At 42.4% G+C, this 127500-nt stretch overlaps 2 protein-coding genes across 4 annotated transcripts; one reads left to right on the forward strand and one right to left on the reverse strand.

Moving 5' to 3' along the window:
* Positions 1–37937: 37937 nt before the first annotated feature.
* Positions 37938–114791, reverse strand: Ids (iduronate 2-sulfatase). Of its 3 annotated transcripts, XM_071675893.1 has the most exons (10): positions 114302–114791; positions 100705–100891; positions 78504–78638; positions 74461–74621; positions 65311–65488; positions 59124–59266; positions 52917–53100; positions 52312–52474; positions 47827–47945; positions 37938–40852 (listed from the first exon to the last, which is right to left on the reverse strand). In XM_071675893.1, exons 3-10 carry the CDS (start codon positions 78538–78540, stop codon positions 39948–39950), a joined length of 1890 nt encoding a protein of 629 aa, XP_071531994.1. In that variant the 5' UTR covers positions 78541–78638; positions 100705–100891; positions 114302–114791; the 3' UTR covers positions 37938–39947. The 3 variants fall into 3 exon arrangements, with proteins under 3 accessions (XP_071531994.1, XP_071531991.1, XP_071531993.1); XM_071675890.1 differs by lacking the exons at positions 100705–100891; positions 114302–114791 and adding an exon at positions 79184–79322; XM_071675892.1 differs by lacking the exons at positions 100705–100891; positions 114302–114791 and adding an exon at positions 79088–79227.
* Positions 79224–91904, forward strand: LOC139756443 (uncharacterized). Its single transcript, XM_071675894.1, has 2 exons — positions 79224–80588; positions 84828–91904. Exons 1-2 carry the CDS (start codon positions 79371–79373, stop codon positions 84909–84911), a joined length of 1302 nt encoding a protein of 433 aa, XP_071531995.1. The 5' UTR covers positions 79224–79370; the 3' UTR covers positions 84912–91904.
* Positions 114792–127500: the final 12709 nt, after the last annotated feature.

The following is a 127500-nucleotide window of genomic DNA, read 5'->3' on the forward strand; positions in this document are numbered from 1 at the left end:
TTCATTCACCAGTAGTTAATCACCTTGGTACATCATGGGATTTGTACATTTTCTGTCTTTTTCTCATTTCATCTGAGCCTCCGCAGGCAAGTAAATGGCCCGCTCACGACCGTCTCATTTCCATGGAGTAGTTCCTTGAGGAGAGTGTCCTCCTGATGATCCAGCCTCACTCAAGCTTCTCCTCCACTTGTGGTGTGACCTCGAAAAGGCGAAGTGTTAAGAACAGAGGGCTGGGCCTCGGGGGGGATGATCCTCAATTGGCCTCCTCCTCTGTTTCTTCTTTTGCAAAAGTAAACAATGTATATAATTCATTGAAAAAAATATATATAGATACACCAAACGAGGTAAGTTTGATGATGAAACATCAGTTTCTTAGAGATGACATCCATTTTTCTTGAAATTGTTTTCTGTCGTCTTGGTCCTTGTGTGTGTGTGTGTGTGTGTGTGTGTGTGTGTGTGTGTGTGTGTGTGTGTGCAGGATAATGTTGCCTCATGATTGCAATGTTCAGCTTGACAGATTAACTGTGTGAGTGTAAGATATTCTTGCTTGCTGTAGCTGCGTAATGTCAGCCATCCCTGGTATGTTGTCTTCTTTGCACGTCGACTACCGGGCCTTCCCTGTTACCGGACTCTCCTGCTTTTCTGTACAGTTTACGTTCTTATACTCAGTGTATACGTCAGCATTGTGTGATATACTGATGAATTATACTGTTCATCTTGATGACCAGGAAGGTAGCATTTCACGCACACGTATCATACTGAAGGTTGGGTCATGAAGCCTTCGTGGCATTGTGTTCATGTCCCACACTGTGATGAACAAGTGTTATCGTTGTGTTCTTAACTGTAATGAACAACTGTTATCTTTGTGTTCTTGACGGTGATGAACAACTGTTATCTTTGTATTCATAACTGAGATGAACAACTGTTATCATTGTTTCTTAAACTATGATGAACACCTCTTACCATTGTAATTTGGAGTGTGATGAACACATGTAAATATTGTATTTTGAACTGTGATGAACACCTGTTATCGTTGTGTTCTTAACTGTGATGAACAACTGTTAATGTTGTGTTCTTGACCGTGATGAACAACTGTTATCATAGTTTCTGAAACTGTGATGAACACGTTACCATTGTATTTTGAACTGTGATGAACACATGTTACCATTACATTTTGAACTGTGATGAACATCTGTTATTATTTCCATTCCATGTGTGATCTTACCTGACTCTGGCTCTCACTTGTGCCACGAAAAGGTGACTCTATCATTAGAATATAGACCACGACGGTACGACCCTTGAACACGATGATGCGACCCTTGAACACGACTGTACTACCCTTGAACACGACGGTGCGACCCTTGAACACGACGGTACGACTCTCGAACACGACGATACGACTATTGAACACGATGGTGCGACCCTTGAACACGACGGTACAGCCCTTGAACACGACGTTACGACCCTTGAACACGACGGTGCGACCCTTGAACACAACGATGCGACCCTTGAACATGACGGTGCGACCCTTGAACACAACGATGCGACCCTTGAACACGACGGTACGACCCTTGAACATGACGGTGCGACCCTTGAACACAACGATGCGACCCTTGAACACGACTATGCGACCCTTGAACACGACGGTACGACCCTTAAACTTGATGATGCGACCCTTGAGTACGACTGTACGACACTTAACATGACGTACGACCATGCAGTATGGTGTTAATAACCTCTGACTTAATCCTTAAGGGTTAGGTCAAAGGTTAAATCATCTTACCTGAGGGTCATGCCTTAAGGTCAGGTTTAAGCCTCCACAGAGGTCGTGACCTGCTAGCTAAGGAGCCTTTCACTCACCCTTCTGGTCGTGGGGCAGTGTCCCTGGTTGATGACTACTGGTCGTGGGGCAGTGTCCCTGGTTGATGACTACTGGTCGTGGGGTAGTGCCCCTGGTTGATGACTACTGGTCGTGGGGTAGTGCCCCTGGTTGATGACCACTGGTCGTGGGGCAGTGTCCCTGGTTGATGACTACTGGTCGTGGGGTAGTGCCCCTGGTTGATGACTACTGGTCGTGGGGTAGTGCCCCTGGTTGATGACCACTGGTCGTGGGGCAGTGTCCCTGGTTGATGACTACTGGTCGTGGGGTAGTGTCCCTGGTTGATGACTACTGGTCGTGGGGCAGTGTCCCTGGTTGATGACTACTGGTCGTGGGGTAGTGTCCCTGGTTGATGACTACTGGTCGTGGGTCACGACCCTGGTTGATGACAACTGGTCGTGGTTGATGACTACTGGTCGTGGTTGATGACTACTGGTCGTGGTTGATGACTGCTGGTCGTGGTTGATGACTACTGGTCGTGGTTGATGACTGCTGGTCGTGGTTGATGACTGCTGGTCGTGGTTGATGACTACTGGTCGTGGTTGATGACTGCTGGTCGTGGTTGATGACTGCTGGTCGTGGTTGATGACTACTGGTCGTGGTTGATGACTACTGGTCGTGGTTGATGATTGCTGGTCGTGGTTGATGACTACTGGTCGTGGTTGATGACTGCTGGTCGTGGTTGATGACTGCTGGTCGTGGTTGATGACTACTGGTCGTGGTTGATGACTTCTGGTCGTGGTTGATGACTACTGGTCGTGGTTGATGACTGCTGGTCGTGGTTGATGACTGCTGGTCGTGGTTGATGACTACTGGTCAGGGTTGATGACTACTGGTCATGGTTGATGACTGCTGGTCGTGGTTGATGACTACTGGTCGTGGTTGATGACTGCTGGTCGTGGTTGACTGCTGGTCGTGGTTGATGACTGCTGGTCGTGGTTGATGACTGCTGGTCGTGGTTGATGACTACTGGTCGTGGTTGATGACTGCTGGTCGTGGTTGATGACTACTGGTCGTGGTTGATGACTGCTGGTCGTGGTTGATGACTGCTGGTCGTGGTTGATGACTGTTGGTCGTGGTTGATGACTGCTGGTCGTGGTTGATGACTACTGGTCGTGGTTGATGACTACTGGTCGTGGTTGATGACTGCTGGTCGTGGTTGATGACTGCTGGTCGTGGTTGATGACTACTGGTCGTGGTTGATGACTGCTGGTCGTGGTTGATGATTACTGGTCGTGGTTGATGACTGCTGGTCGTGGTTGATGACTACTGGTCGTGGTTGATGACTGCTGGTCGTGGTTGATGACTGCTGGTCGTGGTTGATGACTACTGGTCGTGGTTGATGACTGCTGGTCGTGGTTGATGACTGCTGGTCGTGGTTGATGACTACTGGTCGTGGTTGATGACTACCGGTCGTGGTTGATGACTGCTGGTCGTGGTTGATGACTACTGGTCGTGGTTGATGACTGCTGGTCGTGGTTGATGACTACTGGTCGTGGTTGATGACTGCTGGTCGTGGTTGATGACTGCTGGTCGTGGTTGATGACTACTGGTCGTGGTTGATGACTGCTGGTCGTGGTTGATGACTACTGGTCGTGGTTGATGACTGCTGGTCGTGGTTGATGACTACTGGTCGTGGTTGATGACTGCTGGTCGTGGTTGATGACTGCTGGTCGTGGTTGATGACTACTGGTCGTGGTTGATGACTGCTGGTCGTGGTTGATGACTGCTGGTCGTGGTTGATGACTACTGGTCGTGGTTGATGACTACTGGTCGCGGTTGATGATTGCTGGTCGTGGTTGATGACTACTGGTCGTGGTTGATGACTGCTGGTCGTGGTTGATGATTGCTGGTCGTGGCTGATGACTGCTGGTCGTGGTTGATGACTGCTGGTCGTGGTTGATGACTACTGGTCGTGGTTGATGACTGCTGGTCGTGGTTGATGACTACTGGTCGTGGTTGATGACTACTGGTCGTGGTTGATGACTGCTGGTCGTGGTTGATGACTGCTGGTCGTGGTTGATGACTGCTGGTCGTGGTGATGACTGCTGGTCGTGGTTGATGACTGCTGGTCGTGGTTGATGACTGCTAGTCGTGGTTGATGATTGCTGGTCGTGGTTGATGACTGCTGGTCGTGGTTGATGACTACTGGTCGTGGTTGATGACTGCTGGTCGTGGTGATGACTGCTGGTCGTGGTTGATGACTGCTGGTCGTGGTTGATGACTGCTAGTCGTGGTTGATGATTGCTGGTCGTGGTTGATGACTGCTGGTCGTGGTTGATGACTACTGGTCGTGGTTGATGACTGCTGGTCGTGGTGATGACTGCTGGTCGTGGTTGATGACTGCTGGTCGTGGTTGATGACTGCTAGTCGTGGTTGATGATTGCTGGTCGTGGTTAATGACTGCTGGTCGTGGTTGATGACTGCTGGTCGTGGTGATGACTGCTGGTCGTGGTTGATGACTGCTGGTCGTGGTTGATGACTGCTGGTCGTGGTTGATGACTGCTGGTCGTGGTTGATGGATTTCAGAGTTCAGTAAGGCTTCATCCGTCGCCCAGAGCAGTGTTTACTGAACGTTTTCGTCAAAGCTTCCAGACGTCAACTCTTGTGTGACGACCAGGAGACTACATGGCAACGCTGCCGCGAGGACCAGGAGACTACATGGCAACGCTGCCGCGAGGACCAGGAGACTACATGGCACGTGCCGCGAGGACCAGGAGACTACATGGCACGTGCCGCGAGGACCAGGAGACTACATGGCACGTGCCGCGAGGACCAGGAGACTACATGGCAACGCTGCCGCGAGGACCAGGAGACTACATGGCAACACTGGCGCGAGGACCAGGAGACTACATGGCAACGCTGCCGCGAGGACCAGGAGACTACATGGCACGTGCCGCGAGGACCAGGAGACTACATGGCACGTGCCGCGAGGACCAGGAGACTACATGGCAACGCTGCCGCGAGGACCAGGAGACTACATGGCAACGCTGCCGCGAGGACCAGGAGACTACATGGCAACGCTGCCGCGAGGACCAGGAGACTACATGGCAACGCTGCCGCGAGGACCAGGAGACTACATGGCAACGCTGCCGCGAGGACCAGGAGACTACATGGCAACGCTGGCGCGAGGACTAGGAGACTACATGGCAACGCTGGCGCGAGGACTAGGAGACTACATGGCAACACTGGCGCGAGTACTAGGAGACTACATGGCAACGCTGGCGCGAGGACTAGGCGACTACATGGCAACGCTGGCGCGAGGACTAGGAGACTACATGGCAACACTGGCGCGAGGACTAGGCGACTACATGGCAACGCTGGCGCGAGGACTAGGAGACTACATGGCAACACTGGCGGGAGGACCAGGAGACTACATGGCAACGCTGGCGCGAGGACTAGGAGACTACATGGCAACGCTGGCGCGAGGACTAGGGGACTACATGGCACGTGCCGCGAGGACCAGGAGACTACATGGCAACGCTGGCGCGAGGACCAGGAGACTACATGGCAACGCTGGCGCGAGGACCAGGAGACTACATGGCAACACTGGCGCGATTACTAGGAGACTACATGGCAACACTGGCGCGAGGACTAGGAGACTACATGGCATCACTGGCGGGAGAACTAGGAGACTACATGGCAACACTGGTGCGAGGACTAGGAGACTACATGGCACCACTGGCGGGAGAACTAGGAGACTACATGGCAACACTGGCGGGAGAACTAGGAGACTACATGGCAACACTGGCGGGAGAACTAGGAGACTACATGGCAACACTGGCGGGAGAACTAGGAGACTACATGGCAACACTGGCGGGAGAACTAGGAGACTACATGGCAACACTGGCGGGAGAACTAGGAGACTACATGGCAACACTGGCGGGATAACTAGGAGACTACATGGCAACACTGGCGGGAGAACTAGGAGACTACATGACAACACTGGCGGGAGAACTAGGAGACTACATGGCACGTGCCGCGAGGACTAGGAGACTACATGGCAACACTGGCGGGAGAACTAGGAGACTACATGGCAACACTGGGGCGAGACCAGCTTGGGTTATCTCGTGTTGAACAAGTGAAGGTGAGGTGAACACTTCAGGTCTGGTGACGTGCGTTGTTCTCGCACGTCAGAGTCATATTGCCAGAGAGACGACCAGGTCGTAGCGCCCACCGCAGGAAGGTATAGAGAGTTGCCAGGAAGGTCTCCTGTGAGGTACGTGTCGTCTGATGTTAGTGTGGGATGGCTCGAAAGCCAGCAGCCCGCGCGTGGGTGAAGCGGAATGAAAAGAAAGCCACCTGGGCCAAAGGAATGAACCATGTCAGCCACTGAGAGTGAGACTTGAAGTGGGCCGAAGACACAAGTAATCGTACACTAGCAAAGTTGAGTCGTGCGTCGTGCGAGGCGAATGTTTCTGAGGTACATTGTGTCACAAGATCGTGAACTCACAGGCAGAACTCATTCTTTACCAACTGTTCAACAAATGTTCAAATTGCATGACATGAACTGGCATGTTCCTACCCATGAGTCCAGAGTACTGACCTGCTCGGCTTACGCTCCTTGGAACTTTCATCCTCAAAGACAAGAGAGTTTCTGTTTCGTCTCGTGAAGTCTTAAAATCTTTGGAACATCAGAGCAAAATGTTCGAGCAGGGACCATCACTGTATGATGCAAGAACGAACCGAAGTCTGAAGCCTTGAGTATGAGCACCTGAGTTTCAGTTTTCACTCACAGATGGGAGACCTTTTCGTCCATCAAGTCGTGGGACCATCCTCGGTTAACCCTAAGCCTAGTGCATGGGTGTGTGCGTCCAGGGTAATGCCTCTGGGAGAAGCCAGTATTGAGGTGGTCTGCTGCCTGGCACGTACATATACCAAGACGAAGCGCCTCGTAGATGGATTGTGGTCGTGGCAGACAGATCTGTGGTGTCAGGTGGTTAGTGACCTGCACGCCAACATGAAGCCACACAGGGAAGGTCTTCCATTACAACCAGCTAGACAGATCACCTGCAGTAAGTCAAGACTTGGACGCCCCTCGTCCACCTGTTGTGGCTCTCAGTCCTGATGATGTAATAACTGTAAGAGAAACACAGGTCTGGTGACAGTGTAGGGACGATGCCTCGGGGGTCTGATGCTCACAACAAAATAGTAAACAATTTCTGGTGCCTGATGATACGACCCTTAGGTACGATGCTTTGACCTTTGACGTGACCTAAATCATCCTTCATTGTCGGGATAAAGTGAGAATGGAAAGGTTAAACCCTGGCTTTATACACTGTAGAGTTGATGGGTTTGTTGTAGTCCAGCTCATTATTTTGCAATGTCTAGCAAGTGTCTATCGCTTCTGGCCTTAAGTTCCTCTGTAGTCTTGGCATGAGCTACATTTGCTGGAGATTATTCCACTCAAGAACTGGCTGGGGGAGAAATACCTGACATATTTCACGTAAGATTATGTCAGATTGCACAGGAAGCAAGACGGATTAACTCACATGATGTGACGGACAAATATCTTTGACCAATAAGCTTCCGTGTCCTGCAGAAGATTCTTCACAGTAAACACAACACAGCAATATCTTCCTCCTTAATGCTTTGTCTGTTGACTGTTCTCTTGAGACACCGTTCACTCCCGGGCCAGGCTACGTGTCTGTGTCATGTCCTGGATGTATCCTACATCGTGGCAGAAGGACATACGTTATCTCTCTCTGCTCACCAACCAAACAAGCGGATATAAACAAGAGATGATGTAGGAGCGCTTCATGAGCGCGTGTGGGTACCTGACCGACCATGAGTGGGTGACACAACTTGAACGTCACAGTTTAAGCTTCACCTTGAAGCTTTGTTGATGCTTCCATGAGCTTCACAGACACCACATCTCTGGCTCTGTGTCCTGCATCATCATCACACTTCTACCACGTATATTCCGCTTTAGCCACAGACCAAACTAAGCTTACTCATTTGCCTTCTGCTCTATAGAATTCTATGTCTTCCTTGAATGATATCTTACCACAGAATTCTATTCCCTCACTGATACCTTAATATAGCATTCTATACCATTAATGATACTTTACTATAGCTTCACTTGATTAGCTATGTTAGAGTCAACTGTCAGCTGACTGACGAACACGTCAGACATTAATGATCCTGACAGTGTTACCTGCTTGGGGCATTTCATCCTTAAATTCCGTTCCTTAAGTAACAGAGAATTTTCCTCCTCAAACTTGCTCATTATTGAGGAAGTGGAAAAAGAAGTAAAATGAGACTGAAGAATATTACAGAGAATGTACTGAGGGTTTCTGGTATTACTTCAAGTGAAAATGGCGACAGATGAATGTATATAATGTGACGTGTTTCATGATATTCTAAGACAACGTCATATTTATGTTTCTCCTTTTTTTTCCAGAGCTCAGGATGTGAACACAGCCAGGCTGTGTTTCGTGGCAGTCTGTGGCGGGAGGATGGCTGGTGGAGGACGTGGTGATCCAGCCTCCTGTGGTCACGCTGGCAGAGGCACGTGACATGTGAGGCACGTGACACTATCGCACGTGACACGTGAGGCACGTGACACGTGAGGCACGTGACACGTGCAACGCCACAAGAACTCACAGGACGACAGCTGAAGGTCCACCACGTCACAGGATTATCCCTGTCTCTGTAGGGTAAGGGATTAACACGAGGATATCCTGGGAGATAAAAGTGCATGAGTCATTACCGAGAAGAGAGAGAGAGAGAGAGAGAGAGAGAGAGAGAGAGAGAGAGAGAGAGAGAGAGAGAGAGAGAGAGAGAGAGAGAGAGAGAGCAATCACATTACCAGGGGCGCCAGAGTGGGTGGGTGCTTGGTTGCTCCTGTGGAAGCTCCACCGTAAGTGTGTGTGGTTGATGCTCCCTCCCTGCTCCTCGTCTCTCCTTCTTCCTCCCTCTACTTGTCTGTACGTCAACATCTTCCTTGGTCTTCCTGCATCACCTCACACATGATACTCCCTCCCTGCTCCTCATCTCTCCTTCTCTTCCCTCTACTTGTCTTTACGTCAACATCTTCCTTGGTCTTCCTGCATCACCTCACACATGATACTCCCTCCCTGCTCCTCATCTCTCCTTCTCTTCCCTCTACTTGTCTTTATGTCAACATCTTCCTCGGTCTTCCTGCATCACCTCACACATGATACTCCCTCCCTGCTCCTCATCTCTCCTTCTCTTCCCTCTACTTGTCTTTACGTCAACATCTTCCTTGGTCTTCTTGCATCACCTCACTCACAACATTTCTCCGCGATCATCTGGTGTGTTGCCGCCCGCCCCGAGGTGTACCACGCTCTCGGTACAGAGTGCCATCACAACCCTGCCTCTCACAACACATGTGCCAACCTCTCCCTCTCATCATTTGCTCCGTTGTTATATTATATTTTCCAGTCTTTCCAAGCTGCACCAGTTCCTACTCTCTCTCTCTCTCTCTCTCTCTCTCTCTCTCTCTCTCTCTCTCTCTCTCGGTAGCTTTTTTTTCCCCCACTTACCCGCTCGTCCTGTCCTTCTCTTCAGCCGTACCCTCATTCCTCTCTTATTTCCTCTCCTGTTATTCCCTGTAGTATTCGTCCTTCCATCTCACTTCTCCGTCTTCCATCTCGTGGCTTTCCTCGGCTCATATTATTATGTTGTTTCCTTCACTGGTCTTATGTTGTGTCCTTCACTGGTCTTATGTTGTGTCCTTCAGTGGTCTTATGTTGTGTCCTTCACTGGTCTTATGTTGTGTCCTTCACTGGCCTTATGTTGTGTCCTTCACTGGCCTTATGTTGTGTCCTTCACTGGTCTTATGTTGTGTCCTTCACTGGTCTTATGTTGTGTCCTTCAGTGGTCTTATGTTGTGTCCTTCACTGGTCTTATGTCATGTCCTTCACTGGTCTTATGTTGTGTCCTTCACTGGTCTTATGTTATGTCCTTCACTGGTCTTATGTTGTGTCCTTCAGTGGTCTTATGTCATGTCCTTCACTGGTCTTATGTTGTGTCCTTCACTGGTCTTATGTTATGTCCTTCACTGGTCTTATGTTGTGTCCTTCACTGGTCTTATGTTGTGTCCTTCAGTGGTCTTATGTTGTGTCCTTCAGTGGTCTTATGTCATGTCCTTCACTGGTCTTATGTTATGTCCTTCACTGGTCTTATGTTGTGTCCTTCACTGGTCTTATGTTGTGTCCTTCAGTGGTCTTATGTCGTGTCCTTCACTGGTCTTATGTCATGTCCTTCACTGGTCGTCACACGGAACCATCTGACTGTGGCTGACTGGTGTCTGAGAACCATTATGTAGCAGAGAGGGAGCTGATGGTGGCAGTGCTGTTGAGGTTAGTGGCGGTGGTAATGGTGGTGGTAGTGTTGGTAGTAGTGGTAGTGGCGGTAGTAGTGGTAGTAGTAGTGGTAATGGTGGTGGTGGTGGTTTCTGTGATGAAGTTCGTTATAAAGTCTTCCTTCACTCCGTCACTGTCGTTGGCTGTGTGTGCAGCAGGGACCCGTGCAGCGTGTGTGTGCAGCAGGGACCCGTGCAGCGTGTGTGTGCAGCAGGGACCCGTGCAGCGTGTGTGCAGCAGGGACCCGTGCAGCGTGTGTGTGCAGCAGGGACCCGTGCAGCGTGTGTGTGCAGCAGGGACCCGTGCAGCGTGTGTGTGCAGCAGGGACCCGTGCAGCGTGTGTGTGCAGCAGGGACCCGTGCACCGTGTGTGTGTGCAGCAGGGACCCGTGCAGCGTGTGTGTGTGCAGCAGGGACCCGTGCAGCGTGTGTGTGCAGCAGGGACCCGTGCAGTGTGTGTGTGCAGCAGGGACCCGTGCACCGTGTGTGTGCAGCAGGGACCCGTGCAGCGTATACGAGGGTGGTGATGGCAGCACACACTCCTCGAAGCTGTCATGCTGATTGGATTAGTTTTGCCGTGTTTACTGTTCCCTGTCTCTCGGCCGTGAGGGATGTCACGCTTATCTTTCTCAGTTGAGCGGGAGTGAGTGTGAGCACCATCACCAGTTGTAGTGGATGTGATGGATCGTGTTAAGCTTCCATCTCTTGATACGGTCCATCTGTGGCACCGACTCCATCTATATAGTGGTGCTGTCTCCCTCTACATACCCTCCATGTGAGACTCGGACCCTCGAGATGGTTGTGGCTCCTTCTCTTTACTTTGCCTTTAAGGCTGAGAGGATGAGGTCAAAGGTCATACCATCTTAACCAAGGATCGTACCGTCTTGGTCAAGGATCGTGCCATCTTGCTAAAGGGTCGTACCGTCGTGCTCTAGGGTCGTACCGTCGTGCTCAAAGGTCGTACCATCGTGCTCTAGGATCGTACCGTCGTGTTCAAGAATCGTACCGTCGTGTTCAAGGGTCGTACCGTCGTGTTCAAGGATCGTACCGTCGTACTCAAGGATCGTACCGTCGTGCTCAAAGGTCGTACCGTCGTTCTGAAGGGTCGTACCGTCGTGCTCGAGGATCGTGTCGTGCTTAAAGATCGTACCATCATGATCAAGGATCGTACCGTCGTGCTTAACGAACGTACCGTCTTGCTCAAGGGTCGTACCGACGTGCTCAAGAGGCTAAACTTTATATGTTTCTCTTTTCCCCGGGATGTGCTGGGATATGTTTGGGACGAAGACTTTGGCCAGCATCTCCGGCATACACGATCCCAGAGGACGTCACAGGGAATTAATTCATGCAAATTGTATTATGCAAATATATCAGATTAGATATGCAGATTATGGAGGTGTAGGTGGGAAGGGCTAATGATTGTGTGCACACACTAGGTGTTGATAGTGGCACTGTCATGTACAGGGGGTCGCTGGCATGGGTGGTGGGCTTTCGTCCACTACTCTGGGGCATCACTGTATGGCACTGCTTCACTGTGGCACTGCCGTGAGTCAGTATTGCTTGGCACTGTGAATAGTGTCTGATATTGCAGTACAAAGATATTGTGGCAATGTTGCCTAGCTCTCTTATGTAGCAATGCTGCCTGGCTCTCTTATGTGGGTATGTTGCCTGGCTCTCTTATGTGGCATGTTGCCCAACTACTTATATTCATTTTAGCATTGAGTTATGTATATATATCCATCGATGTCAAAGACTCCACTCATAGACAAAAGGCCCGCAAGAAGACCATAAATTTAATGAAAGAGAGAAAGAAAGATACAGAAGAAGAGGAAATACATGATAGTAGTTATGGAAACAGATATCTTGCAGTAGAAAAAGCGTTATGTTGTAGTGGTTTGGAAGATCACGAGAAGGTCAAGATTTCAAAAGTTTTGTGGTGTAGGGAAAGAAATCGACACCACGATGGCCCATCCATGTGTTGCTAATGGCACACATATAACACATAGCCTTGATGGTATTATGTGGTCCAGATCATGATTGGGGCACAAAAGCAACCAGCTGCGAGGCGCAACTACCAAACTGATAACTACACGACTGGGAGAAAACAAACATGGTAGCGTAAGACAAGTTGGTAATGTTTTGGGGTCAGATGGAGACAGTTGATAAATCTGCTTTCGACAGTCAAGAAATGCTAAGATATGGAAATAAACCAGGTCGGGGAACAGTTCTTTACACAAGGACGAATCTTCTTACTCTGAAGTTGGATCAACTGTTTAGAAAAGATGAATCTTCAGCAGCTGAACAGGACTTCCAGTTTCGTAGATTTAGCTGTCTGTGAAATGTCGGGCTTATCAGGTAGATAAGATGTTTAAAACAGGATCAACAATGTCTTGTGTTGTGGTGGAAAGCTTGTGGTTTGTTTAGATAGGGAAATTGAGATGAAATTGGGTATGTTACCTAATTTAATTTCTACAGGGAAATCCTGCCCAAATCTGAAGTTATATTGTAAAGAGATGAGATGTAAAGCGAGTTGGGAAAAATGAAGATTTGAAGAAGTAGAGAAATGGAGCGTTGAGTTGTCAGCTTGTGAGAGCATTTGGCTATTTGTCACACAGAGGACATCACTGACAGTAAGAAGGATTGCATGTTACAGAACAGACTCATGATCTATTAACATATTGTGGAGATAGATCAGCTAGTGAGAATGCTTAATATGAGTGAACAGAGTGAGGAAGGAGAGCCAAAAGAGAGAAACTTGGAGATCCAACTCTGAAGGCTATACCACCAAAAGCTTTTGAAGTAGTAGCAGCTATGTCAAATAATTCCTCATCTCTTATTAAGGTAATGCCAACGATGAGAACATGACTGAAATTCAATAGACTTCAGAAAATAAGAAAGATTGGAACAGTCACCATATGCATGGGCTGTACCAATGCGAGTTGCCAAGGAGAAACCCTGATACTGAGAGTAAAGTGAAACAGATGACGATAAAACTTCCAGAATTATTCGCTTGTTCATCCAGCAAGGACTTTATCTTAATTGATCATTGAGATATCTCATTTCTACAGTATATATATTTTTTTTATCTATTTATTTTGCTTTGTCGCTGTCTCCCGCGTTAGCGAGGTAGCGCAAGGAAACAGACGAACATGGACATGCACATGTATATACATACACATCCACACACGCACATATACATACCTATACATCTAAACGTATACATATATATACACAAACAGACACATACATATATACACATGTACATAATTCATACTGTTTGCCCTCATTCATTGCCGTCGCCACCCCACCACAAATGAAATGAAAGCTCCCTCCCCCCGCATGTGCGCGATGTAGCGCTAGGAAAAGACAACAAAGGCCACATTCGTTCACACTCAGTCTCTAGCTGTCATGTATAATGCACAGAAACCACAGCTCCCTTTCCACATCCAGGCCCTACAAAACTTTCCATGGTTCACCCCAGACGCTTCACATGCCCTGGTTCAATCCTTTGACATGTTGACCCCAGTATACCACGTCGTTCCACTTCACTCTGTTCCTTGCACGCCTTTCACCCTCCTGCATGTTCAGGCCCCGATCACTCGGAATCTTTTTCACTCTATCTTTCCACCTCCAATTTGGTCTCCCACTTCTCCTCATTCCCTCCACCTCTGACACATATATCCACTTTGTCAATCTTTCCTCACTCATTCTCTCCATGTGACCAAACAATTTCAAAACACCCTATTCTGTTCTCTCAACCACACTCTTTTTATTACCACACATCTCTCTTACCCTTTCATTACTTACTCGATCAAACTACCTCAGACCACATATTGTCCTCAAACATCTCATTTGCAGCACATCCACCCTCCTGCGCACAACTCTATCCATAGCCCACGCCTCGCAACCACATAACATTGTTGGAACCACTATTCCTTCAAACATACCAAATTTTGCTTTCCAAGATAACGTTCTCGACTTCCAAACTTTTTCAATGGTCCCAGAACTTTCGCACCCTCCCCCACTCTATGATTGACTTCTGCTTCGATGGTTCCATCCGCTGCCAAATCCACTCCCAGATATCTAATACACTTCACTTCCTCCAGTTTTTCCCCATTCAAACTTACCTCCCAATTGACTTGTCCCTCAACCCTACTGTACCTAATAACCTTGCTCTTATTCATATTTATTCTTACCTTTCTTCTTTCACACACTTTACCAAACTCAGTCACCAGCTTCTGCAGTTTCTCACTTGAATCAGCCACCAGCGCTGTATCATCAGCAAACGACAACTGACTCACTTCCCAAGCTCTCTCATCCACAACAGATTGCATACTTGCCCCTCTTTCCAAAACTCTTGCATTCACCTCCCTAACAACCCCATCCATAAACAAATTCAACAACAATGGAGACATCACACACCCCAGCCGCAAACCAACATTCATTGAGAACCAATCACTTTCCTCTCTTCCTACTCGTGCACATGCCTTACATCCTCGATAAAAACTTTTCACTGCTTCTAACAACTTGCCTCCCTTACCATATATTATCAATACCTTCCACAGAGCATCTCTATCAACTCTATCATATGCCTTCTCCAGATCCATAAATGCTACATACAAAGTAGTTGCCCAGCTACGAAGTGGATGGAGATAGATGGGTGATTATTGATGCATATGCACCTGGGCATGAGAAGAAAGATCATGAGAGGCAAGTGTTTTGGGAGCAGCTGAGAGAGTGTGTTAGTAGTTTTGATGCACGAGACCGGGTTATAGTGATGGGTGATTTGAATGCAAAGGTGAGTAATGTGGCAGTTGAGGGAATAATTGGTGTACATGGGGTGTTCAGTGTTATAAATGGAAATGGTGAAGAGCTTTAAGATTTATGTGCTGAAAAAGGACTGGTGATTGGGAATACGTGGTTTAAAAAGAGAGATATACATAAGGATACGTATGTAAGTAGGAGAGATGGCCAGAGAGCGTTATTGGATTATGTGGTAATTGATAGGCGCGCAAAAGAGAGACTTTTGGATGTTAATGTGCTGAGAGGTGCAACTGGAGGGATGTCTGATCATTATTTTGTGGAGGCGAAGGTGAAGATTTGTAGAGGTTTTCAGAAAAGAAGAGAGAATGTTGGGGTGAAGAAAGTGGTGAGAGCAAGTGAGCTTGGGAAGGAGACTTATGTGAGGAAGTACCAGGATAGACTGAGTACAGAATGGAAAAAGGTGAGAGCAAAGGACGTAAGGGGAGTGGGAGAGGAATGGGATGTATTTAGGGAAGCAGTGATGGCTTGCGCAAAAGATGCTTGTGGCATAAGAAGCGTGGGAGGTGGGCAGATTAGAAAGGGTAGTGAATGATGGAATGAAGAAGTAAGGTTATTAGTGAAAGAGAAGAGAGAGGCATTTGGACGATTTTTGCAGGGAAATAATGCAAATGACTGGTAGATGCATAAAAGAAAGAGGCAGGAGGTCAAGAGAGGAGTGCAAGAGGTGAAAAAGAGGGCAAATGAGAGTTGGGGTGAGAGAGTATCATTGAATATATATATATATATATATATATATATATATATATATATATATATATATATATTATACTTTGTCGCTGTCTCCCGCGTTAGCGAGGTAGTGCAAGGAGACAGTTGAAGGAATGGCCCAACCCACCCACATACACATGCATATACATACACGTCCACACACACACATATACATACCTATACATTTCAACGTATCTATTTTATATATTCTATTTATTTTGCTTTGTCGCTGTCTCCCGCGTTAGCGAGGTAGCGCAAGGAAACAGACGAAAGAATGGCCCAACCCACCCACATTCACATGTATATACATACACGTCCACACACGCAAATATACATACCTATACATCTCAACGTATACATATATATACACACACAGACATATACATATATACACATGTACATAATTCATACTGTCTGCCTTTATTCATTCCCATCGCCACCTCGCCACACATGGAATAACAACCCCCTCCCCCCTCATGTGTGCGAGGTAGCGCTAGGAAAAGACAACAAAGACCCCATTCGTTCACACTCAGTCTCTAGCCGTCATATATAATGCACCGAAACCACAGCTCCCTTTCCACATCCAGGCCCCACGAAACTTTCCATGGTTTACCCTGGACGCCTCACATGCCCTGGTTCATTCCATTGACCATATCGTTCCAATTCACTCTATTCCTTGCACACCTTTCACCCTCCTGCATGTTCAGGCTCCGATTGTGCAAAATCTTTTTCATTCCATCCTTCCACCTGCAATTTGGTTTCCCACTTCTCCTCATTCTTTCCCCCTCTGACACATATATCCTCTTTGTCAACCTTTCCTCACTCATTCTCTCTATGTGACCAAAATATTTCAATACACCCTCTTCTGCTCTCAACCACACTCTTTTTATTACCACACATCTCTCTTACCCTTTCATTACTTAATCGATCAAACCACCCCTTACCACATATTATTCTCAAACATATCATTTCCAACATATCCACCCTCCTCCACACAACTCTATCTATAGCCCACGCCTGACAACCATATAACATTATTGGAACCAGTATTCCTTCAAACATACCCATCTTTGCTTTTAGAGCTTATGTTCTTGCCTTCCACACATTCTTCAACGCTCCCAGAACCTTCGCCCCCTCTCCCACCCTGTGACTCACTTCCTCTTCCATGGTTCCATCTGCTCCCAAATCCACTCCTAGATATCTAAAACACTTCACTTCCTCCAATTTTTCTCCATTCAAACTTACCTCCCAACATCCATACACATTCGCCATTTCCTGTGTTAGCGAGGTAGTGTTAAGAACAGAGAACTGAGCCTTAGAGGGAATATCCTCACTTGGACCCTTTCTCTGTTCCTTCTCTTGGAAAATTAAAAACGAGAGGGGAGGATTTCTAGCCCCCAGCTTCCTCCTCTTTTTGTCACCTTTTACGACATACAGGGTAGTATTCTTTCTCCCCTAACCCCATGGATATATATATATATATATATATATATTCATACTCCCACAACTCCTGAAGCAGTTGTGGGAATATGTGATAGAGTGTAAGAAAATAAACTCTATAGATTGATATGGGTAAAACTGAAAGCGGATGGAGAGAGATGGGTGATTATTGGAGCCTATGCACCTGGTCATGAGAAGAAGATCATGAGAGGCAAGTGTTTTAGCAGCTGAGCGAATGTGTTAGCAGCTTTGTTGCACGAGACTGGGTTATAGTGATGGGTGATTTGAATGCAAAGGTGAGTAATGTTGCAGTTGAGGGTATAATTGGTGTATATTGGGTGTTCAGTGTTGTAAATGGAAATGGTGAAGAGCTTGTAGATTTGTGTGCTGAAAAAGGACTGGTGATTGAGAATACCTGGTTTAAAAAGAGAGATATACATAAGTATGTGTATGTTTTTTTTTTTTTTTTTTTGCTTTGTCGCTGTCTCCCGCGTTTGCGAGGTAGCGCAAGGAAACAGACGAAAGAAATGGCCCAACTCACCCCCATACACATGCCTTGATTCAATCCACTGACAGCACGTCAACCCCGGTATACCACATCGATCCAATTCACTCTATTCTTTGCCCTCCTTTCACCCTCCTGCATGTTCAGGCCCCGATCACACAAAATCTTTTTCACTCCATCTTTCCACCTCCAGTTTGGTCTCCCTCTTCTCCTCGTTCCCTCCACCTCCGACACATATATCCTCTTGGTCAATCTTTCCTCACTCATTCTCTCCATGTGACCAAACCATTTCAAAACACCCTCTTCTGCTCTCTCAACCACGCTCTTTTTATTTCCACACATCTCTCTTACCCTTACGTTACTTACTCGATCAAACCACCTCACACCACACATTGTCCTCAAACATCTCATTTCCAGCACATCCATCCTCCTGCGCACAACTCTATCCATAGTCCACGCCTCGCAACCATACAACATTGTTGGAACCACTATTCCTTCAAACATACCCATTTTTGCTTTCCGAGATAATGTTCTCGACTTCCACACATTCTTCAAGGCTCCCAGAATTTTCGCCCTCTCCCCCACCCTATGATCCACTTCCGCTTCCATGGTTCCATCCGCTGCCAGATCCACTCCCAGATATCTAAAACACTATACTTCCTCCAGTTTTTCTCCATTCAAACTCACCTCCCAATTGAATTGACCCTCAACCCTACTGTACCTAATAACCTTGCTCTTATTCACATTTACTCTTAACTTTCTTCTTTCACACACTTTACCAAACTCAGTCACCAGCTTCTGCAGTTTCTCACATGAATCAGCCACCAGCGCTGTATCATCAGCGAACAACAACTGACTCACTTCCCAAGCTCTCTCATCCCCAACAGACTTCATACTTGCCCCTCTTTCCAAAACTCTTGCATTCACCTCCCTAACAACCCCATCCATAAACAAATTAAACAACCATGGAGACATCACACACCCCTGCCGCAAACCTACATTCACTGAGAACCAATCACTTTCCTCTCTTCCTACACGTACACATGCCTTACATCCTCGATAAAAGCTTTTCACTGCTTCTAACAACTTGCCTCCCACACCATATATTCTTAATACCTTCCACAGAGCATCTCTATCAACTCTATCATATGCCTTCTCCAGATCCATAAATGCTACATACAAATCCATTTGCTTTTCTAAGTATTTCTCACATACATTCTTCAAAGCAAACACCTGATCCACACATCCTCTACCACTTCTGAAACCACACTGCTCTTCCCCAATCTGATGCTCTGTACATGCCTTCACCCTCTCAATCAATACCCTCCCATATAATTTGCCAGGAATACTCAACAAACTTATACCTCTGTAATTTGAGCACTCACTCTTATCCCCTTTGCCTTTGTACAATGGCACTATGCACGCATTCCGCCAATCCTCAGGCACCTCACCATGTGTCATACACACATTAAATAACCTTACCAACCAGTCAACAATACAGTCACCCCCTTTTTTAATAAATTCCACTGCAATACCATCCAAACCTGCTGCCTTGCCGGCTTTCATCTTCCGCAAAGCTTTTACTACCTCTTCTCTGTTTACCAACTCATTTTCCCTAACCCTCGCACTTTGCACACCACCTCGACCAAAACACCCTATATCTGTATGTAAGTAGGAAAAATGGCCAGAGAGCGTTATTGGATTGTGTTCATTAATAGGCACGTGAAAGAGAGACTTTTGGATGTTAATGTGCAGAGAGGGGCAACTGGAGGGATGTCTGATCATTATCTTGTGGAGGCGAAGGTGAAGATTTGTAGAGGTTTTCAGAAAAGAAGAGAGAAAGTTGGGGCGAAGAGAGTGGTGAGAGTAAGTGAGCTTGGAAAGGAGACTTGCATGAGGAAGTACCAGGAGATATTGAGTGCAGAATGGAAGAAGGTAAGAGCAAATGACGTAAGGGGAGTGAGGGAGGAATGGGATGTATTTAGGGAAGCAGTGATGGCTTGCGCAAAAGATGCTTGTGGCACGAGAAAGGTGGGAGGTGGGCAGATTAGAGAGTAGTGAGTGGTGGAATGAAGAAGTAAGATTGTCAGTGAAAGAGAAGAGAGGCATTTGGATGATTTTTGCAGAGTAGTGTGAATGACTGGGAGATGTGTAAAAGAAAGAGAAGGAGGTCAAGAGAAAGGTGCAAGAGGTGAAAAAGGGCAAATGAGAGTTGGGATGAGGGAGTATCATTAAATTTTAGGGAGAAAAAAAAGATATTTTGGAAGGAGGTAAGTAAAGTGCATATGACAAGAGAACAAATGGGAACATCGGTGAAGGTTCGTTGAATGTCTGTGATGATAGAGTGGCAGATATAAGGTGTTTTGATGCAAGGTGGTGTGCGAAGTGAGAGGGTCTGGGAGAATGGTTTGGTGAACAGAGAAGAGGTAGTGAAAGCATTGCGGAAGATGAAAGCTGGCAAGGCAGTACATTTGGATGGTACTGCAATGGAGTTTATTAAAAAAAGGGGTTGACTGTGTTGTTGAGTGGTTGGTAAGGATATTCAGTGTATATATGGTTCATGGTGAAGTGCCTGAGCACTTGCGGAATGCATGCATAGTGCCATTGTACAGAGGCAAATGGGATAAAGGTGAGTGCTCAAATTACAGAAGTATACGTAAGTTTGTTGAGTATTCCTGGGAAAGTATATGGGAGAGTATTGATTGAGAGGGTAAAGGCATGTACAGAGCATCAGATTGGGGATGAGAAGTGTGGTTTCAGAAGTGGTATAGGATGTGTGGATCAAGAGATTGCCTGGAAGAATGTATGTGAGAAATACTTTGTAAAACAGATGGATTTGTATGTAGCATTTATGGATCTGGAGAAGGCATATGATAGAGTTGACAGAGATGCATTGTGGAAGGTATTAATAGTATATGGCATGGGAGGTAAGTTGCTAGAAGCAGTGAAAACTTTTTATCAAGGATGTAAGGCAGGGGTGCATGATGTCTCCATGGTTGTTTAATTTGTTTATAGATGGGGTTTTTAGGGAGGTGAATGCAAGAGTTTTGGAGAGAGGGACAAGTATGCATTCTGTTGTGGATGAGAGGGCTTGGGAAGTGAGTCAGTCATTTGGTGATGATACAGTGCTGGTGGCTGATTCAGGAGAGAAACTGCAGAAGTTGGTGACTGAGTTTGGTAAAGTGTGTGAAAGAAGGAAGTTGAGAGTAAATGTGAATAAGAGCATGGTTATTAGGTTCAGTATGGTTGAGGGACAAGTTAACTGGAAGGTAAGTTTGAATGGAGAAAAACTGGAGGATGATAAGTGTTTTAGATATCTGGAAGTGGATTTAGCCGCAGATGGAACCATGGAAATGGAAGTGAATCACCGGGTGGGGGAGGGGGCGAAGGTTCTGCAAGCGTTGAAGAATGTGTGGAAGGCGACAACATTATCTCGGAGAGCAAAAAATGGGTATGTTTGAAGGAGTAGTGGTTCCAACAATGTTATATGGTTGGGAGACATGGGCTATAGATAGGGTTGTGCGGAGGAGGGTGGATGTGTTGGAAATGAGATGTTTGAGGACAATGTGTGGTGTGAGGTGGTTTGATTTAGTAAGTAATGAAAGGATAAGAGAGATGTGTGGTATTAAAAAGAGTGTGGTTGAGAGAGCAGAAGAGGGTGTATTGAAATGGTTGGTCACATGGAGAGAATGAGTGAGGAAAGATTGACAAAGAGGATATATTTGCCAGAGGTGGAGTCAACGAGGAGAAGTGGGAGACCAAAATGGAGGTTGAAAGATGGAGTGAAAAAGATTTTGAGTGATCGGGGCCTGAACATACAGGAGGGTGAAAGATGTGCAAGGAATAGAGTGAATTGGAATGATGTGGCATACTGGGGTCGACGTGCTGTCAGTGGATTGAACCAGGGCATGTGAAGCATCTGGGATAAACCATGGAAAGTTTTGTGGGATCTGGATGTGGAAAGGGAGCTGTGGCTTCAGTGCATTACGCATGCCAGCAAGAGACTGAGTGTGAATGAATGTGGCCTTTGTTGTCTTTTCCTAGCGCTATCCCTGGGGATACAGGAGAAGAATACTTCCCGTGTATTCCCTTTGGGTCATAAAAAGTAGCTGCAAGGTGAGTGAGTGGGGGCTGGAAAGCCTCCCCTCCAGTTCTTAATTTTCCAAAAGAAGGAACAGAGAAAGGGGCCAAGTGAGGATATATTCTGTATAAGGCTCAGTCCTTTGTTCTTAACACTCCATCACTAACATGGAAATGGTGAATATTTATCAAAATAACAAATATATATCATTAACATTATTATTATCATTATACTTAACCGCCATCTTCCATGTTAGCGAGGAAGCGCAAGGAAACAGACAAGGAATGACCCAATCCACCCACGCACACATGTATACACATAATGCCCACACACACATATACATACATATACATTTCAACATATACATACACATACATACACAGATGTATACATATATACATATGTACGTATCCATACTTGCTGCCTTCATCCATTCCCGTCGCCACCCTACGACATGAAATAGCACCCCCCCCTCCTCCAGCGAGGCAGCGCCAGGAAGACAAAAAAAAGCCACATTCTAGCTGTCATGTGTAATGTAGCGAAACCACAGCTCCCTTTCCACATCCAGGCCCCACAGACCTTCCCATGGTTTACCCCAGATTTTTCACATGCCCTGGTTTAATCCATTGACAGCACGTCGACCCTGGTATACATCATTCCAATTCACTCTGTTCCTGGCATGCCTTTCACCTTCCTGTATGTTCGGGCCCCAATCACTCAAAATCTTTTTCACTCTATCCTTCCACCTCTAGTTTGGTCTCCCCCTTCTCCTCCTTCCCTCCACCTCAGACACATATATCCTCTTTGTCAATCTTTCCTCACTCATTCTCTCCATGTGTCCAAACAATTTCAACACACCTTCTTCTGCTCTCTCAACCACACTCTTTCATTACGTTTTCGATCAAACCACCTCACATCACATTTCATTTTCATCACATCCACCCTCCTCTGCACAACCCTATCCATAGCCCATGCTTCGCAACCATGTAACATTATTGGAACCACTATTTCTTCAAACATACCCACTTTTGCTCTCTGAGATAATGCTCTCAACTTCCACACATTCTTCACTGCTCTCAGAACCTTTGCTCCCTCCCACACCCTGTGACTTACTTCTGCTTCCATGGTTTCATCTGCTGCTAAATCCACTCCCAGATATCTAAAACACTTCACTTACTCCAGTTTTCTCCATTCACACTTACCTCCCAATTAACTTGTCCCTCAACCCTACTGAACCTAATAACCTTGCTCTTATTCACATTTACTCTCAGCTTTCTTCTTTCACACACTTTACCAAACTCAGTCACCAACTTGTGCAGTTTCTCACCCGAATCAGCCACCAGTGCTGTATCATCAGTGAACAACAACTGACTCACTTCCCAAGCCCTCTCATCGACAACAGACTGCATACTTGCCCCTCTCTCCAAAAGTCTTGCATTCACCTCCCTAATCACCCCATCCATAAACAAATTAAACAACCATGGAGACATCACACACCCCTGCCACAAACCGACATTCACTAGGAACCAGTCACTTTGCTCTCTTCCTACTCATACACATGCCTTACATCCTTGGTAAAAACTTTTCACTGCATGTAGCAAATTATCTCCCATGCCATTTGCTCTTAAAACCTTCCACAAACCATCTCTATCAACCCTATCATATGCCTTCTCCGGATCTATAAATGCTACATACAAATCCATTTGTTTTTCTAAGTATTTCTCACATACATTCTTCAATGCAAACACCTGATCCACACATCCTCTACCACTTCTGAAACTACACTGCTCTCCCCCAATCTGATGCCCCTTACATGCCTTCACCAATCTAATTTCTCAGGAATACTCAACAAACTTATGCCTCTGTAATTTGGACACTCATCTTTATCCCCTTTGCCTTTGTACAATGGCACTATGCTTGCATTCTGCCAATCCTCAGGCACTTAGCCATGATCCATACAAACCTTGAATATCCTTACCAACCAATTGATAACACAGTCATCCCCTTTTTTTTTTTTTTATAAATTCCACTGCAGTACCATCCAAACCCGCCATCTTGCCGGCTTTCATCTTCCGCAAAGCTTTCACTACTACTTCTCTGTTTCCCAAACCATTCTCTCACTTCACACACCATCCTGACCAAAACACCCAATATAGATCTGCCACTCTATCATCAAACATATTCAACAAACCTTCAGAATATTCACTCCATCTCCTTTTCACTTCATCACTTGTTATGACCTCCCCATTTGCCCCCTTCACCAATATTCCCATTTGTTCTCTTGTCTTATGAACTTTATTCAACTCCTTTCAAAACACCTTTTTATTCTTCCTATAATTTAATGATACTCTCCCACCAAAACTCTCATTAGCCCTCTTTTTCACCTCTTGGACCTTTCTCTTAACTTCCTGCTGCTTTCTTTTGTACATACATTTTTTTTCAAACATATTTGCCATTTTCCGCATTAGTGAGGTAGTGTTAAGGACAGAGAATTGAGCCTTGGAGAGAATATCCTCACTTGGCCCCCTTCTCTGTTTCTTCTGGAAAATTTAAAAAAACAGGAGGGGAGGATTTCCAGCCCCCTGCTCCCTCCCCTTTTAGTCACCTTCTTCTACATGCAGGGAATACGTGGGAAGTATTCTTTCTCCCCTATCCTCAGGGATAACATATATATATGTATATTTATATTTATTTATATATTATACTTTGTCGCTGTCTCCCGCGTTTGCAAGGTAGCGCAAGGAAACAGACGAAAGAAATGGCCCAACCCCCCCCATACACATGTATATACATACGTCCACACACGCAAATATACATACCTACACAGCTTTCCATGGTTTACCCCAGACGCTTCACATGCCCTGCTTCAATCCACTGACAGCACGTCAACCCCGGTATACCACATCGCTCCAATTCACTCTATTCCTTGCCCTCCTTTCACCCTCCTGCATGTTCAGGCGCCGATCACACAAAATCTTTTTCACTCCATCTTTCCACCTCCAAGTTGGTCTCCCTCTTCTCCTTGTTCCCTCCACCTCCGACACATATATCCTCTTGGTCAATCTTTCCTCACTCATCCTCTCCATGTGCCCAAACCACTTCAAAACACCCTCTTCTGCTCTCTCAACCACGCTCTTTTTATTTCCACACATCTCTCTTACCCTTACGTTACTCACTCGATCAAACCACCTCACACCACACATTGTCCTCAGACATCTCATTTCCAGCACATCCATCCTCCTGCGCACAACTCTATCCATAGCCCACGCCTCGCAACCATACAACATTGTTGGAACCACTATTCCTTCAAACATACCCATTTTTGCTTTCCGAGATAATGTTCTCGACTTCCACACATTCTTCAAGGCCCCCAGAATTTTCGCCCCCTCCCCCACCCTATGATCCACTTCCGCTTCCATGGTTCCATCCGCTGCCAGATCCACTCCCATATATCTAAAACACTTCACTTCCTCCAGTTTTTCTCCATTCAAACTCACCTCCCAATTGACTTGACCCTCAACCCTACTGTACCTAATAACCTTGCTCTTATTCACATTTACTCTTAACTTTCTTCTTCCACACACTTTACCAAACTCAGTCACCAGCTTCTGCAGTTTCTCACATGAATCAGCCACCAGCGCTGTATCATCAGCGAACAACAACTGACTCACTTCCCAAGCTCTCTCATCCCCAACAGACTTCATACTTGCCCCTCTTTCCAAAACTCTTGCATTTACCTCCCTAACAACCCCATCCATAAACAGATTAAACAACCATGGAGACATCACACACCCCTGCCACAAACCTACATTCACTGAGAACCAATCACTATATTTATAATTACTATATTTTTTCTTTTTTTATTTACTTTGTCACTGTCTCCCGCTTTAGCAAGGTAGCACAAGGAAACAGACGAAAGAATGGCCCAACCCACGCTCATACACATGTATATATATAAAAACCTACACACGCACATATGTCATGCATAATGCACCGAAACCACAGCTCCCTTTCCACATCCAGGCCCCACAAAACTTTCCATGGTTTACCCCAGACGCCTCACATGCCCTGGTTCAATCCATTGACAGTATGTCGACCCCAGTGTACCGCATCGCTCCAATTCTTTCTATTCCTTGCACACCTTTCACCCTCCTGTATGTTCAGGCCCCGATTGCTCAAAATCTCTTTTCACTCCATCCTTCCACCTCCAATTTGGTCTCCCACTTCTCCTCATTCCCTCCACCTCTGACACATATATCCTCTTTGTCAATCTTTCCTTGCTCATTCTCTCCATGTGACCAAACCATTTCAATACACCCTCCTCTGCTCTCTCAACCACACTCTTTTTATAACCACACATCTCTCTTACCCTTTCATTACTTACTTGATCAATCCACCTCACATCATATATTGTCCTCAAACATCTCATTTTCCAACACATCTACCCTCCTCCACACAACCCTATCTATAGCCCACGCCTCGCAACCATATAATATTGTTGGAACCACCATTCCTTCAAACATACCCATTTTTGCTCTTCAAGATAACGTTGTTGCCTTTCACTTATTTTTTAACACTCCCAGAACCTTCGCCCCTTCCCCAACCTGTGACTCACTTCCACTTCCATGGTTCCATCCACTGTAAATCCACTCCCAGATATCTAAAACACTTCACTTCCTCCAGTTTTTCTCCATTCAAATTTATGTCTCAATTGACTTGTCCCTCAACCTTACTGATCCTTGCTCTTATTCACCTTTACTCTCAGCTTTCTTCTTTCACACACTTTACCAAACTCAGTCACCAGCCTCTGCAGTTTCTCACACGAATCAGCCACCAGTGCTGTATCATCAGCAAACAACAACTGACCCACTTCTAAAGCCCTCTCATCGACAACAGACTGTATACTTGCCCCTCTCTTAAAAACTCTTGCATTCACCTCCCAAACAACCCCATCCATAAACAGATTAAACAACCATGGAAACATCACACACCCCTGCCGCAAACCGACATTCACTGGGAACCAATCACTTTCGTCTCTTCCTACTCGTACACATGCCTTACATCCTCGATAAAAAGTTTTCACAGCTGCTAGCAACTAACCTCCCACATTATATACTCTTAATACCTTCCACAGAGCATCTCTATCAACTCTATCATATGCCTTCTCCAGATCCATAAATGCTACATACAAATCCATTTGTTTTTCTGAGTATTTCTCACATACATTCTTTAAAGCAAACACCTGATCCACACATCTCTACCGCTTCTGAAACCACACTGCTCTTCCCCAATCTGATGCCCTGTACATGCCTTGACGCTCTCAATCAACATCCTCCCATATAATTTCCCAGGAATACTCAACAAACTTATACCTCTGTAATTTGAACACTCACCTTTATCCCCTTTGCCTTTGTTCAATGGCACTGTACATGCATATATATATATATATATATATATATATATATATATATATATATATATATATATATATATATATATTTTTTTTTTTTTTTTTTTTTATACTTTGTCGCTGTCTCCCGCGTTTGCGAGGTACCGCAAGGAAACAGACGAAAGAAATGGCCCAACCCCCCCCCATACACATGTATATACATACGTCCACACACGCAAATATACATACCTACACAGCTTTCCATGGTTTACCCCAGACGCTTCACATGCCTTGATTCAATCCACTGACAGCACGTCAACCCCGGTATACCACATCGCTCCAATTCACTCTATTCCTTGCCCTCCTTTCACCCTCCTGCATGTTCAGGCCCCGATCACACAAAATCTTTTTCACTCCATCTTTCCACCTCCAATTTGGTCTCCCTCTTCTCGTTCCCTCCACCTCCGACACATATATCCTCTTGGTCAATCTTTCCTCACTCATTCTCTCCATGTGCCCAAACCACTTCAAAACACCCTCTTCTGCTCTCTCAACCATGCTCTTTTTATTTCCACACATCTCTCTTACCCTTACGTTACTCACTCGATCAAACCACCTCACACCACACATTGTCCTCAAACATCTCATTTCCAGCACATCCATCCTCCTGCGCACAACTCTATCCATAGCCCACGCCTCGCAACCATACAACATTGTTGGAACCACTATTCCTTCAAACATACCCATTTTTGCTTTCCGAGATAATGTTCTCGACTTCCACACATTCTTCAAGGCCCCCAGAATTTTCGCCCCCTCCCCCACCCTATGATCCACTTCCGCTTCCATGGTTCCATCCGCTGCCAGATCCACTCCCAGATATCTAAAACACTTCACTTCCTCCAGTTTTTCTCCATTCAAACTCACCTCCCAATTGACTTGACCCTCAACCCTACTGTACCTAATATTATTACCTTGCTCTTATTCACATTTACTCTTAACTTTCTTCTTCCACACACTTTACCAAACTCAGTCACCAGCTTCTGCAGTTTCTCACATGAATCAGCCACCAGTGCTGTATCATCAGCGAACAACAACTGACTCACTTCCCAAGCTCTCTCATCCCCAACAGACTTCATACTTGCCCCTCTTTCCAAAACTCTTGCATTTACCTCCCTCACAACCCCATCCATAAACAAATTCAACAACCATGGAGACATCACACACCCCTGCCGCAAACCTACATTCACTGAGAACCAATCACTTTCCTCTCTTCCTACACGTACACATGCCTCTCATCCTCGATAAAAACTTTTCACTGCTTCTAACAACTTTCCTCCCACACCATATATTCTTAATACCTTCCACAGAGCATCTCTATCAACTCTATCATATGCCTTCTCCAGATCCATAAATGCTACATACAAATCCATTTGCTTTTCTAAGTATTTCTCACATACATTCTTCAAAGCAAACACCTGATCCACACATCCTCTACCACTTCTGAAACCACACTGCTCTTCCCCAATCTGATGCTCTGTACATGCCTTCACCCTCTCAATCAATACCCTCCCATATAATTTACCAGGAATACTCAACAAACTTATACCTCTGTAATTTGAGCACTCATTCTTATCCCCTTTGCCTTTGTACAATGGCACTATGCACGCATTCTGCCAATCCTCAGGCACCTCACCATGAGTCATACATACATTAAATAACCTTACCAACAAGTCAACAATACAGTCACCCCCTTTTTTAATAAATTCCACTGCAATACCATCCAAACCTGCTGCCTTGCCGGCTTTCATCTTCCGCAAAGCTTTCACTACCTCTTCTCTGTTTACCAAATCATTTTCCCTAACCCTCTCACTTTGCACACCACCTCGACCAAAACACCCTATATCTGCCACTCTATCATCAAACACATTCAACAAACCTTCAAAATACTCACTCCATCTCCTTCTCACATCACCACTACTTGTTATCACCTCCCCATTTGCGCCCTTCACTGAAGTTCCCATTTGCTCCCTTGTCTTACGCACTTTATTTACCTCCTTCCAGAACATCTTTTTATTCTCCCTAAAATTTAATGATACTCTCTCACCCCAACTCTCATTTGCCCTTTTTTTCACCTCTTGCACCTTTCTCTTGACCTCCTGTCTCTTTCTTTTATACATCTCCCACTCAATTGCATTTTTTCCCTGCAAAAATCGTCCAAATGCCTCTCTCTTCTCTTTCACTAATACTCTTACTTCTTCATCCCACCACTCACTACCCTTTCTAATCAACCCACCTCCCACTCTTCTCATGCCACAAGCATCTTTTGCGCAAACCATCACTGATTCCCTAAATACATCGCATTCCTCCCCCACTCCCCTTGCTTCCATTGTTCTCACCTTTTTCCATTCTGTACTCAGTCTCTCCTGGTACTTCCTCACACAGGTCTCCTTCTCAAGCTCACTTACTCTCGCCACCCTCTTCACCCCAACATTCACTCTTCTTTTCTGAAAACCCATAACTTAGCCTCCACAAGATAATGATCAGACATCCCTCCAGTTGCACCTCTCAGCACATTAACATCCAAAAGTCTCTCTTTCGCACGCCTGTCAATTAACACGTAATCCAATAACGCTCTCTGGCCATCTCTCCTACTTACATAAGTATACTTATGTATATCTCGCTTTTTAAACCAGGTATTCCCAATCATCAATCCTTTTTCAGCACATAAATCTACAAGCTCTTCACCATTTCCATTTACAACACAACACCCCATGTATACCAATTATTCCCTCGACTGCCACATTACTCACCTTTGCATTCAAATCACCCATCACTATAACCTGGTCTCGTGCATCAAAACCACTAACACACTCATTCAGCTGCTCCCAAAACACTTGCCTCTCTTGATCTTTCTTCTCATGCCCAGGTGCATATGCACCAATAATCACCCACCTCTCTCCATCAACTTTCAGTTTTACCCATATTAATCGAGAATTTACTTTCTTACACTCTATCACATACTCCCACAACTCCTGTTTCAGGAGTATTGCTACTCCTTCCCTTGCTCTTGTCCTCTCACTAACCCCTGACTTTACTCCCCAGACATTCCCAAACCACTCTTCCCCTTTACCCTTGAGCTTCGTTTCACTCAGAGCCAAAACATCCAGGTTCCTTTCCTCAAACATACTACCTATCTCTCCTTTTTTCACATCTTGGTTACATCTACACACATTTAGGCACCCCACTCTGAGCCTTCGAGGAGGATGAGCACTCCCCGCGTGACTCCTTCTTCTGTTTCCCATTTTAGAAAGTTAATACAATATATATATATATATATAAAAAAATATATATATATATATATATATATATATATATATATATAATATGAATGTTGGGGTGAAGAGGGTGGTGAGAGTAAGTGAGCTTGGGAAGGAGACCTGTGTGAGGAAGTACCAGGAGAGACTGAGTACAGAATGGAAAAAGGTGAGAACAATGGAAGTAAGGGGAGTGGGGGAGGAATGGGATGTATTTAGGGAATCAGTGATGGATTGCGCAAAAGATGCTTGTGGCATGAGAAGAGTGGGAGGTGGGTTGATTAGAAAGGGTAGTGAGTGGTGGGATGAAGAAGTAAGAGTATTAGTGAAAGAGAAGAGAGAGGCATTTGGACGATTTTTGCAGGGAAAAAATGCAATTGAGTGGGAGATGTATAAAAGAAAGAGACAGGAGGTCAAGAGAAAGGTGCAAGAGGTGAAAAAAAGGGCAAATGAGAGTTGGGGTGAGAGAGTATCATTAAATTTTAGGGAGAATAAAAAGATGTTCTGGAAGGAGGTAAATAAAGTGCGTAAGACAAGGGAGCAAATGGGAACTTCAGTGAAGGGCGCAAATGGGGAGGTGATAACAAGTAGTGGTGATGTGAGAAGGAGATGGAGTGAGTATTTTGAAGGTTTGTTGAATGTGTTTGATGATAGAGTGGCAGATATAGGGTGTTTTGGTCGAGGTGGTGTGCAAAGTGAGAGGGTTAGGGAAAATGATTTGGTAAACAGAGAAGAGGTAGTGAAAGCTTTGCGGAAGATGAAAGCCGGCAAGGCAGCAGGTTTGGATGGTATTGCAGTGGAATTTATTAAAAAAGGGGGTGACTGTATTGTTGACTGGTTGGTAAGGTTATTTAATGTATGTATGACTCATGGTGAGGTGCCTGAGGATTGGCGGAATGCGTGCATAGTGCCATTGTACAAAGGCAAAGGGGATAAGAGTGAGTGCTCAAATTACAGAGGTATAAGTTTGTTGAGTATTCCTGGTAAATTATATGGGAGGGTATTGATTGAGAGGGTGAAGGCATGTACAGAGCATCAGATTGGGGAAGAGCAGTGTGGTTTCAGAAGTGGTAGAGGATGTGTGGATCAGGTGTTTGCTTTGAAGAATGTATGTGAGAAATACTTAGAAAAGCAAATGGATTTGTATGTAGCATTTATGGATCTGGAGAAGGCATATGATAGAGTTGATAGAGATGCTCTGTGGAAGGTATTAAGAATATATGGTGTGGGAGGAAAGTTGTTAGAAGCAGTGAAAAGTTTTTATCGAGGATGTAAGGCATGTGTACGTGTAGGAAGAGAGGAAAGTGATTGGTTCTCAGTGAATGTAGGTTTGCGGCAGGGGTGTGTGATGTCTCCATGGTTGTTTAATTTGTTTATGGATGGGGTTGTTAGGGAGGTAAATGCAAGAGTTTTGGAAAGAGGGGCAAGTATGAAGTCTGTTGGGGATGAGAGAGCTTGGGAAGTGAGTCAGTTGTTGTTCGCTGATGATACAGCGCTGGTGGCTGATTCATGTGAGAAACTGCAGAAGCTGGTGACTGAGTTTGGTAAAGTGTGTGGAAGAAGAAAGTTAAGAGTAAATGTGAATAAGAGCAAGGTTATTAGGTACAGTAGGGTTGAGGGTCAAGTCAATTGGGAGGTGAGTTTGAATGGAGAAAAACTGGAGGAAGTGAAGTGTTTTAGATATCTGGGAGTGGATCTGGCAGCGGATGGAACCATGGAAGCGGAAGTGGATCATAGGGTGGGGGAGGGGGCGAAAATTCTGGGAGCCTTGAAGAATGTGTGGAAGTCGAGAACATTATCTCGGAAAGCAAAAATGGGTATGTTTGAAGGAATAGTGGTTCCAACAATGTTGTATGGTTGCGAAGCGTGGGCTATGGATAGAGTTGTGCGCAGGAGGATGGATGTGCTGGAAACGAGATGTTTGAGGACAATGTGTGGTGTGAGGTGGTTTGATCGAGTGAGTAACGTAAGGGTAAGAGAGATGTGTGGAAATAAAAAGAGCGTGGTTGAGAGAGCAGAAGAGGGTGTTTTGAAGTGGTTTGGGCACATGGAGAGAATGAGTGAGGAAAGATTGACCAAGAGAATATATGTGTCGGAGGTGGAGGGAACGAGGAGAAGAGGGAGACCAAATTGGAGGTGGAAAGATGGAGTGAAAAAGATTTTGTGTGATCGGGGCCTGAACATGCAGGAGGGTGAAAGGAGGGCAAGGAATAGAGTGAATTGGAGCGATGTGGTATACTGGGGTTGACGTGCTGTCAGTGGATTGAATCGGGGCATGTGAAGCGTCTGGGGTAAACCATGGAAAGCTGTGTAGGTATGTATATTTGCGTGTGTGGACGTATGTATATACATGTGTATGGGGGTGGGTTGGGCTTTTTCTTTCGTCTGTTTCCTTGCGCTACCTCGCAAACGCGGGAGACAGCGACAGAGCCAAAAAAAAAAAAATATATATATAAATATATAAATATATATAAATATATTCAAAAAAAAAAAAAAAAAAAAAAAAAATATATATATATATATATATATATATATATATATATATATATTATCCCTGGGGATAGGGGAGAAAGAATACTTCCCACGTATTCCCTGCGTGTCGTAGAAGGCGACTAAAAGGGAAGGGAGCGGGGGGCTGGAAATCCTCCCCTCTCATTTTTTTATTTTAATTTTCCAAAAGAAGGAACAGAGAAGGGGGCCAGGTGAGCGTATTCCCTCAAAGGCCCAGACCTCTGTTCTTAACGCTACCTCGCTATCGCGGGAAATGGCGAATAGTATGAAAAAAAAAAAAAAAAAAAAAAAAAATATATATATATATATATATATATATATATATATATATATATATATATATATTTTTTTTTTTTTTTGCTTTGTTGCTGTCTCCCGCGTTTGCGAGGTAGCGCAAGGAAACAGACGAAAGAAATATATATATATATATATTTTTTTTTTTTTTTGCTTTGTCGCTGTCTCCCGCGTTTGCGAGGTAGCGCAAGGAAACAGACGAAAGAAATGGCCCAACCCACCCCCATACACATGCCTTGATTCAATCCACTGACAGTACGTCAACCCCAGTATACCACATCGCTCCAATTCACTCTATTCTTTGCCTTCCTTTCACCCTCCTGCATGTTCAGGCCCCGATCACACAAAATCTTTTTCACTCCATCTTTCCACCTCCAATTTGGTCTCCCTCTTCTCCTCGTTCCATCCACCTCCGACACATATATCCTCTTGGTCAATCTTTCCTCACTCATTCTCTCCATGTGACCAAACCATTTCAAAACACCCTCTTCTGCTCTCTCAACCACGCTCTTTTTATTTCCACACATCTCTCTTACCCTTTCATTACTTACTCGATCAAACTACCTCACACCACATAATGTCCTCAAACATCTCATTTCCAGAACATCCACCCATCTTCGCACAACTCTATCTATAGCCCAAGCCTTGCAACCATATAACATTGTTGGAACCACTATTCCTTCATACATACCCATTTTTGCTTTCCGAGATAACGTTCTTGGCTTCCACACATTTTTCAACACTCCCAGAACTTTCGCCCCTCCCCCACACTATGATTTACTTCCGCTTCCATGGTTCCATCCACTGCCAAATCCACTCCCAGATATCTAAAACACTTCACTTCCTCCAGTTTTTCTCCATTCACACTTACCTCCCACTGGACTTGTCCCTCAACCCTACTGTACCTAATATCTTTATTCTTATTCACATTTACTCTCAGCTTTCTTCTTTCACACACACTTTACCAAACTCAGTCACCAGCTTCTGCAGTTTCTTACCCGAATCAGCCACCAGTGCAGTATCATCAGCAAACAACAACTGACTCAATTTCCAAGCTCTCTCATCCACAACAGACTGCATACTTGCCCCTCTTTCCAAAACTCTTGCATTCACCTCTCTAACAACCCCAGCCATAAACAAATTAAACAACCATAGAGACATCATGCAACCCTGCCGCAAACCAACATTCACTGAGAACCAATCACTTTCCTCTCTTCCTACTCGTACACATGCCTTACATCCTCGATAAAAACTTTTCACTGCTTCTAACAACTTATCTCCTACACCATATATTCTTAATACCTTCCACAGAGCATCTCTATCTACTCTATCATATGCCTTCTCCAGATCCATAAATGCTACATACAAATCCATTTGCTTTTCTAAGTATTTCTCATGTACATTTTTTCAAAGCAAACACCTGACCCACACATCCTCTACCACTTCTGAAACCACAATGCTTCTCCCCAGTCTGATGCTCTGTACATGCCTTCACCCTCTCAATCAATACCCTCCCATATAATTTCTCAGGAATACTCAACAAACTTATTTGCATGCATAGTGCCATTGAACAAAGGCAAAGTGGATAAAGATGAGTGTTCAAATTACAGAGGTATAAGTTTGTTGAGTATTCCAGGGAAATTATATTGGAGGGTATTGATTAGATATGATAAAAGTTTGGCAAAAAAAGTTTTGAGACTGGTTAGCAACATCAGGTTAGGTCACATGATCTGTCATAGAGGTTTGGGTGAAAGCATGTAACATGATGCTCTTAATGGCTGTGAGCATTATGGTTATTTTCTCTCAATGCAATAAGAGTGGATTCTACAATGTTTTGTTAGATACTAAAATTTGTTTTATATTATACTGAAGCATTATTTCAATCTATAGTGTAGCCTTCACCATGAGCATGATTGAATATAGCAATGCTTTCTCGCCACATGTAACTGATCTCGCCACATGTAACGTGTTTGGCAACCATACAATTTAAAGTATGACCAATTTGGCCAATGTAAGCCTTATCATACTGTCAAAACTGACTGTAATTTAAAGAGTGTAGTTGCTGAATACAAAAAATCAGTCAGATATGGTCAAGGAAGCTCTGCAATTTCTAATCTTGTTTGTAATGAAGGCCTCACTATGGATTGGAATAATGCCTGTGTTTATATAAACCAAACTGTAGTTTTAAAATAAAAATTGTAGAATCCACAGTTATTAACAGCAGACAAAACACTAAACTCTCATCGGTCAGTGGATCCTGGACACCATAACACTCGCAGCCAGTAAGAGGATTATGTCAGGTGCTTGCCCTGCCCAAAACCATGTGAAAGGTCACATGATCTAACCTCATGTTTCCAACAATTTTCTATCTTTTTCTTGCCAAACATTTCTAATACCTAATCATATATTACTTTCCTGAAGAAAATCCTAGAGTAAGGGCAGAAATATAGAGCTATTGCAGTCATAAGTTGCCAAGAGATATGATGCACTTACCAATTTAAAGGAAACAGCCTAAGTATGCTCACCACAGTTATTCTTTTTATGTTAGATGAGATGCCACGGGCAACTGAGGTCCTAATTAAGGCCATCCCATTAATGATATATACATATATACCCTAGCCTAAGCTAGGTACCCATTTTATTGATCAACCCCTTAGGGCGTATGAACAGCTGGGTTGAATGTGGCCTGACTGCCGCAACCAGGATTCAAACCTATGCACTCGTCCCACAGCAGCCTGTGAATTTGTCATGATCAGGAACTCTAAACTGTTACACTACATTCCGTTACCAAAGTTTTACATTCTACTTACAGCTTATGATATAACAGTTTATCAGGCATTCAATGGATATGTAAATCATACATAACATGTTGGAGGGAGTAATATATATATGCTTATAGCATACATTACTGAAAAAGGCATTGAAAAATGTGTGCAATTTCTGGAGATTTACAGAATAAATGTCTCCTTCGTTCCTATATCACCGTTTGGGATTGGCCATATACCAGTAGCAAGCTGACTTTTGTTTATTTTAGCATTTTTTCCACAATTGTCCAGATATTTATGTTCAAGGTATTATTTTTTTTTTTTCATTATACTTTGTCGCTGTCTCCCGCGTTTGCGAGGTAACGCAAGGAAACAGACGAAAGAAATGGCCCAACCCCCCCGCCATACACATGTATATACATACGTCCACACACGCAAATATACATACCTACACAGCTTTCCATGGTTTACCCCAGACGCTTCACATGCCCTGCTTCAATCCACTGACAGCACGTCAACCCCGGTATACCACATCGCTCCAATTCACTCTATTCCTTGCCCTCCTTTCACCCTCCTGCATGTTTAGGCCCCGATCACACAAAATCTTTTTCACTCCATCTTTCCACCTCCAATTTGGTCTCCCTCTTCTCCTTGTTCCCTCCACCTCCGACACATATATCCTCTTGGTCAATCTTTCCTCACTCATCCTCTCCATGTGCCCAAACCACTTCAAAACACCCTCTTCTGCTCTCTCAACCACGCTCTTTTTATTTCCACACATCTCTCTTACCCTTACGTTACTCACTCGATCAAACCACCTCACACCACACATTGTCCTCAAACATCTCATTTCCAGCACATCCGTCCTCCTGCGCACAACTCTATCCATAGCCCACGCCTCGCAACCATACAACATTGTTGGAACCACTATTCCTTCAAACATACCCATTTTTGCTTTCCGAGATAATGTTCTCGACTTCCACACATTCTTCAAGGCCCCCAGGATTTTCGCCCCCTCCCCCACCCTATGATCCACTTCCGCTTCCATGGTTCCATCCGCTGCCAGATCCACTCCCAGATATCTAAATCACTTCACTTCCTCCAGTTTTTCTCCATTCAAACTCACCTCCCAATTGACTTGACCCTCAACCCTACTGTACCTAATAACCTTGCTCTTATTCACATTTACTCTTAACTTTCTTCTTCCACACACTTTTCCAAACTCAGTCACCAGCTTCTGCAGTTTCTCACATGAATCAGCCACCAGCGCTGTATCATCAGCGAACAACAACTGACTCACTTCCCAAGCTCTCTCATCCCCAACAGACTTCATACTTGCCCCTCTTTCCAAAACTCTTGCATTTACCTCCCTAACAACCCCATCCATAAACAAATTAAACAACCATGGAGACATCACACACCCCTGCCGCAAACCTACATTCACTGAGAACCACATGTAATGCCACCATAAACCTTTAGACATGTTAGTGTATGTGCCAGTAGACAGAACTTATATAACCATGAAATACTCCAAAATCCAGCTGTCACCACCACCTGTGGTGACCTTGTGAATGTTTCCACAGCATATAAGCCATACCATATTTTGTTTGTCCATTTTTTCATAGATCCACAGTTGTAATGGTGTATCTTGCATTTCTCAAAGGCTGTTTTGAAAAAATTTGGAATTCCATTTATTGTTTCCCCTAATCATACTAGGGGAGAGGCTAGGAGTGCCTGTGGTTAAATGGAATGGGTTGAAATACTTTCTCCAGTTCTAACAAATTTCATCTTTTGCTCCTAGCATCATTCCAGACTTAACCAGCTATAGTAATTAAACTTAAATGTAACCAAAGAATTCTTACTCTAAAAGAGGAAGTATAAACATCAAACACACAGTGTTGGCTATTGAACAACTCATTTAATATGTCCTTAACTCTATGAGTATGCCAAACATGGTAACTTAACACATTTGATGTTTTCAGGTGGGTTTGGCACAACATGCATGCCCTAAACAGGGTCACTGACACAAAATATGTACTAGTTATAAAAAGCTAAGGTAAGAAATTCATTGTGGAAAGGGAGCTGTGGTTTCGGTGCATTATACATGACAGCTAGAGACAGTGTGAACGAATGTGGCCTTTGTCTTTTCCTAGCACTACCTCGTGCACATGCGGGGGGGAGGGAGTTGTCATTTCATGTGTGGTGGGGCAGAGACAGGAATGAATAAGGGCAGACAGTATGAATTATGTACATGTGTATATATGTATATGTCTGTGTGTGTATATATATGTATACGTTGAGATATATAGGTATGTATATGTGCTGTGTGTGGACGTGTATGTATATTCCACGTGTATGTGGGTGGGCTGGGCCATTCTTTCATCTGTTTCCTTGTGCTACCTTGCTAACACGGGAGACAGCGACAAAGTATAATAAATAAAAAAGATATGAAGAAAATCATTTAGCATTTTTGTAAAAGAAAGCTAAATGCTATTTGAATTCTTAATAAATTACAGGATTTACTCAATCCACAAATGATTGAATACTGCTCACCACAGTTTATATAAATAGCAAGCAGCAACAATGCACCTGCAGTTCTAAAACCAGTACAAAAGTACAAAAATTACTTAGTTTTGTCAAGAAAATATAGTTAGTATTTCAAGACTAGACATCTAAGTACTATATCTTCAAGTGGACTTAAGTTTCATTGGGTTTCATTCTGAGAATGTGCTGAGGTTGGGTGGTAGAATCACTTGGCAGTAATAAGGCAAGAACTGAAGGTTACCACAGTTTTGTAATATGATGCCAAAATTTTGTCCTTCCTTATGAATTTGTAAGTAGATGTGATTGGCTAAGTTATAAGGTAGTGGTAAAAGAGTGTTAGTTATACTAAGGTAGATATACCTTGGGTGAACTTTAGCAATGATTCCACCATTCATAGACACAACAGAATAATAATCATAAATACAGTACAACAAAGTATGCATTACTATAATTTCCATCTTTCCCCTCTTATCATTGCTAAGCACCACCCATTTGTGTCTGCACTTTGGTTTGGTTAACTAAAAGCTGAATTTCTTCTCAAGATCTTCTTGTAGTTCATATTTGGTCTTGAAATCAGGAGCCATATGATGAATACTGAGGTCTATCATATATATATATATATATATATATATATATATATATATATATATATATGGGATTAAGAATACTTCCCACGTATTCCCTGCGTGTCGTAGAGGCGACTAAAAGGGGAGGGAGCGGGGGGCTGGAAATCCTCCCCTCTCGTTTTTTTTTTTAAATTTTCCAAAAGAAGGAACAGAGGGGGCCAGTTGAGGATATTCCAAAAAAGGCCCAGTCCTCTGTTCTTAGCGCTACCTCGCTAACGCGGGAAATGGCGAATAGTTTAAAAGAAGAAGAAAGAATATATATATATATATATATATATATATATATATATACAGTTCACATATACATTATTCTCAGTAACTTGTACAAAATGGATGTGTGCAATTCTTGTTTATCCAAAAATATCTTTTTAAAAACTACTATAACACTTACAATGCAAATAATATGAAAATACCTGTTCAACACTTCAATATTTAAGTTACAAAAATTTCAAATATTATTTCAAACATATCCACACAAATGAAGGATCATTACAGGCACCAAACAATTTAAAATTTTATAACCAGATCTAGATAGTTGTCTATATGATCATTTTTAACAACAGGTATTGAGATATCTGCAGAGCAGGGAAAATATACTACCCGAAAGGGGAAATCATCATCATTCATACAATACCATTATAAAAACAATGCCTAAGTTCCAACAGTTGCATATGAAGGAAAGTGTATTGTAGTTCATATTGCATGTATCTACTTATTACACTATATAAATATTTTGTACTAAACAGAGAAAGCATATCTCCAGCCTTTCATGAATTCCTTCTGCAGTCGCTTCTTCTTAAACCTGTATGCTCTTTTCCTACAAATATTATGATTCTCTTCAGGATCCACTCCATGATCATACAACTCCTCAGCAATGAATTGACTCCAGTCTGGCTTAAAAGTAACATTGTTGAACTTTAACCAGACAGTATAGCGATAACTATTAGTCCTCATTGAGTAACCCATAATAGTTGTATTGCGCATTGGAGGCTGGTCACTATCTGGCTGAATGGTTGGTTCAGGTCCTGGTCGAGGGTACTGACTAAATGCTGCCTTTTTCACTTGCATGCCACTTTGGAACTGGGAGATGAATTTGTACTTCCTAAGCACTTTCTGTTGATTGTAGTGTCTTCTCACTTCTATATCCTTGGATACATGAGGGACTGTGTCATTCCATATCATATTTAATACTGCAGATAAACTGGTTCCTTCTGTGCAAACCAACACATCTCTAGAATCTTCTGGACAGGTTGACAGTGCAGGTAATCCTGCCAAGTCAACCAAAGTTGGAAATAAATCCACCAGTTCAATAAGGCCATCATAACTTCTGAAAGTGATATTACTTTGGACACTTTTCAAAATCTCTCTCTTCAGTTTTGTTTCTGATATGACCTCATTGTGAGTTTCTAATGTGAATTTGCTGCTCTCTTCTGAATTAGTGTTTTGTATTTCACTTTCTGCAGAGGATATCTGCATTTTCTTAAAGGAATAAGAAGTGGCATTGTCTAATTCCCTTAACAAGCTATTGCTTTGATGAGGATTATCAGTCTGAGAAATCCTTCGCCTTATTATAAATGGCACTCTTGTTGCAACCTCAAAATTGCTAAACTTTGACCACTCTTGATGTTCACCAAGAGACCATCCTGCTCAAAAAAAAAAATCCATGCTTTAGAATGAGGCAAGTTACAAACTCGATATGTGGTAATCAATAAATAATAAAGTAATATTTCACATCATTTCTTAAAGTAATCAAGGTTATCACCAAACAAATTCTTTCTTTTTCAAATATATAGTCTATCATTAGTAAATATGTGGAATGCTGGGTTATGATAAATCTTATTTTCATTTACTGGTACAAAAAATATTAACTAGATACAAATCTGATAGGCTGACTTAGCCAAAATTAGCACTTTGTTGTCACAGAAAGAATGCATACCAAAGTTCTATATATAAAGATGACATAATAAATGATACACAATTCATAATCAGTTCCGATGGATAACACTGCTGAATGCTGTTCATATCATACTTTATATGGAACGGGTATATATATGGGTAGAATCAAGAACAGATGACTGAGCCTCAGAAGAAAAAAATTCTCCACTGGCCTGCATCCTCCCCTCCCATTTTTTTACTTTTCCAAAATAAAGAACAGAGAAGGGGCCAAGTGAGGCTATGCCCTCTAAGGTTCAGACCTCTGATCTTAATGCTACCTTGCTAATGAAGGAAATGGCAAATTTGTATGCTTAATCGCCGTCTCCTGTGTCAGCGAGGTAGCGCAAGGAAAACAGACGAGGAATGGCCCAACCCACCAACATACACATGTATATTCATAAACACCTATACACTCTCATATACATATATGTACAGTTCAGCATATACATACATATACATACACAGACATATACATATATACACATGTACATATTCATATTTGCTACCTTCATCCATTCTCGTCGTCACTCCACCACACATGAAATAGCATCCCCCCCTACAGCGAGGTAGCACCAGAAAAAGAGAAAAAAGGTCACATTCATTCACACTCAGTCTCTAGCTGTCATGTGTAATGCACCGAAACCACAGCTCCCTTTCCACATCCAGGCCCCACAGACCTTTCCATGGCTTACCCCAGACATTTCACATGTCTTGGTTCAATCCACTGACAGCACATAGACCCCAGTATACCACATATATATATATATATATATATATATATATATATATATATATATATATATATATATATATATATATATATATATATTATCCCTGGGGATAGGGGAGAAAGAATACTTCCCACGTATTCCCTGCGTGTCGTAGAAGGCGACTAAAAGGGAAGGGAGCGGGGGGCTGGAAATCCTCCCCTCTCGTTTTTTTTTTTAAATTTTTCCAAAAGAAGGAACAGAGAAGAGGGCCAGGTGAGGATATTCCCTCAAAGGCCCAGTCCTCTGTTCTTAACGCTACCTCGCTATCGCGGGAAATGGCGAATAGTTAAAAAAAAAAAAAAAAAAAAATATATATATATATATATATATTTTTCTTTTCTTTTTTTTTTTTGCCGCTGTCTCCCGCTTTATCGAGGTAGCGCAAGGAAACAGACGAAAGAAATGGCCCAACCCAACCCCATACACATGTATATACATACGTCCACACACGCAAATATACATACCTACACAGCTTTCCATGGTTTACCCCAGACGCTTCACATGCCCTGATTCAATCCACTGACAGCACGTCAACCCCGGTATACCACATCGCTCCAATTCACTCTATTCCTTGCCCTCCTTTCACCCTCCTGCATGTTCAGGCCCCGATCACACAAAATCTTTTTCACTCCATCTTTCCACCTCCAATTTGGTCTCCCTCTTCTCCTCGTTCCCTCCACCTCCGACACATATATCCTCTTGGTCAATCTTTCCTCACTCATTCTCTCCATGTGCCCAAACCATTTCAAAACACCCTCTTCTGCTCTCTCAACCACGCTCTTTTTATTTCCACACATCTCTCTTACCCTTATGTTACTTACTCGATCAAACCACCTCACACCACACATTGTCCTCAAACATCTCATTTCCAGCACATCCATCCTCCTGCACACCACTCTATCCATAGCCCACGCCTCGCAACCATACAACATTGTTGGAACCACTATTCCTTCAAACATACCCATTTTTGCTTTCCGAGATAATGTTCTCGACTTCCACACATTCTTCAAGGCTCCCAGAATTTTCGCCCCCTCCCCCATCCTATGATCCACTTCCGCTTCCATGGTTCCATCCGCTGCCAGATCCACTCCCAGATATCTAAATCACTTTACTTCCTCCAGTTTTTCTCCATTCAAACTCACCTCCCAATTGACTTGACCCTCAACCCTACTGTACCTAATAACCTTGCTCTTATTCACATTTACTCTTAACTTTCTTCTTTCACACACTTTACCAAACTCAGTCACCAGCTTCTGCAGTTTCTCACATGAATCAGCCACCAGCGCTGTATCATCAGCGAACAACAACTGACTCACTTCCCAAGCTCTCTCATCCCCAACAGACTTCATACTTGCCCCTCTTTCCAAAACTCTTGCATTCACCTCCCTAACAACCCCATCCATAAACAAATTAAACAACCATGGAGACATCACACACCCCTGCCGCAAACCTACATTCACTGAGAACCAATCACTTTCCTCTCTTCCTACACGTACACATGCCTTACATCCTCGATAAAAACTTTTCACTGCTTCTAACAACTTGCCTCCCTCACCATATATTCTTAATACCTTCCACAGAGCATCTCTATCAACTCTATCATATGCCTTCTCCAGATCCATAAATGCTACATACAAATCCATTTGCTTTTCTAAGTATTTCTCACATACATTCTTCAAAGCAAACACCTGATCCACACATCCTCTACCACTTCTGAAACCACACTGCTCTTCCCCAATCTGATGCTCTGTACATGCCTTCACCCTCTCAATCAATACCCTCCCATATAATTTACCAGGAATACTCAACAAACTTATACCTCTGTAATTTGAGCACTCACTCTTATCCCCTTTGCCTTTGTACAATGGCACTATGCACGCATTCCGCCAATCCTCAGGCACCTCACCATGAGTCATACATACATTAAATAACCTTACCAACCAGTCAACAATACAGTCACCCCCTTTTTTAATAAATTCCACTGCAATACCATCCAAACCTTTTCTTTTTTCTTTCAAACTATTTGCCATTTCCCGCGTTAGCAAGGTAGCGTTAAGAACAGAGGACTGGGCCTCTGAAGGAATATCCTCACCTGGCCCCCTTCTCTGTTCCTTCTTTTAGAAAATTATCCTGTGGCATTGATGTCACCATGGTTTAAATAATCACGTTTATGGATGGCTGTGTTTGAGTATTACCTATTTTGGATAGAACAATCCCTACTGGGTGAACGTTCCTATAACAGTTGTCCTTTCAGCTACAGCTGGTACTGTTCACACCTTGGCAACCAACATGTACTAGGTCTGGAATGTCTGAAAGAAATTGAATAATGTGAATAAGCAGGTCCATAGATTCAGCAAGGTTAAGACAAATCTAGTTGGATGACTTTTGACATTGAGAAAATTAGAAAATGTTTTAGATTCGTGAGTAACTTGTCATGATAAACATGAACAAAAGATCTACTGGGTCAAGTCTCAGGTACATAAGAATGTAAGTAAATTATCTCGGACAAATTTTTTAAGATAGTAGTTCCAATAATCATATGTTTGTCAGCACATAATATTTTGCTGAGGAGTGGATTGTTGAAATGTTTCATTACAACACTGAACACCCCATGCATACCAATTATTCCCTCAACTGCCACATTACTCACCTTTGCATTCAAATCACCCATCACTATAACCCGGTCTCGTGCATCAAAACCGCTAACACACTCATTTAGCTGCTCCCAAAACACTTGCCTCTCATGATCTTTCTTCTCATGCCCAGGTGCATATGCACCAATAATCACCCACCTCTCTCCATCAACTTTCAATTTTACCCATATTAATCGAGAATTTACTTTCTTACATTCTATCACATACTCCCACAACTCCTGTTTCAGGAGTATTGCTACTCCTTCCCTTGCTCTTGTCCTCTCACTAACCCCTGACTTCACTCCCCAGACATTTCCAAACCACTCTTCCCCTTTACCCTTGAGCTTCGTTTCACTCAGAGCCAAAACATCCAGGTTCCTTTCCTCAAACATACTACCTATCTCTCCTTTTTTCACATCTTGGTTACAACCACACACATTTAGGCACCCCACTCTGAGCCTTCGAGGAGGATGATCACTCCCCGCGTGACTCCTATATATATATATATATATATATATATATTGTCGATTGGTTGATAAGGATATTCAAAGTATGTATGGATCATGGTGAAGTGCCTGAGGATTGGTGGAATGCATGTATAATGCCACTACACAAAGGCAAAGGGGATAAAGTTGAGTGTTCAAACTAAAGAGACATAAGCTTGTTGAGTATACCTGGAAAATCACATGGGAGAGTATTGATTGAGAGGATGAGGATATGTACGGACCATCAGATTGGGTAGGAGCAGTGTGGTTTTAGAAGTGGCAGAAGATGTGTGAATCAAGTGTTTACTTTGAAGAATATATGTGAGAAATACAAAAACACATGGATTTGTATGTGGCATTTATGGATCTGGAGAAGGCATATGATAGGGTTGATAGACATGCTTAGACGAAGGTCTTAAAAATATATGGCGTAGAAGGTAAGCTGTTAGAAGCAGTAAGAAGTTTTTATCAAGGGTGTAAGGCATGTGTACGAGTAGGAAGAGAGGAGAGTGTTTGGTTCTCAGTGAAGCTTGGTCTGTGGCAGGGGTGTGTGATGTCACCATGGTTGTTTAATATGTTTATGGATGGGGTGGTTTGGGAGGTAAATGTAATAGTTTTGGAAAGAAGGGCAAGTATGCAGCCTACTGGGGATGAAAGGGCCTGGGAAGTGAATTAGTTGATGTTTGGTGATACAGCAGTGGTAGCTGATTCAACTGAGAAACTGCAGAAGTTGGTGACTAGGTCTGGAAAAGTGTGTGAAAGGAGAAAGTTGAAAGTAAATGTGAATAAAAGCAAGGTTATTAGGTTCAGCAAGGTTAAGGGACAAGTTAGTTGGGATGTATGTTTGAATGGAGAGAAATTGGAGGAAGTGAAGTGTTTTAGATATCTGTGAGTAAACTTGGTAGTGGATAGAATCATGGAAGCAGAAAGGAGTCATAGGCTGGGAGTCGGGGCAAAGGTTCAGGGAGCAATGAAGAATGTGTGGAAAGAGAGAACATTATCTCGGAACAAAAATGGGTATGTTTGAAGGATTAGTAGTTCCAATAATATCATATGTTTGTGAAGTATGGGCTATAGATAGGGTTGTGTGGAGGAGGGTGGATGTGTTGGAAATGTTTAAGGACAATTTGTGGTGAGGTGGTCTGACTGAATAAATAATGAAAGGGCAAGAGAGATATGTAGTAATAAAAAGAGTGTGGTTGAGAGAACAAAACAGGGTGTGTTGAAATGGTTTGGACAACTGGAGAGAATGAGAGAGGAAAGGCTGGCAAAGAATATATGTATCAGAGGAGGAGGGAACAAGGAGAAGTGGGAGACCAAATTGGAGATGGAAGGATGGAGTGAAAAACATTTTGAGTGACCTGGGCCTGAACACACAAGAGGGGTGAAAAGCATGAATGGAACAGAGTGAATTGGCACGTTGAGGTATACTGGGGTTGACGTGCTGTCAATGGATGGAACCAGGGCACGTGAAACATCCAGGGTAAACCATGGAAAGGTATGTGGAGCCTGGATGTGGATAGGGAGCTGTGGTTTTGGTGCATTACACCTGACAGCTAGAGAATGAGTATGAAAGGATGTGGCCTTTTTTTGTCAGTTTCCTGACACTATCTCACTGAAATGGAAGGTGGTGATGCTGTTTCCAGAGGGGAGGGGTGGTGCTGGGAATGGATGAAAGTGAGCAAGTATGAATATGTACATGTGTATATAACAAAGATCAAACCAAACAGTTTCTCTCTCTCTCAATAGGTCCAAGCCATTTAACCAAACCCTGGTTATCCCTGTCAGTCAAACTGTGTTTACTACCAAAAATCCCTCTTACATTGTTATTCCCTGCATGATCAACCCACATCACACCATATACTCTCAAGCATATTTTCAACACAAAGACTATCTTCCTTTCATTTGTATTCAAGGCCAAAGATTCACATTCATACAACACTACTATATCTTCAATATGTATACATATTTGCACTTGCAGACAATGACCTCTCCTTTCACACACATCATAATGCACCCAAGATCTCTAAAAACTTTTCCAACCTAAGCCTTACTTCAGTTCTACTTGTCCTATTTGCTGCCATATCCACTCCAAGATCCCAAAGCACTATACTTCTTCAGGTCCTCCCCAGTTAAACTTACGCTCAGACCGTCTTTTTTCACACCTTGTTGCACCTAATCATCTTCCATTTTTTCATATGTACTCCCAGCTATTTCCATTAACACACTATAAAAAACTGTCACCAGCTTTTTGCATTTCTTTCTGGAGTTTGCCTCCATAGTTACATCATCTGCACACAGAAACCAATTCACTTCCTTTTTCTCTTAACCTCTATCATACTACAGACCCACCCTTTGCTCTGTAAAGAGATTAAACAGTCATGGTGATATTATACAACCTTAATGCTGATCCACCATCACTGGGAACCAGTTACACTCCTCCCTTCCTACTCACAATCATGCCATACTTTCCTAATAGAAACTCACTACATTCAGTATCCTTTCATTTTCCCCATTTGTTTGAAGTACCATCCATAAGTCCTCTCTGTCAATCCTATTATACACTTTCTACAGATCAATATATGCCTCATACAAATTCCTCTCTTTCTTGATGTATCTTTTTCAGCAGCATGTAAAATAAGAAGTGAGAATGGCATACAAAAAGGGGCTCTGAAAGATATTGAAAATAAAGATATATGCATCTGATATGGAAAAAAAAAAAGAAAATGGATAATGATTTACAAAGAAAAATTCTCATATCATTTAACTGTTTTACAAGAAAACATATACTAACCATGATCTCCAATGAGTGCAACAATGGTGTCAGGAAACAGAGCATTTACAGTTGATAAAAGATCTCCAATTAAAGAGTCAGTGTAGGTTGTAGCAGCATAATATCCTTGTCTAATATACCTGAAAAGATACAAAAGAACTTATCATAACTAAAAGTGCTTTCTTTTCTTATCCTTAAATACATACAAATACGATGAGTATCCTCCAGGAATAAACACTAATAAAAAAATTTTCTTTGATGAAAGGGACATATCGAACTTACATCTCATGACTTTTGTTGATACTGAAGGTAAAATATCCTCCATGTATCTAGTCCAGACATTACTTTTGGATCAAAGCAAGAAATAAAAGGAAGTGAAGGGCAATTAAGGTACTATACAAAAGCAACTGCATCCATGAGAAGTTAAGAAATGACGATGAAAAACGAGAATAAGTGCCCTGATAAATTAGATCCCAATTTTGGATGATTCATTGAAGATATAAACTAAATATTCTTAGTGTCTGAAGTTCTGTTTGTTTTGCAGATGAAAGATCTCAAGAGGGAACATGCTAAATTTGAATGTCTAGGCATTCAAGATCTCAGTCAAAATGGCACAAGCTTCCTATGTTCAAATTCAACAGGGTAGTGCTTTGCATTTTTCAATTATTTGTAATTTTCATGGCCCTTGCTCTGCCCTTACAATACTGACTAACAAGTGTTCAACCCCAGCACTTCAGTGTCCATGTAATCACTAAACTGTACCTTATTCTATACTACACTTGACAGACATACAGGTAAAGCTGAACTCTGTATATTAAAGATGAAGTTGATGTAAAGAATTCTGACATGCTTTCAAGCCCTTGTACAGAAGCTTTGATAATTAGCCTACAGTTAAGATAAAACTGCACAATAGAAGCAGGTGCTTCTGGTCTTAGTATAAAAGAATAATTAGTACCCTTGCTGTTTTTACCTTTCTCTAAATCATTCTTTCCTGATTATGCAGTTCACACATCTTTAGAATTGAGAAAAGCTGTATCTATATACAAGTTAACAGCTTTTAAATAAATGAGAAGTTTTTCATCAATCAGAGAGAGAAAGCAAAGAAAATTATGAAGATTAAGGCAACATCCTACAGATGTTGCATAATAGTCTCCTTCAAGGACTCTAGGAATTCATGTTTCAGCAAAGAGAAGCTTTCGAAACGGAAATGGCACAAACAGTTAGCATTTTTTTTTTACTAATCATTCTGGAGCCACCAAGTATAAAAGAACTACTTCTATGTAGCTCAGCAAGAGTTTAGAGCACTTTCACGATTCCTGAGATTACTGTACTGTAAGTTCTACATGTGAATATTTACAGTTATAGAAAATGTCTTTGGACCCTTACTTGGAAGTTAGGAGACTAAACCCTAAATCACCTATCAACAGATTATATGATGACTGTTTCACATTGAAAGTACTATGTATGAGCCTAGGTGTGATCATAAATAACCAAATGTGTTACAATTGGTTGGGAAACTAGTTCATATGGATGAGAGGTTTACTGCTCATCAGGACACTCCACCAGATTACACCCTCATTGAATTTTGCTGTTTATCTTGCTTTTATTGGTATGCATGGGGTGTTCAGTGTTGTAAATGGAAATGGTGAAGAGCTTGTAGATTTATGTGCTGAAAAAGGACTGATGATTGGGAATACCTGGTTTAAAAAGCGAGATATACATAAGTATACTTATGTAAGTAGGAGAGATGGCCAGAGAGCGTTACTGGATTACGTGTTAATTGACAGGCGTGCGAAAGAGAGACTTTTGGATGTCAATGTGCTGAGAGGTGCAACTGGAGGGATGTCTGATCATTATCTTGTGGAGGCTAAGGTGAAGATTAGTATGGGTTTTCAGAAAAGAAGAGTGAATGTTGGGGTGAAGAAGGTGGTAAGAGTAAGTGAGCTTGGGAAGGAGACCTGTGTGAAGAAGTATCAGGAGAGACTGTGTACAGAATGGAAAAAGGTGAGAACAATGGAAGTAAGGGGAGTGGGGGAGGAATGGGATGTATTTAGGGAATCAGTGATGGATTGCGCAAAAGATGCTTGTGGCATGAGAAGAGTGGGAGGTGGGCTGTTTAGAAAGGGTAGTGAGTGGTGGGATGAAGGAGTAAGAGTATTAGTGAAAGAGAAGAGAGAGGCATTTGGACGATTTTTGCAGGGAAAAAATGCAATTGAGTGGGAGAAGTATAAAAGAAAGAGACAGGAGGTCAAGAGAAAGGTGCAAGAGGTGAAAAAAAGGGCAAATGAGAGTTGGGGTGAGAGACTATCAGTAAATTTTAGGGAGAATAAAAAGATGTTCTGGAAGGAGGTAAATAGGGTGCGTAAGACAAGGGAGCAAATGGGAACTTCAGTGAAGGGCGTAAATGGGGAGGTGATAACAAGTAGTGGTGATGTGAGAAGGAGATGGAATGAGTATTTTGAAGGTTTGTTGAATGTGTCTGATGACAGAGTGGCAGATATAGGGTGTTTGGGTCGAGGTGGTGTGCAAAGTGAGAGGGTTAGGGAAAATGATTTGGTAAACAGAGAAGAGGTAGTAAAAGCTTTGCGGAAGATGAAAGCCGGCAAGGCAGCAGGTTTGGATGGTATTGCAGTGGAATTTATTAAAAAAGGGGGTGACTGTATTGTTGACTGGTTGGTAAGGTTATTTAATGTATGTATGACTCATGGTGAGGTGCCTGAGGATTGGCGGAATGCGTGCATAGTGCCATTGTACAAAGGCAAAGGGGATAAGAGTGAGTGCTCAAATTACAGAGGTATAAGTTTGTTGAGTATTCCTGGTAAATTATATGGGAGGGTATTGATTGAGAGGGTGAAGGCATGTACAGAGCATCAGATTGGGGAAGAGCAGTGTGGTTTCAGAAGTGGTAGAGGATGTGTGGATCAGGTGTTTGCTTTGAAGAATGTATGTGAGAAATACTTAGAAAAGCAAATGGATTTGTATGTAGCATTTATGGATCTGGAGAAGGCATATGATAGAGTTGATAGAGATGCTCTGTGGAAGGTATTAAGAATATATGGTGTGGGAGGCAAGTTGTTAGAAGCAGTGAAAAGTTTTTATCGAGGATGTAAGGCATGTGTACGTGTAGGAAGAGAGGAAAGTGATTGGTTCTCAGTGAATGTAGGTTTGCGGCAGGGGTGTGTGATGTCTCCATGGTTGTTTAATTTGTTTATGGATGGGGTTGTTAGGGAGGTAAATGCAAGAGTCTTGGAAAGAGGGGCAAGTATGAAGTCTGTTGGGGATGAGAGAGCTTGGGAAGTGAGTCAGTTGTTGTTCGCTGATGATACAGCGCTGGTGGCGGATTCATGTGAGAAACTGCAGAAGCTGGTGACGGAGTTTGGTAAAGTGTGTGGAAGAAGAAAGTTAAGAGTAAATGTGAATAAGAGCAAGGTTATTAGGTACAGTAGGGTTGAGGGTCAAGTCAATTGGGAGGTGAGTTTGAATGGAGAAAAACTGGAGGAAGTGAAGTGTTTTAGATATCTGGGAGTGGATCTGTCAGCGGATGGAACCATGGAAGCGGAAGTGGATCATAGGGTGGGGGAGGGGGCGAAAATTTTGGGAGCCTTGAAAAATGTGTGGAAGTCGAGAACATTATCCCGGAAAGCAAAAATGGGTATGTTTGAAGGAATAGTAGTTCCAACAATGTTGTATGGTTGCGAGGCGTGGGCTATGGATAGAGTTGTGCGCAGGAGGATGGATGTGCTGGAAATGAGATGTTTGAGGACAATGTGTGGTGTGAGGTGGTTTGATCGAGTAAGTAACGTAAGGGTAAGAGAGATGTGTGGAAATAAAAAGAGCGTGGTTGAGAGAGCAGAAGAGGGTGTTTTGAAATGGTTTGGGCACATGGAGAGAATGAGTGAGGAAAGATTGACCAAGAGGATATATGTGTCGGAGGTGGAGGGAACGAGGAGAAGAGGGAGACCAAATTGGAGGTGGAAAGATGGAGTGAAAAGGATTTTGTGTGATCGGGGCCTGAACATGCAGGAGGGTGAAAGGAGGGCAAGGAATAGAGTGAATTGGAGCGATGTGGTATACAGGGGTTGACGTGCTGTCAGTGGATTGAATCAAGGCATGTGAAGCGTCCGGGGTAAACCATGGAAAGCTGTGTAGGTATGTATATTTGCGTGTGTGGACGTGTGTATGTACATGTGTATGGGGAGGGTTGGGCCATTTCTTTCGTCTGTTTCCTTGCGCTACCTCGCAAACGCGGGAGACAGCGACAAAGTATAAAAAAAAAAAAAAAAAAAAAAAAATCTTGCTTTTACTCTAAACTCCATTTTCAACTCATGAATTTTTAACTTTTTGCCATGAGCTAATTCTCCCGAAGTACATATCAAAATTGACAACACTATTCCTTAAAAATGTGGCTAAATACTGAAAGTGACATTTTTCCACTTTTTTTCTTTACATTCATTAGTCTAAAAAATACTTTCCATCCTATCATACATAAAAATGAAAAATATAAACCTGGCATAAAAGTCTGGAAGAGGTCCATATGGGAAGGAGACATTCAATGCAGCAATGTCCTCACGATATCTGAGGTCATTCCATGGATTCCAGGCAACATTAGGTAAGCCATGCGGTCGACGATCATTAGATGCTAGAGGTATACTTGCAATTGGATATAAATCTGAAAAATTATTACTGATAAATATCTTGCAGAGGTAAACTCTCAGCAATTATGCTGTATATGAATTTCTTAAAACATAATGACCAATACAGAATGCAATACACTGCTCTGAGCATTCATTCATCATTCTCATTGTCTATAAAAGTTAGTAATTTTGGATCATAGCTTGAATTTGATGATCACAGCAAAATGTCCTTTCAGGTGTATTCATTACTCATATCTATAGAGAATGATTAAAGATTTATTTCTGTTATATTACACAACTGTAGTGTAAAAAGTGATAAAGGTTAAAGATTCTCCTAGACTAAGATCTTTCTTACTCTGCTTGGAACACTATAAATGCTCATCACATCTGTGAAATTGCAAATAGGAGATTACTTACCAGTGATACAGCACTTTTCACTACGAGCAAAAAAAATTGAAAGTTTTGTTCAAAACTAACCTAAAAATTGCAATGGGAATTTAAGAGGAATGTGGGGCTTATGGTAACCAACAGCTAAGAAAAATGGTTTCTTTGAAGTGTTCCTCGGTTTGGTCTTCTCTTGGGCTGCCCACTGTTTAAGCCAAGTAATTGCAAACTCTGTTGTTTCTATGTCTGGCAGGGATCCACCAGGTTGTTTTTCTACCTGTAATATGATAGCTTGAAGGTATATGAGGAAAGAAAAAATGAATACACTGGCAAAGTCAAAATATGCCTGCATTCTTTACCACCAAAGCCAATGTGTTCGCTTTTGTAATACAACGGAAAGTGAAGTCAATGATACTGTTTAACCATCCTAATAAGACTCTAATAAAAAACTTAAAACACATTGAACAAAATAGCATCATTGATACTGTTTAATCATCCTAATAAGACTCTAATAAAAAACTTAAACACATTAAACAAAATAGCATAGTTCTGGCAGGTTCACAATTAAGAATGGCAATAAGACTAAAGAAACTGTGTTTAAAGAAGGAAAGTCAAATCTGTAGTATAATCTGGGTATAAATCTGTTTACTCATGGTGAGGTGCCTGAGGATTGGAGGAATGCGTGCATAGTGCCATTGTACAAAGGAAAAGGGGATAAGAGTGAGTGCTCAAATTACAGAGGTATAAGTTTGTTGAGTATTCCTGGTAAATTGTATGGGAGGGTATTGATTGAGAGGGTGAAGGCATGTACAGAGCATCAGATTGGGGAAGAGCAGTGTGGTTTCAGAAGTGGTAGAGGATGTGTGGATCAGGTGTTTGCTTTGAAGAATGTATGTGAGAAATACTTAGAAAAGCAAATGGATTTGTATGTAGCATTTATGGATCTGGAGAAGGCATATGATAGAGTTGATAGAGATGCTCTGTGGAAGGTATTAAGAATATATGGTGTGGGAGGCAAGTTGTTAGAAGCAGTGAAAAGTTTTTATCGAGGATGTAAGGCATGTGTACGTGTAGGAAGAGAGGAAAGTGATTGGTTCTCAGTGAATGTAGGTTTGCGGCAGGGGTGTGTGATGTCTCCTTGGTTGTTTAATTTGTTTATGGATGGGGTTGTTAGGGAGGTAAAGGCAAGAGTTTTGGAAAGAGGGGCAAGTATGAAGTCTGTTGGGGATGAGAGAGCTTGGGAAGTGAGTCAGTTGTTGTTCGCTGATGATACAGCGCTGGTGGCTGATTCATGTGAGAAACTGCAGAAGCTGGTGACGGAGTTTGATAAAGTGTGTGGAAGAAGAAAGTTAAGAGTAAATGTGAATAAGAGCAAGGTTATTAGGTACAGTAGGGTTGAGGGTCAAGTAAATTGGGAGGTGAGTTTGAATGGAGAAAAACTGGAGGAAGTGAAGTGTTTTAGATATCTGGGAGTGGATCTGGCAGCGGATGGAACCATGGAAGCAGAAGTGGACCATAGGGTGGGGGAGGGGGCGAAAATTCTGGGAGCCTTGAAGAATGTGTGGAAGTCGAGAACATTATCTCGGAAAGCAAAAATGGGTATGTTTGAAGGAATAGTGGTTCCAACAATGTTGTATGGTTGCGAGGCGTGGGCTATGGATAGAGTTGTGCGCAGGAGGATGGATGTGCTGGAAATGAGATGTCTGAGGACAATGTGTGGTGTGAGGTGGTTTGATCGAGTAAGTAACGTAAGGGTGAGAGAGATGTGTGGAAATAAAAAGAGCGTGGTTGAGAGAGCAGAAGAGGGTGTTTTGAAATGGTTTGGGCACATGGAGAGAATGAGTGAGGAAAGGTTGACCAAGAGGATATATGTGTCGGAGGTGGAGGGAACGAGGAGAAGAGGGAGACCAAATTGGAGGTGGAAAGATGGAGTGAAAAAGATTTTGTGTGATCGGGGCCTGAACTTGCAGGAGGGTGAAAGGAGGGCAAGGAATAGAGTGAATTGGAGCAATGTGGTATACCGGGGTTGACGTGCTGTCAGTGGATTGAATCAAGACATGTGAAGCGTCTGGGGTAAACCATGGAAAGCTGTGTAGGTATGTATATTTGCATGTGTGGACGTATGTATATACATGTGTATGGGGGGGGGGTTGGGCCATTTCTTTCGTCTGTTTCCTTGCGCTACCTCACAAACGCGGGAGACAGCGACAAAGTATAAAAAAAAAAAAAAAAAAAAAAAAAAAAAATCTGTTTATACCCACTAAAGCAATATATCGAATACTGTGTTCTTATCTAAACCATAATCTATATACTTAAACTGAAAATATCAGTCAGCACTGCTTTTGGGTTGTCTATTTTTTTCACTGACATACACTAATGAAAAACGTACTTTCAACTTAGAAAACTAGTAAAGTTTTTTGGGAAAAGCAATAAATGCACTCTCTATGAATTTAGAAAAGACAATAAAATGAACAGGAGTTTAAGAGGAAGCAGGAAATCTATATGGTGTGCTTCAAAGAAGTTGCAAATGCTGTTCAGAACTTATGATAGAAATGGTGCATGAAACAGTAGCTGGGTGGTATGCGTAAACAGACCTACTATACCATCAAACATACCTATTTTTACTCTCACAGATGGTAACTTCTTCCACACACTCCTTAATGTACTCTTCCACCCCATGATTCACTTCAGCTTCCCTAGTTCCATCTCCAGCCATGTCCACCCCATGTCCACTCCAATTCCTCCAGGCTCTCCCAATTCAAACCTGTCTCATCCCCCTGCTACACCTCACTACTATACTTTTAATTCCATTAACTCACAACTTCCTCCTTTCACAAACTTTCTCAAAAATGTGGATAGTAACTTCTATCTCGAACTGCCAACGCAGCCATGTTATCTGCAAACAGCAAACAGGTCACCCTCCTCCCCAGCATACTGCAGAACCATCCCTCTCTCCATGACCCTTGCATATATTCCACTAACCACCCCATCTATAGACAGATCAAATAGCCAAAGTGATGTCAGACCCACCTTCACTTGGAACCACTCACCCTCCTCCTTTCCGACTCCCACACGCATCTTCCTCTTCCAATAAAACCTCCTCACTGTCTTTTGTAATTTTCCTCCCATGCCATATTTTCAGAGCACCTTCCACAAAGCATCTGTCAAGCCTGTCACGTCCTTTCTCCAGGCCAATATATGCCACATACAGATCCCTCTCTTTTTCCAAGTCTTTATCACACATCTTTAAAGCACACACACTGTCTATACATCTACCACTCCTGAAATCAATCTATTTCTCCCCAGTCTGATGCTCTGTGCACACCACTAACCCGTCATTCATCAGAAAACTCACCAGGTATACTTAACAACCTTATATATCTATTATTCAAGAATTCCCATTTATCACGAATGCCTTTCTAAAGCAGAAGTCATTTGAAATTATTCAGTCATAAGTGTATGAAACTCCTAACAAATAAGAAAAGGGCACTTATCTATAGTCGAGATAAAAAAACCAGGATAGAAAAAGAAGGCCAGAGCAGAACATCCACAAATGCCTTGGGTCTGGAGAATTACAAGACAGTTCAGTACAAACACCAGCAGGACAATATGTCATCATTGAGTGGAGGTTGCTTACTGGTTGGTGAACAAACCCAGCCAAGCCAATAGGTTAGCAAGGGTAAGACCCACTTGGGCCAGGTTTTATACCCATGATGATCCTCCAGATTCTCTCAAGGTTCATGAGATAATCTGATCCTTTCTGAGAAATAACAATGAATTTCTATTTGTATCTTTCCCTCTTTCACTTCTTTTGACCTACAGCATTCTTCTATCCTCCAGTTTTGGTAAGCTCCATATGTTTTTGGAGCACAACTTACTTTTTTATGCAAAGAATATGTACAAAATATTCTTTCAAATATCTCTTCTCAACTTCCCCAATTGCATATCACACATATATGAATTTCTTTCAGTACTCGTTTCATCTTACTATAAATCTTTTCATCTACCCCAAAATACACACTTACTTGTCCACCACTTTTCACTTATCTACCTTTACCAAAACTACAGGCTACTGTGGGTGAATCCCTCAATGAAATGTATAAGAGGCCTCACAGACTCATGCTTGTTTGGCTTCTCATAAGATGTATATTTGCAGTGTGACTTCCCTGTTAAATCTGTTTTGGTATACCATCACCCATTTCTATGTGTGTGTTTTCTACACATTATTCAGATCTGCTATAACATATATCTAAATGTATTTCTTTCTTTTTATCTATGACCAAATGAGTGTATGAGTATAACCCTTCATTTCGTGTACATATTTTCTGCTCTATACTTCGATAACAAAATAAGTCTTTTCAAAGCATCATCAGTACAGAAATGAAAGTCAACAGTCTGAGAACCTCTTTCCTAATTAGGATATGGTTTCCAAGAAACAAATCAATAGTTGATAGTTGATAAAGAAAATAAATGCAAAGTAAACATCAATTCATACTGTCCTTTCCCCTGATTACCTTTCCCATTCTAGCAAAATATCAAGGACAAATGAACAACAGCCTCATCTGAATGAATCTAATCTCTAGTTGCCATGCATAATGAACCTAAACCATAACCTATCACCCACAGCCTATCATCCTGCCTCATCCCTTATATGCCCTATTACCTTACTCTTGTTCATATCTATTCTTAAGTTTCACCTTTCACACACTCTCCCAAACTCTGTTACAAGCTCCTGAAATTTCTCTCTGGAATCTGCCCCGAGAACTGTGTCATCTGAAAACAGCAAATGACTCACTTTCTATGACCCCTCTCCCCCTCCCTCACACCCCAAGCAAACCGAAAAACTTGTCCTTGCTTCATGACCCTCATATCTACCTCCATCACCATTTTGACCATAAGATTATACAACCATGGTAACTTCAGACATCTTTGAAAGAAACCCACCTTCATCAGGAACCATTCATCTTTCTACCTCCCTTTTCACAGAGTCTCTCACTATACTTAGTAATTTTTCATTTACCCCAATCTATTCTATTTCATTTTCAAAGGCATTTCTGTCATCCCTATCATATCCTTTCTCTTGGTCCTTAATAAAACTGGTCAGAGAGAAAGATATTTCAACATCTAAACAGGACTCCCAGTTTCTTAGATTCAGACGTGGCCATTTCTGTAACATGGGGTTTCCAAAAAGGAATGGATGTTACAGTAATACCAAGTATGTTCATCGAGTCAAGAGGTAGAATTAGAGAACCGTCAAAGGCAAGATGAAAGTTCCGATGAGTTTTTGATAGAGAGATGAGTAGAAAGTGGGTCTTGGAGTCACTAAATTTAACTAGATTTCATCTTCCCAATGAGATACCCTGTCCAAGTCTGAGTTTATTGAGAAAATTGTGTCATGACCCAATGCAGATTGAGTGTGAGAAGAAGTAGAACTGAAGGATGTGGAGGAATAGTGTTGATTTGCTTACATATTTTAAAATTTCTTCATTGTAAAGTATTTACAAATATGTAAAATACTTTAAAATATCCCAATTTCTGAATTATTCAATATGTTAAAACCCTCAAATATCCAAAAATCTTGTTATTCACAAAAGTGGATTCCCTCAAGCATTCTGGATAACAAAGGTTTTACTGTAACTCCTTTTCTCTATCACTTTCAATTAAGTTTTCTCATTTCACCACTCTTTCTTATATGTTCAAATCTTATCTTTCACATGCCACAAACTTCACCAGTATATCTGAGCAGTGCTTGCTTAAATACCTTCTAATCCTCTTTCTCTCCCATATTTTTAAGTACTCTTATTCCATACCATTCTAAACTCAACCTCTCTTAACATTTCTGCACACAGACCACTTTTCCAAGCTTACTCACTTTCATCATTTTTGCACACATATCACTTCCTTCTTTCCTAAGCTCGTTATAAACTTTCATACTTACTGCCACCAAGAAATTATCAGACATCCACATTCTACCTATCCCTCTCAGCATATTCACATCCAACAACCTCTTCTTTGCATGCCTGTGAATGAAAGCATTAATAATCCAATGATGTTAATCTTCAACTGCGCTTATCCATGTATACTTATGTATGCCCCTTTTTAAACTAAGTATTCTTGATCACAGCTCTTCTTTCAAAACATCTCTCTACATGCTTTTTCTTATTTTCATTTACATCATGCTTCTTGATTTTACTATTAATTGCTACATCATTTACCCATGCACTTAGATTATCTTGTACTTGCATAATAATAAAAAAAAGACAAAATACATGCTATCAAATAACAACAGAATATAAATACCTCTACAGGACAATAAATGTTGGTATGAAGGGCACCATCTGAGCCCATGCAAACAGGATCCTGCTTGTGGGCATGAGTTGGGGGATGGTATGCAGCCTCTGACCAGCTGTATGGCTGATCATCACTATGATTACTCACTATACCTGAGAATAACAAATTTGTTGAAACTCCAATTTTAATTTTACTGGCAATATCAAATTCCTTTTACTAAGGGATGACAGACAATTACAGGCAATATCAAATTCCATTTACTAAGGCATGACAGACAAAATCTATCAAGTTCTTTCAAAGGAAGATCCTCATTTATTTAGATTCACAATCCTTTCAACTTTCTTTTCCGGTCTCCCCATCTTACAAATCTGTATTAATTCTCATTTTATCATTCTAGCTATCCATCTGCCTCTATCTATTTGTAAACCTTCAACAACTCTATTCTCAATTCTTATGGGGAAGATCAGGCACAAAGACTCTCTAAAAATCAATTATGTACAGCATCAACCCCTTGGCTAATGTGCTATGCTCACATCTTCAACCCATTAACAGTAGCTAAAGTGAAGCATTGACTTCCACACTTGCCAAGCACTTTTTTTTTTACTTTTTCACTCTGCACTCTGAGTTGATTTGTCAAGTGACACCAATGAGGCTGTTCACACCAACATTACACACAAAATAATTTCACTGCATCCAGTTTCCATTATTCCTCTTAATTCATATGAATTTTCCTTAGCCTTAATTAATTCTCTCACTGCATCTATAAAACTCTCCTGCAAGTTACCTCTCCTCCTTCTATCTCTTCCTTTACCTATCATCTGCCATATATTCTTCATGGCCATACCATTCTAAAAGACTATCATCAATGCACATTACTAATGATTTCTTTACACCACATATCCTCCTCAGGTCTTCGTTCTTTATTCCAGTATTCCTCTTAGTTCCAACTGTACTGTATTATGCACGTTACCCAACCCCTCTACTCTTACTTTTGACCTAACTTGACCTAAATGACCCCATGTTTCACCTTTATGCATCAAAGATGGGGAAAACTACTTGTTCATGTAAGCTTCTTGCACAGGCTACATTTAACCTTTCCATTCATTACAGTTTTCAGTGCATCCCTAATCTTTTCTCTTACAGGACTTTACTTTTAATTTCAGCTTTCCCACTACCATACTTACTGAACTTCAATCCTAATATTTAAACTCAACTATGACTCATTTTATGAATCTTTTGACAATTTTGTCTGAAAATTAGCTTTGACACCATAAGCTTCTTTCTCTACAGGCTCAAACATGCCAACAGTACGTCCATCTCTTACTCATCAAAAGCATACTTGTTCAGGTCCAAAGTAGCTTGATTTGTATATGTTACAACATAAAGTAAATAAAAGTAGTTACCCAGAGACTCACTTATGAGCCAAGGAAAGGCAAGCCAGAGTACTGGTGGCTCCTGAACCCTACCCTGGACTTATGTGGACAATAACTCACCTGAAAATTTTCATTCAATCCAGACACAGCAACCTTGCTGCTTTTTACAACATGCCAACTACTGAAATATAATGTATGCAAATCTCTGCCATTCTACTTTTTATGACAAAATGCCAACTATTGAAATATAATGTACGCTAGACTTTGCCATTCAAACTTCTTATTAAGTTCATTAACAGAGGACAAGGGCCAAGCTTAAGCTCTCAAAACTATACAAATAATCAGAGTATAAATGTCCACTTGTGGCAAACTGAGAGCAGGAGAGATGGAAAGCATAACACCACCTTATCCTGATTTAGCTTGGCTTTTAGTCTTTCATAACTCTAAACTGATGGCAAAAGCCACTTGCTCATCCTCAGGTATACACAATACTAAAAAATCCATTAAACCTAATATGAACCACTGCCCATCAATTTTATCAATAGATACATAAAAAAAATCCCAGGGGATAGGGGAGAAAGAATACTTCCCACATATTCCCTATGTGTTGCAGAAAGCGACTAAAAGGGAAGGGAGCGGGGGGCTGGAAATCCTCCCCTCTCGTTTTTTTTTTTTTTTTAATTTTCCAAAACAAGGAACAGAGAAGAGGGCTAGGTGAGGATATTCCTCAAAGACCCAGTCCTCTGTTCTTAATGCTACCTCGCTAATGTGGGAAATGGCGAATAGTATGAAAAAAAAAAAACATAAAAAAAGTAATGATAAAACATTTACATCATCAAATCTACAAAACATTCAACTCGAGCAGATAAGAAAGATTCATGGACAATATAAATAGGGTCTTGAGCATAATAATTTGCAACACCAAAGCTAATAACCATCATGAGCTAACAGCATATGATGCTATCAGAAAACACTCAGAAACTAATACAGGTACCGATCCATTTATCCGGATTCCAGAAAACTGGAAGTTCCAGAAATCCAGATACTTTTTAATTGTCTCAGATAAAGATTAGTGAATTAATATTGATTACCCACACCCTGTTTTTGAAGAGGATTAATTTGTAGCTATGTGGTAAAAACAATTTCGTTCTTCAATCTCCTTCATTTACTTTTCATCATATATTTTAAATTTTATATTCTACATTTATGAATTTGAAGTGGATTATTAAAGATCAAACAAACCTTGCTTTAGAAGGTTAATAATTTGTATCTCTTCAATACAATTCTGTTTTCTATTTTGCATTGTTTATTTCATATCTTTCGAATATATTAGGCCATGTTCCGGAAAACAGGAAAATCCTGAAATCCCGGTTGCCTCTGGTCCCAAGCTTCCCGAACAAATGGTACAGTACCTGTACTGAAATTATAGGACATGCTGACTATCCGTCTACAAAGAAGGAAATAAGTACATTTCCTTGTGCAAGTGCAAGGTCAGAGGATTTCAAAAATATACATTGCTGCTAGATAAAAGTTGATATTGACAGCATTTAATAGCCTATTGGTCTCTAGTGATGCTTAATGAAGCTAACACCTTCCATGAATATTGTACCCACATTAAAAGCTGAACACCAATGATGAGATCCAAGACAAATGATACTAGCTCTGTAGTTCCTCCCAGGCAATTTGTGCATTCAAATACCTGAGGTCCCTGGAGTTAACTTAATGTCATTTTCCAGATGTGTTGTAGGCATAGTAGTGATAAAAGTGGACAGGGTGTTCCCATGGTTCTTGGCTCTATATGTCTCTAAACATAGTACACCTAAGTTACATCTACTAAGTAGGCTGTTCTTATTTTCCGCAGGAATCTGGGTTGCTGGAGGTTTTGTACTCCCAGTCTGGAAAGAGCTGAGAGTCTCAAACTTCATGATAAAAGCATACATTCTTAAAGTAAGGGTTCCAGATTTGCTACACTATTTTCTATGATGGTTTTGAGAAAGTGCATACCAAATAACATTTGTTAACACTCTATCTTGATCCAGTAGAATTTTCTGTCTTTACTGTTTACATAACAGTACAACTTTTAACACACAAATCTCTAATTCCCACAATTCTGCTGTACTCATGGCTGACAGCAGCTTTTGTTACTTCACCTCTTGTTTATTGAATGCTGACAATCTTAACGTGGGATAATGTACTCACAAGAAACAGGTCTTCATATCACTTTCCCTTTACAGCATGCAGCAAGCATGAGAACTTTCCTGATATAATAAAATGCTTCATCTATCATAAACTTATGGTTCTTCAAAAGTGTAGTTATATATGTTATCTTTCTTCAAAAATGAGGTCAGATATCTGAAGTCATTTACATGGCTACAGTCAATGCTGTCTTTATATCATCCTTCTGTTGCAAGTGGAGTTTTACTTTACATGATGTCTCTTCACACATGATACCCTTTGTTTAAATAAATTTCTCTCTGCATTCATAACTACCCTGTAAACCTAGCATTCTGGTGCTCTGCTTGCAAAAAAAAATTTTGATAATTATACAACTGATACTGAAAGGGTGAAGGCATGTACAGAGCATCAGATTGGGGAAGAGCAGTGTGGTTTCAGAAGCGGTAGAGGATGTGTGGATCAGGTGTTTGCTTTAATGAATGTATGTGGGAAATACTTAGAAAAGCAAATGGATTTGTATGTAGCATTTACGGATCTGGAGAAGGCATAGAGGTGATAGAGATGCTCTGGGGAAGGTATTAAGAATATATGGTGTGGGAGGCAAGTTGTTAGAAGCAGTGAAAAGTTTTTATCGAGGATGTAAGGCATGTGTATGTGTAGGAAGAGAGGAAAGTGATTGGTTCTCAGTGAATGTTGGTTTGTGGCAGGGGTGTGTGATGTCTCCATGGCTGTTTAATTTATTTATGGATGGGGTTCTTAGGGAGGTGAATGCAAGAGTTTTGGAAAGAGGGGGAAGTATGCATTCTGTTGTCGATGAGAGAGCTTGGGAAGTGAGTCAGTTGTTGTTCACTGATGATCCAGCGTTGGTGGCTGATTCGTGTGAGAAACTGCAGAAGCTGGTGACTGAGTTTGGTAAAGTGTGTGAAAGAAGAAAGCTGAGAGTAAATGTGAATAAGAGTAAGGTTATTAGGTACAGTTGGGTTAAGGGACACGTCAGTTGGGAGGTAAGTTTGAATGGAGAAAAACTGGAGGAAGTAAAGTGTTTTAGATATCTGGGAGTGGATTTGGCAGCAGCTGGAACCATGGAAATGGAAGTGAATCATAGGGTGGGGGAGGGGGCGAAAGTTCTGAGAGCATTGAAGAATGTGTGGAAGTCAAGAACATTATCTTGGAAAGCAAAAATGGGTATGTTTGAAGGAATAGTGGTTCCAACAATGTTATATGGTTGCGAGGCGTGGGCTGTAGATAGAGTTGTGTGGAGGAGAGTGGATGTGCTGGAAATGAGATCTTTGAGGACAATATGTGCTGTGAGGTGGTTTGATTAAGTAATAATAGAGTAAGAGAGATGTGTGGTAATAAAAAGAGTGTGGTTGTGGTTGTGTTTTGAAATGGTTTGGTCACATGGAGAGAATGAGTGAGGAAAGATTCACCAAGAGGATATATGTGTCAGAGGTGGAGGGAACAAGGAGAAGTGGGAGCCCAAATTGGAGGTGGAAAGATGGAGTGAAAAAGATTCTGAGTGATCGGGGCCTGAACATGCAGGAGGGTGAAAGGCGTGCAAGGAATAGAGTGAATTGGAACGATGTGGTATACCAGGGTCGACGTGCTGTCAATGGATTGAACCAGGGCATGTGAAGCGTCTGGGGTAAACCATGGAATGTTCTGTGGGGCCTGGATGTGGAAAGGAAGCTGTGGTTTCGGTGCATTATTACATGACAGCTAGAGACTGAGTGTGAACGAATGTGGCCTTTGTTGTCTTTTCCTAGCGCTACCTCGCACACATGCGGGGGGAGAGGGTTGTAATTTCATGTGTGGCAGGGTGGCGATGGGAATGAATAAAGGCTGACAGTATGAATTATGCACATGTGTATATATGTATATGTCTGTGTGTGTATATATATGTATAAGTTGAGATGTATAGGTATGTGTATTTGCATGCATGGACGTGTATGTATATACATGTGTATGTGGGAGGGTTGGGCCATTCTTTCGTCTGTTTCCTTGCGCTAACTCGCTAATGCGGGAGACAGCGACAAAGTAATATAAATAGATAAAATAAAAATAATATGATTTGTAAATCTCACACTACTTAGTTTTTCGTTCTATATCTATGGTATCTTTAACTGGCTACATGATGAATACAAGTATTCCTATTTTTCATACTCACCATATGTTTGCCAAATAATGGCATTTGTTCAGGTATTTAGATATCTTTGAATACCATATTGCAGGTCAAGAAATGGCCTGATTTTGCATCGAGGATTGCATCCAACTTCATCTCCTTTCTGCTTATTGTTATCATTTACATGGAGAAGCCTGTTTAACAAAGAAAATGAGCCAAAGACCATTGTCTTGTGATAGAAAAGGATATCCATGATAAGCCATATCACAAAAGTCTTCATGACTGTTAGGCTCAGTTAATGTCAAAACATTGCACTTTAATCAAAATATTCTCATCTCTGGTGGGAGGACTGAATGTGTGCTTAAGAAATACTTCTTATACATTGGTCTCTTGCACCATCTAGAGTGCATTAACCAATAAAGCATGAATGTTTTATATATCACCTACCTAAATAATGGATACCACTAAACTGCATTACATACAAAAATTCACTTATTCAGAGTACTGTATGTTTAATATCAGTTACCTGGGTGAAAAATCTTCCCAGCAGATACTGTGTGGTAGCCATGTTCTTTGAAGTATTGAGGCAAAGTTGTAAAGTTTCCAGCATGTTTTCGCCAGTAGTAGTGGACATCATACAACTTTGTGGTGTCTGGCCTCCGTGAGGTTAGAAAAGAAGTACGACTTGGACCACACAGAGCTTGCTGAAAATGAAGATGATAAATTTAGCTTTCAAGTTTCTTGATGTCATTTCATGTGAGAAACAATGACATGGAGGTTTTATAAACTGAGGATTACAGTATACCCCGAGCCTCCCATTCGTCAATCAGTCCTTCTTCCTTGGCCAGAGATATGAATTTGCTGTAGATCTTAATAAAAACGAGAAGTCTGGTAGAATTCAGCCAATATTAGCTAGTGTTAATAGTTTTCTTTTTCATACTAGTCTGAACCAGTATATATATCTAAGAGGAAGGAAAAGAGAGAAGCATGCACATACGAAACTTTAAAGACACTACTCCCAAGCGTATGCTTTACTTGTCTATAGAGAGGAATGCTCTAAGGATATTTGTGATTAAAATAAAGTATCATATATTATGGGAAAGGAAGATATGGAGGGAGGACAAAGACTGCCAGAACTGTATAAAGTAAAACAAAAGAAAAAAGCTGAGGAGTATAGTTTTATCAGTGGAGAAAATGAAGATAAAAGGTGAATCTGCAGTCATCATATTCTTGACTAAGGCCCAAAAAATATCAGAGGGAGAAAAGAGGTCAATACCTTGCACTGTTTTTATACGAAAGAGTATTTTACCTCACAAATATGGATCTAAATAATATCCACAATTACCTTACAAATATGAATCTAAATAAACCCACAATTACCTCACATATATGGATCTAAATAAATTCCCTTGTGGAAATAAACACTAAAGAGGAGCTTGTGTTCCTTACTTGATAAGTCTGGTCTATTTGAATTCAGAGTGAAAAAACTAAAACTTTTTGGGATAAACAGCCTCGACTGGCAAGGGAATGTATGCCTTCATACCAGCAGAAGTGACTTCCATTATACATTCCGCACACAACGTTGCATCACATATGGTCATCCCAAAGAGTTAAAAAACAATCTAACAAATGGGCTAGCCTACTGAGATTTCCTGAAGTGCCACAGAAAAGTGGGTGCCCAAAAAAAATGCAATAGTTATGAAATTATGTTCTAAGGAATCCAATGGGGCTAAATTATGTTAAAATGTTAGATGTTTGAGGAAAAAGAAAACTGTGTTTGAAATTTTGTCATAATAGTCAGGGACATAAGCTGGATCTCTCATTGGTGGTTGTGGAATAAGGTGTAGGCCTTTATACCAGCAGAAGTGACCATTATCCATTCCACACACAACATTGCATCACATATAAGGAAGTGGTCATCCCAATGAGTTAAAAAAAATCTAACAAACGGGCCCACCCACTGAACTTTCCTTAAGTGCCACAGAAAAGGGGATGACAAAACAGATGTGATAGTTATGAAATTATGTTCTTAGGAATCTAATGGGGTTAGATTAACCTAATGAGGTTAAATTGTGTTAAAATGTTACGTTTGAGGAAAAAAAAATTGATAGAGATTTTTCATAATAGTTAGGAACAAAGCTGGATCTCTCATTGTGGGTTAAGGTGTAAGTCTCAATGCTCTAAGTGACGATGTAAGAGGAATTCTAACAACCCTTGAAGTTGTTTAAATCCAGTCCCCTGCATATGAGATCACAGGAAGAGTGCAAGGCAGTCATATGGCAGGGCATGAGATAGTAAAAAAAAATGCAATAATGTAAGCAAAATTAGGGAAATGAAACAAAGGAATGCAAAGAAGACAACCAAATTTTGAGCTGCATATCATAAAAAATAACCCTTTGCCTACTCCTATCTTCTAACAACCCTTTTAGGTAAGAATGATCCCATAGTCAGATGACAATCTAGAGTTTCCTGCCTCTGTTTAAATTCCTAGCTTATGCTTGCTTCCATCAGTTACCTGTAGATGTCACCTGCAACCTGCCACTACAGATGAAATAAAAATTATGCACATCATTCATCCACAAAATGTCACGGGGTGCATGTGTATCATTTGGCTGTGATGCCAGATGTATGTGCTTATTATTGTAGTAAGTTTCATCCATGTCTGCTACTTCCTGTGTGTGAGGTAGCATTAGGAACAGATAAATGAGCCTTAGAAGTAAATAATAATCCTTGAAGGCTCAGGTTGGGATGTATAAATGCAAGTGGATGTAAGTGCTTGTTGTGTGCTGAAGAATTCTAGTGATTAGGAATACCTGGGTGGGGGGGTGCTGTTATTCATTTGTGGCAGGGTGGTGATGGGAAGGGATAAAGGCAGCAAGTATGAATATGTACATGTATATATATGTATCTGTCTGTGTATGTATATGTATGTTTTTAGCTCTGGGTGAAACGAAGTTCAAGGGTAAAGGGGAAGATTGGTTTGGGAATGTCTTGGGAGTAAAGTCAGGGGTTGGTGAGAGGACAAGAGCAAGGTTAAAACTGAAAGTGGGCATGAGAAGAAAGATCATGAGAGGCAAGTGTTTTGGGAGCAGCTGAGTGAGTGTGTTAGTAGTTTTGATGCACGAGACTGGGTTATAGTGATGGGTGATTTAAATGCAAAGGTGAGTAATGTGGCAGGTGAGGGAATGTTTTCTCTCTGAGTGAAACGAAACTCAAGGGTAAAGGGGAACAGTGGATTGGGAATGTCTTGGGAGTAAAGTCAGGGGTTAGTGAGATGACAAGAGCAAGGGAAGGAGTAGCACTACTCCTGAAACAGGAGTTGTATGAGTATGAGATAGAATGTAATGGTGCACATGGGGTGTTCGGTGTTGTAAATGGAAATGGTAAAGAGCTTGTAGATTTGTGCACTGAAAAAGGGCTAGTTATTGGGAATACCTGGTTTAAAAAGAAAGATATATATAGAGTTGATAGAGATGCTCTGTGGAAGGTATTAAGAATATATGGTGTGGGAGGAAAGTTGTTAGAAGCAGTGAAAAGTTTTTATCGAGGATGTAAGGCATGTGTACGGGTAGGAAGAGAGGAAAGTGATTGGTTCTCAGTGAATGTAGGTTTGCGGCAGGGGTGTGTGATGTCTCCATGGTTGTTTAATTTGTTTATGGATGGGGTTGTTAGGGAGGTAAATGCAAGAGTTTTGGAAAGAGGGGCAAGTATGAAGTCTGTTGGGGATGAGAGAGCTTGGGAAGTGAGTCAGTTGTTGTTCGCTGATGATACAGCGCTGGTGGCTGATTCATGTGAGAAACTGCAGAAGCTGGTGACTGAGTTTGGTAAAGTGTGTGGAAGAAGAAAGTTAAGAGTAAATGTGAATAAGAGCAAGGTTATTAGGTACAGTAGGGTTGAGGGTCAAGTCAATTGGGAGGTAAGTTTGAATGGAGAAAAACTGGAGGAAGTGAAGTGTTTTAGATATCTGGGAGTGGATCTGGCAGCGGATGGAACCATGGAAGCGGAAGTGGATCATAGAGTGGGGGAGGGGGCGAAAATTCTGGGGGCCTTGAAGAATGTGTGGAAGTCGAGAACATTATCTTGGAAAGCAAAAATGGGTATGTTTGAAGGAATAGTGGTTCCAACAATGTTGTATGGTTGCGAGGCGTGGGCTATGGATAGAGTTGTGCGCAGGAGGATGGATGTGCTGGAAATGAGATGTTTGAGGACAATGTGTGGTGTGAGGTGGTTTGATCGAGTGAGTAACGTAAGGGTAAGAGAGATGTGTGGAAATAAAAAGAGCGTGGTTGAGAGAGCAGAAGAGGGTGTTTTGAAGTGGTTTGGGCACATGGAGAGAATGAGTGAGGAAAGATTGACCAAGAGGATATATGTGTCGGAGGTGGAGGGAACGAGGAGAAGAGGGAGACCAAATTGGAGGTGGAAAGATGGAGTGAAAAAGATTTTGTGTGATCGGGGCCTGAACATGCAGGAGGGTGAAAGGAGGGCAAGGAATAGAGTGAATTGGAGCGATGTGGTATACCGGGGTTGATGTGCTGTCAGTGGATTGAATCAAGGCATGTGAAGCGTCTGGGGTAAACCATGGAAAGCTGTGTAGGTATGTATATTTGCGTGTGTGGACGTATGTATATACATGTGTATGGGGGGGGTTGGGCCATTTCTTTCGTCTGTTTCCTTGCACTACCTCGCAAACGCGGGAGACAGCGACAAAGTATAATAAATAAATAAATAATATATAAGTACATGTATGTAAGTAGGAGAGATGGTCAGAGAGCTTTATTGGATTACGTGTTAATTGATAGGCACGCGAAAGAGAGACTTTTGGATGTTAATGTGCTGAGAGGTGCAACTGGAGGGATGTCTGATCATTATCTTGTGGAGGTGAAGATGAAGATTTGCAGAGGTTTTCAGAGAAGAAGAGAGAATGTTGGGGTGAAGAGAGTGGCGAGAGTAAGTGAGCTTGGGAAGGAGACTTGTGTAAGGAAGTACCAGGAGAGACTAAGCACAGAATGGAAAAAGGTGAGAACAAAGGACGTTAGGGGAGTGGGGGAGGAATAGGATGTATTTAGGGAAGCAGTGATAGCATGTGCAAAAGATGTTTGTGGCATGAGAAGCATGGGAGGTGGTCAGATTGGAAAGGGTAGTGAGTGGTGGGATGAAGAAGTAAGATCATTAGTGAAAGAAAAGAGAGAGGCATTTGGATGATTTTTGCAGGGAATTGATGCAAATGACTGGGAGATGTATAAAAGAAAGAGGCAGGAGGTCAAGAGAAAGGTGCAAGAGGTGAAAAAGAGGGCAAATGAGGGTTGGGGTGAGTATAATGAGAGTATAATGAAATTTTAGGGAGAATGTTTTGGAAGGAGGTAAATAAAGTGCGTAAGACAATGGAACAAATGAGAACATCAGAAGGGGGCTAACGGGGAGGTGATAACAAGTAGTGGTGATGTGAGAAGGAGATGGAGTGAGTATTTTGAAGGTTTGTTGAATGTGTTTGATGACAGAGTGGCAGATATAGGGTGTTTTGGTCGAGGTGGTGTGCAAAGTGAGAGGGTTAGGGAGAATGATTTGGTAAACAGAGAAGAGGTAGTAAAAGCTTTGCAGATGAAACCTGGCAAGGCAGCGGGTTTGGATGGTATTGCAGTAGAATCTATTAAAAAAGGGGGTGACTGTGTTGTTGACTGGCTGGTAAGGTTATTTTATGTATGGATGGCTCATGGTGAGGTGCCTGAGGATTGGCGAAATGCTTGCATAGTGCCAATGTACAAAGGCAAAGGGGATAAAGGTGAGTGCTCAAATTACAGAGGTAAAAGTTTGTTGAGTATTTCTGGGAAATTATATGGGAGGGTATTGATTGAGAGGGTGAAGGCATGTACAAAGCATCAGACTGGGGAAGAACAGTGTGGTAGAAGTGGTAGAGGATGTGTGGATCAGGTGTTTGCTTTGAAGATTGTATGTGAGAAATACTTAGAAAAGCAAATGGATTTGTATGTAGCATTTATGGATCTGGAGAAGGCATGTGATAGAGTTGATAGAGATGCTCTGTGGAAGGTATTAAGAATATATGGTGTGGGAGGCAGGTTGTTGAAAGCAGTGAAAAGTTTTTATCGAGGATGTAAGGCATGTGTACGAGTAGGAAGAGAGGAAAGTGATTGGTTCTCAGTGAATGTCGGTTTGCGGCAGGGGTGCGTAATGTCTCCATGGTTGTTTGATTTGTTTATGGATGGGGTTATTAGGGAGGTGAATGCAAGAGTTTTGGAAAGGGGCAAGTATGAAGTCTGTTGTCGATGAGAGAGCTTGGGAAGTGAGTCAGATGTTGTTCGCTGATGATACAGCACTGGTGGCTGATTTGGGTGAGAAACTGCAGAAGCTGGTGACTGAGTTTGGTAAAGTGTGTGAAAGAAGAAAGCTGAGAGTAAATGTGATTAAGAGCGAGGTCATTAGGTACAGTAGGGTTGAGGGACAAGTCAATTGGGAGGCAAGTTTGAATGGAGAAAAACTGGAGGAAGTGAAGTGTTTTAGATATCTAGGAGTGGATTTGGCAGCGGATGGAACCATGGAAGCGGAAGTGAGTCATAGGGTGGGGGAGGGGGCGAAAGTTCTGGGAGCATTGAAAAACGTGTGGAAGGCGAGAACGTTATCTCGAAAAGCAAAAATGGGTATGTTTGAAGGAATAGTGGCTCCAACAATGTTATATGGTTGTGAGGCGTGGGCTATAGAGTTGTGCGGAGGAGAGTGGATGTGCTGGAAATAAGATCTTTGAGGACAATATGTACTGTGAGGTGGTTTGATAGAGTAAGTAATAATTGGGTAAGAGAGATGTGTGGTAATAAAAAGAGTGTGGTTGAGAGAGCAGAAGAGGGTGTTTTGAAGTGGTTTGGTCACATGGAGAGAATTAGTGAGGAAAGATTGACAAAGAGGATATATGTGTCAGAGGTGGAGGGAACGAGGAGAAGTGGGAGACCAAATTGGAAGTGGAAAGATGGAGTGAAAAAGATTTTGAGTGATCGGGGCCTGAACATGCAGTAGGGTGAAAGACGTGCAAGGAATAGAGTGAATTGGAACGATGTGGTAAACCGGGGTTGATGTGCTGTCAATGGATTGAACCAGGGCATGTAAAGCATCTGGGGTAAACCATGGAAAGTTTTGTGGTGCCTGGATGTGGAAAGGGAGCTGTGGTTTCAGTGCATTATACACGACAGCTAGAGACTGAGTGTGAACGAATTTGGCCTCTGTTGTCTCTTCCTAGCGCTACCTCATGCACATGCAGGGGGAGGGGGTTGTCTTTTCATGTATGGCAGGATGGCGACGGGAATGAATAAGGGCAGACAGTATGAATTATGTACATGTGTATATATGTATATGTTTGAGTGTGCATATATATATATGTATACATTGAGATGTATAGGTATGTATATGTGTATGTGTGGACGTGTATGTACATACATGTGTATGTGGGTGGGTTGGGCCATTCTTTCGCTCTGTGTCCTTGCGCTACCTCGCTAATGCTGAAGACAGCGACAAAGTATAATAAATAAATAAAAAATGTATATGTATGTATACATTGAAATGTATAGGTATGTATACATGCATGTGTGGGTGTTTATGTATATACATGTGCATCTGGGTGGGTTGGGCCATTCTTTTGTCTGTCTCCTTGCGCTACCTCGCTAACGCAGGAGACAGCGACTAAGTACAATTATATAAAAGAAATACTGCTTAAATCTACAGGTGAAGTGTGTGGTATGTGGAAGGTTGTATGTGGGCATTTGAAGGAAGGCAATGAGTGGTGGGGTGAGAAGTCATGCTGTTAGGTTAAAAGAAAAGAGAGGTGTATGGGCACTATCTTCATGGAAGGAATTAAAGCGACTGGGGTATGTATAAGAAAAAACAGCAGGAGGTCAAGAAGGTGATGCAGGGTTAAAATAGACTGAAAGTATTAGATAAAGGTGACTGAGCACTGACATACTTTAGGAAAAATAACAGAATGCTTTGGTCAGCGGTAAATAATGTGTGAGGAGCAGGAGAGCAAATGGGAACATCACTGAGGGGAACAGACAAGGGAGTTGTAAAGGTAAAGAGGTAAAGCAGACTTTGAAGGACTGCTGAATGTGTTAGATGACAGGGCAGTGGATGTGGGGCTTTAGGGACTAAAAGATTAGCAGAGTGAGTCACAGCGAATGGTTTATTGAGATGAAAAGAGATAAAGAGAGCACTATGTAAAATGAAGCGCGGTAAAGCAGCTGGAGTGGGAAAAAGAGTAAAACTCCTAAGTGCATTAAGAAATGTTTGGAAGAAGAGGTCAATGTCTGTGAGGGGAAAGATAAGCATGTCTGAAGGCACAATACTCTTAATATTGCTATACTGATGCAAGTGTAAGGCCCTAAATGGAAAAAAAAAAATGAAAGAATGTGGATGTGTTGGATTTTAAATACTTGAGTTCAACATATGGTTTGAGGAGGGATGACAATATAAAGAAAAATAGTGTAAGAGAAAGGTATAGTAGTGGATGGAGTACGAATGAAAAAAGCTGAATAGGGTATGCCAAAATGAATTGGACCTATGGAGAGGATAAGCTAAGAGAGACTGATCAAGACAATGTATGCATCACAAGTTGAGGGAGCTAGGGGGACAGGGAGACTGAAAAGGAGATTAAGAATGGAATGAAAGTGACTTTAGGTTATCAGAGCATGAACATGCAACAGGGTGAGAGACATGCATGGGATGAAGAGAATTGGGAAGAGCTGTCAATGGGTTGAAAAAGGGCATATGAAGTAGTAAGGGAAACCATGAAATGGTTTGTGAGGCTTGGCTGTGGATAGGGGGCTTTGGTTTTTGGTTCATTACACATGACAGCTAAAGTATGGATGTGAGCAAATAAGGCCATTCTTCATATGCTCTCAATGCTACTTGCTAGTATTGGAAATGGGGAACAAGTATGCAAAAAAAATTTATCAATCCACCTATCTCAAATTCATAAGTAATTCAACTCCTTACAAGAGGACTTTATTAACCAGCAGTATCAAGAAAGAGAAGCCACTGCCATTGGTAAAGTGGATTTTGTTTTATTGTCATCAATGATGCTACTTCTAAAAAAGGATAGTCCCCATATTTCACTGCTAAGTACACTAGATATGACAAGTAAAGGTAAGTTTAATAGGGCTTTTCCCTATGATGTCCCCAAAGTAGTTGTGAAGACAAAACAGTTCAAATACTAAGTTAGTATGACCATTTAAGAAAAATATGAAAAAAGTACATCTGAGTCAAACCTGACAGAAGTTGAGAAAATATCAAACAAAAGAATAGGCTGAAGGAGTATACATACAATAGGAAGCATGTGCAAGTAAATATCAGCATCTTTACCATGACTGCAATGTTCAAAGAAAAACTGTACTTTAATCATGTCTTTATGAAAACAAACTCATAAAAATGAGTAAAAAAATTTTAATGTACTAAAGTGATCAAAAAATGAAAAGTTACTTGGTTTCACAATGAAAATTCTTGCAAAGTACAAAACTAATGATAGATATTTCATATACTAAATATAGTCAGTGTGAATGGCAAAGTTGAATCAGAGTCATTCAGACTTTAATCTATGTCTGTCCATTAATACAGCTTTAAATTCATCATCTTATGAGTTTTAATCAGGATCATTTCATGCCTGACACCATATTGAACTTACCTGTGCAAAAGCTCGTGTAAAGATTGCCCCATGATGTGCAAGAGAATCAATGTTTGGAGTTATAGCCAGGGTGTCCCCATAACATCCTAAGGCTGGCCGTAAATCATCTATGATGATCAAAAGAACATTAGGGTGGCCAGGATTACCAACAGCACCACTGACTGAAAAGGAGGTAGAGCAATATAGGTGGCTTTATGGCTATTATAATTTTTTGTTGAGTTTTTGGTATCACAATAAAAAAATGATACACTTGAGCTTCACAATCATACATGCACTGCAAGGATGGAAGAGTACAACATACAATGCACTTGTCCTAATGATAAAGTATGCCAAAACACTGAGATAAAGAGGGATACATTAGTTAAGAAAGATAGCTTCCTGTAAGCAATTTAAACATTTTTTTTTTTTTTTTTTTTTGCATTGTCGCTGTCTCCCGCGTTTGCGAGGTAGCGCAAGGAAACAGACGAAAGAAATGGCCCAACCCACCCCCATACACATGTATATACATACGTCCACACACGCAAATATACATACCTACACAGCTTTCCATGGTTTACCCCAGACGCTTCACATGCCCTGATTCAACCCATTGACAGCACGTCAACCCCGGTATACCACATCAATCCAATTCACTCTATTCCTTGCCCTCTTTTCACCCTCCTGCATGTTCAGGCCCCGATCACACAAAATCTTTTTCACTCCATCTTTCCACCTCCAATTTGGTCTCCCACTTCTCCTCGTTCCCTCCACCTCCGACACATATATCCTCTTGGTCAATCTTTCCTCACTCATTCTCTCCATGTGCCCAAACCATTTCAAAACACCCTCTTCTGCTCTCTCAACCACGCTCTTTTTATTTCCACACATCTCTCTTACCCTTACGTTACTTACTCGATCAAACCACCTCACACCACACATTGTCTTCAAACATCTCATTTCCAGCACATCCATCCTCCTGCGCACAACTCTATCCATAGCCCACGCCTCGCAACCATACAACATTGTTGGAACCACTATTCCTTCAAACATACCCATTTTTGCTTTCCGAGATAATGTTCTCGACTTCCACACATTCTTCAAGGTTCCCAGAATTTTCACCCCCTCCCCCACCCTATGATCCACTTCTGCTTCCATGGTTCCATTCGCTGCCAGATCCACTCCCAGATATCTAAAACACTTTACTTCCTCCAGTTTTTCTCCATTCAAACTTACCTCCCAATTGACTTGACCCTCAACCCTACTGTACCTAATAACCTTGCTCTTATTCACATTTACTCTTAACTTTCTTCTTTCACACACTTTACCACACTCAGTCACCAGCTTCTGCAGTTTCTCACATGAATCAGCCACCAGCGCTGTATCATCAGCGAACAACAACTGACTCACTTCCCAAGCTCTCTCATCCCCAACAGACTTCATACTTGCCCCTCTTTCCAAAACTCTTGCATTCACCTCCCTAACAACCCCATCCATAAACAAATTAAACAACCATGGAGACATCACACACCCCTGCCGCAAACCGACATTCACTGAGAACCAATTACTTTCCTCTCTTCCTACACGTACACATGCCTTACATCCTCGATAAAAACTTTTCACTGCTTCCAACAACTTGCCTCCCACACCATATATTCTTAATACCTTCCACAGAGCATCTCTATCAACTCTATCATATGCCTTCTCCAGATCCATAAATGCTACATACAAATCCATTTGCTTTTCTAAGTATTTCTCACATACATTCTTCAAAGCAAACACCTGATCCACACATCCTCTACCACTTCTGAAACCACACTGCTCTTCCCCAATCTGATGCTCTGTACATGCCTTCACCCTCTCAATCAATACCCTCCCATATAATTTACCAGGAATACTCAACAAACTTATACCTCTGTAATTTGAGCACTCACTCTTATCCCCTTTGCCTTTGTACAATGGCACTATGCACGCATTCCGCCAATCCTCAGGCACCTCACCATGAGTCATACATACATTAAATAACCTTACTAACCAGTCAATAATACAGTCACCCCCTTTTTTAATAAATTCCACTGCAAATACCATCCAAACCTGCTGCCTTGCCAGCTTTCATCTTCCGCAAAGCTTTTACTACCTCTTCTCTGTTTACCAAATCATTTTCCCTAACCCTCTCACTTTGCACACCACCTCAACCAAAACACCCTATATCTGCCACTCTATCATCAAACACATTCAACAAACCTTCAAAATACTCACTCCATCTCCTTCTCACATCACCACTACTTGTTATCACCTCCCCATTTGCGCCCTTCACTGAAGTTCCCATTTGCTCCCTCGTCTTACGCACTTTATTTACCTCCTTCCAGAACATCTTTTTATTCTCCCTAAAATTTAATGATACTCTCTCACCCCATCTCTCATTTGCCCTCTTTTTCACCTCTTGCACCTTTCTCTTGACCTCCTGTCTCTGTCTTTTATACATCTCCCACTCAATTGCATTTTTTCCCTGAAAAAATCGTCCAAATGCCTCTCTCTTCTCTTTCACTAATAATCTTACTTCTTCATCCCACCACTCACTACCCTTTCTAATCAACCCACCTCCCACTCTTCTTATGCCACAAGCATCTTTTGCGCAATCCATCACTGATTCCCTAAATACATCCCATTCCTCCCCCACTCCCCTTACCTCCATTGTTCTCACCTTTTTCCATTCTGTACTCAGTCTCTCCTGGTACTTCCTCACACAAGTCTCCTTCCCAAGCTCACTTACTCTCACCACCCTCTTCACCCCAACATTCACTCTTTTTTTCTGAAAACCCATACAAATCTTCACCTTAGCCTCCACAAGATAATGATCAGACATCCCTCCAGTTGCACATTAACATCCAAAATTTAAACATATGTTATCTTAATTGTGAATATAAAAGCTTTTCCTTAAGTCTCCCACTCATTAGCAACTTTCTTAGCTGCATATTCATATGATTCAATCTCTGAAATTAATAATGGACTCAAAAATCCATTCCTGTCATATGTCAAGATACCTGGACAACACCATTCAAATCGGCTAAGTGGACAACAGTGAAGTCATAAAATGACTAGTAAACCTGTGAGATTTTATTTTCACTTATAAGCCTTGACACCAAATCAAGCAATGAACATGGACATAGTAAGAGGCCACATCTAGAATAAGACGTGGAGTCTTAATGCCACACACAAGTGAGAGTGAGAAACAACAGACACCAAGTAAAAAAGACAAACCGAAATCTTGGGAATGATAGAGACAAGAAATCTGGGATAGGGAAAAGGAAGTGAACTGGTTGGGGCTTTGTATAGTACTAATGTACATTATTATACAAAAAGCAGATATGATTAAAGTTCAGACAATGAACTTATCATAGCTCTGACACTGAAAGGTAAATAAGCAAATATCACATGATGAGCTACTTGCGTATCATACAAAAGAACTAACACATCTACTACGTGTATGAATAACAGCAAAAACACACATCAAGAGGTAAGGTCCCATGAGTGCAAAAATCCCATTTAACAGTACAAATAGGTATTTAGAAACAGACAATTCCACAAGTTTAACCATGAGTGCATCTCATTTATTAGAGGCTACAATAAATATCAGATGCTTGGAAGGTTTGATGATGCTTTCTTAGGGTTTTCACCTGTTTTCATATCAACCTTACATTTTCCCTGATATTCATAACCTTCACTAATATCACCTTATGCAACATTTATCCTTCTCTAAATATTGTATTACTATAGCAAAACAAAATCACTAAGTACCTAGAACTGATGAATGTTCACAAATTCTTTAAAATGTCTGCATAGGTATAATCTAATAAAAGGGTACACCTTCTGGTATCCTATGTCTTTTAGTGGGTATAGCTAAGACTTCTTTAGATATGACATCTGGTGCCAAAGATCTTGTTGCGGTGATATCTTTATGACTGTGCAGGAGATGGGCTGATTTTTGGGACCTCCTCTAGCTTCTATCAATAGGTTTACATGGTGATTAGTAACCGACAATGAAACAAAATTAGTTCAATTCATACCTATAGAACAAAGTAGGATTAAGATTTGTTGTCTCATCCTTCAAGTCAAAGAATATTCCAGCCCACGGAAGAAGTCGACACCACTTCGTGTATACCTTAGCACATCAAGCTAAACGGAAGAACACTCACTTCAATCTGCAAGATAAAAAGTATTCTTTATTCACAATCATATCAAAACCAATATTAGTCAATGATGCTAAACTGAAGGTTCATCCAAAAAAATATACTTCCGTAATCAACACTTTTGCCTTTGCTTCAAGCAACTGACTTTTCGTTTGGCCATTACACCAGAAAAAAATTCCTCACAACTTACTCTATATACAACTACATTATTTTTCATACATTTCTTTATGTCTAATGACTTAATCTGCCAACAGGTCTTCATGCAACAATACACACTGGTACATTGGAAGCGACCAATCCCCTGGGTCCTCATACATATGTAGTGAAACCATGTATGACCTTAGAATTACCTTTACCATTTGAAGAAATATATAATTTTTCGACTGGGTATTTCAAACTGACACTGACAGCCTTAAAAAGCCAAGATATTGAGTCAAAAGCCCCAAAATCAAGCAATTTACCTCAGAGCCATACAAGCAGCGCGTGTTATGCCTTTAACAAGTGAAGAGGTTGTTAGTGATTTTCAGACAGATGGTTTTAGATCGTTACTGACGAACCTTAGTGATGATCTTTGTCGCTGACAGGGCCAAACGACCCTAGACGACCAGTTCTCCCCAACGACCTGCGGCTGCGGGTGGCTGCGGGTGGGACGCATGCGCCGCCCGCATCATAACACAGCTGACACGCAGAATCAGCTGACCTGATCCTCCCGCGAAATTATAAGACTATTTCACGTGTTTCACTATGACCCCACCAAGGAGATTCAACAGAAATGTGTGTAGTGTCTGCAGGACGACCTCAGCCCACAAAGACTCGTGGAGATACATTGGTTCACCGGCTGGGAAGAAGAAAAACCTGACCGACTTAATTTACAAATACGGTGACGTCTACGTTGTGGATGGTGTGATCTGCAGGAACTGTGAGAGAAAACTGATGAATATTGATAAATGCGTGAGTGAATTCAGAGTCAAGTGTCAGAAGAATATGCAAAATGTCGCTCGAAAGAGATGTTTGTCTGACACAGACCGGGACAATAGTTCTGTTATCCAGGATGGGAGAAAACGTGGGGAGGAAGTCTGTTCCAAGTTATTTATCATTCCATGTTCCAGCCAGCTTGATAAGAACAGTGTTTTGAGTATACCACCTTCCAAAAACCATGGGAAACATAATAGTTTCAATGGTTCTGGATATATTTCCCTCAAACCCCTGACTCCCATACTGCCCAAACAGAGCAACTCTGATATCTCAGCTTCTAAACCAAGTGCAGCTGATTCAACAGATGCCATTGTTCAAAGTAAAACAGACAGCTTAGGTGATGAAAGCCCAGCTGATGGTGACCATACTTATTCTTGTCAAATTAGCAAAGAAACTTTACCACCCAAAAAACAGACCAGTAAATTAAAATCTACATCCAAGACGAACTTTGAACCAGTCACTTGTAACAGCTTAGCATACCAACAGCTGAACAGTTTACTTTTAAGATCTGACCATTCTGAAAACAACGACCATCTTAGTAATGCAGAACTGAGTACAATTATATCCATTCTGTCATTGAGATCCAGGAGAGAACTGGTGAAATCACTGCTTGATTTTGACTATTTCTGTAACATCATTGAAGATGTAACTCTCACCAAACTATCCAAGAACTGCGACATTCTTTCAAACAGGAAAAGAGGGCGGTTGAGTGTGTTGGTGGCAAAAGAATATGAAGACCTAAAGACATTTGAATGGAATGAGGTCATCACAGAACTTCTAAATGAATTTCCATTACTTGCCAAAACATTCTTGGCATTTCTTTTGCCAGACAGTCTTTCGGACGGTGCTAAAATGGATCGTCTCTCAACATTAATACCCAGAATTGGATTCCTGTATGCTGTATTGGCACAGGGTAGAAACCAAGAGCTCAGCCGGGTGCAACGAATGATTGACATCCTTTTGTTTGACAGTATTTGTGATCAAAAGGTATGGATATCAGTTGCTTGGCTTATGTGTATGCGATTGCTGTATGTAATAGTAGTGCATTACTTTTCAGTATGTGAGCTACTGTCATTTATTGCGTAAATAATTAGAATAATGGAATAATTTCAGTTTGTGACCTATCATTTACATGTGATAGAATCAATACTACATTCTGAAACCCCTACTGCCAGTTTTCCTCTCATAGTTACTGACCACCCCAAGGACAGTATGTTCCTAGATATTTGATGACACTTCAACCCCTACCAACTGATTTGTGGCCCCCTTCTCCTGTTAGTCTCAACGTATACATATATATACACACACAGACGTATACATATATGCGCATGTACATAATTCATACTGTCTGCCCTTATTCATTCCCGTTGCCACCCTGCCACACATGAAATGACAACCCCCTCCCCCCGCATGTGCACAAGGTAGCACTAGGAGAAGACAACAAAGGCCACATTTGTATACACTCAGTCTCTAGCTGTCATGTATAATGCACCGAAACCACAGCTCCCTTTCCACATCCAGGCCCCACAAAACTTTCCATAGTATACCCCAGACGCTTCACATGCCCTGGTTCAATCCATTGACAGCACATCGACCCCGGTATACCACATCATTCCAATTCACTCTATTCCTTGCACGCCTTTCACCCTCCTGCATGTTCAGGCCCCTATCACTCAAAATCTTTTTCACTCCATCTTTCCACCTCCAGTTTGGTCTCCCACTTCTCCTCATTCCCTCCACCTCTGACAATGTCATATATCCTCTTTTTCAATCTCTCCTCACTCATTCCCTCCATGTGACCAAACCATTTCAAAACACCCTCTTCTGCTCTCTCAACCACACTCTTTTTATTACCACACATCTCTCTTACCATTTCATTACTTACTCAGTCAAACCACCTCACACCACATGTTGTTCTCAAACATCTCATTTCCAGCGTCCACGGTCCTCTGCACAACTCTGTCTATAGCCCACACCTCACAACCATATAACATTGTTGGAACCACTATTCCTTCAAACATACCCATTTTTGCTTTCCAAAATAATGTTCTCGACTTCCACACATTTTACAACGCTCCCAGAACTTTCGCCCCCTCCCCCACCCTCTGATTCACTTCCACTTCCATGGTTCCATCCGCTGCCAAATCTACTCCCAGATATCTAAAACACTTCACTTCCTCCTGTATTTCTCCTTTCAAACTTACCTCCCAGTTGACTTATCCCTCAACCCTACTGTACCTAATAACCTTGCTCTTATTCACATTTGCTTTCAGCTTTCTTCTTTCATACACTTTACCAAACTCAGTCACCAGCCACTGCAGTTTCTCACCTGAATCAGCCACCAGCGCTGTATCATCAGCGAACAACAACTGACTCACTTCCCAAGCTCTCTCAGCCACAACAGACTGCATACTTGCCCCTCTTTCCAAAATTCTTGCATTCACCTCCCCAACAACCCTATCCATAAACAAATTAAACAACCATGGAGACATCACACAGCCCTGCCGCAAACCGACATTCACCGAGAACCAGTCACTTTCCTCTCTTCCTACTCGTACACATACATCCTCGATAAAAAATTTTCATTGCTTCTAACAATTTGCCTCCCACACCATATATTCTTAATACCTTCCACAGCGCATCTCTATCGACTCTATCATATGCCTTCTCCAGATCCATAAATGCTACATACAAATCCATTTGCTTTTCTTTGTATTTCTCATACATTCTTCAAAGCAAATGCCTGATCCACACATCCTCTACCACTTCTGAAACCACACTGCTCTTCCCCAATCTGATGCTTTGTACATGTCTTCACCCTCTCAATCAATACCCTCCCATATAATTTCCCAGGAATACTCAACAAACTTATACCTCTGTAATTTGAGCACTCACTTTTATCCCCTTTGCCTTTGTAAAATGGCACTATGCAAGTATTATGCCAATCCTCAGGCACCTCACCATGAGTCATACATACATTAAATAACCTTACCAACCAGTCAACAATACAGTCACCCCTTTTTTTTAATAAATTCCACTGCAATACCATCCAAACCCACTGCCTTGCCAGCTTTCATCTTCCGCAAAGCTTTTACTACCTCTTCTCTGTTTACCAAACCATTCTCCCTAACCCTCTCACTTTGCACACCACCTCAACCAAAACACCCTATATCTGCCACTCTATCATCAAACACATTCAACAAACCTTCAAAATACTCACTCCATCTCCTTCTCACATCACCACTACTTGTTATCACCTCCCCATTAGCCCACTTCACTGATGTTTCCATTTGTTCCCTTGTCTTACGCACTTTATTTACCTCCTTCCAAAACATCTTTTTATTCTCCCTAAAATTTAATGAGTTTGAGTTTGTGTAGTCTGGATTTCCTTCACTACTGCCTTCCATACCAGCATTAGTATTGAAGGAAGTGGGTATCCGGTGTGAATGAGACAAGTTACAGTTTTGGATAAGAATGAATGGATGATGGATGTAAAGTGAGAGCATGACAGATGTAGGGTTAGTGGGTGGTATAAGTGGAGATTGAGTGAATGACATATAAGAGTTGTTTGGGAGGCTTGATTTGATGCACATTATCTGAGAGAGCCACAAACTTGCTACTATGTTGCTTATTGTTTCGTGCTTTTTGTGGACTTGGCATTGTTTGAATTTCTCTAGGTTATCCCCATGGTCTTTAACCCATTCAAAGTACTGAACTTGCAGTATGACAGTAATGAGCCAGCCATATAAGTGCATTACCATCTGACAGAGGAAGGCCAGAGGATTCTGTCATCACAGAAAACAGATTTTCAGTCTTATGATGGGCATGTCACTGCCATACTGGATGCCTCACATCGCTTAGGATTTTACTATCACATGGACTGGAGAGTTGAAGGGGGAAGAGGATAAGCTCTTCATCAGGGAAGTATTGAGTTAGACAGCCTGTCAGCAAGGAAGTCAGTTGAGGATGAGTACAACTTTAGAACATATTAAATGAAGTAGGAGCATAATATACTGTACCTTATAGATCTTTCATATCAAACAGAAATGAACCTCAGAGAGTGAATAACCAGCTGAAGGCTCATATAGGTGTGAAGAAAATGGACTTATAGGAAAATAAAGAAGGGGAGTGGACTGAGAGAACATTACAAAATATGAACCAGGGTGATTAAAAAGAACATCCGGAAAGCAAAGAGGGACTGTGAAGTTATGGTGGTGGAAGAATCAAAATTGATCCCAAGAGGATTCTTTCAAGAGTACCAAATTAAACTGAAGGAAAAAATTGGTCCAGTGAAGACAGATGGGGTGACTTATTTAAAAAGAGTGAGGAGATGAACAAGGTTTTAAATAATAATCTCAAGAATTTATAAAAGAATATTTTAAAAGCATACCTTATTTTAAAAGGGTATTTGTGAGAGGGTAAGAAGAGATTTCAAGGAAAATTTCATTAAATGAATAAAATATTCTTAAGCAGACAAATAAATAAGCTGATAACTATTGCAGAAATAAACATTTAGTTTATAGCAACCCAACTTTTTAGCAAAACATTGGAAATGAATAAATAAATGGTAATTTCCAATTCAGTGTATCACAGGTACTGGCTCATTGTTGATGTGAAAGTACATCATACATGTTGCCATGTACATATATATAACAAAGGGATTAAATTAAGATTCTCTTTGAACTTAAAAGCAAATTATGAATGTGTACGAGTATGCAGTTAGAATCAAAGTCTCTCCATTAACACTGATAACACTTTTTTTTCTTCTGGCAACCAAATTTGATATATAGAATCCAGGGATATAGCAAGCAAAATAAAACTGAGGGGGCAAACCAGTTTATGACAAATTTCCAAGGGAAGGCCATGCTCTGAACTTCTTACACCCCTGTATTCACATCACCAGTATCTTCAAGTATCATGAGTGAGTTTAATAACAGACATTTTCTGGCAATTACACATGGAGTTAATTTATACACTAAATTCAAAGAATAAGAAATTAATAAGTGAAGTGTGTGGTCTTGGGTGGATTTGTAGATTTCATAATACCAGAAGTCATATTAAAAGTTATTAGAGCAGATGGGTACTGTAACCTACACATAATCTTGAGGTATCAAGTTGAAATAAGTTTCTAATACGATAAGGATTTTGCATTATTAGTGAGATAAATATCTATAGTTTGAAATATATATATATTTAATTATTTCTCATCTGCATTTGGTGTTTCAGGTATTTGACAGACTGAACCCTCTAGGAATTTGCCTGAGTTATAGCCATAGTGTGAGGATCATGGACAAAATTACCAGCCATTAAGATTCTGCATTTATTGAAGCCTCAGCAACTCGGAAATCCACATGAATTCCTACAGACAGCATCAGATAGTAAACAAGGGCTCAGGATTGAAGAAGAGGCAATCATTCATCAGTACGCCTTGCTTTCATCTCAGCTGTGGTCGTACAGTACATCTAATTTAACCATCTCATTCTCATCAAACCACAAGTCTCTTATCAAGAAATGATAAGAGATGTGTTCTTACCATTTAAGGATTGAATTTCCAGCAGAAATGAATATGCATGTCATTTGTTTCATGTTCCAAAACACCATCTTCCTTACATTCAGCTGTTGTGTTTAAGCACAATTCCAGATCAGTTTGAAGGCCCATTAGCAAATCATCTTATTGAAATGAACAATGTGATGCCATTAACAGAGAAAATCATGGGCTTTTTTCAGGATTTCCCTCTAGACTACTTTGAGAAAGCCAGGTTTGTTCCAGTGCATCTGTTTAAGTTGGTAAAGGCTAAATGACCCATGAAGCATTTTCATAAGCAGAATGTCTCACAACTAGTGGAACTACTTTATGGCAAGTGAGCAATTCACATAATTGTTTCCGATAATCCTTGAACTTTTCCACTTATGAATTATGAATTATGTTCTTTATATTTGAGCAGTCATATGATGCAGAAACTGGTGGAAAATTGAAAATCATGCAATGTGAAACAATCAGAATGTTAGCATCATCAGTTACTGTAATATGAACAATCACTGTGACTCAAATAAGGACTTTCCACTATCTTGGAATATGTGTACGTAACAGAGTCAGTGCTGAAGTACTTTAATATCTGATGTTTATTCATTTCCAAAACACCACTTTCCACCTGAGGAGTTCCAGATTGATGGAAAAGGCAATTCCCTGGTTATTGAAAAATTTAAGGTAACTGCAAGAATTTAGATTTGTTGCATAGAATAAAGGCAAATGGCCCTGTAATTGAAAATACAGTGATTGTGATTATACATTTTCAGAAGGCAAAAATTAATGCTTATAAGAACAGCCGTTGAGGACTGAATAAGCATTTACGTGATCAGGTTTATTATGTATATAATTTTAGGTTCATGTGGGTGGGTTGGGCCATTCTTTTGTCTGTTTCCTTGCACTATCTCACTAATGCGGGAGACAGTGACAAAGTATAATAAATAAATGAATATAAAATATACTTGATCACCGTTTCCCACGTCAGCGAGGTAGTGCCAGGAAACAGACGAAGAATGGCCCATCCACTCATACACACACACATATATATATACATAAATGCCCATACACACACATATATTCACACTACCTCGCTAATGCGGGATATAGCGAATAGTATGAAAAAAATACACAAATACATATATACACTTACACATGCACAGACATATACATATATACACATCTACAAATTTATACTTTCTTGCCTTCATCCACTTTTGGTGCTGCCCCACCCCACAGAGGAAGAGAGAGAGAGAGAGAGAGAGATGCACTTCTTGTAAAAGAATTAGGGCTGTGAGAAATAAACTTATGTCAAAGTTTGGGCTACTGATTTTGGTGGTGAAACCCCATTCTGATGGACTTTAGTATAGGTACACCACCAATTTTCTGGCACTCTTGGTTCTAAAGCCTTGCTGGATTAACCATTTTGCCAGACCAACCATTGGTCACTTAATAATAATTCATCAGCACACCTCTAACCCACTAATTATACATCTCCCATGTGTCTAAAGTATACCATGGACTGCTAGAAATTTAAATTAAACAAATATTAAATGTAAATTGAATGAATAAATGAAATACATTATACACCTGCTCAAGACTGAGGTGCTCGTCAGCTACAAGTTTCGCAAATTCATCCACATACTCGCAGTTCCATCATGGTTTGCTGACTGCTTTTCTCCGCACACTTTATTCGTGGAAATTTCATGACGCTTCTTGAACCTTTGAATCCATCCTCCACTATAGTCATGCTCATGTTGTAATTTAAGTTCTTTATGGAACAAGTTAGCCTGGTCCATTATCGTGCTACCTGACAAGTCCACTCCATTACTCCGACACTGTCGAAACCATTCCATCATCACTCAATTGTGCTCAGTACTCTTACCCTCTTTCATAGTTTTTCTAGTCGTCATTTGCTTCATGGAATCGCTGTCTGCATAGAATTTCAATATTTTCTCCCTTTGTTTCTTTATATCATAAGCAGTTGATGAACCAATGCTGTAGATGTCAAACAGCTCATGCACCGAAACACCACAGTCCATTTTTTTTCAACAGTTCTACTTTATCTTGGATTGATATGGACTGGTGTTTATGTTTTACGCCACAACTGACATTCTCATATGTCTTAAGAGCCATAGCTAGGGTTAGATTTAAGCAAAATAAGCTAAGAATCTCACAGAATTGCTGTACCACCACCAACAAGTGCGGTGTAAAAAATGTAAATAAGCGTACTGTACACACAATGCCATCTGTTGTCGCCCAGCAAACTAGTCTGGTGGCCACGGTAATTTCGAGTTCCCTCATAATTTTGTCCGGACTAATGAAGGTGCCGAATCATCAGTTGCCGGAAATTCGTTGGTGTACCTGTATATTGGAATTTAGCTTGTAACTGATCTGCATTAACTGTTTATGATGTAAATATGTATATATTTTTTTATATTTCAATTGAATCTATATTTTTTGTAATTGCTTGTTTTGCCTTAGCTAAGTAGCATCAGGAACTGAGAAATGATGGCTTCAATTGCACACATCCTCTCAAGCTATCACATATAATGAGCTGAACCATTTATTATATTATATTTATTATATTTTGCCGCTGTCTCCCACATTAGCGAGGTAGCGCAAGGAAACAGAACGAAAGAATGGCCCAACCCACCCACATAAACATGTATATACATACACGTCCACACACACACATATACATACCTATACATTTCAAAGTATACATATATATACATACACAGACATATACATATATACACATGTACATAATTCATACTTGCTGCCTTTATTCATTCCCGTTGCCACCCCGCCACACATGAAATGACAACCCCCTCCCCCACATGCGTGCGAGGTAGCGCTTTGAAAAGACAACAAAGGCCACATTTGTTCACACTCAGTCTCTAGCTGTCATGTATAATGCACCGAAACCACAGCTCCCTTTCCACATCCGGGCCCCACAAAACTTTCCATGGTTTACCCCAGATGCTTCACATGCCCTGGTTCAATCCATTGACAGCTTGTCGACCCAGGTATACCACATCGTTCCAATTCACTCTTATTCCTTGCACGCCTTTCACTATCCTGCATGTTCAGGCCTCGATCGCTCAAAATCTTTTTCACTCCATCTTTCCACCTCCAGTTTGGTCTCCCACTTCTCGTTCCCTCCACCACTGACACATATATCCTCTTTGTCAATCTTTCCTCACTCATTCTCTCCATGTGACCAAACCATTTCAAAACATCCTCTTCTGCTCTCCCAACCACACTTTTTATTACCACACATCTCTCTTACCCTTTCATTACTTACTCGATCAAGCCACCTCACACCACAAATTGTCCTCAGACATCTCATTTCCAACACATCCACCCTCCTCCGCACAACTCTATCTATAGCCCATGCCTTGCAGTATTTATATGTACAGTATAATAAAACATTATTCTTTGTGACTTTAAATTTTTGGCACATACAAAAAGCTGGCACCTTATGTTAAATCATTTGTACATTTAGAATATTTGTATACAATCGTTATTCAAGATTATTATTTAGTAGTTTATCTGCCTGTAATAGACAATGTATGAAGGACTGTATGTTTTTCTGGGGGAAAGAGTTGTGGTTCAGTATTTCATTTCATCCCTTCTGAATTGTTAATATAAATTCTTTATTAAGATAAAGAGAAGTAGATGCAAAATGTTCTTGTTCTTATGTAAAATAATCAAATGTTCATGCCATCAGTAAAGTATAGTTTTGGTACAATTTCATTTTGTGAGTGATTAACCTGTTGAAGCTAAAGAGTAAACTAGACATTACAGTCACATGAATTAACAGGACTGGAATCTAGCACAAGCATAAAAGCTAAATGCCAGTGAAAACTTGAATTTGTTTCACAATTTTTTCCAAGCTAAAAGAGTTTTTAAATTGGGTGACAATGCTGTATAGTAACCTTTTTGCTGATTGATATGAGTAATTAGCTTGTACATTTCAAAATGGCAAATGCTTAGCTTATGGGTTTTGAAATTTTAACCTTGAATTAAAAAGAAAGAAACTCCAGTGTAGTGTTTTAGGAACACTGGCATGGATGACACTTTTTACATCAGGGGCATCCATATCCATGTTATGTGCCTCTCTTGTAAATAGTTTTGCATCCCAATCAGACTTGCTTTACTAATTAATGTATTGCTTCTTATCTGAGAGTGTTGGCTATTTTTTCTTTGATGTGATGCTTTCATCTGAAAGTTTGAAAATAAGCTTTTAAATCACTTTTGGTAATCTTTAAATCACTGTACATATTCAAAACCTGTGATATACCAGGTCTACATTAGCGTTTCCCTCTTTTGACCCTGTATTTTGAGTTACCAAGTGTATTTGTACTTATCAGAGTATCTGAATATCAAAAAAGTAATTGTCACCCATCATGTGTAAATGCATAAGTCTGTGCATGCAGTAAGCTGCCAGCAAAAATGAAAAAAATGAAAAATATGTATTTTGAATAACTTCAAATTTTAGATTTAATATAGAATGTTCATTAGAAACTATTTTTACCTAGGCCTCATAATGAATAGTAATATGAATTGTATAAAGATGTGAATAAAATTTTCAAGTTAGTGCAGTATATATTTTAGAAAATTTGTAAATGAGACTGGTTGGTAAACAAATAAGTACTTAAAGTCAAGCAATGATCTTTTGAAATTTTAATCAATACATTTGAAAATGAGTGAATGTAAGCATGAGTTGATAAACTGGATACACTTATTTAAAGATAACACAGCAGAGTGACCCATGACATGACACATAACTTTGTTCACATGAATATTTTTTGTCAGTAGCAAATGTAATTATGGCTGCTGTTACCATCTGTGATAAAGATTTTCCTTCCCGTACAGTAATTGTTGAAATGTGTTTTGTTACAAAACAAACAAATCAAAATATATTTCATTATGTTTCACATTAATTTTCCAGCTTGTGATGAATTACTGCTGTGAGAAGCTCTTGAAATTGACAAATTTCTTTTTCTTGAAGAAAATGTTAATCTTGGTGTAACCTCAAGCAAAATGAGTCCAGTGAGTAACTATGACTGAGTAATCAAATTAATTGTTAACTTTTCTTATTAGATGAAAGGCTGGATGTGGAAACACTCCAGTGTAAGCAATTATGTTATCTCCTGTACTCCATTTTAGAGACCATGTTTAGACCATGGTCATACAGTCATTTTTAGTTTAAATATTACTTTTTTACATCTGACTGCAATAGTGAGGTAGCTATAGAAAAAGTTAACAACAGCTTCACTTGCACACAACCAATCTCTTGCTGTTATGTATAATGCACTGAAAGCAGAACATATCATATACAGCTATATTTCACAGATCACTCCATACCACATTGATCTAATTCACTCTGTGCAGTGCACATTTCTTGCCTCCTGAATGTTTAGGCCCTGTTACCTCCAAACTCCCTTAACTCCATCCTTCCTTCATTCTCAGTTTTCCCTCTCTCTTGTTCCTTGCACTTCTGTAACAAACATCCCTTAGTCAGTCAGTGTTTACTCATCCTCTCCGTATTTACCTAAACCACTTAAGCACACCGTGGGTGGCCTTCTCGATTAGACTATACCTATTACTATACCTCCTTGACATTTCATTCCTTATATGATGAATCCATCTTATATCTCTTATCATCCTTTGGCATTTTATTTCCAATATATCTACCTATGTATTCAAGGTTCTTATCACATCTGTACAACTGTAGGAACTCTACCTTCAGACTCGCCCATCTTTGCTGTAACAGTCTTTGACCTTCCATATTCCCCGTAGTGCATCTGAGACCTTTCCTCCTCCTTCCACCCTATGACCACTTCAGCCACCATGGTCCCTTTTACTGCCACAACCACTCCCAAGTATCTAAAACACCTCCTCATTCCTCCAGGTCCTGTCTATTCAAGCTCGCACTCTAACCATCCTGTTTTGCTCTTGTTATACCTTTTTATTTACTTTTCTTCACTTTAACTCTCAATTTTCTGTTTTCCATCCCTCAAACTCTGATTTCAACAAAATGTTATCAATTGATTGATAACTTTATGATATTAGTAAGCTAGAATATTAAGAATATTCAAATAATTAATACTGGTTATCTATTGCATAGCATTTATTTCCTTAAGACTAGACATAGTATGGTCAGTTTGAAAAGTATAGCGACATTACAAGCACTACCCATGCTTCTACTCTGAACTATAATGTAGCATTGATGTGTATTTTAATTACATTCAACAATCAAGCAATCTATCCTTGTCACAGAAAACACTTAGCTCTTACAACTCATTCTTTGTGACTGATTTTTCTACTGTGAAAGCAATGCGTTAGCCCTGCCTTTCAGGAGAATAGTAGGAGCAGTGGTTAGAAGTAGTAGGTAGGAACATTAGCTGGGAGCATTAGGTGGTGGTAGTAGTAGGTAGGAACATTAAGATGGGAACATTAGGTAGACACAGGTAATATGGTGGGAACATTAGTTAGGAGCCTCTGAAAACACTGTGCTGGATTTGCCTTCTGCCAGTGGCCTGTAAAGGGTGAAGGCTAAGATGCATCACTCTAGCTATAACCACCTCTTCGAGGGAGTTTCCTAACTTAACTTTTTTTTTTTAGACTACCTTGTCATTGGCCAATCATGTCTCTTGTTGTCTGTCTTTCTCCTGTAAATTCATGTAGAGAGATAACACTTTTCCTGGAGATAACTTCAGTATTGTTAGTTACTTTTACATAAAATTTTGATACTTTGGTGCAAGAAAGTGTGTTTTATTTTCTATGTACACCATATGTTGATGGAAATAATGTGAATGTGGCCATAGATCTATGCTGCATGCTAGTCATAACTATTCATAAGATATACAGACTTATATGACAGAGTGGAGTGTAAAGAAAAGTGGGCACTGCAAGATATATAAAGGAGAGAAATATGAGGCAAAATCAAAGGTTAGTTAGAAATTTGAATGAATGATGTGAGATCGGTCTTGTCAAGAATTGACAAGCATATTTAAACTACTGCAAGTTCAAGTAATGGGAGATAATTACTACTGTTGTATCTACTCCAAAGGTAATGTTTGTGACTACAGTAATATAATTTCGATCGCATCAGGTTTAAGATATCATTATCCTCTCTGATTTGATTTTATCACATCCACCCCTCCGTCACTTAATTCCTCTAGGTACGTACAACTTTTCAACTATTTGACTTCTATCCATGAAGCACAGCTCTCTTCACTTCTTCGTGCTGAAATCCTTTATGCAGACAATTTCAGTATACTGCTCACTGCAAGGTTTGGTTTGGATCTACCAAAGATGATCGCGGCAAAACCTAAGCCTTTTTTTTTCCCTTTTTAATGATCTAGAACATGCAATCAAACAACCAACATGATTTACAGACCAAAACGAGCACTGTTCTAACACACACACACACACACACACACACAGTTTTTTCATCCGCTGAACCTTCCCATTATAGATGCACTATTTTTGCTTTTTAAGGTCCTCTGACCACATTCTTTTTCCATCATTTTTACAACCATTGACCACATTCTTTTTCCATCATTTTTACACCCATTGACCACATTCTTTTTCCATCATTTTTACATAGGTGTATCCACCCTGTAGGGCTTAGTAGTCATCCTTACAAGGCTTTTTTTGCTGACTTTCCCTGGGACAAATACTGCTTTGTTGGCCTGGATGCCCAATGTTGTGCTAAAAGCATAACTGATTTTATCTTGGCTGGGATGGAGTCTTACATCCCACTTACTAAATGTTTCCTGCCCCAGCCTACGGTTTGATCGCTCCTTCTCTAATGCCTGATATCATGTTTTCTCCAGTTTTATAAATACCACATACAAACCCCTCTCTTTTTCGAAAGCATCTCTCACATATCTGTCAAAGCAAACACCTGGTCTACACCTCCTCTACCACTCCTAAAGCTGCAATGCTTCTCCCCAGTGTGACGCTCAGTGCATGCCACTAACCTTTTAATCACCATTCACCCATACCACTTAGCAATGGTACTCAACAGCTTTCATATAGTGTAATTTTACAATCATCTGGCACATTCCATTAAACATCGGCAGTCCCTTCTATGAAACCAAATTATCAAACTCTTAATGATTGAACCCAAATAAATGCGAGTCACACTCCTGAAGGGTAAGGGTTAGTTTTACAGCAATTCTCCTCAGACTCATTACACCTTTTATACCGAATGTCTGACATAGCTGTACGAAGTTAAGCTTAGGAATTTTGATGAAAGCATAAATTAAAAAGACATCTGATCATGAGCTTCTAACTATATTATAAAATTCGCATGTGACTTTCAAAATGACCTTTTTGAATGGCATACACTGCAGTGATACAAAAGAGGTGTAGAATAGAGGTCTGTGCAAAAAACGAAAGCCCAGCAGACCACACGTTGACTGGGAACATGTGACAAAGGATGAAGTTTACTAGAAAGAGGTGGAGAGGATGAAGAAGTGATTGGACATAATATGTTTATCGGTACAATGGTATTCAGAATATGGAACAGGCTTTCCCGAGTAGGAGACTTTATGGTGTGAAGAGGAAGGTAAGTGCACATGCATGGGAAGGACATAGAAGACCTGATGGTCATGAGGTTATCTGCTGGAGGACAGTACAAGTGAAGGACAGATAACAGAAGACCTGGTGGTCATTATAAGGTTATCAGCTGATGAACAGTACGCCTAGGTCATGAGGTAAAATGAGGTTAGGGTACCACGCTGTTTGGTATCCTATATCGTATATGCACTTACTCAGGACGAGGTGGCTGAGTGGTTAAGGCGTTGGACTGCTAATCCAATGCTGCTGTTAATGGCCTAGGCAGTACATCCTCTCTCTCTCTCTCTCTCTCTCTCTCTCTCTCTCTCTCTCTCTCTCTCTCTCTCTCTCTTGTGAGGGGATAAGTATGCCTGCCCTCCTACACAGGATACCTAAAAGAACAAACTTGTATATGGCCATATATTCCTTCACATTCCGCACAAATTCCACCTACAGTCTTCCCACTACGCAACTGTGTAAAAATATCAAGTCCTCTTCTAATTTTAGTATATTTTTTCACAATTTCTGTATTCTTTTGTGAATACTTGGCAGACTCAATGAGATCTTCATTGCATCAAGCACTGAATTTCGTTGACATCCCCATATAACTCTCATTACTTCACTTTGTATCACTTCAGCTCTACGAATCCTGTTTTTACCTAACATCAACAAGCATAGTACAGTTATGAACTATGCGACTACTTTCTTACATAAGTAGGACTGGTATCCTATCATCCTACCCGACCAAGACAAAGCTTGCAGCGGTTGTAATCCAACAACATAAAGCTGTGATGCGTTTTAGTTTGGCATGTTAGCAACCTTGCTATAACCTACATGCATTTCCAGATAGTTATAGGCCTACACTCTCAAACTCCATCCCACTTAGAAATGTTCTTTTGAGACCTGTATACAATAGCACATAGTTTTTCATGTACAACAAGTCGTAGCTTTGTGTATGTACGACTGACCTTATTCACTGCCACTCGCATCTTTTCTTCCGATGACTATAATAAATCAAAAGCAGGAGGGTGAAAGGCGTGCAAGGAATAAATTGGAACGATGTGGTATACCGGGGTCGACGTGTTGTCAATGGATTGAGCCACGGCATGTGAAGCGTCTGGGGTAAACCATGGAAAGTTTTGTGGGGCCTGGATGTGGAATTATACATGACAGCTATAAACCGAGTGTGAACGAACGTGGCCTTTGTTGTCTTTTCCTAGCGCTACCTCGCGCACATGCGGGGGGGAGGGGGTTGTCATTTCATGTGTGGCGGGGTGGCGACGGGAATGAATAAGGGCAGACAGCATGAATTATGTACATGTGTATATATGTCTGTGTGTGTATGTATATGTATACGTTGAGATGTATAGGTACGTATATTTGCGTATGTGGACGTGTATGTATATACATGTATATGTGGGTGGGTTGGGCCATTCTTTCGTCTGTTTCCTTGCGTTACCTCGCTAACGCGGGAGACAGCGACAAAGTATGATATATATAATATATAATTACGATATTCATTTTCCGCCATTTTATTCATTATACTCATCTTTCACCGATGTATTAATTACTAAATTAAATAACAGACGACTTACCCTTGAGGATTTCCTAATTCACTGCTTTTAGTTACAGAAAATCTACCTTGAAGCCAGACCTATACTTCCCTCTCACTGAGGTAATGGGAGATCCAATTTAACATCTTGACAGACACATCCAGCTTGCCAATTCAAATAATATTATCTGATTTTTTTCAGACTTGCCTTACAGGTCAAGCAAAACTCTATAGGCATCTTTAAGATTATACACTCAAGTCATTATACAATCAGTTGTAACTTGAACTTTAATAAAACCAAACAAATTTCTGGAAATATTATCACCCATGAAGTATTGTACACATATGAGATGTTAATGAGTCCGATCTCATTACCATTTGGCACGGGATAATCACAGCCTCCTTCCACTTACTGAGCAATTTCCCAATTCTTAAGCTGGTATTACATAAATCTAACACAAACCCAGTGTCAAAAGTAACACCTTCAGCCCCTGAAGCTGTAGACTTATGTCTTAATTGCAACTAACAGCTTCCCTCTTGTAATATATGCACACGAATAGTCCCTTATCTTAATATCATATATACATTCTTTCCCATATAATCAGAATTCCTTAATACCTGTCTAACTTCTGTTAATACCTGTCTAACTTCTGTACATGGATCAGACTCTGGCTTACCGGGAGAAAGTAACGTATAGGTATTAAACAGCGAAGCCTCAGATTAGCAGGACGTAACGAGTGGTGTGCCACAGGGGTCGGTCCTAGGCCCAATTCTTTTCATAATATACATTAATGACCTAGAACTCGGTCTCATATCTAAGATATTCAAATTTGCTGACGATGCTAAACTAGGAGGTAGAACTGTAAACAAGAGAAATTACGAAATGATTCAGATAACTTACAAGCAGAGTGGTCAGACAGACAGCAAGTGAAGTTTAATGTAGACAAGTGTAAAGTTATGCACTTTGGAGACAAGAATATACTTTACGAGTACAAACTATTCGGAAACTCTCTAACTAAAGTAAATGAAGAAAATTATCTGAGAGTTGTCATTAGCAGCAATCTAAGATACACTAAACAGTGTCAAGCAGCAAATAAAAAAGGCAACCAAATGTTAGATTTCACAACCAGGAACATAGATTACAAGACACCAGAAACAATTCTCACACTTTATGATTATCTAGTAAGAACATACCTTGAATATGAGGTCCAGTCTTAGTCCCCAAACTCTAAAAAATAAAAAAGACGAGGAAAAATTAGAGCAAGTACAAAGACGCACGACAAAATTGATCGCATCCCTTAGAAATCTGGCATCCGAAGAGAGGCTAAAATGTTTCGATCTCTTCTCCACTAAAAAACGGAGACTTCGCGGTGACTTAATCCAAGTGTTCAAAATTCTGAACAAGTTTGATAAAGTAAATTACGAACATCTTTTCGAAATACAAGAAGATACGGTTACCAGAACAAATGGAATAAAACTCAAAGCTAAAAAAGATGTAATATGGCCGTGGGAAATAGCTTCTCTTCCCATAGGTGTGTTGAATACTGGAATAACTTGCTCAGACGTAGTGAATGCTAAGACCGTGAATACCTTCTACAGTCGTCAAGACAAATATTTTATAAATTCAGGTATACTCTTGAAAAACGCCAGAAATAAACTCTATAAACGACAGCGTTAATGGGGACAGCAGAAGGCTAATGTGCAGCAGCGGGGAGTCGTAGATAGCTTAAAAAACTGCTGAGCGGAATTACGTATTCTTGTCAAGTTAAGATCCTTTCTCTTTTTTTCTCTTTACCAGGCAACCCAGTCGTGGGCCAATCAGGCCTCCTGTTGTCTGTCTTATCATGTAAACTCATGTAAACCTCTACTAGCGATGACGTTAGATTGGAAGGTGACGCACACTGTTCTATGATCAGCCACCGTCTGTGGGTTAGCTACGACACTACGTAGGTCTTCCTCACTCCTCTCACCGTATCAACTTCACTCCAGATTTGCGTTGTTGTCTTTGCTCCGGCAGTTTTTCCCAGGAACTTTTCCCAACACTTTTCCTTAACCTCCCGTCTGACCTCACTACATGCCTCTGCTACTTTCTGTAAAGCATTTTCTCTTCCTCAGATATCTCTAATCTTATCCAATCCTTGTGTATCCTCCGCCTTTTTTTTTTTTTTCAGTGGCATTTCATGCCTAAACATGTACCTCTATAGTTTACGTTCTCTTCCACATTGCGGTACTCGTGTGCCTCAAAACTTTCCTTGTGACAATTTCCCATCATTTGACCGACTAAATCTTCATGGACGATATCTATATGATGTGGCTGACAGTCATTGTACCAACCTGTCATCTGGTTTGGCATCATTTTACTCCCATTCAGTGTGAATCTTGTTCTACCGTAACCAAGATACACTTTCTCCAGTGGAAGTTCTATACAAAGTGTAAGGTGGTCACTCAATAATTCGATGATTACAATGGTTATTGGAGGTTTTGTATTATATATATATATATATATATATATATATATATATATATATATATATATATATATATATATATATGATCACACATCCGTGATAGCATGAAGGTGAAATCGCACTTCAGTAGGAGTTCATACGATTTCATTTAACATGTCATTTTTCTATACATGTGGCAGGACATGTTTCGTGGAGACAATCCACCTCATCATCAGGTGCCAGTACTTAACAAAGTTACTTAAATCCCAGCATCACACTTGGTTCCCGCCGTCCAACACCAATCTTTATAGACCAAGCACTGTCTGCTTTGTCTGGCCACAACCGTTGTTAGGGAGAGTGATTAAGGGGGGTCAAGTGGCGGGGGTTGACCTGTGTAGCTGGGTGTATCTTCAACAACTTTTTTTTCATGTTTTCGCGTTTTGTCAATTCTTTCATGATAATTTGGCCAAGGCTAGGATGGGCTTTAAGATTGCCTTGGGGACAAATTAAAGTTCTTAGTATTAGCAATTAAGAAAGATTCAATGACGTTTCGTGTGGCATAATCAGCAGAGGGGTACAAAATAACGGGATTTTCAAGATCTATGGCCATGGTGATCATTTTCATGACAATGTTTAGCGATCACATTTTTGTGGTCATCCCTGCGTACTGCATGACGGTGCCAATAACACTTCTCCGTTACAGTTTTACCTGTCTGGCCTACATAAATATATTTACATGCCTTGCATTTGACGGCGTAAACACTCCCAATTGTTGCATAATTTGGCCTACTATTTATTAAGGTCTTGTTGATGGTGTTATTGTACTGGAGAGCAACATTACAAGCACTGGTTTTCAGAACATGTCTTAGATCAGCTAAGTTGGGAGAATAGGGCAACACTAAACATTTCATCTTATCCTTATTTGTCACATTTTTGTTACAAGAAGCATAAAATGTCTTCTTAGCTTTCCAGTAAGCTTTGTTCACAAACCAATTGGGATAATATATTTGCTTAAGGATACGTCTTATATGACTACATTCATCTACCAGGGCTATTGGATCATATATCCATAGCGCTTTTGAAAACATAGACATAACTACAGACATTTTTACAGAAGAATCATGTACTGAGAAATAATGAATATAACTCTCAGAGTTGGTAGGCTTCCTCTAGATTTAAAAAACAAATGATCATTTTCTCTATTTATCAACATATCTAAAAAGAAAAGTTTGCCTTCTTTATCCTATTCCATCTTGAACTTGACAGTGGGGTGGATGTTATTCAATTCATTAAAGAAAACATCATAATCTTTGGAGGATGGCCACAAGGACCACACATTATCCACGTATCTGAACCAGACTTTCCCATGATTATTGGATGACCTTCAAGTTGGTGGCTCAACACTGTAAACTCTGGAATGTATTAAATCTGATGATTCTTGTGAAAGAATATTGATAACCATAGATTTATTTAGAGATATAAAAAAGCTGTTAAAAATATTCAAAAACACCTGATATATTTCTTTTTAGATATGATTCTACACCAAGAGCAAACGAATCGTGCACAGTGATTCTCGAGAATCGTTGCGTAAACCAAGCGGGACCAAGTATTTAATATGAGGCTCTACAGTGAGTCTACATTGACGTACATTCTACTCGCATCTACAGATTTCCTCTTGTTCAGTACATTTCCTCCCCATCACACGAGAGGACAAACGCTCATTATTGTATTTCGAATTGTTTCTGTTTCCACATGTAGTTTCCATATGTTCGCTGCCATATTTCCTTACAGGACAGAAATGGTCGAAATTCATGCTTGCTTGAAAGCAGTGCTTTATAGTGGCTTGCAGGTTGCATTACTGATGTGTCACTGTTTCTCTTCTGAAGCCGCGTCTGTCTGAGCTCTTTTGGTTTTTCGTGATTCACCAAGATTCCATTTCTGCTGAGAATGAACATCTGTTTCAGTCTCACCATATATCTGTTGCCTTTGAGACCTTCTCTCGTGTTCTTTCTTTCATATATCTGTTGCCTTTGAGACCTTCTCTCGTTTTCTTTCTTTCATATATCAGTTTGTAGGGTATGGTTGTTAGTCAACAAGACGAACGAACTGTGCGTTGATTGCATTTCCTTTTTTATGTAAATATTTTCCCGTAATCAAATCGTAATACTTCTTAATAAAATGGAATAATGAAGATGGAATATGTGTCTGGTGCAGGAGGATCACCAGAAGGACTTAATCCATTTCTTCCGAATTGAAACATTGAAACAAAAATATGATTTTTACCCCAGTTGGCGTAGTTTGATCCTAATGTGTTAGTTGTAGCTTAGGATTAAATGAAATGGTAAAACACACAATATTCGAGTATGTTTGTGTCAGGCAAGTATTTTCTAGGCTAAACAATTAAGTAAAATTATACTTTTTGTTTCTGTCTGTTGTAGCCTGATTAATTATCATACGTTGATCGGATAACGTGAAGCTGCGCAACTTAAAATTGTCATAGATTTTTGATGTGAATACATATATATGTTTTCATAGGTAAACGAAAATGATTATATTTTGGTACAAAAGTTTTTCATTGCCTATTGTAAAAGCACGTTGGGATTGTGCTCAATGTCGGTATATCTCATTTTTCTGTATATATTCGTTATATGCAACAATGTTGTGATTCTTATGCATTAGATCCTTTATAGGTAATATAAATGTTGTTATTCTGTATCAGATCCTGTACATGTTGTTGTTGTTATTCTGTATCAGATCCTGTACATGTAATAATGTTGTTGTTATTCTGTATCAGATCCTGTATATGTAATAATGTTGTTGTTATTCTGTATCAGATCCTGTATATGTAATAATGTTATTGTTATAAACACAAAGAATAACACCTTCCTGGTCACCATGGTCTGGGCCCGCCACGCAGAAAACCCACCTTCTTCATACTTTCCCAAAATTTCCTTTTCTGATCATCTTTTGAATTCTTTAGTTTGTCTATTTTTTTCTTACCTTCTCGCTTGTGTCTTGATTCATCGGTATGGCAACGTGCACAGTGAGGGAGTATGTGGCCCTAGGATCACCCTCAACACTTGAGAATGGATGGATGGTGAAGCCTGGCGATGAAGGCCTTAACGACCCTGACAGATGGTTGGCCAAACGACTACACAACAGCCAACCAGCAGCGATGTAGATCCTCCTGTAAACGATAAAGACATTGAAAGTTTATGAGGATGTACCACACGACCCATCTGGTTCTGCTGTACTGAAACTACTGGACATATGGTTCGTAGGTTCGTACCTCACATCTGGTTCGTACCTTACATATGGTTCGTACCTTACATATGGTTCGTACCTTACATATGGTTCGTACCTTACATATGGTTCGTATGTGGTCGTAACTCGTCTGGTTAATTAGCTTTGGTGTAGAAAACGGCATCTAAGGTAACTAGTTCCTCCCTGGAGCAAAATATGATACGCCCTTGATGACATTCGTGTCTTTAAGGAAGGTGATGAATATTTAACTAGGATCGCTCGATTACCAAGCCTAGGTCGTAGGGTTCGACCAGGGTCTTGCTCACAGCTCCCAGCAGCGTCACCCGGGGTTTTCTTGGTGTTACATGTGACGTGGGAGTGAAGAATGTTCTAACGTAACACAGAACTCTCCTGTGTGGTGCTGGCTGCCACATTAACCACGAACCTTTGATATGGCAGATCAGGGGGAGGAGTGGCGTGTGTCCTCAACTCCTCCCGCTACTGAATACGTATCTGTTAAGTAATATAATGATACCTAAAGCACTGTCTACTTTGTCTGGCCATAACCGTTGTTAGGGAAAGTGATTAAAAGGGGGTCACGCGGTGGGGGTTGACCTGGGTAGCTGGGTGTGTCATGAACAACTTTTTTTTTTTTTCATATTTTCGTGTTTTGGGCTTTAAAATTGCCTGGGGAAAAATTAGATTTCTTAGTATTAGCAGTTAAGACATTCAGTGACGTTGTGTGTGGCATAATCAGCAAATAAAAGGGATTTTCAAGATCTATGGCCATGGTGATCATTTTCATGACAATGTTTAGCGATCACATTTTTGTGGTCATCCTGCGTACTGCATGACGGTGCCAATAACACTTCTCCGTTACAGTTTTACCTGTCTGGCCTACATAAATATATCTACATGCCTTGCATTTGACGACGTAAACACTCCCAATTGTTGCATAATTTGGCCTACTATTTATTAAGGTCTTACTGATGGTGTTATTGTACTGGAAAGCAACATTACAAGCACTGGTTTTTAGAACATGTCTTGGATCAGCTAAGTTGGGAGAATAGGGCAACACTAAACATTTCGTCTTATCCTTATTTGTCACATTTTTGTTACAAGAAGCATAAAATGTCCTCCTAGCTTTCCTAGCTTTGTGAACAAAACTTACAGGAAGAAGCATAAAATGTCTTCCTAGCTTTCCTAACTTTGTGAACAAAGCTTACTGGAAAGCCAGGAAGACATTTTATGCTTCTTGTAACAAAAATGTGACAAATAAGGATAAGACGAAATGTTTAGTGTTGCCCTATTCTCCCAACTTAGCTGATCCAAGACATGTTCTAAAAACCAGTGCTTGTAATGTTGCTTTCCAGTACAATAACACCATCAGTAAGACCTTAATAAATAGTAGGCCAAATTATGCAACAATTGGGAGTGTTTACGTCGTCAAATGCAAGGCATGTAGATATATTTATGTAGGCCAGACAAGGTAAAACTGTAACGGAGATGTGTTATTGGCACCGTCATGCAGTACGCAGGGATGACCACAAAAATGTGATCGCTAAACATTGTCATGAAAATGATCACCATGGCCATAGATCTTGAAAATCCCGTTATTTTGTACCCCTCTGCTGATTATGCCACACACAACGTCATTGAATCTGTCTTAATTGCTAATACTAAGAACGTTATTTTGTCCCCAGGCAATTCTAAAGCCCATCCTAGCATTAGCCAAATCATCATGAGAGAATTGACAAAACACGAAAACATAAAAAAAAGTTGTTCAAGACACACCCAGCTACCCAGGTCAACCCCCGCCACGTGACCCCCCTTAATCACTCTCCCTAACAACGGTTATGGCCAGACAAAGCAGACAGTGCTTGGTCTATAAAGATTGGTGTTGGACGGCGGGAACCAAGTGTGATGTTGGGATTTGAATAACTTGTTAAGTACTGACACCTTATGATGAGGTGGATTGTCTCCACGAAACATGTCCTGCCACAAAAGTGCATGTTAAATAAAATCATAAGAACTCCTACTGAAGTATGATTTCACCTTCAAGCTATCATCATGGACAAATGTGATCATCATACCTATCTATCTATCTTGCTATCTATCTATCTTTCTATGTATCTATCTATCTATCTATCTATCTATCTATCTATCTATCTATATATATATATATATATATATATCTATCTATCTATATATATATATATATACATGCAACAATCACCACTGAAAAGAGAAATCAAAATCGGTGAGTACCTTCGTTTATCACATCCTCAGACAGTGTGGGAGATACAGGTGTTGACGTCCTTAAAAGCACAGAGGAAATAGTGAGGCAGGGCATCATGATGACTGTGGTGTGTAGGTGGGCACTAATTACGTGAGCTGACATCTAACCTTCCTCTGTTCACATTGTGTGAGGACACGATTATTCTGGTGGATACTTCTTAATAATCATTTGAGTTAACAGTTTGTCACATTTGAAATAGCCAAAGGACATAATTACATTATGATCATATGTACCAGAGTTCAAACATGATTCAATTACTTTATTTTCACTGAAACCATTTGATTTAGCTATGGTCTTAGCTCCTTCCCAGTCTATATGGTGATCAAAGGCAGTTGATCTGTTGATGTATCCTCACACGATATGTATGTTGTGAGATCCTAGTCTACAAATCTTTCCCTAATTGTCCAATATGAAATTAGTTATAGTCTTTACAATGGACTTCATAAACAATACCTTTATTATCTAATGGGCTATCTTTGATAAGGGCTTTCTCGATGGTGTTGTCATATTTGAATACTACTTACGCATTAAGTTTTTTTGAGAATGTAAACACATTCGAGAAAAATTCTCATGGATGAGAAGAACAAGAGTTCTTTCGTAAATTTCTCGTCTGGCTCATTATTTTTGCCACTATAGAAACGTTTCCCTTGCTGTATTCTGACACTGACAAAAAATGATCAGGATCTGAAATCCTATATGCTCTCAGGTACATAGATGTGAAAACCGATCTTTTTACATTAATATGATGATTGAATAATAGTGGACATAAGACAGTATATCTGTAGGTTTTCTGTTAACCTTCGTTTTCAAGACACCTTCATCCCTGGTGACCTCTACACCCAAAAATGATAACTTATTCTTCATTTCGACTTCATGAGTAAGTTTTATGGAGGGAGCAAACCAGTTTAACTTATGTAGACAGTCCTCAAGGGTAGATTATTAGGCCAAAAGCAACGTACGTCGTCCACATAGCAGAGGTAAACTACGTTTTGTTCCTTTATAATGTTTAGCAAATGGCTTTCAAAATACTCCATGTAAATATTTGCCAACACAGGGGAGAGGGGATTACCCATGGCCATAACGAACTGTTGTGTATATAATGTACAGTGTGTGTGTGTGTGTGTGTGTGTGTGTGTGTGTGTGTGTGTGTGTGTACACATAGGAGTAAAGACACGGTATATCTACCAAAAGGTAAAAGCCGGGTAACACGAGTGTAAGCTTTCCTCCCTGCACAGTGCAAATACGTGATTACACAAGTTACGAATGTTGATATCACGATTTTGAAAATCAGAATTCCTACTATCACCAGACGCTCAACCTCTGAACACCTAGACAGGAATCTCTATATAACTGATGATGATGATGATGTTAGATCTAACACGAGTTACTGAAACTTGAACATTGAGTGATAAACACACATATGACAATACACTCGCTATGGCACTCGCAATATCTAGGTTGCAGGACTTTATGAAGTTAACTACTAGGCGAGATAATTGAAATTTAGAGACACTTACGACCTTTGACCTGACTTGTAAGGACCAGGTCACTAAGCATATCACCATTTAAGGGCCTTACTGCCTTGCCCTTGAGTTTTACAGACCGATTCAAAGGTCGAATCTTCGCCCTTAATGAAGTTATTGAAGTGGTCAGGTCTCGTGTATTGACGTCAGGCTGGACTGAGAGGTAGTACTGGTCCCCTTCCTTCATGGTGGAGCAAAGAAATACGAGAGTAAAGTGAATCCATTTGTACAGAGGGGAGGAAGTCCATGGCTCAGCTCTACCACAGGTGATGGGCGGTGAGCTAACATTTTTCTCTGGGTAGAATTTAAGCGCGAGGGTCGGTCAGTGGGTGGCTGAGATGCTGATGGACTGTGGTAGTGGGGGAAGATTCTACTGTGGAGTCATCCAGGCACCAGGTAGGCGCGGCACTTCATACGTAGTGTTGGCTGTGGCAGGTCACATGGTGTGTTGGCTGCTGCAGGTCACATGGTGTGTTGGCTGCTGCAGGTCACATGGTGTGTCGTCTGCTGCAGGTCACATGTTGTATGTAAAACTACAACGGTGTTGTAGAGGATGATGTAGTCAGGAGTGGCGTCGCGTGCCTTCCTCGAGCAGACTCAGCCATCCAAACCTCACGTATAAAGACGAGGAAGAACAGAGGTCCCAAGTTCGTGCCCTGAGGGATGAGGGGAGGTGGAGGCAGCCACTGGGAAGCGTACAACCTGAGGACGTCTGTAAGTAACAGACTGAGAGACTTATCAGCAGCCCAGGGTTGATGGCTGTGTTGGTGATTGTTATGAGGGAAAGCTTTGATAAAGTCAACTGAGGTAAGGTAGGCAAAGAAGTCTTCCTTGTCTTTAGGATGCGAGGGATGAAATATAAGGTGGCGAGGCAGTGGATGGCGGACGTCTTTATGTTACCAAACTGTTTAATGTCAGCTTGTTGCGTCTGTGTAAACTAAATAAATACAAAACTTTTATAGAGTCAGATGAGGATCAGAGATGATGGTAATGGGTCGTAATGCAATGAGATATTGTTGGCTTGTTGATCTGGGTATTGGAGTCTTCTAGTGGGGCACTTTGACTAATGGAGGGGAAGCAGTGATGCAGAAGAGGGCTCTAGCTAGCTCGGTGGGGAAACACTTGTTGGTATTCACAGTTACGTCAGTAGAGGATGTAGTGGAACGCTTCGCCGTGAGGTTGTGTGATCGCCTTGTGACTACAGATTCATGTAGTGACTCGGTGAATGTTGTGTGTGGTAGGTATGGTCAGGGTAAGGTCTGGTGTAGGTAGGTCAGTCTGTAGCAGATGTTGGTTAGGTGATTGTGGCTTAGTTTAGCGCCTGGGTCACTGGAAAGGTGATTAACGCAGGGAAACAAAGGAATCAACTTGTTCAAACCGCTCAGCTGCTTCATCTACCTGGTCTACTAGCTGATGCTGGATGGCTTCAGATGTCGTGGCTCGCTCAGGTAATAAGGTGTCTTGACATTTCGCAAATTACTGTGTTACGGAGGGTCCGGCAGACACAGAGGGCCCGGCAGACACGGAGGACCCGGCAGACACGGAGGACCTGGCAGACACTGAGGGCCCGGCAGACACGGAGGGCCCGGCAGACACGGAGGGCCCGGCAGACACGGAGGGCCCGGCAAACGCCTTGCTGCTGCACGAGCCTCTGAGTGTCGACTGTGACCCAGGACACGTCAGCTGGGTGTGACCCAGGACACGTCAGCTGGGTGTGGTCCTACCTTACCCTCACATCTTCACCAACCTCAAGACTGAGGCGTGATGGACGTAATTTCTTATAACGTAAGAACATCATGCTCACACCATGCCCACTGATCCGCAGGTGATGCTGTAGTGCGTCATCCTCCACGCCTCTCTGATGCTAGCAACACGAGTTGTAACAAAACCTGATTTTGAGATGTTGATGAAGCTTGATGAGAATGGGTTTGTGCAAGGTCTCTGGAGAAGACATAACTTTAATGTGTCTCTGAGCTTGTCGACCATGTCTATGTCTGTGGGTGGAGAGCATACTTAATGTTTTAATGTCACAGTTGACACGAGTGTTTGCTCAGTCATTCCCAAGGGATGTGTGGCACAGCGGGAGCAAGTCACTGATGACGCATGGCTGATCAACACTGACCTGCGACCCTTCGACCATGTTCACTGGCAGCTCTGACCACTACCAGCAGATGTTCCTTTATACTGACCACTTCAGCGACAGCTGTCAGTCGCCTGCTTCTCTCGAGCAGATCACAACACATCATTGTGGCGTCGAGTGAGTCTTACAATACGTCATGTGTGGAGGAGGAGCTGACCCGTCTCTACCCACTGAGGGCTGAGGAGGGAGTGGTGCTCTCAACCATGATGCGTCAGGTGTGGTTGGTCGTATCTCGACAAGCTCTTGTAATGTGGTAGCAGCCAGGTTGTGTTGACCGTGTGGAGAGACACTCAGACACGTGCAGTCTGGACCACGGCGTCACTTGGTCGGCTGTGAAAGGTGACGTGTGGACAAGTGACGGTAATGTGGCTGCAGCTGGTCAGGAATAAGTGATGTGTTGATAAATGTTAGCAGTGAGGCACACGCCAGGGTAAGTCAACTACAACCACAAACATGAACACAGATGCTGTTGATGTGACACCAGCTGGGGATGCACCAGCTGGGGATGCACCAGCTGGGGATGCACCAGCTGGGGACAGTCATGTGGTGATGGTGCCTATAATATGGCAGTAGATAGCGTCACGTGACAGGTCATTGTGTTGACCAGTGCTGGTAAAGCAGCACCCACCACTGCTGTGTGACCTTTGATACAGAGGGCAGGGGTATGGACTCCCCTACCAGCACACTAGTGACACAGGAGGGAACCATGTGAGTGGACGTGGTGAGGGTGGACGTGGTGAGGGTGGATGTGGTGAGTGTGGATGTGGTGAGGGTGGACGTGGTGAGGGTGGACGTGGTGAAGGTGGATGTGGTGAGTGTGGATGTGGTGAGGGAGGATGTGGTGAGAGTGGACGTGGTGAGGGTGGACGTGGTGAGTGTGGATGTGGTGAGGGTGGACGTGGTGAGTGTGGATGTGGTGAGGGTGAACGTGGTGAGGGTGGATGTGGTGAGGGTGGACGTGGTGAGGGTGGACGTGGTGAGGGTGGATGTGGTGAGGGTGGACGTGGTGAGGGTGGATGTGGTGAGGGTGGACGTGGTGAGGGTGGACGTGGTGAGTGTGGATGTGGTGAGGGTGGACGTGGTGAGTGTGGATGTGGTGAGGGTGAACGTGGTGAGGGTGGATGTGGTGAGGGTGGACGTGGTGAGGGTGGACGTGGTGAGGGTGGATGTGGTGAGGGTGGACGTGGTGAGGGTGGATGTGGTGAGGGTGGACGTGGTGAGGGTGGACGTGGTGAGGGAGGATGTGGTGAGGGTGGACGTGGTGAGGGTGGACGTGGTGAGTGTGGATGTGGTGAGGGTGGACGTGGTGAGTGTGGATGTGGTGAGGGTGAACGTGGTGAAGGTGGATGTGGTGAGGGTGGACGTGGTGAGAGTGGATGTGGTGAGGGTGAACATGGTGAGGGTGGAATTGGTGAGGGAGGATGTGTTGAGGGTGGACGTGGTGAGTGTGGATGTGGTGAGGGTGGATGTGGTGAGGGTGGACGTGGTAAGGGTGGACATAGTGAGGGTGGACGTGGTGAGGGTGGATGTGGTGAGGGTGGACGTGGTGAGGGTGGACGTGGTGAGGGTGGATGTGGTGAGGGTGGATGTGGTGAGGGTGAAGGTGGTGAGGGTGGACGTGGTGAGGGTGGTCGTGGTGAGGGTGGATGTAGTGAGGGTGGACGTGGTGAAGGTGGACGTGGTGAGGGTGGACGTGGTGAGGGTGGATGTGGTGAGGGTGGACGTGGTGAGGGTAGATGTAGTGAGGGTGGATGTGGTGAGGGTGGACGTGGTGAGGGTGGATGTGGTGAGGGTGGATGTGGTGAGGGTGGATGTGGTGTGGGTGGACGTGGTGAGGGTGGACGTGGTGAGGGTGGATGTGGTGAGGGTGGACGTGGTGAGGGTAGATGTAGTGAGGGTGGATGTGGTGAGGGTGGATGTGGTGAGGGTGGACGTGGTGAGGGTGGATGTGGTGAGGGTGGACGTGGTGAGGGTGGATGTGGTGAGGGTGGATGTGGTGAGGGTGGACGTGGTGAGGGTAGATGAAGTGAGGGTGGATGTGGTGAGGGTGGACGTGGTGAGGGTGGATGTGGTGAGGGTGGACGTGGTGAGGGTGGATGTGGTGAGGGTGGATGTGGTGAGGGTGGACGTGGTGAGGGTGGATGTGGTGAGGGTGGATGTGGTGAGGGTGGACGTGGTGAGGGTGGACGTGGTGAGAGTGGACGTGGTGAGGGTGGATGTGGTGAGGGTGGACGTGGTGAGGGTGGACGTGGTGAGGGTGGACGTGGTGAGGGTGGATGTGGTGAGGGTGGACGTGGTGAGGGTGGACGTGGTGAGAGTGGACGTGGTGAGGGTGGACGTGGTGAGGGTGGACGTGGTGAGGGTGGAGTGGTGAGGGTGGACGTGGTGAGCGTGGACGTGGTGAGGGTGGATGTGGTGAGGGTGGACGTGGTGAGGGTGGACGTGGTGAGAGTGGACGTGGTGAGGGTGGACGTGGTGAGGGTGGAGTGGTGAGGGTGGACGTGGTGAGGGTGGACGTGGTCTTCAAGCAACATAAGACCTGGTGGTGGTCAGGAGTGTTCGCCAAGTAGTCATACCTCGACACCGAAGGCCTTCATGACTGGCAGTCGGCACGTCTGGTGTCCAACGTCAGTAGGGATATCCCAGGCCAAGGTCAAGGCTGGTAGGGATATCCCAGGCCAAGGGCAAGGTGGGTAGGGATATCCCAGGCCAAGGGCAAGGTGGGTAGGGATATCCCAGGCCAAGGATAAGATAGATCAATGCGAGGGGTAAACAGAGAGGCCAGTTAGCACAGAACCACCATTCCTGATGGGTGAGAGAGAGAGAGAGAGAGAGAGAGAGAGAGAGAGAGAGAGAGAGAGAGAGAGAGAGAGAGAGAGAGAGAGAGAGAGAGATGCATGCCATCATGAAGACTTCCGTCAAACAGTGTGCACACACAGCACAGCGTCACACAAGGACAAACCATACCAGAGAAAGGACGTCTTCCACTCCGCTGAGCCTCCTCCCCTCTTCAGTCTGCTGCAGCAGGAGCTGGGGTAGTGGTGCTGGGGAGGAGGTAAGACACGGGTAAACTTTATAAGATTTCCATGTTGACGATTCCACTTGGGGGTAAGATGTCGTGGTGGCGGGGGAGAGGGTTATGTGTGAGGGAAATGGTGCGTGTGGGACGTTTGGCCATGACGGACTTGTACATAGGTAAAGCGTCTGATTAGGTGTTCCACATCAGTGAGAACAGAGGAGGTATGTACCTTCTGACTCACTACCAGTTCTGGAGGAGGTTCAGGTACGCCTTGTGTAAGATGATCCTCCTGTATAGAGGACCTGATCAAGAGGGTTAATGAGACCACACTGGACAGAGGCGAGTCAGGCGAAACAGACAACAAAACTCTTGGACTTGTGGGAACATAACGTGAAATGCTAAACCAGACGACACCAGAGGTCCACGAAGCGTACAGCTGGCGTATTTGCGTTGTAACAGGCGTATACTGCACTCTTGAGGCAGAGGTGATCGTATGAATGATAACTAGAGATAAGAAATGATCCACTGGAAACATTTTGGGGCGCTTGGACGTCAACAGTCAATAGTCAGCAGGAGGTGGTTAGCAGTCAGCCGTCAGCAGGAGGTGGTCAGCCGTCAGCAGGAGGTGGTCAGCTGCCCGCGGGGTCAGCCAGGTACCGGGCGGGCGCCATATCCTCTGAACATTGCAAGAGGCGTCGGTGTCACGTGAATAAAAGAAGAGAAAAGAGGAAGGGGAGAGTTGGAGGGAGGACGCCATCCACTGTACGGTACATGTAGTGTTGTAGAGGTACAGTCACCAGGGGTACCATCCACTGTACGGTACATGTACTACAGGATTGTGACACCAACATAAGTTTACGTGGGAATGAGTCAATTTGTGTCTGACTCACGAACTGAGGTAATGTTGTTATGGCAGTTCACTCAAGTTTGAAATTCATCTTTGGTTTTAACACATTGATGTGGGTTTTCTATTGTTCTACTTAATTCATTTTCAAAACTTCTTTGCTAAACATCTCAGAGGCAGAAAGGATGTTGTGAGTTGTAGCAGAAAAGCGGCTAAATAAATACATTTCATAAACGAATGACAATGCCTTAATCTTTCTCAAGATCTTGATGAAACTTTCCATAACAGTTGTGTTGCCAAGTGTTTGATGTGAGCCTCCCACATGGCCAAGCCAGTCGAGGGATTACGAAACTTACAGACGCTATGGTCGTCTGTTTGTTTATATGTAGAATCTGTAACTATTATAGCAGTCAAAGCCTCCAGAGAGGTGCATAACCTCGGGTCAACGTGACTGAGACAACTTTCACTAAATCCAGCTTGGTCGTCGAGGATGTGCGGTAACACCTGGCATGGTTATATAAGCCAGTCTCGCTCCTCGAGGAGACGTCTTCTAGGATGATAAAGACGAACTCTTAAATGTCTTTCTTAACGGGGGAAAAAAAGGCTGAAAAGCTGTCTAAAGAGAGAGGGAAACGAGGCTCCCAGTGGGCTTTTGTTCAGCCGGAACCTGTCCAAAAGCTGTTGCTGCTCACCCTACAGCAGGACCACGAATGCAGCTGTCATGGGATGTAAGGACCATATCTCTGTACAGCCAGCCACATCTCTAGCATTATCTCCAGCCACATCTGTGTACAGCCAGCTATATCTGTACAGCCAGCCACATCTCTAGCCATATTTCCAGCCACATCTGTGTACAGCCAGCTATATCTGCACAGTCAGCCACATCTCTGTACATCCAGCCACATCTCTGCACAACCAGCCATATCTCTGCACAGTCAGCCATATCTCTAGCCATATCTCTAGCCATATCTTTAGTCATATCTCTAAAGAACCTTGTATCTCGTGCAGGAAGAGATGTGACCCCCTGCAGGAACACCCTGACCTCCTCCACTGGTGATGAAGACCAGCAGAATCATCGACTATGGCATCGCCCGAGTCCCAGCCACCAGGGAAGGTCATCAAGGTGAACGATGGTCAGTCCATCACGCAGGAGAGCGTGGTCATGACCCACTCACTTGAGCATTACAAGACCATCACGTCTCCACTGCTGTGCGCCTCTACTGGACGAAGATATAAGACATGCTCTGGAGACAGAGAAAAATAGATATGCGCATGTTGGAATACTGTGTGTCACGGAGGAGGCAGAATGTGTCTCCTGTTTCTGTTAACTTTACAACAGAAACGAAAGTTCCGTTGTTTCAACAGACAGAGCTCACAGTCTTGTGGAATTCCAACGACCAATGCAGGATGTATAAGAACATACCAAGCTTCTAGCTCAAGGATCTGGAACACCTGACAGTACCTGAGCTGTTCCTCTACATTATAACATACAACATTTGGTGAACAAGAACAGTTCTGTCTGTAAAGCGAACATTATACCAACATAAACCACTGTTCTTGTACAGGAAGCAACTTGATTTGCGTCGAGGATCCATAAAGAACAGTTTCAGGAGGGATCGCAATGAATCTTAAACAAGGTCTTAACCCCATTCTAACCCCATGTGAGGAAGGTTCCCATCCTTGGTCTGTAGGTAAGATGGAAGCGCAGGATAAGATCGGAATTTCTCTTATGAAGTTTCGATAATTAGTTCGTTTTCTCGTCTTCATATTTGATCGGTCCCTCCCTCCTGCTGGAGTGGTTCAAACCACTTTACAAGTAAGACGCTCTCCGCCAAGATCCACATGAGATTTTCGACCAACATGCGGTAATGAGTTGAGAGAAGGAGGCAAAATATCTTATGAATTTTGTAAACAATAACCACCTTGTGTGAGGCCCTTAAGTAAGCATTGTCTGCAGTGTCCTTCAGGAACTCATCTGAGGCTACAGGCTCGGCCACACGATCACTTTCCCAGCTTGGTTTCGAAGCATTGTACCGAAGCTGTGCTCGAACACTGATCATGGAGACAGCAACACTGAACCACCTACCCCACGTGACCGGAAGTTAATGTGTGAGAGACGAATCGTTGTGTGAGCACCTACATGTGTCCCAGCCACACACACACACACACACACGCTCACACGTGCGCGCGCTCGCGCTCGCGCCAGGTCAGAGCAACGATAGTGGACACTATGGCGACGCGTACATCCTTGTATGACTATATGTGGTTACGTTTATCACGTGATGATATAGGAAAAAATATATAGCAGCTGCATATACAATAGCAGTGCTTTCTTCCCCCTACCACCCGGCGCTACCTCGCTGACGCGGGAAACAGCGATTAAGTATAGTAATAATGATTTTATATATATATATATATATATATATATATATATATATATATATATATATATATATATATATATATATGCACATGATCATCAGCGAACAACAACTGACTCACTTCCAAGCCCTCTTATCGACAACAGACTGCATACTTGCCCCTCTCCAAAACTCTTGCATTCACCTCCCTAACAACCCTATCCATAAACAAATTAAACTACCATGGAGACATCACGCACCCCTGCCGCAAACCAACATTCACTGGGAACCAATCACTTTCCTCTCTTCCTACACGTACACATGCCTTACATCCTCGATAAAAACTTTTCACTGCTTCTAACAGCTTACCTCCCACACCATATATTCTTAATACCTTCCACAGAGCATCTCTATCAACTCTATCATATGCCTTCTCCAGATCCATAAATGCCACATACAAATCTGTTTATGTGTGAAGCAGAAAAACAAATGGATTTGTATGTGGCATATATATTTTTTTTCTTTTTCTTTGTCGCTGTCTCCCGCGTTTGCAAGGTAGCGCAAGGAAACAGACGAAAGAAATGGCCCAACCCACCCCCATACACATGTATATACATACGTCCACACACGCAAATATACATACCTACACAGCTTTCCATGGTTTACCCCAGACGCTTCACATGCCTTGATTCAATCCACTGACAGCACGTCAACCCCGGTATACCACATCGCTCCAATTCACTCTATTCCTTGCCCTCCTTTCACCCTCCTGCATGTTCAGGCCCCGATCACACAAAATCTTTTTCACCCCATCTTTCCACCTCCAATTTGGTCTCCCTCTTCTCTCGTTCCCTCCACCTCCGACAGATATATCCTCCTGGTCAATCTTTCGTCACTCATATATATATATATATATATATATATATACCCAACATTACAACTCTGCAATACGAGTCTCATTATGTCATTATCGACACGTTGCTCGGTATACATGAGCATTTGCATGCATGCATACCTGTGCATACAAATGCACAGCTTGTATGCACACATTGTAGTATTAATTTAGTACAGTATGATGAAACAGTAATACAGTCTATCATTATACATTACAGTTGTGGGTACATGCACGGCTGTATCCACATAATGATGGTGACCACATAATTGCTTACCTTCACATACTCATTCCTTAGCACGTTGTATGTAGCGTCGCACATAATGATATGTGCGAGGGAACTGCTTGAGACCCGTGACGTGAGCTGGAGGCATCTGTAGCCTGCACGCACCTTTGATCAGGTATCTGAGGGTTACAACCTCAAGTTGTGATCATCCTGCACTTAGTGAGTCTCTCGTACATGTCTCGGCGTGGGATATAAGTGGACACACTTTCTGTGTTGTAGTACAACTCTTGGTGTCATCCGAATGTTGTGGTTGAGGTCTGTTTACACGATGTATCTCACTGAATATTTGGTTATAAGTTCGACACCGTTTGTTTCACGACCACAATATCACCCATTCACGATGTTTTTTTTCTCTTTTTCATCGATATTCCAGCTGCCATAACAGTGCAGCCCTCCGTCTTTTCTGTCTAGGAGCCATGATCCACTCCTCCCACTAGACTCCCACACACTGGCCCATACCGTCCGTCGGTGAGCCAGTACCATGTAAACACAACACTGTCTGCCCGCTAAGCAGTCGTCTGCACCATGTTCCGACCCCGTGCTTCGATGCTGATCCGAAACATGCTCGAGCACCATGCTGCGACCCTATGCTTCGACACTGATCCGAAACATGCTCGACCACCTTGCTACGACCCTATGCTTCGACGCTGATCCGAAGCATGCTCGAGCACCATACGTGGAAAGTGATCGTGTAGCCGAGCCCTAAAGGTCTTGTTACGGCGACGAGAAGCTCTTAGAGGGGATAAGACGGATTCGAAGCAGTTGCCAGCGAGCTGAGTGGTCTGGAGTCAACAGTTTGAATGAAACAAATTCTGAGTAACTCAGAAAGAGTCGTCGGGAGGGGAAGAGTAGGAATCGTCTTCCAGAATTCTTCGGTTTTTGCAGTGGACAAAAAAGGTTTTTCATCTCTATAACTAGTTGGCTCTGACATGGTTAAGGAAAGCTCGTCCGACCTTCTCTCTGAAATTTATAGCGCAATCCTGACTCAGCTTCTAAAATGCTACAGAAAAAAAACAAATAAAAAGGTGATGGAAGGAAAGGGACCAGTTTCTGGTAAGAAATAAAGACCGTGGAAGTGAAATAAGCGTTCTGGATCATCCGATATGAAACACATAAAACAACGAAGTTTCAAAATGACCAAAGCGGAAATTGTCTGCAATATTGTGCCAAGAAATGTGTGGACCATAAATCTGGATATGAAGGACGCGTATTGGCATATTCTGATTCATCCTCAAGATGAAAGTTCTTGGCTTTCCAAGCAGGCAAGGCAAGGGAACCTGGTGACTCAGTCATGACTTTGGTCTCGGTAGAACGCTATACAGTTTGACCAAGTTGATGTCAGCGCTTTCAGAACAAAGCTAAAGTGAGTAGGTACGATCTTGCTGGCTGAACAGAACGACTTCTAAAAAACAGTACATTGGGAAGATGATTGCGTCGAGCAACTTCGCCTGGCCACATATGTTTTCTAGAAATAATATTTCAATTGTAATGTGGGCAAATCTCTGCTTCTGTTCAAGATCATCATCGGTTCACTTGGTTCGGCATCACCTCCTGCTCTCCAGCAGGTTCGCTGAACCCTCCAGCAGACGAGGCACTTGAGTGTGGCAGCCTCGTAGGGGCAGCGTCTCAGCGGCAGCTGTAACATTCGCTGGAAAGATATCAGCTTTGCTGGGATGAGCAACAACGTGCAGAGGAGTGACATTATCGGTGAATCTCATCTCTCCCTTTGAAGAGATAATCTTGACAGATGTCCCAGGAAAGCTTTAGGGATATCCCAGAAAAGCGATATCCCGGAAGAGCTCCGCGAAGCTTCTGAGTGGTGGTACATGATAGAGAATCTCCAGAGACCCACAGCGTGGAGGGCGCTTGTGGAGTCGATGAAATTGGATGTTGTTATGATTCTCTGGGGATCACACGGAAGCAAGAGGATGAACAGAGGCTCAGAGTTAGTGTCAACAGGGAGGAACTGATGCTTCCTAGGCTTCTCCTCTTTTGCAACGAACTTAGATCTGGTCGAGGGTTCCAGGGTTCTAGGGTTCAAGGCCATGGCGGACAACACCACAGCTGGACAATATTTGATGAACTTTTCTTGGTGCCATTCTCCTCCTCGCTTGGAGGCAACATACCAGTCTTACCTTATCAGCCTCGAAGCTTTACCCCTAACGTCGTCTGGGCAAACACCTCATCCAGGCCAGGAACTACGTCGTTCGTCGGAGGTGGCGCTCGGAACAAGTGACTCTCGACCTGTTGTCACCTCAAGTTAGAACTCAGAGGCGTCGGCGGTCATGACCACGACCGTAGACCAGAGGGTTGGAATCAAGTCTTTGTGCTTACGATCCTCAGGAAGGTTGCGAGTCCTTGTACCTCCAGCTGACCCCCGAAGTGAGTAGAGTGACCCTGCTGGAGGAGGAGGCTCCTGCCGCAGGTATCTCGTCGGCGATCAACAACTTCACTATTTTGGGTCGTGGAAAGTTGACGTTCGATTTTGTTATACACATTTATATACATCGGTATGGAGAATGTGTTTGTTATACGCATTTATATACACTGGTGTGGAGAATGATTTTCAGATGATGATCTACGCAATGATCATCTTCCTCCCAGAGACAATGATACGCTTTTCGATATCATTAAGGTTTTTTCTGTTTCAGAAGAATCTGCTGAAGTTGAAGCGGGACGACTTAGTTTTTCTCTAATCTGACATAAGAAAAATAAGATCAGCAGGACCCATGCTTCACATAGCAGGACCCATGCTTCACATAGCAGGACCCATGCTTCACATAGCAGGACCACTGCTTCACATAGCAGGACCACTGCTTCACATAGCAGGACCACTGCTTCACATAGCAGGACCGCTGCTTCACACAACTTCTTGGTTGTGGGTCTTGACATTAACGTTGCCGGGCTGTGTTGAGCAAGTTTCTCAGATGTTTTTTTTTCTCTTTAACCTCAAGAAGTTTGTAGCTTTATCTCGGCTTAGATGGGATCAGTCTATAATCCTGAGCGTGGCTCTGCAACATCTTATGAAAACATTATTTCTTATAGCACTGGCATCAGAAGCAGGAGGACGGGAAATTCATCCACTCTTTAGACTTCAGAATGAACCAAAGTTTGAAGATCGTCAAAGTTGATGGCAAGAGACAAGACTGTTAGATTGAGAAATGATCAAACTATAACACAGTCTGGATTAAGCCTTTCTCTCCGGGCGTTGTTTTCTTGTTTGACCTCAGAACATTACTGAACGGAGGAGCGTTCGTTTGTTTCTTGAAGCTCCCTCGAGTCTTGACCTCCAGGGAACGTTGCCAGCTGGATGAAGAGGTCAGTGTCTCTGTCCCAGCCAAGGTGACTCTCTACTGGAACTCGTAAGTAAGGAAGTGGTATCTTTTCTGAGAATATTAAGGAGCCTCGCAGTGGGTGAGGTCAGCAAACACGGGTCTTCGTCATTCCACGAACACCTGCGTTGGATGATGTCCGGATCTGGCTGACTTTCTCTGTGTGGCTCTGTTATGTCCCACCTCCTTCCAGTGGATATGTTTACAGATGCTCATTGCGTTCTGTCCTTAAATGAAAACTGTTGGTCTTGAATAATAATGATAATAAAACATCTTCCAGCCAGAGGCAGAGGTATTTGAACACTCACTTCACTCCTTCACTTCCTCCCCATTTTTTTCCTTTTCTGAGAAATCCTGTTCTTTACTCCGGCTTGTGACAGACCCGAGGCGGTGCCACCAGTGGTCATAGGAAGACAGCGAGGCTTCTACAACACACCACCTCGCCTGGGCAGGTATTAATACTACTTGATTCTCTCCTGTAAGTATTCACCAGACTGGTCAATGTACACAATACTACAGTTTCTGCAGGGAAGTGGTCGTACGCCTGATTTTTCATAAGATGACGAGCTGATGTTATAGCCAAGAATTACGTTTGGTGTCTGTGTTGTTGAATACAATCTTCATGTTGGTTTGAAGAGGTTAGTGAAGGGTGGTCAATATACCTTATGATTATGAGGATCCAAACTGCTTATGATGACCGTGTTGGCTACGTCATCACCATAGTAGGTGTTCCTTACTTTGTTTATACATTTCTCGTCTGCCACTGTATAATGGAATGCATCTTCAGATGTCTGGAGACATTTGAAAGTGTGTTATCAGCTAAATCAAGATCTTCATAAAGACGTCGTAACTGAACATGTTTGTAAATCCTTCATTTTCAATGTTGTGTTCGTCGTCAGGAGATATGGGAAAGGCATTTTGTACATGGACTAGATATTTGTTCATTATTACAACTGTAGTTACAGGGTAACGGCTGTTGTAGAGTTAGATCTTGTTCAGCAACATACAACCTCACGACTTAACTCCGTCTATCTCAGGAGGCTAGAGATGGATCGACACTCGACCATGACATACGTGGTTCGTGCTTTTTGAAAATGGCCTCAACAAAGCCAAGTTTGTGAACCATAAACTATGTTGTGCTGGGAATACTAAATGGAAGCATTTCAAGTTTTATCAGTTACAACAAGTTATTCATCACAAGGAATATGAACAATGTTTATTATATTTCCATTCGTATTTTGCGTTGACTTAACTTTTACATTGATATCATCAATCGAACTCCAGACTCACACAGTTGGTGCTGACAACATGCATCTTTATCTCGCCAGAGAGGCGAGTCTGTCTTGAGAGTAACCTTAACTCAACTTCTGGTCTTAACGTTGTTATGAGCGACCAGTCTGGCCTACCTGGGTCAGACCTGGTCGGCGTTAACGAGAACATAGCACCAGTCAGCCCACTCTGAGGCCTGACTCTGTACGTTATCAACCCACCAAACCTGATTCTCGCCACAACCAAAGACGTGTCTCTGGTGGGCTGTCAACCCAGCGGCAACATACCTAATGACGCTCACGATACAGTGGTTTATCTACTGGATCAAGGTTGTGTTACGTTTACCGATAAGAAGATACAGGGAGAGAAGTAGAGGCACTGGTATCATGAGGCCCACAGGTGAATATGATGACAAAATGAAGGGTTACAAGTTAATCAACTTATCAGCTGTTGGTCTTAATTTCTAAACGAGTTATGTATTCGTACGTGTATTAGTAATACAACCTTGAACAATAATTTTGTAAGACTGGATGTTCAGTACAGTGGATGGATAAATTGCTATCATCAAGATGTAACGATTAACTACAATCTACAACTGTGATAACTACGTTTTCATGTTATCTAAACATGAACTTGCACAGCCCAGTCCTGGAGCCTCGCGGGATATATAACTTTATTCATAAGTTCAAACTTTACGAAGCAGAAGTTGCAGTAGCGTGTTTCACACTACCTCAGTACCCGCTACACTGGCTGACGGATACACCAAGTGAGGAACAGAGATAATGCTATCATGCTCTTGTTGCTATGGTCGAGTCTTGGTACTATCAATGTTGAATATTGTACCTTCAGGACAGTCGTGTCATGTGGCTTTGTTTCTTGGAAGGTTTATGATATATATGTAAATACGGTCTGTAAATACTGACTATGTATTAAGTTCATGGTGATATGTAGGATTAGTTTCTCTGTTTACATGTGGAGTGAGGGGGTACCAGGTGGAGTGAGGGGGTAACAGGTGGAGTGAGGTGGTAGCAGGTGGAGTGAGGGGGTAGCAGGTGGCCTGGGGGTAGCAGGTGGAGTGAGGGGGTAGCAGGTGGACTGGGGGTAGCAGGTGGAGTGAGGGGGTAACAGGTGGAGTGAAGTGGTAGCAGGTGGAGTGAGGGGGTAGCAGGTGGAGTGAGGGGGTAGCAGGTGGAGTGAGGGGGTAGCAGGTGGAGTGAGGGGGGGTAGCAGGTGGAGTGAGGGGGTAGCAGGTGGCCTGGGGGTAGCAGGTGGAGTGAGGGGGTAGCAGGTGGACTGGGGGTAGCAGGTGGAGTGAGGGGGTAGCAGGTGGACTGGGGGTAGCAGGTGGAGTGAGGGGGTAACAGGTGGAGTGAGGGGGTAGCAGGTGGAGTGAGGGGGGGTAGCAGGTGGAGTGAGGGGGTAGCAGGTGGAGTGAGGGGGTAGCAGGTGGAGTGAGGGGGTAGCAGGTGGAGTGAGGGGCTAGCAGGTGGAGTGAGGGAGTAGCAATGATCACCTTCATAACTTGCATACTGGTGACGGGTCTTCGTCGTGGGATGCAGACCATCTAGCACGGTTCTCGCTGGTCAGGGACCACCACTGTGTTGGGACGACTGTCTTGGTTTCCAGATTATGTTCCACACTCGCAGTGTCTATTTTATTGGTAGCGTCAGTGTCATAACACTACGTTGTACACTCATAATGCCGCTACTGACACGGGACACCGAGTGACCTAACCAGCTGTGACGAGTTCGACAGTCCACCACACACGGCTTGATTGACCTCGGGTCACCTTCGACTTGAATGTCAGAAGCTCCGCATATTTGCGTCTCAACCAATCAACGACGATAAAGTGTCCAAAATGCCGCAGTCAGCGGTCGTGTTCCATCCTGCTTGGCTTACTCGGCCGAGGCAAAGGTGTATAACTCCCACGATCCATCTGTGTGACCTGACATGGCCGCCTCCTGTATACCCTGACCATCACCGAAGCAAACCAGTCGAGACGCCGACTTGCCTCAGCTAACAGTGACCCACGACATTTTACCGACAGGGTTTACCTGAGAAGCAGCCTTGCCAGTACAAGACCTTAATAAATAGTAGGCCAAATTATGCAACAATTGGAGTGTTTACGTCGTCAAATGCAAGGCATGTAAATATATTCATGTAGGCCAGACAGGTAAAACTGTAACGGAGAGGTGTTATTGGCACCGTCATGCAGTACGCAGTGATGACCACAAAAATGTGATCGCTAAACATTGTCATGAAAATGATCACCATGGCCATAGATCTTGAAAATCCCGTTATCTTTGTACCCCACTGCTGATTATGCCACACGCAACGTCATTGAACGTCTTAATTGCTAATACTAAGAACGTTATTTTGTCTCCAGGCAATTCTAAAGCCCATCCTAGCATTAGCCAAATCATCGTGAGAGAATTGACAAAACACGGAAACATAAAAAAAGTTGTTCAAGACACACCCAGCTACCCAGGTCAACCCCCGCCACGTGACCCCCTTAATCACTCTCCCTAACAACGGTTATGGCCAGACAAAGCAGACAGTGCTTGGCCTATAAAGATTGGTGTTGGACGGAGGGAACCAAGAGTGATGTTGAGATTTAGATAACTTTGTTAAGTACTGGCACCTGATGATGAGGTGGATTGTCTCCACGAAACGTGTCCTGCCACATGTATAGAAAAATGACATGTTGAATAAATTGTATGAACTACTGAAGTGCAATTTCACCTTCATGCTATCATCACGGACAAGTGTGATCAATATATATATATATATATATATATATATATATATATATATATATATATATATATATATATATATATATATATATATATATCAATATCTTTTGGAGGCGAATGGGAAGGGAGTGCTGGGAGTAAGTGAGCTTGGAAAGGAGACTTGTGTGAGGAAGTACAAGGAGAGATTGAGTGCAGAATGAAAAAAGGTGAGAGCAAAAAAGGTGGGAGGTGGGCAGATTAGAAAGGGTAGTGAGTGGTGGGATGAAGAAGTAAGTTTATTAGTGAAAGAGAAGAGAGGGCGTTTGGACGATTTTTGCAGGGAAGTAGTGCAAATGACTGGGAGATGTATAAAAGAAAGAGGTACGAGGGCAAGAAAAAGGTGCAAGAGGTGAAAAAGAGGGCAAATGAAAGTTGGGGTGAGAGAGTATCATCAAATCTTAGGGAGAATAAAAAGGTGGTTTGGAAGGGGGTAAATAAAGTGCGTAAGACAAGAGAACAAATGGGAACATCGGTGAAGGGGGCTAATGGGGAGGTAATAACAGGTAGTGGTGAAGTGAGAAGGAGGAGTGAGTATTTTAAAGGTTTGTTGAATGTGTTTGATGATAGAGTGCCAGATATAGGTTGTTTTGGTCAAGGTGGTGTGCGAAGTGAGAGGGTCAGGGAGAATGGTTTGGTAAACAGATAAGAGGTAGTGAAAGATTGTGGAGGATGAAATCTGGCAAGGCGGCGGGTTTGGACTCTATTGCAATGGACTCTATTGAAAAAGGGGGTGACTGTGTTGTTGACTGGTTGGTAAGGATATTCAATGTATTCATGGTGAAGTGCCTGAGGATTGGCGAAATGCATGCATAGTGCCTTGTAGAAAGGCAAAGGGGACAAAGGTGAGTGTTCATATTACAGGGGTTTAAGTTTGTTAGGTACTTCTGGGAAATTATATGGGAGGGTATTGATTGAGAGGGTAATAGCATGTACAGAACATCAAATTGGGGAAGAACAGTGTGGTGTCAGAGGTGGTAAAGGATGTGTGGATCAGGTGTTTGCTTTGAAGAATATATGTGAGAAATACTAAGAAAAACAGATGGATTTGTATGTAGCATTTATGGATCTGGAGAAGGTATATGATAGAGTTGATAGAGATGCTTTGTGGAGGGTATTAAGAGTATATGGTGTGGGAGATAAGTTGCTAGAAGCAGTGAAAACTTTTTATCAAGGATGTAAGGCATGTGTACGAGTAGGAAGAGAGGAAAGTGATTGGTTCCCAGTGAATGTCGGTTTGCGGCAGGGGTGCGTGATGTCTCCATGGGTGTTTAATTTGTTTATGGATAGGGTTGCTAGGGAGGTGAATGTAAGCGTTTTGGAGAGAGGAGCAAGTATGCAGTCTGTTGCGGATGAGAGGGCTTGGAAGTGAGTCAGTTGTTCTTCGCTGATGATACAGTGCTGGTGGCTGATTAGGGTGAGAAACTGCAGAAGTTGGTGACTGAGTTTGGTATAGCGTAAAAGAAGAAAGCTGAGAGTAAATGTGAATGAGAGCAAGGTTATTGGGAACAATAGGGTTGAAGGACAAGTTGATTGGGAGGTAAGTTTGAGAGGAGAAAAACTGGAGGAAGTGAAGTGTTTAAGACATCTGGGAGTGGATTTGGTAGCAGATGGAACCATGGAAGCGGAAGTGAGTCACATGGTGAGGGAGGAGGCAAAGGTTCTGGGAGCGCTGAAGAATGTGTGGAAGGCGAGAACGTTATCTCTGGGAGCAAAAGTGGGTGTGTTTGATGGAATAATGGTTCCAACAATGTTATATGGGTGCGAGACGTGGGCTATAGATAAGTTTGTGCGGAGGAGGGTGGATATGTTGGAGATGAGATGTTTGAGGACAATATGTGGTGTGAGGTGGTTTGATCGAGTAAATAATGAAAGGGTAACAGAGATGTGTGAAAATAAAAAGAGTGTGGTTGAGAGAGCAGAAGAGGGTGTATTGAAATGGTTTGGTCACATGGAGAGAATGATTGAGGAAAGATTGACAAAGAGGATATATGTGTTACAGGTGGAGGGAACGAGGAGAAGTGGGAAACCAAATCGGAGGTGGAGGGATGGAGGGAAAAAGATTTTGAGCGATCGGGGCCTGAACACACATGAGGGTGAAAGGCGTGCAAGGATAGAGTGAATTGGAACGATGTGGTATAATGAGGTCGACGTGCTGTCAATGGATTGAACCAAGCATGTGAAGCTTTTGGGATAAACCATGGAAAGTTTTGTGGGGCCTGGATGTGGAAAGGGAACTGTGGTCTCGGTGCATCACACATGACAGCTAGGGACTGAGTGTGAACGAATGTGGCCTTTGTTGTCTTTCCTAGTGCTACCTCGCGCGCTCTCGTGGGGAGGGGGGACGCCATTTCATGTGTGGCGGGGTGGCGACGAGAATGGATGAAGGCATCATGTATGAATATGCAAATGTGTATATATGTATATGTCTGTGTATGTACATTTATGTATACGTTGAAATGTATAGGTAGTATACAGTATGTGCACGTGTGGGCGTGTAGGTATATACATGTGTATTGGGAAGGATCACAATTTTGCGCGTGTTCAAGTATATTCCTATGAGTCCCCGGGACTTATCATGTTTCATTTTCCCCGTGGACTCGTAGGAATATACATGTGTATGTGGGCGGGTTAGGCCATTCTTTCGTCTGTTTACTTGCGCTACCTCGCTAACGCTGGAAACAGCGACAAAGTATAATGAAAAATAATATACATATATATATATATATATATATATATATATATATATATATATATATATATATATATATATATAGTGGATGACATGGGAATGTTGATGTAGAGGGAGTGAGTCAGGTCATGAACTTCAGCTGAGGTTATGGCCTAACGAGCCAGATAATCCGTCTTTCTACCAACTTAGATTGGCTGTCACGAGTGAATGTTCCGTCTTGATGCTTATCTCCCGGTCAGCCCTCGCTGACGACCTGGGATCTGACACATTAATTTTGCTGACGAGATCATACGTAAGCCACAGTTGGAGAAGTACGAAGGATGTCTCAGATGGCTAAATAGCCTTTCGGCGACCTGGTACGAATGACGTCACTAATATGAATAAGTCATGGATGATGCTATAGCATATTGTTGTTATTGTTGTTGTTGTTGTTGTTGTTGTTACAGTGAACAACTCGTGGTGTAGACGTTCGTTTGGTTCGTGTGGTCAGGTGTTCAGTATCTCTACCACATCACCCCGTCCTCACCTTGTTTAGTTCTACGCCAGTTCTCAGTTACCACGTGATGTACGCACGGTCAAGTGACTTCATACGCAATGCGTACCAATGAACGCTTCAACGACCTACTAAAAGCAGGCGGTCCTGTTCTGCGTTGTACGTCCGTGAGGCGAACTCCACAACTTATCATTACCTTTGGTCATGTCTCCAACATGACGCTTTGTGAGATTGTATGTAAACATGTTGCTGGGGTCATGGCCGACACTGAGTATGGCATAACTACACTGGCTGTAGGTGTACACACTAGGGTCATCCTACACAGAGCCAGAGCAGTAGCTGCGGTCCAGGATTCATTATTCAACACAGCAGACGGTTTATTGACACTACAGCAGCCTTGTCTGCCCACCTGGGTGAACTCATGACGTTGCCAGTTTTCTAGAAAGTCCATAAATGAAACATTAACATTTTACAACCGCTGTCAGCAGGTGAGACCGACAAATGGCGCCCTCGTCCCTCACCCAGCTACTGTCTGCTTGCCCAGTAGAGGCGGAACAAAGTCGACCAATCATCAACTCTCTCTCTCTCTCTCTCTCTCTCTCTCTCTCTCTCTCTCTCTCTCTCTCTCTGGTACCTTTTGCTATGAGGGTGGGTGGGAGGGCGAGGGTAGGTGGGGGTTTTTTATTTGTGGTGCTGAAGGAATGTTATGTGTGAGTGGACAACCAGGCGACATTTTCTAACTCTGCGAGAGTTTACTCAGGGGTGGCCATGACCTGGGTCATGACCCTCATTGTTAGAGCTAATGAGCCTACCAGGAGTGTCCATTACCGGGGTCATGACCCTCACTGACAGGCCCCACGAGCCTGGTAATGGAGTGGTACATTTCCATAATATCTTACAGGACAAATATCATTTTTAAGTTACTCTGCTGAAAACATTTTCTGCGTCAGTTTTGTTCACAATGGGAGAGTCGTGAGGTGAAGGTTGGGTATGATGACTGTGTCGTGCAAATGGTCGTCGAGGGAACGACTTTTGGTTGTCGCTGTCCTCATGAACCGTCGTTGTTCGTCGTGCTCAGGTGCCTGGGGACGACACATGAAAGTGTCGTGCATGATTACCTTGACGTAAGTCATGCGACGAGACGCTTACATGACGGAGGTAGACGGACGCGCCTCGTACTTCTCACATATCACCTCTCCAAGATCGCGAAGACCTCCATCAATCATGTTGACAAATTCATACCAAAAGAAAGGAAGAAAATGGGATTCAATAATGTGGTTTGGTGGTTTGATGGATGTGAACAAAACACATCTTTCGAGATTTTATCCCACAGGTCAAAGTTCCGACGTGCATCATACCTCAGTCGCACGTAACACGTCGACTTCCATCTAGATTTGTGTCGAACGTAAGTGTAGGTCTCGAGTCACGTGGACCGTTAACCTGTACACAGGCCACGAACACAACACAATACCCACCTTGTCAGGAAAGATTTTGAGAGATGTTCTTTCTTGCTATACCTTCCACGTCTTCCTCATATTCTCTCTCCTCGATAAACTCCACGAGCTCCACTTCTGAGGATCAAGAATCTGTGGTAACTTCTCGCACATGAGGTACCATTCTGTTGTGGTAACTCGCACACGAGGTACCATTCTGTTGTGGTAACTCGCACATGAGGTACCATTCTGTTGTAGTAACTCGCACATGAGGTACCATTCTGATGTGGTACCTCTTACCGTCTTGTATCAACCAAACCTCACAGCGAAAACACATCGGCGGCAGCAATGTATATACCCATCACCACAATCCATAGGGCTCAGTATACTCTCTCATCATCTTCAGTGCTCAGCATTATCCCCCTCCCCTCACCACACCTTCACTGCTCAGGCAGATCCCCTGGTGCACAGTGCACATATACACACCTTCTCTCCGTCTGCGTCAGGAACGTACCGTCGAGGTTTTGTTAAATATACCTCGTCCATCTTGCGTCCTTTCGTGGAGGCTGCGTCTGTTGTGGGGGGGGGGGTGAGGGCTGGTCGGCTCTGGTGAGGGCTGGGTGAGGGCTAGGTGAGGGTTGGTGAGGGCTGGGTGAGGGGTGGGTGAGGGCTGGTCGGCTGGGTGAGGGGTGGGTGAGGGCTGGGTGAGGGCTATGTGAGGGCTGGGTGAGGGCTGTGTGAGGGGTGGGTGAGGGCTATGTGAGGGCTGGGTGAGGGCTATGTGAGGGCTGGGTGAGGGCTATGTGAGGGCTGGGTGAGGGCTGTGTGAGGGCTGGGTGAGGGCTATGTGAGGGCTGGGTGAGGGCTGTGTGAGGGGTGGGTGAGGGGTGGGTGAGGGCTGGGTGAGGGCTGGGTGAGGGCTATGTGAGGGCTGGGTGAGGACTGGGTGAGGGCTGGTCGGCTGGGTGAGGGGTGGGTGAGGGTTGGTGAGGGGTTGGTGAGGGGTGGGTGAGGGGTAGGTGAGGGGTGGGTGAGGGTTGGTGAGGGGTAGGTGAGGGGTGGGTGAGGGGTGGGTGAGGGCTGGGTGAGGGCTGGGTGAGGGCTGGGTGAGGGCTATGTGAGGGCTGGGTGAGGACTGGGTGAGGGCTGGTCGGCTGGGTGAGGGGTGGGTGAGGGCTG

The sequence above is a fragment of the Panulirus ornatus genome, chromosome 21 (assembly GCF_036320965.1).
Source record: "Panulirus ornatus isolate Po-2019 chromosome 21, ASM3632096v1, whole genome shotgun sequence".
Lineage (NCBI taxonomy): Eukaryota > Metazoa > Arthropoda > Malacostraca > Decapoda > Palinuridae > Panulirus > Panulirus ornatus.

Coding starts and splice junctions, on each gene's coding strand:
- Ids (XM_071675893.1), bottom strand. CDS start 78,540: ATGAGACAACAAATCTTAATCCTACTTTGTTCTATAG. Junction 59,267..65,310: donor TGGGAAGATTTTTCACCCAG/GTAACTGATATT, acceptor TGTTATTCTCAG/GTATAGTGAGTAATCATAGT. Junction 53,101..59,123: donor ACATTTATTGTCCTGTAGAG/GTATTTATATTC, acceptor ATCATATTACAG/GTAGAAAAACAACCTGGTGG.
- LOC139756443 (XM_071675894.1), top strand. CDS start 79,371: ATGACCCCACCAAGGAGATTCAACAGAAATGTGTGTAGTGTCTGCAGG. Junction 80,589..84,827: donor ACAGTATTTGTGATCAAAAG/GTATGGATATCA, acceptor TTGGTGTTTCAG/GTATTTGACAGACTGAACCC.